We start from the raw sequence: 142,934 nt of genomic DNA, 5'->3' as shown, positions 1-142,934 counted from the left end.
ACACCGTTTTGTTCAGAAGAGATGGGGGAATCTTCAAGTGTTGACAATTTATCATTAAAATATGAATTTTTAGAGATATATGACATGGATGACTTGTTGACTTAGAAGCCACGAATTCCCCAATATGCAAATTTGAATACCTGGAGCCCACATACATGATTGGCTGGCTGGGAAGCTGTGCAGGCCCTGATTTGTGGATTTGAATTCCTCAGCCCTCAGATATGATTGGCTGGCTTAGAAGCCATGAAGGCCCCAATATGCAAATTTGAATGCCTCAGGACACATATATGATTGGCTGGGAAACCGTGCAGGCCCTGATTTGAAAATTTGAATGTCTAAGTCCTCACAGAGGATTGGCTGCCTGGGGACCTGGCAGAAATATATAGAAATATATAGAAATACTATGATTAAGCATAAATACTACATTTAGTAGAAATACTATGTTTTAGCACAAATACTATAATTTAGCAGAAATACTATATTAAGCACAAATCCTATAAAAAGCAGAAATAGGATGATTAAGCATAAACACTACATTTAGTAGAAATATTATGTTTGAGCAAAAATCCTATAAAAAGCTGAAATACTATATTAGGCACAAATCCCATAAAAAGCAGAAATAGTATGATTAAGCATAAATACTACATTTAGTAGAAATACTATGTTTTAGCACAAATAGTATAAAAAGCAGAAATACTGTAATTTAGCAGAAATACTATATTAGGCACAAATCTTATAAAATAGCAGAAATAGTATGATTTAGCACAATAGTAATCAGTTAAACAGAAAAATTGGAAAAGCAAAATGGACAGCTGAAAAAATGCTGAACATGCTGAGGGTCCCTCAAATATACTTGTTAAATGAAAAAATCAGCAAAAAATGCACAGGGAGAGAGAAGTAAGTTTCTAGGTCAGCCTGGGAGCTGCTGAATTTGAATCCACCAATCAGAGAGCCTGTGTACTTTTTCCCGCCAAAACATGTGCCTCTTTTTACACACACAGCACAGAGAGGCACAGGATTATTGCAGCCTATTTCTCATAGTGAGGACTCCCCTCAAACAAATGACCATAATTTCCAAACCGTAGGGGCTAGAGCGGTCATTCTTACACCGTTTTGTTCAGAAGAGATGGGGGAATCTTCCAGTGTTTACAATTTATCATTAAAATATGAATTATTAAAGATATTTGACTTCTAATGCACCATAACTGAGTAGAGCGAAGCAAAAACTGCCTTGACTTGCCCTCAAACAACGCTTTGTAACTCGAAATCTATTTGGAGTATCGATATCATTCTTTCACCGTAAGAGACAGCAGGCTTTGGTGAACAGTCATGGAAATTTTCAGGTCTCTGTGGAAATCCAAAAAAAAGTTATGACGAGAGAAAAAAGTGGTTCATTTCCAGAGTTTTAAATCTGAAGAAATCTGAGCGAAGGACGAATTTCCTACCCTCAAACAAGTCCAACTCATTTCAGAACGGTAATAGGTGAGAAAGAAATTCTTGAATTGTGAGCGTCAGGGGTGTCTGAAGATATTCGGGGACAAGCCTCATGTCTTAACTTTGCTTCGTTAAGGAGATATGACGATTCGAATATGCCTCTCATTACAGAAATCCAGCCGTGATTTTGAACAAACTCTCCATTGACTTTATATGGAGAGTTTTCTGACCTTTTGTTGGTCTGAGGAGATTTGCCAAAATTCTATAAATCCCACAACAATGATGGTGACATTTTCTGAAAGCCAGCAAAAATGCCTACGTTTTGATGTATAATTTGTGGAAGTTGAGTGAAAATTGAGCAAGTAGCAAGAAGTTGTTCGGACATGAAGTGAAAATTGCAAAAGCTTCAGTGTCACACTGGAAGCCAAGAGCATAGCAACCATAACAACACATGTATTTTGTGAAAAATCACAATTTTGCAACTCAAAACTTTAAGAGGCATAAAAGTAAAACAGTAAAACATTTGAAAAAGCTGAATCATACCTGAATAGCCCAATAATTTGTGAACATTTTAAAATTTGAATGGTTGTTCTAGGTGAAAGTATGAGGAAGTAGTTAAGTTTCAAAAACAAGCAAATTTTAGCAGAATTGCTGAAGTTTCCCATTCATTTCAATGGGACAAATTAAAGGAAAAAAGCTTAATATTTTAAAAAGTATAATAGTTAAAAATACCAAAAGATATAGCAGGAATTAGCAAAAATAGCTGAATAGTTTAAAGTTTGAACGGTGAAAATAGCACAAAAACTGTGGAAGTAGTTAAACGGCGAAAAGTGTACGGAAGTCCTAAGAATAATAAAGAATAAAGAGAAACAGGAACTCAATAGTGTGGATGCTTAAAGCATCCACACAATAACTAGAAAAATTTGCATTTCCTGCGAAAATGCAGTGTGGATGCTTAAAGCTGAAGCTGTATGCAAAAAGTAGCTGAAAAAGCTGAAAAGTTGCAGAAATTGTAAAAACTTTGCAGAAGCAAGAGAAGTTTGCTAAAATGGAATAACTTAGCAGAACTGCAATATCTTAGAGGAAACATAATACTTGGCAGAAATACAATAGCATAGCAGAATTTAGCAGAAATATTGTAACTTACCAGAAACATGATAACTTCTCAAAAATATAAGAATTTAGGAGAAATAGTATAAGATAACAGAAAGAATATATTTAGCCAAAAATACTTAAACATTACAGAAACACTATGATTTAGAAAAATAGTACAACAGAGCAGAAATATTGTGATTTACCAGAGACACTGTGATGAACTATGAATATTGTAATTTTAAATTAAGACTATGTTTTAGCACAAATATTATAATTTGGCAGAAATACTATAATTTAGCAGAAATACTATATTAAGCACAAATCCTATAAAAAGCAGAAATGGTATGATTAAGCATAAATACTACATTGAGCAGAAATACTATATTAAGCACAAATCTTATAAAAAGCAGAAATACTATATTAAGCACAAATCCTATAAAAGCAGAAATAGTATATTAAGCACAAATCTTATAAAATAGCAGAAATAGTGTGATTTAGCACAATAGTAATAAGTTAAACAGAAAAATTGGAAAAGCAAAATCGACAGCTGAAAAAATGCTGAACATGCTGAGGTTCCCTCAAATATACTTGTTAAATGACAAAAATCTGCAAAAAAATTTATGACAGCCACACAATTACAAATATGTACACATGAGGAAACACACATGCACAGAGAGACACACACACAAGATCCAATTCAGTCAACCAGTCTAAATATATTGAATTTGAATCTTACAATGGGATCATCCCATTAAAAGGCTTTCTCTCTCTCTCTCTCTCTCTCTGTCACACACACACACACACACACACACACACACACACACACACACACACACACACACACACACACACACACACAGGGAGAGAGCTGCTGAATTTGAATCCACCAATCAGAGTGGCTGTGTACTTTTTCCCGCCAAAACAGGTGCTTCTGTTTACACACGCAGCACAGAGAGACACAGGATTATTGCAGTCTATTTCTCATAGTGAGGACTCCCCTCAAACAAATGACCATAATTTCCTAACTGTAGGGGCTAGAGCGGTCATTCTTACACCGTTTTGTTCAGAAGTGATTGGGGAATCTTCAAGTGTTGACAATTTATCATTAAAATATGAATGTTTAGAGATATATGACATGGATGACTTATTGACTTAGAAGCCACGAATTCCCCAATATGCAAATTTGAATGGCTGAGGCCACATATATGATTGGCTGGGAAGCCGTGCAGGCCCTGATTTGAAAATTTGAATTTCTCAGTCCTCACAGAGGATTGGCTGCCTGGGGACCTGGCAGAAATATATAGAAATACTATGATTAAGCATAAATACTACATTTAGTAGAAATACTATGTTTTAGCACAAATACTATAAAAAGCAGAAATACTATAATTTAGCAGAAATACTATATTAAGCACAAATCCTATAAAAAGCAGAAATACTATATTAGGTACAAATCCTATAAAAAGCAGAAATACTATATTAGGCACAAATCCTATAAAAAGCAGAAATACTATATTAGGCACAAATAGTATAAAAAGCAGAAATACTATAATTTAGCAGAAATACTATGTTAGGCACAAATCCTATAAAAAGAATAAATACTATAATTTAGCAGAAATACTATATTAGGCACAAATCTTATGAAAAGCAGAAATAGTATGATTTAGCAGAATAGTAATAACTTACAAAATTACAAATATGGTGGCATATTGAAACACAAATGCACAGAGGGACACACAAACACAGGCTCTAATCCAGTCAACCAGTCTAACTATATTCAATTTAAATCCTACAATGACATGCTGCCAAATAAGGGCAGGGTCCTCTCTCTCCCACTAAACACACACACACACACACACACACACACACACACACACACACACACACACACATACACACACACACACACACACACAGAGGGAGAGAGCTGCCGAATTTAAATCCACCAATCAGAGTGGCTGTTTACTTTTTCCCGCCAAAACAGGTGCATCCTTTTTACACACGCAGCACAGAGAGGCACAGGATTATTGCAGTCTATTTCTCATAGTGACGACTCCCCTCAAACAAATGACCATAATTTCCTAACTGTAGGGGCTAGAACGGTCATTCTTACACCGTTTTGTTCAGAAGAGATGGGGGAATCTTCCAGTGTTTACAATTTATCATTACAATATGAATTATTAAAGATATTTGACTTCTAATGCACCATAACTGAGTAGAGCGAAGCAAAAACTGGCTTGACTTGCCCTCAAACAACGCTTTGTGACTTGAAATCTATTTGGAGTATCGATATCATTCTTTCACCGTAAGAGACAGCAGGCTTTGGTGAACAGTCATGGAAATTTTCAGGTCTCTGTGGAAATCCAACAAAAAGTTATGACGAGAGAAAAAAGTGGTTCATTTCCAGAGTTTTAAATCTGAAGAAATCTGAGCGAAGGACAAATTTCCTACCCTCAAACAAGTCCAACTCATTTCAGAACGGTAATAGGTGAGAAAGAAATTCTTGAATTGTGAGCGTCAGGGGTGTCTGAAGATATTCGGGGACAAGCCTCATGTCTTAACTTTGCTTCGTTAAGGAGATATGACGATTCGAATATGCCTCTCATTACAGAAATGCAGCGGTGATTTTGAACAAACTCTCCATTGACTTTATATGGAGATTTTTCTGACCTTGTGTTAGTCTGAGGAGATTTGCAAAAGTTCTATGAATACCACAACAATGATAGTGACATTTTCTGAAAGCCAGCAAAAATACCTACGTTTTGATGTATAATTTGTGGAAGTTGAGTGAAAATTGAGCAAGTAGCAAACAGTTGTTCGGACATGAAGAGAAGACTGCAAAAGCTTCAGTGTCACACTGGAAGCCAAGAGCATAGCAACCATAACAACGCATGTATTTTGTGAAAAATCACAATTTTGCAACTCAAAACTTTAAGAGGCATAAAAGTAAAACAGTAAAAGATTTGAAAAAGCTGAATTATACCTGAATAGCCCAATAATTTGTGAACATTTTTAAATTTGAATGGTTGTTCTAGGTGAAAGTATGAGGAAGTAGTTAAGTTTCAAAAACAAGCAAATTTTAGCAGAATTGCTGAAGTTTCCCATTCATTTCAATGGGACAAATTAAAGGAAAAAAGTGGAATAATTTAAAAAGTATAATAGTTAAAAATACCAAAAGATATAGCAGGAATTAGCAAAAATAGCTGAATAGTTTAAATTTTGAACGGTGAAAATAGAACAAAAATTGTGGAAGTAGTTAAACGGCGAAAAGTGTACGGAAGTCCTAAGAATAATAATAAAGAACTAGAAAAATTTGCATTTCCTGCGAAAATGCAGTGTGGATGCTTTAAAGCTGAAGCTGTATGCAAAAAGTAGCTGAAAAAGCTGAAAAGTTGCAGAAATTGTAAAAACTTTGCAGAAGCAAAAGAAGTTTGCTAAAATGGAATAACTTAGCAGAACTGCAATATCTTAGAGGAAACATAATACTTGGCAGAAATACAATAGCATAGCAGAATTTAGCAGAAATATTGTAACTTACCAGAAACATGATAACTTCTCAAAAATACAAGAATTTAGGAGAAATAGTATAAGATAACAGAAAGAATATATTTAGCCAAAAATACTTAAACATTACAGAAACACTATGATTTAGAAAAATAGTACAACAGAGCAGAAATATTGTGATTTACCAGAGACACTGTGATGAACTATGAATATTGTAATTTTAAATTAAGACTATGTTTTAGCACAAATATTATAATTTGGCAGAAATACTATAATTTAGCACAAATACTATAAAAAGCAGAAATACTATAATTTAGCAGAAATACTATATTAAGCACAAACCCTATAAAAAGCAGAAATACTGTACTATGATTTGGTAGAAAAAACTATAATTAATCAGAAATACTATATTTGGCAGAAATACGGTATTTGGCACAAATCTTATAAAATAGCAGAAATAGTATGATTTAGCACAATAGTAATAACTTAAACAGAAAAATTGGAAAAGCAAAAATGGACAGCTGAAAAAATGATGAACATGCTGAAGGTCCCTCAACTATACTTGTTAAATGAAAAAAATCAGCAAAAAAATCTATAACAGCCACACAATCACAAATATGTACACATAAGAAAACACACATGCACAGAGAGACACACACACAAGATCCAATTCAGTCAACCAGTCTAAATATATTGAATTTGAATCTTAGAATGAGATCATCCCATTAAAAGCCTTTCTCTCTCTCTCTCTCTCTCTCTGTCACACACACACACACACACACACACACACACACACACAGGGAGAGAAAAGTGAGTTTCTAGTTCAGCCTGGGAGCTGCTGAATTTGAATCCACCAATCAGAGAGCCTGTGCACTCTTTCCCTCCAAAACAGGTGCATCCTTTTTACACACGCAGCACAGAGAGACACAGGATCATTGCAGTCTATTTCTCATAATGACGACTCCCCTCAAACAAATGACCATAATTTCCTAACCGTAGGAGCTAGAACGGTCATTCTTACACCGTTTTGTTCAGAAGAGATGGGGGAATCTTCAAGTGTTGACAATTTATCATTAAAATATGAATTTTTAGAGATATATGACACGGATGACTTGTTGACTTAGAAGCCACGAATTCCCCAATATGCAAATTTGAATACCTGGAGCCCACATACATGATTGGCTGGCTGGGAAGCTGTGCAGGCCCTGATTTGTGGATTTGAATTCCTCAGCCCTCAGATATGATTGGCTGGCTTAGAAGCCATGAAGTCCCCAATATGCAAATTTGAATGCCTCAGGACACATATATGATTGGCTGGGAAACCGTGCAGGACCTGATTTGAAAATTTGAATGTCTAAGTCCTCACAGAGGATTGGCTGCCTGGGGACCAGGCAGAAATATATAGAAATACTATGATTAAGCATAAATACTACATTTAGTAGAAATACTATGTTTTAGCACAAATCCTATAAAAAGCAGAAATACTATAATTTAGCAGAAATACTATATTAAGCACAAATCCTATAAAAAGCAGAAATAGTATGATTAAGCATAAATACTACATTTAGTAGAAATACTATATTTTAGCACAAATCCTATAAAAAGCAGAAATACTATAATTTAACAGAAATACCATATTAAGCACAAATCATATAAAAAGCAGAAATACTATATTAAGCACAAATTCTATAAAAAGCAGAAATACTATATTAAGCACAAATCCTATTAAAAGCAGAAATACTATATTAAGCACAAATCTTATGAAATAGCAGAAACAGTATGATTTAGCACAATAGTAATAAGTTAAACAGAAAAATTGGAAAAGCAAAATGGACAGCTGAAAAAATGCTGAACATGCTGAGGGTCCCTCAAATATACTTGTTAAATGAAAAAATCAGCAAAAAAATGCACAGGGAGAGAGAAGTAAGTTTCTAGGTCAGCCTGGGAGCTGCTGAATTTGAATCCACCAATCAGAGAGCCTGTGTACTTTTTCCCGCCAAAACAGGTGCATCTTTTTACACACGCAGCAGAGAGAGGCACAGGATTATTGCAGCCTATTTCTCATAGTGAGGACTCCCCTCAAACAAATGACCATAATTTCTAAACCGTAGGGGCTAGAGCGGTCATTCTTACACCGTTTTGTTCAGAAGAGATGGGGGAATCTTCCAGTGTTTACAATTTATCATTAAAATGTGAATTATTAAAGATATTTGACTTCTAATGCACCATAACTGAGTAGAGCGAAGCAAAAACTGCCTTGACTTGCCCTCAAACAACGCTTTGTAACTCGAAATCTATTTGGAGTATCGATATCATTCTTTCACCGTAAGAGACAGCAGGCTTTGGTGAACAGTCATGGAAATTTTCAGGTCTCTGTGGAAATCCAACAAAAAGTTACGACGAGAGAAAAAAGTGGTTCATTTCCAGAGTTTTAAATCTGAAGAAATCTGAGCGAAGGACGAATTTCCTACCCTCAAACAAGTCCAACTCATTTCAGAACGGTAATAGGTGAGAAAGAAATTCTTGAATTGTGAGCGTCAGGGGGGTCTGAAGATATTCGGGGACAAGCCTCATGTCTTAAAGTCGCTTCGTTAAGGAGATATGACGATTCGAATATGCCTCTCATTACAGAAATCCAGCGATGATTTTGAACAAGCTCTCCATTGACTTTATATGGAGAGTTTTGAGACCTTGTGTTGGTCTGAGGAGATTTGCAAAAATTCTATAAATCCCACAACAATGATAGTGACATTTTCTGAAAGCCAGCAAAAATACCTACGTTTTGATGTATAATTTGTGGAAGTTGAGTGAAAATTGAGCAAGTAGCAAGAAGTTGTTCGGACATGAAGTGAAAATTGCAAAACCTTCAGTGGCACACTGGAAGCCAAGAGCATAGCAACCATAACAACGCATGTATTTTGTGAAAAATCACAATTTTGCAACTCAAAACTTTAAGAGGCATAAAAGTAAAACAGTAGAAGATTTGAAAAAGCTGAATCATACCTGAATAGCCCAATAATCTGTGAACATTTTAAAATTTGAATGGTTGTTCTAGGTGAAAATATGAGGAAGTAGTTAAGTTTCAAAAACAAGCAAATTTTAGCAGAATTGCTGAAGTTTCCCATTCATTTCAATGGGACAAATTAAAGGAAAAAAGTGGAATATTTTAAAAAGTTTAATAGTTAAAAATACCAAAAGATATAGCAGGAAAGAGCAAAAATAGCTGAATAGTTTAAAGTTTGAACGGTGAAAATAGCACAAAAATTGTGGAAGTAGTTAAACGGCGAAAAGTGTACGGAAGTCCTAAGAATAATAATAATAATAAAGAATAAAGAGAAACAGGAACTCAATAGTGTGGATGCTTAAGCATCCACACAATAAAGAGAAACAGGAACTCAATAGTGTGGATGCTTAAAGCATCCACACAATAATAAAGAATAAAGAGAAACAGGAACTCTATAGTGTGGATGCTTAAAGCATCCACACAAATATAGCCAAACCTGAACTCTGCCCTTTCCCTCTGCATCTCATAGACAGATGCACACACACACACACACACATATGCCACGCTGCCTCTGCTCTGCTCTGCTCTGCTCAAAGGATCTCTGAATCTTGTATTTTTCTCTATCTCTAACTCTGGGCCAAAATAGTATCAAGGTTGCAGTTAGGACATCCTATTCCTGACAGCACAAACGTGCAGTGTATCAAACAAACACCCTTCAATAACCAGAAACTGAATATTTCCCCTGTTTGCCAGGAGGAGATAAAAGAAATGGATATGCGAGAGTGCGTTTGTGCTGAAAGAAATGAAGAAAGGCAGTGTCCTTAAAGGAGAAACCCCAGGGCCTGGGTCAGGACACAGGGTGAAATATAGGGCAGCTTTGTGACAGAGGGCAAACAGAGAAACCAGCAAACGGGTAGAAAGACGAGAGACGACGAGAAAGAAACAAAGAAAGCTGGCGGTGTTTTGCTACAGATAATTCATCAAAGCTGTAAGCAATTGATCTGCCTCTTTGTTCTAAGTATACCGCTGCTTTAGAGGACAGGAAAAAATCAGAGAGATGAAGGTGCAAACAAAGGCACGACCACTATGGCAGCGGAGATAAAGCAACAGATGTTGCAGAGTGGTCTGTGTGTCCAAAGCCCTGACTGAAACTGATGCTACATAAGAAACTCGACACCACGAGGGTTTCGTGGCTCATCATCATCAGGACCAAAATGATCTTCAGATCTTTAATGGTTAGAATTAGAAAATAATGCCCGCGCTCTGTGTTTTTCTTTCTGTCTTGCTCCATATTTATTAGCTTTTTTTTTAGATTAAAAAAAAAAAGGTGCTTGGGGAAAACTGGAGGAGAAAACTGCAATAACTACTAATTTTGTCATTAAAATTATTAATTTATTTTTCCATGCCCACAATCTGAAGAGGCACTTACCAGGAGGTCCATGGATTAGTATTTCAAGGGACACTCAGTGAGGATTTTAAACCCTTGGTAATTTCTACTCATTGCTTTTACAAGACTAAATTATTATAATTGCATTGCATTTAAGAGACCAAGCTGAGCACAGTGCTCGCAAAAAAATAAGCTGTTTCACTTCTGCATATTAAATAAATGACTGGTGTGGATTTTTAGAGATTATATTATATTTGTAATATCTTGTGCCTCTGGCTTCACTATTATACAGCAGACATCCCTGTTTTTAAAATCATTTAGCTGCAAAGAGCATTACTCACCTAGGCATGCATTAGTGTTCAGACCACCTGAGGTTAAGATTGTAATAAACTCTCATACCATTCATGAAAAAAGATGGAGTTTATTACAGGCCCCCCTGGAGAAGTAAAAGCACGAGCCAATGCATTCCTCTCACTACGAAGCCCTAATCTGCCACTCAACAGAAATGGCACCCTTAAATGCTGGCTTCCTGCTCTTAATGCCTGTGCTTTTATGTCCATGTTGGACAATTTGCCATCATTAGCCAACACTTGCAGTATATAATCGAAAGTGTTGGCTACCCAGCAATATATAATGAATCCGAGAGAAGGGTTTAAATAAGTTATCTGCACACACTCTGCCTTTTCTTTTGAACACTGACACTAATACTGATGCTGGAATCTCTGTACTAAATGATATAGGAGCAGAAAACAACTAAGAAATGTGCTGTTTGAGCAGCTGAGCATAAGAATACATGCACCAAGCATCCTGAAAGGAGCCCGTGGACTTTCCACGGACTGTCAACACCTTATTAGGATGACGCTGGGTGTGGACAAGGATATTCTAAATAAACAGTGAGCAGCCCAAGACTAACAAAGTGACTGCACATCAACGCAGTTACAGAAATGAAGACGTTTGCAAACTTTATGATCTTTCTTTATCTATCAAAGCGAGATCCAACACTTCACCATCAAAGAAGCAACAAGGCTGATTAACGTAATCCCTGCAATAAGTAATCTCATTTTATAAATGCACGTATGGCTGCGCGTTGTGCACTGCTTCCTCTTAGGAATGTGGGTTTCTCTGCAACAGGCATGTCAAACTCATTCTACACTGTGGGCCACATACACATACACATGACTTTAAAACAATGAAAATACAGTGAAAAAAATCAAAGTCTATCCCCCTCCTTTATATTTTCCAAAGGTGTCCAGTGGGCCAGACTGGAGTCCTCTGCTGGCCAATTCTGGCCCCAGGGCCATATGTTTAACACCCCTGCTCTACAACAGCACACCAGAGGGTGATTCCCGTAGTGCAATACCGAGCCTGGCTTAAAATTTAATTGTATAATAAAAAAAAAAAAAAGCCGACCTCACAGGTCATCTTCAAGAAACCATTATGTGAGAACATATCCATCAGCTGCCTCAGCACTCCAGAAATCATCTGCATTACGACCAGTGTGGGAAGATGAAAACAAGACAGCCATCACTACATCACAGGAATACCCTGCGTGAATAACAAGGAGACCTCCTGGTTTTCAGTTAATCTTTCTTTTTCGCTCTGCCTTCTACTCAACCGACGTTTTAGTTGTTGCTCAGCTGTAGCTTCAAACAGCCCTGTTTATATTAAAGCCAGTACAGACAGGAAGTTTACGCGTATTATTCAATTGATTTTGCATTTGCTGCCATTTTACACAAAGGCCAGGAAAGAACATCAATTTTTGAGCACATGTTTTTGAGATCTGAGTAACAATTTCCTGCTTCATATCTGTCAAAGCGGACAAAACCAAGCATTAGCAGCACTAGATGGACTCAAAAGCTTGTTATTAATAAAAATCTAAAATAGGATCGATACTGTGAGACTGTTATGGCTTTGTGTTTCGGCTTACACTGGCAGGGAGTAATGGCCTTATAATTCCATCGACACCTTCCTTTGAAATCTCCACTAGAGGCAGAACTTTGAAATGGCACTGTTTGATTTCATAAAGTGTCACACAGGTGCCCTTGAAGAAAGCACCTGTTCCCCAAATACTTAGGAGGATTTTTCTACAGCTCAGTATAACTAAGCAAAATAGCAAACCATCAGATTAAACCTTGGCAAATCAAGAAGTGAAAATAATAAATCCTGAAAATAATCCTCCAAAAAAACCTCAAGTTTCAAGATTTCCAGAGACAGTGTGAGGTTAACAAGGTCTGAACAGTAAATGAGCTGAGTGACACGAGTACGAACGGCCTGACTGCATTACAGCGTCGTCTAAATAGTGATTTGAGCTGCGCTGCTGCACAACGACAGCAGGCCAGGAGCTTGAAATAAGACTCCGCAGGAAAAGTAGCCAGAAGACGACAGACAGATTGTTCACAATGCAGATACCATCTAGAAAGGTGGTTACTGATAGGCTTAACTTTCCTTCAGTATTTTATTTCAAGTGTCACATTGAGAGATCTGATTTTTCTTCTTTACACATGTGACCACAGACATTCGTGTTCAGAATAAACTGTGTTGTTTTGTATGAAGTCAAACATGTTAATAGCTTCCCTTGAGTATTATTTCCACACGCTGAAGTTTAACATGTGGCATCATTAGGACGAATTAACAAACAGACACTCACTGGATAGTTCGCACTCTGCAACTGTAGTAGTCGTCGACCCCTTTCTGAACTCAGAGGTGCTTTAATTCTTCATGGCACAGATTCAACAAGGTGCTGGAAAACATTCTTCATATATTTTGGCCCATACTCACATGATTACATCACAAAGCCGCTGCAAATTTGCCAGCTGCACATCCATGATGGCAACCTGCCACATGCCAAGGGTGCTCTGATGTTCTGAGATGTTCTGAGTGACGACTACGGAGGATCGTTTGTTGTGCTCAAAGCAACTGATCAGACTAGGCAACGTTTTTCCAAACTTCTATTGCTCAATTTTGGTGAATTTCCTCAGTTTCCTGTTGTTAGCTGATGGGAGTGGCACCTGCTGTGTTTGTCTACAGCTGTACCAAAACTACTAGATTCAACATGCTGTACATTCAGAGATACTCTTCTGCATACCTTGATTGTAAAGAGTGATTATGTGAGTTACTATCGCTGTCCGTTCAGCAGTCTGGGCATTTTTCTTTGACTTCAGATATCAACAAGGAATTTGCACCCAGAGATTTGACACTCAGTGGATGTTTTCTCTCTTTCAGACCATCTGGAGATGGTTGTGCAGGAAAATCTCAACAGATCAGCAGTTTCTGACACCAATAAGCACAAAACATTCAAAGTCACTTAAATCACCCTTTTTCCCATTTTGATGCTCAATTTAAACTTTAGCAGATCATCCTGACCACAACTACACAGCTAGGTGCACTGAGTTGCTGCCATGCGATTGGTTGATTAGACGTTGGCTTTCAGAATCAGTTGAACGGGGCCCCAGTTTAGCTCAGTGGGTGAGTAGGCGACCATATGCCACATGACCAGAGTGCAGCAGCCTGGGTTTGAGACTGACCTGCTGCCATTTGCTGTGTGTCTTCCCCTTTTTCCTGCCTATCTTAACTGCTCCACTCTTGAAGAGGTACACCTTATAAACTGTCCAGTGAGTGTATACTAATAGTAAACCTGCCAATTATTTTTGTACCTAATAAATTTATCAATAAAAAGCACAATTCCAAAGCCCAAGCTGGGATGCTCATTAATCATTATTGTAAACGGCTTTTGCAGTAATCAAATTGATTCATGTATATTTGTCAGTGTTTAGTTCAGAGACACCAACTGACCAAACTGTTATGAGCTCTATCTTTTAATCTTAAAATGTTAAAAAAAAAAAAAAGGAATACATGCAAAAATAAACATATTCACTGAGCTTAAATATATGACGCAAAATCTCAACACATAAACTACACTTGATGATGTAATACAGTGGAGCCCGGCCTATTCTTAGCAAAGGGACATTTACTCAGTTGAAAATTAAATGTCACTCTTGTTATAGAAATGCCACTCTCCAGTTCATCATTTTGTCATCTTCAAGTAGTCAGCGAGAGGCTCGCTGCCCCTGCTGGAGGACTTGACCCCCATTTTACAGAAGCTTAAGTTTAATATTTGATGGCTAAGCAGATGTTAGAAAGTAGGGACCTTTCTCTCTTTGACTGGCTGCAGCGTAACCAATCACCTCCGTCTTGATGAGACGGACTCATAATTTATTTAAAAGGTCCACACTTGGATTTATGATAGAATAACAAAGGTGCGGCCAGTGTTGAGCGGGGAAGAGAAAAGCTGCAGCGCATCATTTGTGCTCGTGTTTCGTGAGTGTACGCGATGGCCTTCCACCCCTGAGTTTATCATCGCCTGCATCAGAAGCTGCGACAGTAACAATGAGGCAGGAGGAAAATGGCAACTTGCTGTGAAAGCAGAGGAGGGGGCTCGCGGACACGCTGACGATAATGTCAGGTTATGCAAAAACATGTTAGGCTATCAACACTCTGACACCTTAGAGTGACTCATTACCGAGCCTGTTCTCAAGTAGGAGCAAAGCTTGAGAACAGGCAACATCTCACTTGTGTGAGAGGCGATCACATAGAAGAGTGGGTGTGAGGTTGCTGGCAGCCGTGCCCACGGGTCAAACATGGTTTTCCATGTAGACACGGGCTAATACGCATGTTCCTATGCGCAAACGTTAACCAGACATACCATACGCCCTTAACGGCACTATGAACCATCTACATTTATAAGTAAGATGAGCTGTGATTCACTTAAAACCCCTGTGTGTCTCATTCTCCCTGACACTCTCAGGAGAGTAGTCTATGAATCATTGAGATTAAACACTCGATGTGACAAAGTGTTTATCTTTAAGTTTCCCACTGAAAGAGCGTCTTCTGTCTCCGTGAACGACGCACATCCTGCAGTTAGTTCATGAATAGTTGGTGGTTTTGATGCAGTAATTTAGCAATGCAACAACAAAGGCTGCACAGACAAAAACTGCAACCAAGCAAATGCATCAGCAAAGCAACGCAGACAAAATCCACCTGCGCTGCATCTCGGTCGCAGACGCCGATTATAAATTAGCACCGTGCGATATCGAAAACAACATGTGATGTGTTGTTTTCATTTTTTGAACAAAAAAATCAATCTAAAAAAAGCTGATAAAGGCATCTACCTATATCTAGTCTAAAGCCTCTGTTTTATTTGAACCATCCTTTCTCGAATGCTAAGGTTTTACAATTGTTTCAACACAACAAACACTGGAGAAGAAGCCCTTCTGAGCCTCAGACTAGAAGACTGACATTATTACTCCCTTCTTCAGGAATGAGGCTATTTTCTCCTCCAACACCACTCTCTCTGTGGCAGTGGGGGGAGCGCAGTACGCAGAACGCCATTAAAACATGAAAGCTCATGGCACGACTGTAATGGAAACCCTTCCTCAGTGTTTTGTCTAATCTGGGCGGGAGAAGGCAGCAGAGATACACACACTCTGGTTAGTGATCTGTCAGTGGGAGAGCAAGGAGGGCCCACAGCCCCGGCCCTCTCACTGCTGCGAGGTGGCCTAAGTGTAAAAAGACAGAGTCTGACCTGCTAGGACGATTCGCTCACTTCTCCAACCAGATCTCGTTGGACATCATCTGTCCTGCTACCCGGGCAATTACAGCCAAACTAATGCTTTGGCAAGTCCACAGATTTTCCAAATTAGATGAGGAATTCAGAGACTATGTGCTTGCTAAAGCTAAAAACAGCAGTTAACAAGAAAACTGTCCACATTTTTCCCACTTTGCATCTCCTCCCTATCCCTGTCCACTCTCTTTCACTTTCTGTTTCCCTAACCTGCTTTACACGTCATTGTTTAGATTCTGTTTTAAGATAGCACATTTACTGCTCAGCACACTTTGTTTACTCCAATTTCCCTACTTCTGATTAGGGCTGCCACGATTAGTCGACTAGTCACGATTATGTCGACTATCAAAATCGTCGACGACTGATTTCATAGTCGACGCGTCGTTTGAAGCTTTGTAAGATCACAAAAGACGCAGGAATAAGTAGTAGGATTTAAGAGTATAATAACGGACTGAAACAGAAGATGGCAGCACTGCATGTACAAGGATGCCAGCTGCCGTTAAACCCCGAAGAAGAAGAAGCTGTGTCCCAGAATTCATAGCGCAGCCCAGCTCAGTTTCCAACAATGGCGGCAGCTAGTTAGTTTTAATATTACTCTTATTATTCGTTCTGGGTCACAAAATAAACGTTTAACATATTTCAGGCGAGAATGTAGCTGTGTAAACCTCAAATATCTGCTCAGCTTATCAAGACACCACGTATTTTCAAAAGCGCTCCGACGTTGTCGGAGACGTCTGTTACCCACTAGCTCGATAGCTAGCCGGGGGCAAGGCTAACTGGAGCCCTGAGAACACCGGACTCCCGGCTAATAGTTTTCAAACCCACCGCCGTCTTTCTCTCTCAGGTTAAACATGACATATGAGTCACTTAGATAACTTAAAATGTTATTGTTTGGCTTTTTTTAGTATTTTATTTGTTCCTGAGTAAATCGGTTTGGCTGAGACTAAAGTTCTAGTTTTTACACAGCTGAATAAACGTCAAGCAGACAACTGATTATCAGAAGTGTGAGATGCTCGAGAATTTACTCCGGTGTCCTGTTATATTTTAGATAGCAAGGAGATTATTAAACTTCACCGAAACAATCTGCAAATTTCAATAAAATTTAATAAACTATCATCTTGTCTTTATTTTTAGTTAGCACATACCTGAAACACTTAAAGCTGTAAGCTAATGATAGTTATATAAGAGCAGATGCTGCTGGTGCAATAAGCTGTACGTTTTACGTCCAGTGGATGATGATCTGATTAGTTGACTAATCGCAAAAATAATCGGTGACTAGTCGACTATCAAAATAATCGTTTGTGGCAGCCCTACTTCTGATAAGCCTGTTTTTATAGGATGAAGTTTCATTTAACTTGATAATAATAAGTCTTTAAATGTCACACCAAACTTCAGTCATTACTTTGATTACTTTAAACTCGACGGATACACCTGGTGCCACAGGTATCAAAAGCATGGCTATCAAACAGCAAAACACTGCTTTTATCTAAAGCTTCCAAATATATAAAACAGCAGAATAAGCAGTAATTGCATTCACAGGCATTCAGTCATTTTCTCTTGTAGTTGCACGTATGAGATGGAGCTAGTGCAGCAAAATGCATGGAAAAGTGACAAAAATGTATCAACCCTAAATGTGATGATTCGAGAAACAGCATCAGAATAAATTAATTGCAGACTTGACAGACAAAGAACACCATTTTTTTTCTACAGAATGACAAAATAGTCCTAAATCAAAGTTTAACATGTACATGTCTCTCTTACACACACATTTTAATTGAAGGCCTCACACATGAATAAGTTTTGCTTTTTACCTTGGCACTGGAATCCTTGTTTTCCAAACCCCCTGTGAAAAGAAAGAAGGACGGATTGAACAGTTGCTCGTGCTCACACTCTTTCAAACACGTGTGCACAGTAAATCCATTCATTCACCTGCACACACACGTACTGTACACGCATTCATTCAATCCAGGGACCCACGTGTCTCATGTTTTCCATGACTATTAAGGAAGAGCATTGCACAGTTCTTGGGATTTCATGTTTTCCTGAAAGCATTCATTGCCTATTAAGAAGTATTTCTCTGTCTATGGTGTGGATAAGCTTGAGTGACCTTGAGGAGCCCTGACCTCAACCCAATCCAGCACCTTTCAAACAAACTGAAAGGCCAACTGCAACTGAACTGAGGCTCTTGTGGCTGAATTGGAGTGAATCACAGTCCTCTAGAATCACGCCGGTGTAATGGTTAGGTGTGCAGATCCTTTGTGCCCATACTGAGTTTGTTCTTCTGCTGACATGTTCTGTGGTTAATCACAATGTCATTACAGAAATCCTCATCAATCAAAGCCCTCACAGGGAAGCTTTGACCTCATAAAGAAAAGCAACAAGCTGTTTGCCTTAATAATTATGGTTATGTGGAGCTTGTGCTTTGCACTAAGGAGTGGCGCTTGGTTGAACATAGGTCATTGTGTAAAGCTGTCAGTGCTATACTAGCTTTACACAGAAAAAAAGGTCTTGGAAGACACACCCACTAACAAGAGAGGAGCAGTTTAACTCTGCAAAGCTGTCTGCAAGTTTCCTCCTCTTACATTTAAGATACGGCATAAAATGTGAAAACGAACGCTTTTTAGGACAGTAACATAATGCAATTAAAGACCTGCTGCACAGACTGGAACCGCCTAGTGTATATAGATGGAATCAGACAATTTACAGCATTTGGAAACTTGTGTTTCGTCATGTTATCCAAATGCATTTCTCCTCATGAGCCACAAATTAAGAAAACACAAATGCAACAGAGAGATAATAATCTGTGCCTCTACACCAGTGTGTTTCAGCAAAACAGGACATGCATAAATCAGTCTACGTAGAGTAGATGAAGTGCTTTTCCATACTGGCTCACTCTGGCAATTAATTGCAGATCTCAGAACCAGCGTTTGAGCTGCTTCAAGTTAAAAAAAATCCCTAGCAGCTTAAAATTGAAAATTCGAACAGGCCAACTACAGTGGGTGCCAGGAAGGGGGAACCTGTTACTCATCAGAGCACTTCAAACAGGTCCAGTCTTGGCTGGTACAGCAGCAATGGGAAGCTTTTGGCACAGTTTTCATTGAAGTTGTTTCTGCCTTGCAGGAATGTGCTGCAGCTTTGACGTTGTCCTCACAGAGGTTTACTGGGACCAAAAAGACGCTTTAACTACGTTTCTTATTAAGAACTCTCCCAGTTGGAAGGTTAACAGATTAATACAGAAAATGCAACATTAGTAGACAACACAAACATGAAAATGCGAGAGGTCTGACAATAATACAACAGACTGGGATCCTTGGAGAAGCTTGGAGCTGCTAGGAAGGGTTATGACGACGTTAGTGCTCCTGCGCTGACTCTCCACTAGTAGGAAAGTCTTTAGGAGGTGCATGGATCGCAGGATTATGAAGGGAAAAGTTAGCCTGTAGTTGTGTTACATCATCGAGCAGAGTGTAGGCTCTCGACTGAAGTTATCCAATATGCAACAGGCTGCAGTCAGGCAGGGGGTGGAGGTGGGTAACGGAAGAGCTTACCAGATGAAGTCCGTGCAGTGGCTGCAGAAAGTCGGCTGCTTGAAGAACCTGGCTATGAATTTATGGTTCTTGACCTCGTGGACGTTCTTTTGCCTCAGGGCACCTTTCCGAGCAAACCTATTTGCGACGTCCGCGGAGGACGACTCGTTCAAACTTACATCAGCCATGTCCCCCTAAAAACGAAAAGATACAATGCAACAGCTTTGCGTTGTTGTCTCGGGGTGGTTTTCAGTCCGTTCAGACGCGCAGCCCTCAATGTCGCGGCGGAAGAGTGCGGAGCGGCGGTCTTCACCGGAGACACTGTACTTACAGTCAGTGAGGGCTTTCCCTGCCTGTCGACACCACTGGGTTGCTCCACTGACAGAGGTGCACGCGGACAGGCTAGCTACATTGAGAAGGACTGCTTCCTTTCTGTCCCTTCAAAATAAAAGCCCTTTCGCTCCCTCTCTCTTTCTCTCTCTCTCTTAATTAGAGTGCGTGTGTAAGAGGTTGTTTGCTATATCCTAACACATACCTTAAAAACCAAAATAAAAACTACTACCTGCAGCATGCAGAAAATCCAATCTAACATAACTGCTCATGCAACCTTTTCAGAGTTAGATCTCAGGAGTGGACTACCGAGTCTTTGATTTGCATTCAGCGGTGTATTTGCATTTCCTAGTGGGGAAACATTTCATCTGCATCATATCATATTTAAATCGAACATTTCAGTTCGTTTGAATGGTTAAATGAACAGATAAACTGACAAAAAAAGGGGGGTAAAATCACAAAAAGTGTTTTTGTTCACCTGAGCAACAGAAAGCAGTCAGTCGATAATACTGTGAAGCCTTTTTTTTAATGAATTATTTAGTCTCCGCCCGCATCTGTGCAGACCGCGTGCGGAGCTTTTATTGAAAAGGGCCTAAGTATTTTTGTTCTTTCCTTTAAAAATAAGTCGGTTCATAATTACTGCATACTGGCAATAAGTATGATATTTAAAACATCAATCGGTATTGTGCGAGTAATGCAGAAATTTACTATTGTAAATATTTGCCTGATTGTTGTTTTTGTAAGTTTCTGTGTAGTTGTGATATTTATTTTCATTACTGTTTTTATGGGTATCATATTAGTACTAGTAGTAATAGTACTTGATTTAAAATAATAATAATAATAATAATAATACGATAATAACTATGACTGAAGACAGAAAAATCAAGCAACAAACCCAGGCTTAATGAAGATGATAATGTTTTCTTTGGGCTGAAAATGTAGTGTAGTGTGTTGCCATTGTTCAGTGGGGGTAAACTATTAAAAATCACCTCTCTTTATAATGCAATATAATTCATCTGGGTCAGGATCCTTTTCAGGGTCCTTAGTATCTCCGTGTCTGCACGTCCTTTAATCTTAGTCGCAGAAAGCGGTCCACGGTGCCCCTTTTTTTTCAAACAATACACGAAAGCAACACACACAACCTTTCAAATGATGAAAAAGAGCCAGTGAAACCACTCTGCATATCCACTCTGTTAAACGCAGATCAACGTGGATTACATTCATTAACCACTTCTATCTTTATTTTTTTTAGCTCCCTATGAAAGACTTCAGCATTTAAATTATAAGCATGAATTTAAAAAAGAAGGTTGGTTGGTTAGTTAGGCACTAAATTAAGAGCTCAACAATTCAGCCATTGACTCGTTTTCTTCGATTAACGTTTTTATTTTGAAGATGAACTTCCTGGTTTCTTTGCGGACTTTGACGCGGCTCCGCTCTTCTTCCTCCTTTCCTCTCGGGCTGATGTCACCCAACAGGTTCTGCTGTGGGTGGGAGGAGGCCCCTGATCCCACAGCAGGAATTTAGGATGGGGCGTCATCGCGTGGAGAAAGTAGCGCAATACATATTCTCGCATGGTGTGTAGAAAAAGTAGGAAAATCGAGAGTTTTGCTCACGGTGACTCGCTTGTAGACAGATCCATTCTTTCAGGCACTGATAATCTGCATACTCATCCTTGTCGTCAAGTCAGAAGAAATTAGATGATTATTTTGCCTGTCTTCAGAAGTATTGTCTGTGCCCTCTTTAGAGACAGCATAAAATAACCACGATTGGGGATTTTGATCAACACATGTAAAAAGTCTGTTAGGGTTGGCACGCCATACTGCACGCAGTCAGATTTCACAGGTCGTGTGGAAAAGTACTGAGGACAAAGAGATAATGACACTGATCACACCACACAGCTTACATTTGAATCCGTTATTTTCATGTTGCTTTGAATCAAATTGCAGCACAATTTGTGCAGAACGTGTTGATATTATCATTTGTGGGATTTACTGAGCACCAGGAGACCGATTTCTCACTTGGTTAATAAAGCACAGTTTCTCATTTAAGCTCTCTAATAATGTGCTTAAGATTTCACTCAAATTCTGTGATTGGAGTTATAAATATGTCTCTCACTGGACTCTCCATTTTGCAGATTTTACTAATGCTATTTGCTTCAGCTCGGCTATTTGTTCCCATATGAAGCATTTGGTCACAGCTGCATGGATTGTTTTGAATTGCTTGCTATTTGTCAGACTTCTCTGAGTTTACCAATTCCTTTATGGTCCATTGACCTGCGGTACAGCACTGCTATCTCTATTCTTCTTCTTCTAAATTTAATTAGGTTGGCAGATCTAATGTTCTTCCCATAGCCACGCTATCAGTAATAAAAGCATATTGTCTGTGCTTTTGTCACATGAGTCTCATTTGTCTGAAGTATTCAGGTTGAAAAGTTTTGAAATAAAAATAGCTCCAAAGGCATTTAAGAGTGTGAACAGTATAGTAGTAAGTGTATGGTTAAGTGTTTCAAGAATATTAAGGGATCCCTGTAAAAACTGAGACCTCCTGAGTAATTTGATTTACGATAAATCAGCGGAGCCTATCTGAATACTTTGATTCGTCCATGAAGGACACATGACATTGCTGGCAATCAACAAATCCTCTGACCCACTTAGGTTTTGCATAATTTCACTGATTATGGTCCTGCAGGTCACAAAGTTTCCTCTTTTTTTTTTTTTTTAGAAGTAATCTCCTTTTGTATGCTGATATAATCCACAATTTTCTAAATTCATTGAGCTAAAGGACAACTTTTAGTCAACTCAAACTAGAACACGTGCAGTTAAATGTGCTTGTGTTGTTGGCATTATCATGGTAACTATTTGCTCTCTGCTTTATTGGAGCAAAAATGCATTCCTAATAAGATTGTTTACGTTTATTCATTGACAATTCTTTGCACAGCAAAGTTTTTATGTTAAGTTCTTGTGAGTTCATGTAATTCTTTGTGTCTGCTGATTGCTCTTGTAACAAATCAAAGTTATCAATTAACTCTAGGTAAATATACAACAGTTTCGACCTTTGTGCTCAATCAATAGGGGTTTACTCTAGCATCTGATTGGACAGAGCTATCACGCTCCTGTTACTCAGGAGCCCTCCTGATCCTCATCCTTACACATCTGCAGGAACACTGAGAGTCTTCAAACCCAGGAAGATGTCTCCAGCTTTGGCTTTGTTGCTCCTCAGCCAAGTAGCTTTATACACAACTGTAACATCAGTGAAAGGTAAAGTGAAGGAGGATAACTGCTCCATTTATACCATTTGTATTTTAGCATTAAACAGATTTGTTATGAGTTATGTGCTGCGAGATATCTCGTTTGACTTTCTGTCAATGATCGTGCTGTTCATGATTTAATTTGTGCATTTCATGCATGTGTGTTTATTGTGTGACGTTTTTACAGTTGAAAGCCTCATTATCTGAATAATAGATCCCAGAGTTTTAGTGCAGTGTTATATTTAAAAAAAATACAAAGTTTAATGTTTAGTTGCAAAACGTGACCATTTCTATGCCTGATCTTTAACCAGTATGTAGCAGACCTCCGACCACTGATGGGATTGATTCTTCAACACTAAAACGTGTGTATGAGGTTGGAGAAGAGGTGACTCTCACGTGTGAACAGGGGTACTTGCCTTCAAGGACACCATCAGCCAGGATAACCTGCACTGCCACAGGAGAATGGACACAGGCAAACCTGGCATGTTCTCGTGAGTAAAAATCGTGGTTTTAGGCCGTGGGACCTCCTGAATATGTCTTAGACACAATCAGCAATAGCTGCTTTAATATCCTGCAGCTTATAATATTCTGTAACCACAGAATATTCACTGCTGTCCATATTGTGACATATTTTTCTAGCTAAGATGTGCCAGATCCCAAGACCTCTGCAACCGTTTGCAAAGGGGAGGACAGAAGTACCATTCAAGAGCGTGCTTAACTTCACATGTGATGATGGGTAAGAGCGACGGCAAGAATGAAACCCCAAAACACAGTTGTGTTTGCAGTTAATATATCTGAGAACTTTTCGTCATCAGGTATGTCTTAATAGGAAGCAATGAAACCAGATGTTTACATGATAACACCTGGAGCCATCCACCACCTCTCTGCAAAGGTAATCCAGGAAAATGTACAGAGCGAAAATCAAACCATTAATGTTTAATGGACAGCAAAGAGAACAACCAATGCACATCGTACACTAAATTAAGCTGAGAGAAAACGAATTCAACTTTTGTCAATGTGACTCTAATCGGGCCTCTTTTTCTCCTTAAAGCTGTGAACTGTCCTCTGCCCAAGCCACCAAGCGATGGTAGGATTGTTCACGATAAGCCATTGACTGGAACCACAACTAAGTATGGCCAAGCTTGGACATATGAGTGTAATCCACCTAAAGCACCAAGCTATGAGAGAGGATTCTGCATGGCTAATGGAGGCGTAACTGAACCGCCGGTGTGTCGAGGTATGCAGACGTCTACTTTTGTTTTGGCTCTTCACAAAAAACTGGAAAATTTTGTTGCTCTAAATGTTGTTTCCATTTTTTTTATTTAAAATGTTTTTGGTTTTTTTATGAAATTGCTGGTAACTGTTTAATTCCTATTCAAAACCTTATTCTAGACGTGAGCTGCCCAATTCCAACAAACATACCGAACGGCATCATCACCTTTGCTGTGATGAGACAACATGGCTACAAGGAGAAGGTTAGGTATGCCTGCAGTGAGCACTATGTTCTGGAAGGTCGGGATGAAATACAGTGTCAAAACACAGGAAACTGGTCATCAAAGCCGGTCTGCAGGGGTGAGTCATAGGAAAACAAGATCTTCCCTCAGGCTGAAATTCTAGCCTCATCTTAAACTATTCCAAAACATTTCTGATAGGTTCAGATTGTTTGTGTTCATGAGTGTCCGCTCTCTCACCCTAACGAGAAATAAGTTGGTGTCTCAGCATGTAGCACTCTCTTTATAAGCCACAGACTGGATTTGTAACGTCCAGTGAAAATGCTTCAGCTGCTCTGTTTGTTCACCCAGCTCCCTGCACAGTTGGCATCAAAAGAGGCCGTATTTTCTATAACAGCAAGAAGATCTGGATTGGAGACTTGAAACCAAACAGAGTCCTCCATGGAGAACATGTCGCCTTCTATTGTCTGAACAAAACTGACAAATGTGGCTACCCTGTGGCCACCACTTGTAATGATGGAAACCTGCCCATCCCAGGATGCTTCGAGGGTGAGTTCCTGTTAACTCGCTAAATGTCTTTCAAGCAGTTGTAGCTTTGGTGGTGTTCAGGTCCCTAAGAGTAAAAAAAAAAACCAAAAAAGAAAATCAAAGAGCAGTTTCACTTTCTTTCTTCTTCCTTTGTGACATGTAGGTTGTTCAAAACTTGTTTATTTTATGTTAACTGGGCTCGTGATGAACATGTTCGGCCTCGCATGCTTTCACTTTAAACAACCCATTACATTTTTTTGTAAAACCCCCCAAACAATTAAATAATACTCCTGTCACATGGTTTCCAGATGTTTTTAGAAAGCCCATGCAGTCAAATGAAGATGTTCAAAGATTGCAGTAATATATTTGTTTCTGTCTTGTTCCCCCCCACACACACTTTTTTTTTTAGAACCAGGCAGGATGGGTTACAACTTGAGGCCAAAAACGCTTCCATCAGAAATCACGATGTGTGCTTCTCCCCCAACTTCAAGTCCAGGAAACGTTACAATCACACGTTGATGGAAGCCGCTATCTTTAAATGGCATTGTCTGTTTTCTTGTATTCAACTGATAATAAAATATCATTGGTCAGTCATGAAAGTGTGCATTCATTAACACTTATTAACACTTATTAACACACTGTATCCGTAGCCATACACAGGCCAGACTTTGCTATGAAATATGAAGATTTAAACTACGTGCGTTAATGATTTTCACATTTCAGTCAGATATGCTAAACTTGTGAGAAATGGCTCATTCAAAAGTTTAAACTTCCTAACCAGATGACGGCTATACAAAGTATAGCTCAGAGAGCTCGTGGCTAATAAAAAGCTATTAACATGAGAGAGGCTGACATAATTGCAGTGTCCAACTGACAACTTTCCCCAGGAGATTTAGTTTAGCCAATTCACACCTTTTTATGTTAGTCGATTCTCCGTTTGACCTTAGCTACTCAAATGCGATATCAGGGAGTGAACAACCCACACTCGTGCTGATGCCACTTTAGTCCCACTTGTGATAAAAATGAATTTAAATGGACTTGAAAGCTTGAACATGTAATAGGGTTGATAAAATATTCAGTGATGAGATGCTGTGTGGCTCTATTATTACTTCTTTGTGAAGAAAATCGCGCAGTTTCATTTGAATTAGTGTGCTACTTTATTTCAATTCATTTGAGTTCGGGCATTGATATTAAAACTGTAGCTGCTCATACAATGTTTGGTTTACAGTAACATAGATCCTCACAATCACTAATTTAGATTCTATTTGAGAAATGTGTCTCTTTCTACATAGATTCAAATTTCTCTTGAGTTTTAGCTCAGTAAGACAGATTTTCTTTATACTGTTGTATAAGACATCAAGCATGGACACCATGAGCAATGGTGACATAGGTGAGTGCAGAAATGTGTCAGCAATGATTGATTTTAAGGCATTCCTATGTTCTAAGGCATCTCTGACTCACTTGTGCTAATGTTTCTCAAACTTTTTGTTGCATGCCAAACTTCAGATACTGAAAACGGTTCAAACTCTACAATTTTTCATCAGCTGGTAACATAAATGAAAAAAAAAAAACATATCCAACTTAGATTCAGTATATATTTTTCTGATTGTCTCCTGCCTGTGGTGACTCTTGTCCCAAGGCATTGCATTAAGCTCTGCAGAGTAATTTATCCGCTACAAAATGGTGACACAGGAATGTAAAAAAGGTTGCAGCGTTGGGCAACAATCGTGGCAACAAGGGAAAGTCCACTTTTTGTTACTTCCAGTAAAAGGTCACAAGGATCACAATCTGTAACTGCAGATAGCGAGCAAAATACAGAAAACAAAACAAAGATAGGCAGTAAGCAGTTACTTCATGTCGCTCTTATCTATTTACTCTAGAGAAATACAAACAGCAGCAACAGAGCGAGTCAGTATTTGAACCAGAGGCCACAGGAAAGTACTGAAGAACATCTGAACATTTCGACAAAAGATGGAACGATGGCTGACTTTGCTTCTGCTGTTTCCAGTTCTGTTTTTTGCCAAGGGTATTATTTCTTGTTTTTTTGATATCATATGTCTTGACTGTATATACATTTTTCATTTCACTGTTTTCTGTTTTTAGGATCACATCATCGCAATAGCCTTGTTTTAAAGAAATGTACTTTTGTAGTGCAGTTTTTATGTTAATGATTGTCACAGAAGTAAAATATTTGGGTTTTTTAGTTATAAGGAAATCAATCAGTAATCAGTTACTGAAGTACGATCATAAATGAGTGTTTTTGAGCTTCATATGCAAAAAAACAATACTTTCAAGTGAATACTGCTTCTCTAAAGTAGCAATATTTGTTTAGCACAGACAGTTAATATTATTTGATAATCCGAAGACTTTTTTTTTTTAGAAAAAATACGTTTCCATAATTATATGTGAATAATTCATTTCTATGGGAAAATGCTGGTGTTCACTTTGTAGTGCTGTAAGGCTTAGTGTTAGATATTTTGCAAATGTAATAATATATAAACCCTCAGTTAACTTGACAGAGTGCATACACTTCTTAATAAATCATTTTGTTTTCAAAGGATGTCGCAGACCTCAGCTGAATGCCAACATCAATGTGGCTGTGGACCAGATGTTCTTTGACCCTGGTGTGGAGTTAGCGCTGTCCTGCAAAGACGGATACACCCCCATCTCAGGCCCTCGCACAATTGTTTGCGCTACCAGTGGAGCGTGGACAGCCACTAAATTTCTGTGCAAGCGTGGGTCTCCATTTTTTTTGTGAGAAATTAACATCTTGGAACTGATTGCCTTGTATTGTAACTTAATATCAACATAAATTCATCATCTTTCATGACGCATTTAAGATTTTCAAGTCAATTGTCTCCTTAATAACAACACTTTTGCAGAATAATTTAAAGGAAACTGTAATAAGTGCAAATATTACTAATATGTTTCAATTTGCTCTATAAGGAGTGTTTTTTCTATTTTTTGTAGAGTAACCTAATTTTAACTGTAACATTTTCTAATACTACTAATTGACACGCTTCATGTTTGTTCTTATGTTGTAATATATATTATATAATTTAAAACGTTTAAATAATGAAAAGGTTAGACTATATACAGTGGGACCAGTATTTGATGGTTTCATGAAAGAACAGAATGCAAATCTTTTTCTGTTTACATTATTCTTCAACAAATAAATACCGAAACTTATCATGAACATATTGTTTCTTGCAGCAAAGCTGTGTCCTTATCCTGATTCCCCACCTAATGGAGACTTATACTACGAGGATACTGTCTACCAGAGTACGATCAACTATACTTGTCAGGAAGGGTAAAGGAAGAGCATCTTGTCAAATTTTATTGTGTGACATCGTACACCACACCATATCTTTGCACATACACCACAAACCAAGAGTAATAAGACTCCATAATATGCAGTAAAAGTAGATGTATAACCAGCTGCTGTTTTTGATGCGCCATTTAAAGACAAATTTGTTTCCTTAATCTATCGGGCACTTTGTTCTCGCTAACGCTTTGGTTTTTTGGCGTGCAAATAAAGAACTTCTAATGAGGTGCAAAATACTGTCTAGTGGAAAATGCATGTTTAGTAAATAGCAATCAAACATTCAGTCAGCCTTTGCATTCAAATAGATTTAACATTTTTGAGTTATTATGTGATTAAACATTTTAAGCATTAACTTAATGAATAATATTGCACTGCATAGGTATATACTGTCTGGATCCAGCACCTCTGTCTGCCAAGCCAATGGAACATGGAGCTCACCTGTACCAGAATGCATAGGTACAGAATCACAAAGAGAAAATATATTTATTTCTTTATTTATTAAAATTGTATTTGATGTATATAAATATATGTTACAGCTATCTGGAATATGCAGTTGTTCTTCCTTCGTACTGTTTATATGTTTTTATATCTATGACATTCAGAAATAAAATTGATGAGAAACAAGAATTTACTGAGTGGGCCGAGCTGTAGAAGGCCATGCAAATTATTACATACTCTAAAACAGGCACAAGTTATAAGTAATTAGGTAAGACACTTTACAATTTCATGTAACGATACATATCTAAATTCACTCATTGTGTCTCTCCTGTCGCAGCTATGACCTGTGGTCTTCCTCCGATCCCAGAGTTTGGGATGATTGTTTACAACACCAGGGTTAGAGGGAACACCACTGATTACGGCATCACGGGGACTTACAAATGCCTGCCTCCATACGCACTTTTCGGTGATGCAACGGCAGAGTGCACGACCAGTGGCACCTGGACCAAGACACCCGAATGTCGACGTACGTGAGGATGTAAAAGCTACAGCGGCACTGCAGATGTATTTTACTGAACACAACCATCCCTTCAAACTAAAAGAAAGCCCAAAAATATATGTGTTAGCTTTGACGTGTCACAATTTCAAACTGTTAAAAAGCTGAGGATTAGAGTTTAGTATTTATGTCAGTAACAGTAGATTGATTAAACTTAGGATAAAGCTGAAACATCTCCCATTTAGTTCTGAAAACTTTAAAAATCATACTTTAAAAAGTATGAGCGTCTCTATCATACTCCATAATTAGATCATAACAAGCATAGTAGAAGTATAGTTGTTGATTGAATAAGTATCTTTTCAATTCAGGACAGGATGAATGATCAAATATGCAGTTAATGGACAACTCGTGGTTCTGTTTGTTCACTGAGAATAATGTGAAATCTGAGGAAAAATACTATAAATCTAAATACATTTGGACAGATTTTGGAATTTTCTCCCTTCTTAGCTGTAAAGTAAAATATTCCTCTCCAGTAAAAAGGTCATAATGATGCAGAGCTATGAAAGACAGCATGAAGCCTAGCTACATTAATATTGTCGTCTAAGCAGTCTACTGAAATTGCTCCTTTACAGGGGTGACTTGCTCTCTACCAGAGAACATTGATAGAGGCTACATGTCAACCAATGACCAGAGAGACTTTGACTACCTGGAGACCATCAAATATGGCTGCACTGGAGATTATATAGTGGAGGGAAGTCTGCAGATTGTTTGCCAGCAGGATGGAACTTGGTCTGAGAAGCCATCCTGCAAGGGTAGGACTGTAGCCAATATCACATCTTTTAAACCACACTTTATTTTCAAAGAGCTGCGCTTTTTAGGAGATTATATTAGTTGAACGGAGACCTTCATCTCTTGTATTTTTTAATTCTCCTTCTTGTAACTTACAGCTCCTTGTAAGATTGGAATAGATAAAGGGAGGATACTTTACAAAGGGAATAAAATGTGGATTGAAGACTTTAAACCCAACAAAGTCTTCCACAAAGATATTGTCTCTGTCTGGTGCATGAACAACGCCAGGAAATGTGGATATTCTGTGTCAACGCAGTGCATCGATGGAAGGCTCATGATCCCTGAATGCTATGAAGGTAAGGTCTATTTCATAAAGAAAGATAAAAGAAAGCATAACAATACACTAGCAAAAAATGAATAATCATAATAATCCATCCATTTTCTTCCACTTATCTGGGACTGGGATGTGGGGGGAGGAGGAAAAGCCCAGGCCCCCTCTCCCCACCCACCTCCTCCATTTTATCTGGGGGAGCATTAAGACATTCCCAGGCCAGCCGAGAGATATAATCTCTCAAGCGTGTCCTGATTCTGACCCGCGGCCTCCTCCAAGTGGGACATGCCCAGAACATCTCACCCGGGAGTTGTTCAGCACGCATCCTAGTCAGATAGCCAAACCACCTCAACTGGCTCCTTTCAATGCAGAGGAATAGTGGCTCTACTCTGAGCTCCTCTCGAATGGCCAAACTCATCTCTCAGTTCATTTCCACTGCTTGTATCTGCAATCTCGTTCTTTCAGTCACTATCAATGTAGTCGCTATACCCCAATCTGTCCCTCTCCCCTCACTTGTGAACAAGTCCCGGAGACTTAAACTCCTCCACTTGGGGCAGCAACTCGTCCCTGAGCTGAAGTGAGCACTCCACCTTTTTCCTGCTGGAGACCATTGCCTCAGACTTGAAGCTGCTAGTTCTCATACCAGCTTGGCTGCAAACTGCTCCGGTGCAAACTGGAGGCCACCACCTAATGAAGCCAACAGAACCACATCATCTGCAAAAAGCAGAGATGAGATTTTGAGGCCACCAAAGTGGAAGCTTTGTTAGTCTCACCACCACATACTCCCACTGGGTACTACAGGGGATGCCATTGAATGCTTCCTCCAAATGCACAAAACACATATAGAACTGGTCACGTATTCAAAGTCTATGCCAGCACCCCGACATAGACTTCCTGGGGAGGCTGAAAAGTGTTATCCCTCTGAGTTGTCGCAGCCCCTAAGGTCCCCCTTAATATATAGGTTTGTTTTTTTTAAAGGGACATGCCAGTAAAAGTGACATATTTACAGTCTTCAACAAGTAACCAGTAGACTGTGACACAGGGATTTGTACTAACTTTCCATGTGGAGATGCTAAAAGTACTCATTTCCCATTAGAACTATTATCACTCAATCGTGCAGAAAATAGCAAAGCACAGCTGCACACATGGGTTCTTCTGCTGTCTGCTTTCTTGAGATAACAGAAAATATTTCCTTTAACTGTCCTCCTTTTTTTCTGTATCTTAATAAATGTAACGATGACAGTTCTCCTCAGCACTCTTCAGTTATTAAGAGCTTAAAGTTACTGTGAATATTCTAACTTGTTCCATGTTTCATTGTGTCTTTTTCCAGAGCCCAGTGGTATAAAATATAATCTCAATTCAGGTTCACTTCCATCAGAAATTCAACAATGCTGAAGAAAATGCAGATGCCAACTGAGGTGATGCAATATGGAGCACATGTTAACGCATTCTGGTCGCTGAAATTAAAGAATGTGGTTTCACTGAAGCTACATTTACGTTGTAAAAAATGCAGTTCAATTTGTAGTAGTTTTATAATTCATTTATGAAAGGAATTTAAATTTACTGTGTTCAGGATTGAAACACGATGTGTGGATATTACTTTCCATTAAAGGCCAGGAGACAAGTGTTCACATTTAGCTGTTGCTCAAAGTGTGTATATGTCTGTGTGCACATTTGCAAGCTGGTTTTTCAGAGTACCTTTGCTTCTATCAATTCACATCTAGTGTCCTGTTAAATTTAGAGATTATTTTAGTGTTTCATTGAAACTGGTAAAGTTCTTAACAAAATGAAGATTGCTGCAGTTGTACTGCTGTTTCTCTACTTACACAATTCTCTAAAATCCCAGAAAAATGGTTCAAAAACCAATTTAGACAAATTCTATGATTAAATTCACATTTATTTGAATATGTAAAAAAACAAAAAAACAAAAAAAAACACCCACACAAAACAATCAGACAACTTATAAACAAGCACTTGGTGACAGTGGTAAGGGAAAACTGTGTATTAACAGAAAGAAACCTCAGACAGAACCAGGTTCAGAGAGAGGCAGCCATGTGTCGTGACCCTCACTCCCACATGTTTACAAATTAACATCACATAAAGACATGGGGTCACAGGGAGTGAAAACTATTCAATTCAACTCAATTTACTACAGTTGTATTTATATAGCAACAAATCACAACAACTGGTGCCTTAATGTGCTTTATATTGTAAGGTAAAACCCTACAGTAATACAAAAAAGAGGAAACCCCAACAATCATATGACCCCTTCTGAGCAAGCTCTTTGCCGACAATGGGAAGGAAAAACTCCCTTGTTGGTCAGTGGTCATGACAATTTACATATCAATGATCAAGGAACTGACCGCACACAGGCCACTGTTTGCCAGTGGTGCTAGTTTCACTCATTTTGTAAATTTACTTTAAGGGTGGGATCCAAGTCCAAGTCACTTGGATGTGTCACGGGTATAAGTTAGAAGGGAACCCCGGGAAGAGCAGCAGGGGATGATCACGGGACCAGAAAGACAAGTAAAATCTTGTTAAAGTAATTAATAAAATACATACTTTATTTACAGCATAAAAATGTATCCTGATCAGGGGAAAGAATAATTAAAAGAACATAAAACTAAACACAATAAAGGTCCATTCCGCAACAGTCCCAATCAGTCTCCGCCACACTTAAGGCTGATAACAGTCCACCGAACTCCACCAGTGGGGCCAGGCCGACAGCGCCCTCCAGTAGTGTCCTCCACCACTCCGCTCCGCTAAACACAGTGAAGCAGCGGCAGTCACCCATCCTGTACCAGGGATGTCTTTATACATTTCTACAACGGGATTTACCCCGCGAGGGCAGAGCTCTAAACTCCGCCCGCCGCTGCTCTGTGGCTAAAGTGTTTTAGCTGGTGTCTTGCTGCCACCTGGGCGAAGTCTGCCATCCATGGACCGAAGGCCCTCCTGTGGCTGCGCCTGCCGTCACGCTACTCCATTGCTCTCTCCTTCTCATCTGCATCCAGCCACACGTGTCTTCTCTGACCTGCCAGACCATCTTATTGGCCGCAGCCATCAAGAGAGGCCTGATTGATTTCTGTCCCCTGTGTCTACTTAGGGAAAGCAGGGGGCGGAGTCTCTCCGGAAGAAGATCCAATAAACACAATAAAAGCATACAACACTAAAATATACTCGACATTAAAACACAACAAAGCATGCAACTCTAGATAAGAAATCCTTCTTGCCCAGATGATGAGTGATGAAACATTTCTCAGACTGAAAATGCTACATCCAGATGAACAGAATCAACTTTGGGAGATTTCCTTACGTGGATGATTGAGCATGCGTCAAGACAATCAACACGGTCCTGTTACTATATCAGCTTTATACTTTATACCAATCATCATAACAAGCTTTCCTTAAAAAGACATGTTCTTGTGTGTCAATGCAGCCAAATAGTGTAGCCTTTTGGGTGTTAAAGGCAGGAAAAAAGATGGAAGAGAGCCAGAGATTAATTCTAACTAATGCTTAAAAGAGGATAAAAGAGAGTAATAATGTATACATTATGTGAGCTATGGCCCTATGATTTATGACAAGGGAAGTTATAAAGGAAGTAATAAAGATTTATGACAGTTATAATGTTAATGACATGTCATACAATTATTATATATCATACCTGGGTATAATTGACAACAACATGATGAAAATATGATGATGAACATATGGAACAGCATTATGAATATTATGTTTGAGAATATGATTCATTCATTCATAATGATGTCTTCACTTTTTAGACAGCTGTTGGCTGTGTGTTTGTGTGTGAGAAAATATGTTAAATGATAGTAAACAGGTTGTTGTCATTAAACGGCTGCTTTTGTGACAACAGAGGGTGATGGTGATGGGTGCAGCTGGAGGCTGCAAACCCGTTGAAAGTCTGTAACTCATTTTATGTGTTTATTTAATCCGAAAAAGGAAAATCACAATCCAAGTGAGACTTACACATTCTACAGCTCCATGTGAGTCGACTGTCCAGGAGCAGACTCTGAATAGACAGGTGAATCTTCACACAGCAGCCAGTCTGGGCCAAATGACAAGACCTTCGACTGACATTTTGAGCACCGAGGTGAACCACAAATAAAGCAATTTAAAAAAGAGGTGGCCCAACCCAGGTCTCATCAGCCAGAATTTCACCTAATGACAATAACCATTATTCAGGGTTCGAGCCACAACCTGAAGCTCCTCCCTGAAGCACAAATAAAGCAGTTTCAAAGTGGTACCAGCCAGAAACCGGGGGGTGGCTTTACCCGACAAATTAGAAACACAGATGTTTTTACGGCCTTCTGATAAAGGGTTTGGTGTTTAGTATCCCTCAGACAGTGGGGGAGTTCAGGACGTCACACTGGCGCTCTAGATGTCAAGCTTCTGCGTTGACCAAGGAAGATTCGGAGCTCATCAAAATAGACGCCGGTGTCCTGCTGTGCTTATGATACAGTAAAGTGGAAATTTTCCTACTTTGCCAAAGATTTTTATTTTTCATGCCTCTGTGATTTTTATTTTAGATCACAGGGACAGCCTTTTGTCATGGTCCTGCATCTCTGACCCAGCGTTTTGAGCTGGTTGTAGACTCATTATTCTTTCTGGTTATTTAAGAGATCACTTAAAGCCAAACTATAAAGTCAGTACTTTATAATTTAGCGTCCTGTAGTGCATTTCAGTTTATTTCTAGTTTGTTGGTCGCATTATGTTTAGTTTTGCTTCCCCGGTCTCATCAGTCAGGGCATTTATGTGAAAAGTAAAAGACCATCTTTGAATCGAGGAGGGGGCCTAGTGGTACATCTTTCACCATCTTACAATGCTGAGATTGCAGCCATTCCCCAACTCTCTGTGAATGGTACTCATGGCCTTTGATCAATGGTCATTAATCAAGCATAACAACACTTACATGCTGTTATTCAAAAGCCCATGTGATAAATAACATATTAATATAATAGCTCCTCAAATATTTCCTGGACACTAACATTTTTTATTTGAGAGTTTTAAATCAATATCAATAATTCTATCAATAATTAACCTCACGGTTATTTGTTGATAGACCTCACACCCAGCTGTCCAGAGCACCTGAGGCTGAGATCAGGGATACTGCCTAAGAAAGAGCTTTGTGTTTTCTTATCAAGGAAAAAATGATTTTAAAAATATGTCTGTAAGATTGAGAAGACACTTTGCTTTGCAGAAAACACTGACCTCTAGCTCACAGAGAAATCGCACAGCTATATTAGAAGAATGCTCACCAGATTTTATGCAAGCGAGCTCTGCATCAACCTTTTAAAAGGTAATATCCTTATTACAGATTGCCAGTATAAAAAAAATAAGACGATACAAGGAAAACAGACTGATGGCTAATAAGTGAGATGGAGTCATGCTACTACTTCTTACTACGGTGTTACCTATCATGGTGGCAATATGTGCAATTAGTAAATAACAATCTGTTTCCATACATGTATTATCATAATAACAATAAAAATGCACAAAATGTATTTGATCTCTCCTGAACAAATCAAACGGCTACATGAAATGAATCTAAATTCAGGACAGACAAGAAGAAAGTTGAAAATGATCTGGATTATCAGACTCAAAAGGCTACAGTGGCTGGAATGATGACGGTGAATGAATAAAGACAAGCCTGTCACAGTGTGAAAAAGGACCACAAGTGTACACGCTGTCCGTTCTTATTTTCTTTTTTATTGTAGAGACACACTACTGACAGTCTCTTTCTCCACTTTGGTTGAGCACCCACTCATGACACTCTGACACTCTTCTCCCACACTCTGCTCCGGCTGCAAAGCCAGATACCACCAGGTGATATGGGCATCCTTCATGCGGTGGAACCACTGTAGTGGGGCGTGGTCCGAGCAGAGGGTGAATGAACGTCCCAGGAGGTAATAACGGAGGGAGTTGACCAACCACCAGATCGGCAGGCACTCCTTATCCATGGTGCTTTATTTTTGCTCACTTCCTGTCAACTTCCAGCTGATGTAGAGTATTTGGCACCTCCGATCCCAACTCATCTGTTTCCCAGAGAAGCGGTTTCAGCCTCTCTCCATACTTTAAGGAGGTTGAGGTGATATATCTGTGTGACCGTACAACTTCTTAGTCTACACCCCCCACTTGCCGTGTGATCGCTAAGGGCCCTTGCCACTTGGCCAGTACACTTGTCCAGTAACTTTGAGCTAGAAGAAGTGAGTAATACAGGCATTTTATGTCCCAGTGAAAATTGCATGAGTCTAGCCCCTCTGTTGTACATGCACTACTGATGTTCCTGGGCCTGGAGCAAATTTCCCTGTGATAGTCTTCCCAATGTGTGTAGCTCTGAGGTCCAGAAGATACAGACTTTAAAGGTCCAACATCGTCTGCGGCTTCTTGTTACTCAAAGGGTGAAAATCCCATGGAGGTGTGGGGCACCTCCCACACTGCAAACAACAGAGGGTCTAACCAGCGAACCCAATTGCACTCATCGTCATGAATTAACTTACAAATCATGGACTTTAAAGTCTTACTGAGTCTGTCCACCAGCCAATCAGTCTGAGGGTGGTAGACACTGGTCCAAACAGATTTAATTCCCAGTCATTTGTATAGTTCTATTAGTGTATGAAACATGAACAATGTGCCCTGGCCAGTCAGTATCTCTTTCGGGACGCTGACTCGGGAGATGACCTGAAACAGTGCCTGCCCCACACTCTTTGCAGAAATTGTGTGCAGCACCACTGCTCGGGATGGTCTGCCATTCGCCATGGTCTGGGTACAGCCCAAGTCCACCAAGGCCTGGCGTATACCGCTTTGGAACCTTACTGGTACACCGTACATCCCTCTCAGACCGAGGGAGGTTGTTGGAGGGCCAGCAACACGAAACATCTGCTCCATCTTGAACAGCAGGCTGCTGGTAGACATGCCCGGGTTGCCCACACCTCCAACACGGCTGCCTCGGCGCTTGTTCAGCTCACGGTGAGTGAGGTATGGTGTCTGTAGCTGCTGTGACCTGTACAAATAGAGCACAGACAAGCGGGTTAGTGGCCAACTTTGGCCACTACCCTGGAGCATCTTCCTCAGAGCTTGGACTAGTGGTTGTAGATGTCCCGCTGCTTTCCTTGGCCAGTGTTATGCCAGCATCCAGGCTGGCTGGCCAGTGAGAGTGGACTCATTCTGCGGTCTCTGTGGGGAGCCCCGCAAAGAAATGCTCCTCCACCACCAGGCATAGGCAAAAAGTCGGTCCTCCGGGCCACTTTCAAACACCTTTGTCTGGCACTTAGACTGGTCCTGCAGCTGTTCCAACTGATGATATTTATCGCTGCTCAGCTTTCCAGCTGCATCCCTCCACTCTGCACACCACACAAAGCTCTTAATTCAGGTCCTGGTGTCCTACTCATATAGGGAAGACATGATTAGAAATGGTCAACAGCTTGTTCTGGTCAGCCTCCCCGACACACCCTGAAATCACTGCTCCAGCCCTCCACTGCAGCTGAGCCATATACAAACCACACATGACTGTCATACATATTTTATTACTTCCTTTATTGCTTCAATTGTCATAAATCAGAGGGCCATAACTCACTTTTTAACATAAGGTATATCTTATCATTCTCTGATTCTACATCATTGGTAATAACTGCCTAAATCAAGGAGATTACAATAAATGCTTACACAAGCATCTGACAAAAATCAGTCATAATATAAACTGTAACAGTATTCAGTTTAGAAGAGCTGTTGTGCTCTGAAGTGAAACCTTTAACTGACAGGACACAATTTGTGAAGCTGGGAATATTCTTCATCATGCTTGGATGTATTAAAATTAGTATTATTTGCAGATGGAACAAATATTTTTTATTCTAGGGAAAAAGAGTCACTGGAACTGGTCACTTCAAACATGTGGAAAAAAAGTAGTTTGGTAGGACCAAATTATCATTAAATCTACATAAAACTAAAATTTGTTATTCGGTAAGAATGATGTACAAGTGCACATAGATGGTGTGGAAATTGATACATTTAATAAAAATACATTTCTTGATGTGATAATAATAGAATAGAATAGAATAGAATAGAATAGAATACTTTTATTTGTCAATTTCTTCAAATGTACTTGCCATACAAAGGAATTGAAATTACGTTTCACACTGTCCCAAAAAAATGCGTAGGCATTGACAACAATAAGGTGCAGATGCACAACAAAAACAAAAACAGCCCTAACAATAAGATAATAAATAGTAATATAATAATATAAATAGTGCTAAAAGAATACTAAAAATATATATATAGCAGCAGGTGTGTGCAATTGCAATGCAAGTCAGGAATGTTTCAGTTCTTGGTTCAGAGAGTGATAATTGATTAAACAGGATGAAAATAGCAATAAAATATATACATAAGAATATACATAAGAAGCAAAACATATTCAGATTCTCTCCTGTCGATTTCACTGTACAGGGGTTTGGCACAATACTTATGAATGTTCACTATCATTGGCATTGGCTCCCTGTCAAACACGGCATTGAGTTTAAAATTCTGTTGCTTACCTTTAAAATCATGAACAATACTGCGCCGTGCTACCTCATTGAACTCTTTAGTCCATATATCCCCAATCAGGACAATTACTCTTAGTGCAGCTTAGATCCCGGCTAAATACCAGAGGTGACCATGCTTTTGCTCTGCAGCGCCTAGCCTCTGGAACAATCTTCCTGCTTCTATTCGCACCTCTGGTTCCATCCATTTATTTAAATCACAGTTAAAAACTTACCTGTTTGACCGAGCGTTTTTGGTTAGTTAGTGCAGATTCCCTATATTTTATCCCTACGTTATTTATCTTCTCTTGATGTACCACTGTATCAATACCCCCACCTTATATTTCTGAATACTCGGTGATTTTATCTTCTAAATTATGCTCTGATGTTTTATTTCTTATTTTATGTGCATTTTTTGTTTAACCAGCGTTTCTCATTTGTTAGCTTATTTGTACTCTGTTATGGTCTTATATCTGTTGTTTTTAACCTTGTTCTGAATCACTTTGGTGTACCTTCGGTTTTAAATGTGCAATATAAATAAAGTTGTATTGTATTGTAATATTATCAACGTTGCAAAATATGTGTGCACGTGTTTATATACAAGCACATACACAAATTCGTGATATGACATGACATAGAAAGGTGATGACTGGTGAGGAGTAGGATGAGGACTTCTTTCTACTTCTTTAATTACCGTTTTCCTTGTTTAGTTTTTGTATTATCGTAACGTGTTCAAAATAAAGCCTCATCCAATAAGTTCTATATATCTAAAATTAATCATTGGGTAAAAAAAAATATTAAAAGTGTTTTCAAATGTCTCAAAACTTTAAAAAAAATTAAGTTTTTCGTTTTTTCTTATTTCTTTCTTTTTTTTTCTTTTGGGGGGGCGCAAAACAAGATCCCGCCGCAGTGACAGAAGTCTCGTGGATCCGGTGCGTCAGTTCATCTGTATTCTCGCGAGATCCAACGAGTTCTTCTCGTCCAGCATGGCAGCGCTGTATGAAGGATACACGTTGTGTGGGCTTGTTCCAGATCAAAATCTGTCAAGTTCAGGCATTCAAGGGATCGAAGAGGAGAGAGATCGCGATCATGTCGTGGTCACGGATTCAACCAGATCAGTGACTCTGTACAAGGTAACGTTTAAAATTAGCTTTCAGGAGGCTCCCCTAACCTGGGCCAGCTGATCAGTGCGACTCGTGTTAGCATCCTCCGGTTTTCTGGCCAGCAGCGTTGGAACCAGAGCGTTAGACGAAACCGAACATGCATTTAAAGCTGTCTTATATCTTATTATGTGTCTTTTAAGTGAAACTCGGCAGTAAATGTTTTACATTGGTTTTGTAAACTTGCTATTCGAATATGACAGTCAAATGTTTGCTAAAGTTAGCTACAGACATCACAAGTCGTGTATACCTTTAAAATGTGACTTCTCTGGGGGGGGCAGCTTCAGCGGCTAACTCGTTGTTTTGCATGCGATAAAAACGGCTTGACAATAAGGCTGCATGTCTTATCCTCGTTTTCTCCAACGTGAATGAGCGTGTCAAGCCTCGTTGTTTGGATAAGCTAAACGCATTACAGTGTAGTTAAAATAGCTAAAGTTACTGCTGTGTGTGTCCTGAATAAGGTAAACTGTCTATCAGATCTTTATCAAGTCTTTTGAGATCCGTTCACAGCGGTAAAAGATGTGGTTGTAGCAAACAGTCTTTACATAACTCTGCACTGCGTGTGTATGGCTAAATAGAAGCTATGTGAAACATCACCTCTTTATTCATTATCCCTTTGTTTTATGGCCTGAAAGGTGTCAGACCAGAAGCCGCTGGGGAGCTGGACAGTGAAACAAGGACAAAAACTGACGTGCCCGGCAGTCTTCAACTCACAAACCAACGAATATGTGGCAGTAACAGACAACAAGGTAGGCTTTGGTGACTGCTTTGGTTGCTGCAGTGTCTCACTGGACACTTTTATTAGGTACATCTTACTAATACAAAGTTGGAGACTTTTTAGCCTTCAGCACTACTTTAATTCTTCGACAATGTGCTGAAAACATTACTCAGAGGTTTTGGTCTGTATAAACATGACAGTCAAAAGGTGCTTTATTAGATTGAGATCAGGTGACTGTGTGGCCCACTGGGTACAGTAAACTTACTGTAATGTTTAAGAAACCAGTTATAGATGATTTCAGCTTTGTGACATGGGGCGTTATCCTGCTAAAGCAGCCATTGACAGTTAGGTGTACTATGATGAAAAGGGGTGGATATTATCAAGAACAACCATTTAGTTACTATAAAATCGACTTGGGAGCAGAATCAGTCACTATAGGCACAATAGGTAAACACTATTTTATTTTGTGAAGGGCCAGTATCAGTCAAAAAAAAGTCTATCGGCCAAACATATATGTGCATCCCTCTTTCAATAGGCAGTATCTGTATTTCGTATATGAGATCAGTTCAAAGATGTCTCCAGTGATCTGCGTTTTCAGAATAAATTTTCATGTTGTAATGTTTTTGATGTTGTTTCTTTAAGGTGATAAGAATTTGGAAGGAAGATGACATACTATTGGACAAAGCCTTCAAAGCAACAGTAAGTCCGAACATATACATTGATGTAGACAGTAGACAGCCACCCCGCTTCTACCACCAAGAACAGAAATGAAGACTACAACAAAACACACAATCCCAGCTCTAAGGGTATCTCCTCTCCACTGGTGTAAATATTTTAGTACAGATTGTTGTAGAGTCCACTGCTCACCGTCTCCACAGCAAGACTGGTTTTAATAGTTTAATTATTTATATAGCACATTTAATTACAACAGGAGCGTTGACCAAAGTGCTGTACAAGAATACAACGTGCATAATAAAACAACTTAGAGTATTAAAAGCAAACACCAAATATGAATTAACAAACAACTCTCATGCTGTATTAAAAGCCAGTAAATAAAAATGCGTTTTAAGATAAGATTTAAAAAGATTGACAGTATGAGCCTGTCTGATGTACTTAAGACTTGGAGAGAGCAACAAAACACATAAGAACCACTGTAGACCTGCTGATGATGTTAAATTGCACATTGCTCCTAAAATTCTCAGTGGTATTTAGAGCAATTAACCTGAAAATAATGAATTAACTAGTGTGTTATTGACAGACGTGAACACTTCTGCCTTTTCCGTGTGCTTTTTCTCCAGGTTTCTTCAGATGTCTGGAAGGTTCACTGTACACATGGAGGGGAGCCTGTGGTCTTGTTTCAGAGAGGAGCTGTGAGACTGCTGGACTCTCTCCTTGCTGCTCCGCAGCAGCCCATAGAGGAGGTGCTAGCTCAAGAAGAAGCCATCAGGTCGATGTCATTTGGCAAACTTTATGTTGACCTTATTCTAGAGCTGTACTTGAGTGCAACATGTTAACTTTTAACCCCCCCCCCCCTTTTTTTTTTTTTTTCTCTGCAGGTGGAGCACCATCATAGTGGCAGAGACCCAGCAGTTTATCATCATCACAACTGAACAGGTAAAATACTTGATGGGCTAAAAGTTTCAAGTGGATTTAGTTTTAAGTGCTCATTGCTTTTGCAACACAGCTAATGTCCTTGCTTTTGCCCAACATGACTGTCACTGTCTCCCCGCAGAAAGGAGAGCATTTTCTCTACTTGCAGAGACTGAACCCTAACTCTGTACAGAGGTACCGGCTTGAGAGAGAAGAACCTGGTCTCTCCCCGCTGAGCTTCTCTGCCACTTACAGGGATAAGCACATCTGCCTCCTTTATCTCTGTAAGCCACACTTTCCTGTCAGAACATTTTGAATGTTGGTGCTTGAGGCCATATGCTATGGAATTTGGAAAAGATAATTACTGGCACTGTAAGCCAGTTACAGGGGGTGGGAGTGTAAAAACGTACAGCTGTGTTCCTTCATCAGGGTCATCAACAATTATAAAAATGTGGCTTTAAAAAAAAATGACATCCCTTAAGTAACTAAGTTTAAACTTGTACTCAAAAGGCCCCTAGTCCCCCTCCTCTGAACAGTACTGCTGAGCTGATTTGGGACACTTTTGAAGGATTAGCAGTTTAAAATAAGACGTGTAGTGAAGGTCCACTACTGTGAATAAGATCCCCTTTGCTCTCTCACTTCAGTTAGTTGTGAATGCACTCTTCTCCAATTGCTCACAGTTTGATAATCTGATGTAAATAAGTGGTGCACTCTACATGTATGAAGCTAAATTACACAAACACACAGTTGGTGAGGTATGCAGTATGTAGTATTGCTAATGTTTAAACATTTCTCTCACATTTAGACCCTAATGGTCACGTGTACCAGAGTGTGCTCTCCGTGCGGGGCCTCGGGACTGAAGAGGGGGTCCAGGCCTTACCCCTGCCCCGTAGCCTGCTGCTGGGTCTTCCTGTTGGTGATGGCCAGCTGGAGGCAGCGTCGGCCATGGCTCTGGATGAAGCCCATGTAGCTGTTGTTGGGGTTCCACATCCCTCTGCTGGAGGTGGTAAAGGTAAATGCTGTTAAATTACAATATCTAAAATAAAGATCTTTAACTCCTCTACAAGTACCATACTGTGCATGGCAAATCCTCTTGAAATTAGTCTTTTATATATCAAGGCTTTCAGTAAGCCCTTGTAGGGAGTTGGCATGGAAACAGCGGCTTTATTTTTTAGTAGCACAGTTTCACATTATCATACTGATGAAATGTAGAGCTGTTATTTTCCTACCTGCTTGTCTTTTATGTCTTAGTTAATCAGTTAAAAAAACGTAAAACTCAACTCTGCTTGTTTAGTCTTAGCTAGTTATTTCTTCTCTTTTTGCCAAGATCACAAATAATAGTAATAGCGGTGTAAACAGCTATCACTTGATGCTATGTTGTTTTGCCCTTTGTTTTTAAGTAATTAAATATAGTAAATAATGGGTTAGCTGGCCTAAATGTGGTTTCTAGTGTCTGGATTTTATTCAGTGGCTAAAGAAAAGTTCTGAAGCTGAACTGAAATGAATGCTTGGTTAACATGCTAGCTTTCTGGCCTAAAAGATATCTGTCAGATCAAAAATGAAGTATCTGATCTGGGTGTCTGTAGTTCCTGAATGTCTCTCTGCCTGTGTTATTTTAGACTTTCTTTGCATCTGGAATACCAACTTTCAGACGCTTCAGGCTGGAAAAGAGATGGCTGGAAAGATCTACGGACAGGTAGGAATGCATTGACCCAAACAGAATATAAAGTTTGTTTATTTATTTAACTGTCCTGGTTTTTGACTAGGATGAAGCAATAAATTTTAAAGCAATAATGCTACTCAGAAATTGTGACTTACATTAGTGCTAAGTCATCATTCACAATAGTAAAGCCTAATCTTTAAAAGTGACTGATTACTTCATACTCACACGACAGCAATCACACGTGCTCAGGCTTCATTGTTATTAAGTGTGGGCCAAGGTTCCCTGTCCTTCCAGCTGCTGGGTGCTGATGGAGGACTGTATGACTTTGGTAGAGCACTGTGTCTGCACTCCACTGTGACGGGGCTCACTGTCCCTTCTCACAACTTTATAGCAGTTTACAATCTTAAAACCAGTGTATTAGACACAAATATGTAGCAACAGTTTTGAACTATGTCTGCATCATCTTTATGTTGATTTTATTGTCTCTCATACAGCTTTGGAGTTATTCCAACAAGGTATTTATTCCACATGGGAAAACCCTCTCCATTATACCCTTCGAGTGCCCCAAATCTTCTCTTGCCTCTGCCCTGGGAAAATTAAAACATACAAAGACTGAAGGTGAGCTGAATCAAACATGTTATACTCTCGCTCGACTCAAAATTATATCTCTGATTCCCATTTTTACATGAGAAATTGTGTTCACTCAATACTCTTTTGTTTGTTTTTTAACCACAGAGTCGAAGACTCCGAATTCTGTGCCGTCTTGGAATAACATTCTTCACGGTGAAAAAGCTCAGCCCTCAAAATCTGCAGAAACGAGGAGGACGGTAAGTTGGATAAGTGTTTTTGCGAACTGTGAGTTTGTCATTGTCCACACTCTTGCAGAGACGAACGGCTTATGGCAGAAGCCTTAACATTGTTCCTGTTTGTAAAACCTTTATATAAAAGAGTTATATAATATGATAATGGGAAACATGTTTCTTTGTCGTTCTGTTTAAATCTCTAATGACATTAAAAGAAAAAATAATGTTGCATAACATTTGGAATTACTGAAATAAGGTACTCTAAATAGTAAGAAGAAATATTACGAACTACTGAAAAAATATAGTAATATTTATTTATTAAACTTATCTGTGAGACACCAGTGTTGTGTGGTAGATCCTTAATTTGATTCTTCTGTTTTTCCATACAGAGAACGACCCGTAAGTCCCAGTCAACAACTAATTTAACAACTGACCAAGTATTAGAGCTCATCAAGGTAAAAACGTGACTTATTTTTATGACACAGCTTTCGTTCTGTATGCTTCAGCGCAACAGAATTATACCAAACAATTCTGAATTTAAAAAATATATTTATTTTCCCTCTTAGACAGCACCAGTGGAAGAGATCCAGAAAGAGGTGGAGGGGTTCCTGACCAGGGCAGAGTTCCAGGACCTGCAGCCCTCAGTGGGACAGCTTGCATTAACCCTCGTGTCCCGGAGTCTTGCCGATCCAGCCTTCTACTCTTCTAGCACGCTGGCACAGCTGGTTCACACTCGGTGCCTTTGCCACAGGTATGTATGGCAAGTGAGATAAGGTAGATGGAAAAAATATTGACTCTCAAAACTCTTTTAGTGTGTAGAATTTATTTTATATTCTTTTAATGTAGTTTACATTTTTAATAAGGTACCATAAAATAGGTTTGTACTCTAATGTGGGAAACATGAAGGAAACCCCAAACTGTTTTCTTGCATACAGATGGAAATATTCAACGAGTGAGCAATTGAATATAACTATGTGCCGTCATTGCATTCAACAGTGTGTGTCCTGACCTTGTGCTTCTGGCCCTTGAGAAGAAGGATTACTTCCTGTGTCAGCTCTGCTTGCAGTTCTTCCCTGACATTCCTGAAGCTGTTACCTGTGCCTGCCTGAAGGCATTCATCAGGTAAGACAGGCTGTTTTTAACTGTGCAACAACTTATGTACAAATTCCAGTTTATGGACAGTAAGTGATCTGCCAGTGTCCTTTGCATGCTAACGGTATTCTTACTTTTGGTATGCATACAGTTGCAGTAGTATTTTAAAGTGGACTTCCATGTTTGTCCTTATCTCTGCCACATATACACTCACTGGAGACACTGTTAAGTATACCAAAGTAGTACCAGGAATCCCCTTTTGCCTTCAGAACTGCCTTACGTAATTCTTTGTGGCGCAGATTCAAAAAGGTCCTGGAAATGTCCCTTTGAGAGTTTGGTCCGTATTGGCATAAGAGGATCACATAGTTGCTGCAGATTTGTTGGCTGTACATCCATCCTGTCTCTCTACATGCCAAAGGTGTTCTGTTGGGTTGAGCTGTGGTTACTGTGGAGCCCATTGGAGTACAGTAAACTCACTATCATGTTAAAGAAACCAATTTGAGATGGTTTGAGCTTTTTGCCATAGAATCCATTAGCACAGGGCGATATGACCAAAGATATTTATCATGATATACATTTGAAAATTTTGCGACAACGATATAACTGACGATATAATTGACACTAGACAAAACACTTTACAACTCCACAACTTTATTAGTGCAAAAAACCCATCAATGTATTTTCACTTAAAGAAGCAGCTGTTTTTTATGAAGTTATATAAAAATTCAACAGTGCAAATGCAAATTATTTGCTGACAGTTTAACCAAAAGGCATTTCCAGTGGAAATTGGCCGACATATCCTCAGCATAACCATGTATAATATCCACAAAACTTAAAAGAGGTTACGCACACACAACACTGTAATATTATGTTGAAGCACAGTACGTATCACTCCGCGAGGCTCCTGCCTACGGTAGCCGTAATGCTCCAACAATCCATCAAGCGGTGCAGGTTCGTAGCTTAGCGAAGTCGTACTAAAACATCTGACAGATTTTCAAGCGCCGTGTACGACATAAAATCGTTTCGAGGTCAGTAAACACAACCAGAATTGATACATAAGCCCCACGGGATTATAAGGGGCACTGTCGATTTTCAGAAAAATCAAAGGATTGATTTGAAGTGTGCCGTATTTTCCAAAAAACACGGTAATAACGACCTGCTCGCTAGCATGCGCTACCAAAAATAGTGCTTTGTTGTGTGTCTGATGGACGAAAGCTAAACCAGTTCCATACCACTGAAGTTGCAGCATTTTTTTACAAACCAGTTCTGGTTCATCTGTTTCATTCAACGATCTGCGTTCGCCCTTCTCATTCTCCATCACCGCCATGCTTTTTCCGCCATGTGCGTATGAAAACAAAGGCACTGCGCATGCGCGTTTTACCCATATTCTATCGCGATATTTCATTTTCTTATCGTTGCCCAACATTATACTGGTATTACCCTGAATGTTATGATATGGCCCAGCCCTAGAATCCATCTTATAGTGAAGTAATAAATGCATTAAAAAAATCCAAACGGCATTGTGTATAACAGCAAAGCTATGATTTCCTCATTCTGACCTGATGACCTGCTTCATTTGAACTTTAGCAAGTCTTCTTGACCATGTATGTTTGCCTAAATACAGTGAGCAGCTGCCAAGTGATTGGCTGTTTAGATGTATGGAAGTGGCTGGTGAGTGTATCTCAAATGCAGGTGACTTTAACATGGCCATCTCAGCCACACACCTCTCACTAAAAGCAGAGAAACTCCACCCACCTGACATTCAAGCCTGCTTGTGAGATGCAATGAGTCTGAAGAAAGTAGCCTCAAAGGGCAAGGAGTTAAAATGTCTCATTTCAGAACGCTGCGGGTAAGCATAAGATAAATGATTATTATGAACTGTGAATCATGCATAGCTACCCTAGTGGAGTACGAGAATCTAAACTTAGAGATGGGAATTGGGATTATAGGTTCCCTTTAATAATCTGATTCGTGGCCTGACATAGCATTATGTTCTATTAATGCAAGTTGTTTTTGTTCTGTTTCATGCAGTATACCAGATGTTGATGCAGAGAAGGTGAGCCTGGAGCCTGACAGCGTCGAGTTTATGGAAAACCTAATCACGAGAGATCGTGCAGAGGCTGGCTTGCAGAATGGTTTTAGCCCCACTTCGTCAGTCGTCAATGACCGTCAGACCAGAGCTGAAGACGTGAAGAAGGCCTCAGCTCCTTCACAACTCAGTTGTCCAGTGGGATTACACAAGGCTGTTCTAATGTATCCTCCCAGCACTCAGACATCGTCACCATTCTGTTCTGTTGTCCTCACAGCTTCTTGCATTCAGCTTAAATATCCGACAGTCTTTGTTGTTAGTTAAGCTGCAGTTTTGCAAAGTGGTTGTGTAAGAATTTAAATGTAAAAATGCATGAAAATCTAAAAGTATTGGGTCTTAACTGGAGCTGCATAGAAATGAGATCTTGCAGACACCGTACAGTGACACCTTTCTCCTCCCACACCTAAAAGATCTTTCCTCTCAACATGTCATGGTAAGTAACTGCTATCAAATTATTCCACTTCTCTAAAAAAAACTAGACAGTGCTTTAATCCCAAACAACTCTGATATTTGCCATTTTCTTTTTCTTCCAACCAGCTTTTCCTCCAGTACCTGCAATTTCTATACCTAAAATATTCCCAGGATGCTTTCCCACAGATGGAGGGATTTAGATCACCAAGTCTGAGTCAGGTTTGTATCTGTGTCCAAATAAGCAATTAGGATGGCTTTGCTTTACATGCAGTCTTCCAAGTTACAGTTTATTGAACACTTGATGTAAGCACTCAGTGCACTCTAAAAATTGCTTACCAAACTGTTGAATTTAGCAATTTGTGGAACCTCCATTGGAAGGAGGTGTTTCATGGAGCACTTTACAGCACAAGCACGAGGAGGGAATTTGGATCGTTCCTGCCCACAAAATCATTTCAGTTCATCAGTACTTTTAGGGCCGATTTAAATGAAAAGCACCTTTCAGGCCATCCCACAAATGTCTAGCTGGCATTTGTGAAACTTTCCAAACTTTATTTCTTCATTTAATTGTGTGATTAGACATCTTTGTCTTGGCTTAAGGGGCTAAAAGTTGTATCTTAATGACGAGGTGTTGACCCATTGCTTGGTATGATCCATTCTTTAAAAGAAGCACGATTGGTTGATTAAATTAAATCTAAGCAGTAATGGGCAGAATGGAAAAATAAGTACTCTTTTGTGAGTCAGTTGGGGGGGAAATTTTTGTGTTATTGATTTAAGTGGGAAATGTGAGCAAACCTGCAATGAGATCAGCCTCAAACATTATCACAATCTAACCCGCAGCATTTGGAGAATATTTCTCCTGGCTCATTTGCCTCGGATGTCGAAGCTAGGAGTGATGCCACTCATGACACGAGAGCATTCAAACAGCCTAGTTGTAAACGCAAGAAAAAATACAATTTGTTTAGTTGGTTAGCACACAGTTTTACAATTTCTTTTGCTTGCACCACTGCCGTCTTGATTTGGGGTTGGTGGGGCTGCTCCGACTGGAGGGGGCATTGCAGTTGAAAATTTCTACCACAAACTCATGTTCTATAAATGGACTGCACCGTAGTTGTTGAAGTATAGAAGTGAATTGAGCCTTGGTGTTGCCGTTGAGAAATAGCAATTCTAATGGTGGCAGATTTCAATATGTCGGTCAACTATAATCCCACAATTATATTTAGGGTTTATAAAGACAGCTGTCTCTCCAGTCTTATCTCCATCTACTTGTCTCCATCTGTGGACTATAAAAAAATTTTAAAAAAATGAAAGAGGTCAGATATTTTCTTGCATGAGTGAATCCGTCAGCGCACCTTAAATATTGGTGCAACAGCTTTGAGAAATCAGCTTGTCTGAATAATTTAAATAGTGATACTTTGAGTTTAAAAAGATGAACTGGATTGCATGAAATCTGTGTATTCCCTCTGTTGATGGGTGAAACAGGTGATGGTGTAGAGTTGTTCAGGGTCTTTGGCATTTTCTCCTCTACTTAAGAAACCCAGGAGCCTCTAAATGCCTGTGAATAACCTTTGTTTTTACCAGCCTGTAGTCCAGACCTCAAAGGGAAATGATTAAAAATCGTAATAAATGTAATAATTTTCCTATAAATGTGTCACTGAGAGCAACTGTTAGTACTTAGACTCACATCTTTGGAAATTATTTATGCCTCACTCCTAATGTTTCTCTAAAGCTTCTTCCCAAGGCCCTGTAAAAGTTGTTGTGATAAAGGTATTGTTCCCACCAACCACCCTTTACATAGTTTTTAAAGAAATCTTTAGCACAGAGGTTCAGTTAGGTTTTCCAACCTGTAGTGTGGATGATTATTTCATTTGTTGAATAAAGATGTGAAAAAATTGACTGTTATTGGTTTAGTCAGATTGAGGTTGCTTATAAATACGACTTAGATGAAGCTCAGACTGCATTTTATTAGAACTCAACACATAAAAAACAATAATGCCAGGGTTCCTTGCAGCTGTGTCAGTGCAGCTATTATCTGTACGCCAAGAAATATTAAGTGACAGAAAAAACATTTTATCAACCATGCTGACAGATTTTCCTGTATGGATGCTGTGGACCTATTTTCACCTGGGTGTGGGTTAGTTCTCCCACGGCACATACACGCAGTGTAAACATTTACAAGAGAGATTAAAAGAAATGCAATCACTGGAGACGCACGATTTTTATTGCGCTTGTAATTATTTATGCCTGAATAATAAAAATACTTTACTGGAGTTTGGCACAAAATTGTTGTACACAAATTATTGAATGCAAAAAATCTGGTTTTCCTGTTGGAGCAAAACAAGAAAAGAAGAAAAAGAAATGCTCACTGTGCGTTGCTTTGTTTGATTGTAGATCATGGATTGGGTGTGTTTGCTGTTGGATGCTCATTTTACGGTGCTAGTAATGACTCCAGAAGCTAAAGGCTTGCTGCTGAACCTCCACAGCTTTGTTAAATCTCAGGTAACAAACAGTTATTCCTTTTATCTGCTCAGTAATCAGCTGCATGTTAATTTTAAAAATACCTATTTTGTGTGTCAGCATTGTGCTTATTACTGCAAGCTTATTTTAAAAAATGCTTTCTTGCATCCTCAGGTGAGACTGGTTTCTGAGCTTGGAAAAATTGAGGGAAGCCTTCAAGAACTCCGTAAAATGAAGGCGAAGGAGAGCATCGGACAGTACTCCATTGAAATCATTGAGCTGTTTTAGAATGTGTACAAAATAATTTTAATCATTCATAACACCATCTTCTTCCAACCTTTTAGATAAAATGATTTCACGGTTATTATTCTTGAGTGCTTTTTTTTTTGCCACAGACGTTTGCTATCCAGATGTGTAGGCCTTGAAAAAGTTGCGGCTCTCTTTTAACCATGTTTTAACTTGTTTAAGTCGTCAAAATATTTGACAATTCGCTTAATTTCTGGTTTTGTAAAAGTTTAATGCAGAAGCCACCTCATGCAACAGTATGGTGTGAGATTGTAATGTTAATATTGGGGCTTTGCCTTTAGAACTGTGAGAGTTGATGACTTATTTTTGTATGTGTCATTACACAGCTGAAAACTGTTGTGAAAACCTTTTATGTTTAATATTAAAAAAGATGATGAACACATGTGAATTCATTTGTCTTTATTTTTATTAAAAGCTGCTGTCAGATATCAGCTTAATTAAAGTTTTAGGTTTAAAAGTTTGTAGTGTTCATTTTGACTAAGATTAAAATATCACTTTCATTAAGTGTACTAAAATATATAAATATATATAATGTACTGTATGTGGAAGTAGGTGAAAAGAAAACTGTTATGGCTGTTACTGAGGGTGAGCATTTAGCAAGATTTTGAGTGAAACTCCAGTTGAATTGTAGTTTTCTTCCATCAATGAATGTGGTGCTAAAAAGTAAAGATGAATAAATCTAGATGAGGGCAATCGATTGGTGTTTCCATTATTTCCCGCCAATAATCAACGCAAACTTATCTTCGTGGTGAAAGAAAAGAACGATTCGTTGTCGGCAGGATTCGAACCTGCGCGGGGAGACCCCAATGGATTTCTAGTCCATCGCCTTAACCACTCGGCCACGACAACCGTTACTCACACCTGTCTATTAGAACCAATATCACACTACACAACCACGTAGCTATTGCCTAGTTGAGTTTTGTATTACAGGATAATATGAGGTAAAAAATACACTTTTCTGTATGTTTAGCCGTTCTGCGGTAAGGTTATGTTCCGTCTGCTGGTGAATTAGCAATCCAAAGTGACAGAAAAAACGGACAGAAAAGATTAAAAAATCAAGTTAACCTATACAAGTTGTAAAGTCAACCCAGAGGGTAACAAGTTACAACTATTACGCTGTACATACTGTACATACTTTAAAGGCTAATAAGCACTACTACTTTTTAAGTTAACTGACTACACTGGCAAACAATGCGTAACGATTTTAAAGTTATATAATATACATTCGTATCTTAAATAAATTGCAGCTGCTCTCACACATTCGTGGTATTTTCAAAGTGATTGGTGTGTGGTATTAACTTTAATGAGCGCATATTTGTGTCCATTTACAAGAGCTTAATGTCGGACGCATTATCTTCTCGCCTCGCTTTGCAGTGACGACGATGGCGACAGGGCCGAAAATGAATTATTATGTTTTACTGAGTGCACTCAACCCACCTGAGATTAAAACCACACAACAGAAGCACCAAACACTAATAAAGTACTATTGACGGACAGCTTTTGCATGGATAACCAATTTTATGAACTAGCACGGCAATTTCGTCTATTGTGGAATAGTGAGTCACGTGATCTCGAATAGACTCAGGCCTGCTAAGATCAAGTTCGAGAATGACGCTATCACTTCCGTGTATGCTACAGCGACGTCCTTAAGGCGAAATCGCTTAAATCTCTTTTTTAAATGTATGGCCTCCCACTGTGGCATTAAAAATAATATTCTGCATTTTAAACGGCTGCTCTGCTCTGTTCAACTGGGTATATAGTCAGTGTTTTAATTTTTTGCTTTTAGTTGCTTTTATTTTGAAGGAGCTAGCGCTCTACGTCTGCTTTGAGCCACTGTTAACCTGAGTTTTAGCTTGACGCAGTTTTGGGGCCTGCTGTGTTTTCAACGGAGGGAGAGTGGTGAAGAAAAATGGCGTCTGCAGGCGACCCAGAGCGGGACACCGGCCATTCAGTTTGAGCTTTCCGCTCACAAATAGAGACTGGGGGTTGGTGGGGACCTATCTGGAACCGTCGCCAGATCTGTTGGCCTTTTCTTCCCCGTTTTTCTCCGGTGTGCGTCGCTCGTTCAAGCAGCGAGATTGAAGCGGAACAGAAGATACTCTCTCCCACAATGAGAGGGAGAAGAGGAAGGCCGCCCAAACAAGCAGCAGTGATGCGGGAAGGTTCACCCGGGCCAGTCCGTGGCTCTCGAGGCGGCAGGAGTAGAGGGATGCGTGGACGGGGAAGGGGCAGAGGAAGGGGTCGGGGACGGGGTGCAAGTGGGGGTGTTTGTGGCACTGGCTCTGTGGAGGTAGATACAGAAATCTCCGGTCGAGAGAACTTTCATTCGTCCCGGGGCCGCAGGAAAGTTGGAGCCTCCACCACCGCCGCTACCGCTGCATCGCGGGGCAGAGGAGGCAGAGGTAGAGGCAGGGGGTCTAGAGGCGGCCGCGGCAGTAGAGGCGGAGTGAGGCGGCCTCAAACCAAGGTGGTCTACGACGACAACAGCGACGAGGAGGATGATAATTTAAGCTACAGATCAGACGAAGATGAACTCCTGAACGACAACCCTTCGTCGGATCTTGAAGAAGAGGAGGCCTTGGGAAACGACTCTGACTATGTGGAGGAACTACCAGATGATGATGATGCCAGCTACTGTACCGAGAGTAGTTTTAGAAGCCACAGCACACTCGGGAGCACCCCAGGTAAGTTCGTTTGCAGGTGCACGCACTTTAGGAAACCGGGTTTTGCAGTACTTAAAGTGTGCATTATATTTTTAGCTCAGTACAGAAACCAAGCCGCATTGTTCAAAATGGAGCTTGCACTCAGAAACAGGCCTTTGTTTACCCCGTGCTCCTGATCGCTGGTTTGCAAATCTGCTCCACGCTTTAACCGGCTCTCGTGCTTTTGACTTTTGAAGGATCAGCACATTTCTGTTATTAATTTGTAATTAATAAATTTTTTTGTTCGTGCTCTCGTGCACGGTATTACCACGCGCGCTGCCTTGGATTTCTTTTCATACGCACCGAGAAATAGGATGCACGAAAAGCGTTTGTTACTTTATATTCATTCATTCACCTTTTCCCCAAAAATGTGTGCGTATTAATGAAACTTTGTACAAAGAGAGACGCTGTAGCCAAACACGTGTTTTGTAAATATTGTCTCCAGTTTGTAGCGGATTTATCGGGCATTGTTGTGCTTTTTCCACGTGAAGTGCAGTAAGTGTTCGTAGTAAAAGAGCAGTTTAAAGATTTTTATGCACAGTCGGTAGACCTTACTCAGGCTTTTTACAGGGCATTTGCACAAGACATATTTTCGTTCATATTGCTGCCAAATGAGTTTGACAGGCGTTTGTTTTGAAGAGAACCGCTCTTTCTTTCACTTGTTGCAAACAGCAGCTCATTACGTAGTCGACGTTACCATAGTAACCACTCATGTTTATCAATTAAGGGCTTTGAATTCATCTCTTTTCCACTTAATGATCACTTTAATAAAGTTGTGCGCGCAAAAATTAGTTGACACTCCTGTAATGCAATGCAATGCATTAGAAACAGTATGCCAACTACTGGAAGTAATTCTAGATAGGATTAGGAGGACTCAGGAGTGCATTCCAGTATGTCCAACAGCACAAGCTTGTGCTTATGCAGATCTCTGAAAAGAAATAATAGAATTTGGATTTTATTCTTTTACATATAAATATTTTTTCCACTTTTGTCTGCAGTGGTCAGGATTCATTTTTCAAAGGATACACCCATAATTTTCGACTTTCTATTAATCTGTTTACTTTTGCTATAGATGTGTGAACATGGCAGCATTGTGTCCCTACCCTGAATGTGCTTTCGAAGGACTAATAGCAACAGACAAGCATCATTCAGTCCACTGGCTGACACATATTGTAAATTCAAACACATTGCATATGCCAGTCCACCATTTGTGGACTCAATCCCTGTGTTTGATGCTCAGTTAAACCTCCTGCCTGCCGTTATTGGACCATTTAATTGTTTTATTGCTGTAGTCTCTGTTTACCCATCACCTCTAAACCACAGTACAATATCAGGCCAACCATACATACAGCTGCTAAAAAGTGACTAGCACACTTACACCAATTGTACAGTATGACAGGCAATGCTGATAATCGAGTTATTTATTTGGGTTTTGAAAGAAAACCTCATGTCAAACTTAAGAGCCTGTGAGATCTGCACGCACTATTGTGTATTCATGTAATGCAAATGTTATAAAAACAGTGTACTTAAAGTAATACTACACTGATTATACATATTTAATACATCCAGTGGGATAAAAACAATGACTTACAAATAATTTAAAGCCTACATATAAAAAATAGTCTTAAAAAATCATATCATACTTTTTAATCACGTGTTTGAAAGGCGGAAGTTGGGGCAAAGAAAGACTGGAAAATGCCTGGAGGAAAAAGGAGTTTGTAGAACATCTCACAACTAATGATGTTAATGTTTGTAACATGGGTGGCTATAAAGCATCCCCAGGAGACTGAGTCTTGATCAAATATAGGGAGGGTTTGAGCACTCTGCAAGACTGTATGGACAAAATAGTAAAGAATTTGTGCATAATTAAATTCAAATACTCGAGGAATCTGGTGAAATCTCTGTATGCCGTGGATGAGGCCAAAAAGCAATAGGAGTGGCCATGACGGCGAAATGCATTTTTAAAGAAACCAAAAAAAGAGATGATTTTAGTGTAGAAATGATTGAATGGTCTCAGAAACACTTGTGAACATCAGTGTGATCTTGAACATAGTTTGTCACTGGAGCCCAAAAGTTAAAACTCTACTATGTAAAGAAGGAAAAAAAACCAACCCTCAATAACAAGATCCTGACCTGAAGTCATTTAAGAGTGAGGTGAAGTGGAAAACGGGTTTGATCTGTCAAAATCTGAATTTCTTCATAGGAAATCATGACTAAAGAATTGGGGAATTATCAAGTTTGTTATTAGTGCGCAATGCAAATGTTCATCCATCCATCCAACCATCCTTCTGTGCCTTTGTCTGTCATCTATCTATCTATCTATTACTAGAAGGCAGTGCTGAAAAACCTGCCTACAGTCTGGGTCTGTCACCAAATAAGAGGAGCTTTATGAGATGAAAAAAGCAACAAAGGAACAGCTTAACTCTTATGTATATGCAGCAAAGTGGAAAAGTATTTGGCTTCCAAAACTACAACAGTCTGTCTCCCCAGTTCCCCAAACACTCACCACATGCCGTTAAAAGAAGAGGTGATACAATCCTTTGAGAAACGGTCCCGTGTGCCGACTTTGTTGAAATGCAGGCTTAAAATTTTAAACGAGTATATTTTTAAAATGATAAAGAAGAAATACACATTGTCAGCTATATATTTTTGTATTAGTGCTACATTCAAACAAATATAGATTTTTAAAAATATGTTTAAATCCTACATCCTGCTTTTTCTTACATTTTACACAGTGTCATGTAGGGCTGGGCGATATGACCCAAAATTCATATCTCGATATTTTTTAGCTGGATGGCGATATAAGATATATCTCGATATATTTTTTTAAAGCCATAAAGTAAGAACAAAAAGAGAGTTCTTAGTCAAAGCTGTGTCCCAGATGTCACACAGGCACTTTTATTAACATAGAGCAGATGTACATAACATTTACTCAAAAATAAATTATGAGCATTTATTAAATAATAATGCTCCATAAATAAAAGAAAACAATGTTGTTTTTGTGCATAACAAAAAGCTCACAATTGTGCAGTCAAAATGTAAACTAAAAGACGCTGAGCACAATAACAAAGACAGATTTCACAGCTGCTCTGTTCCCAACTTGTACTGCGTGACTGACAGCCTGGAGTTTGTAATCCTCTTCGTAACCACGTCTCATAACAGGTGCCATTTATGGTCCTTATACACAGTAGGGTAATATTACGTTGAAGCACAGTACGTATCACTCCGCGAGGCTCAGCCGTAATGCTCCGACAATCCATCAAGCGGTGCAGCTCCGTAGCTTACTAAAGTCGTACTAAAACATTTTTTGACAGATTGCTGAGCGCTGTGTTCCACATAAAATCGGTTCGCGGCCATCAAGCACAACCAGAATTCATACATAAGGCGCGCTGTCAACTTTTGAGAAAATGAAAGGATTTTAGTCCGTGCAGCACCTCTGGGCTGCATGGCGTTAGCGTGGTTAGCTAGCTAACACATTGACGCCGTCCAGCCCCACGCACGGGGCGATGCGCAGTAACTCGTTAACGGAGATTTGCCGTGTCCATCTTGTCGCTTCCTGCAGGTGAAGCGATGGGGGAGGAGGGGGAGTTGTGTTCAGTGAAGGAGAGGCGAGGCCGAGTAACGTTGCGTAAAGACGAAAGTGGACGAAAGAGAGGCAAACTTGCGGCTCCACAAGTATAATTATAACGTAACATAGACTATATCGATATAAACGATATTGTCACATCTTATATCTCGTATAAAAATATATCGATATGTTTTAAAAACTCGATATATCGCCCAGCTCTAGTGTCATGTTTATTTAGTTATTCTTTCAGATGGGTCTGTAGGCAGAGATTGTCCAGAATGAATACCCAGGTTTAGTACATGCAGCTTATGCTGCAACACCTGCACACATTTCCTCAACAGTAACAAAAGCAGGCTTATAAATCAACTTGGAGCATTTAGTGTGTTTATCCTAAGACAAGGATATTTTTGTCAGCCTTTAAGATCACTTCCCCAGCTCTTCACACTTGGTTACAAATAGCCCAGCTCACATCCATACTAGCTTGTGATTCCTCAAAATTCCTCACATCTCCTGTTTCTATTTGTAAGGGGAGGGTGCAAAGTTCTATTACTGTTGTGTTATTGCATCCGTTTTTTTTATTAGAGGAGATTATTGGGCTTGGAGCTCACCAGTTGCACTCATAGCACTTAAAAGATGCTTCTTGTGGGTTCTCCTGTAGCGGAAATTATAAGAAGGAATCTCCACAGATTGCTCTGGGTTTGCCAAGGGCATCTCTCTGTGGCTGTGTTACTGCAGACAGTTTATTCTTGCAAAATTACAGAGCAAAGTCAATAAGACCTTAAGGGTGTTGCTACATTAAGGTATAAGGATGTAATGACTAACGGTAAACTGCATACAGTGTAGCTCGTTACAGTTTGGTGTCGTGTTTGTAATGTTTTTTTTGTGATTTTGGCTTTTTCACCACATCTCTCATCTCTCCTGACTTTTTTCCCCTTTTTTTTCTTGCATAGGCCGGAAAAAGACTCGGACACTGCAACCACGGTCACCTATTCATGAGGCAAAGGACATTCCTTCCTTGGAGCTTCCCAAGTCCTCTGAGGACCTCCTTGTTCCTACCTCACAGCTCCTCAACGTGTCTGCCGTCTACGAGGTGCTCCGCAACTTTGGCACAGTTTTACGGCTCTCTCCGTTCCGTTTTGAGGATTTCTGTGCAGCTTTGGCCAGCCAAGAGCAATGCACGCTGTTGGCAGAGACCCACGTCTCCTTGCTCAAAGCTATTCTCAGAGAAGAGGACACTTCTAACACCACATTTGGTCCCACTGACGTGAAGGACTCCGTTAACTCCACTCTGTATTTTGTGGATGGTATGACTTGGCCGGAGGTGGTGCGGGCGTACTGTGAGAGTGACCCAGAGTACCGGCACATTTTACCTTTCCAGGAAAATGAGGATTACCCTTACGGACCATTGGATAGCAAAATTAAAGTTCTTCAGTTTTTGGTGGACCAGTTCCTGGCAACCAACATTGCCCGAGAGGAGCTTATGTCAGAGGGGGTGGTAGCGTACGACGACCACTGCAGGGTGTGCCATCGCCTTGGTGACCTGCTGTGCTGTGAGACATGTTCAGCTGTATACCATCTGGAGTGTGTCAAGCCGCCACTGCAGGAAGTACCAGAGGACGAGTGGCAGTGCGAGGTGTGTGTGGCACACAAGGTACCCGGTGTGGCGGACAGCATCCCAGAAGTGCAGAAGAGCAGACCATTTATTCGTCAACTACCGATTGGCTACGACCGACACCACCGTAAATACTGGTTTTTGAATCGCCGCGTTATCGTGTAAGTTCACATAGTTTCATGTTATGCTGTTGCACAGGATTGAACAGTGACACGTGGCTTCATTTTGTAAGCTGATGTACGTTGATAATATGAGATTTATTTCTTTAGTTATTTCTCAAAGTTTCCAAAAGACACAGCAGTTTTGACACAGTTTGACATTTCTTCTGAGGGGGGTTCATACATTGCGAAACTGAGACCGAAATCACGATTTCCATTTTCTTATACTGTAATACCTATCTAGAGTCAAGCAAACTCTATCGCTTAGTCAAAGCGTGCTGTTCTGGTGAAATCGGTAATTTTTCAGAAAAAACATCAGAGTAATAGAGTTTATTAATTTTTTTCATGGTCCAATAATGACCTAATAATCAGGCTTTCCATAAAATACCTTTTTAACATTTTCTTTTTTTTAATAAACCTCTCAAAAAACTGATCTGAGCTGAAACCGTGGCTCAAAACCTGAGATATGAATCATACTGTAAACTACTAATACAAAACAAAGACACAGGTGCCAGACGTTTGTGGTTTATCTCAACGAAAGAGCATTTGTTTGTTCGACTAGTGTTCTTTAAAGCACTTTAATCCACTCTAAGGCAGAGTCTCCAACTTGGTGTCGTATCAAAGTAGGAGTGTTGATGAGTGTCACAAACCATATGCACATAGACTTATAAAGAACATCACAGGGAAGCACAATATGCCCATTAATCCCTTAATGTGCTTTCTGTACAGTTTTTCTTCTTAGTACGATATGTACTCTAACTACTATGTCGTGTTTTGGGGTCTGTTTGGTTAATCACAGCCACTTATGAACAGATTGGCATCAGTGATTGACATCATCTTTGTTCCAGCCTGTAGGTGTTAATCATTAAAAAAAAAAAGACCTGCACTATATTCAACATGCACTTAACTCGGCTGATTTAAAAACAGAATATTGTCACAAGTTTATTCCTGAGCATGACTGAGAGTATAGCATAACCACAGAATCATTCACAAACTCTAGATCGGGGTGTCAAACATAAGGCCCGGGGGCCCTAATCGGCCCAGCAAAGACTCCAATACGGTCCAGTGGACAGCTTTAGAAAATGTGAAGAAGTGCATAGATTTTGAACTTTTAACTCTCTAAGTTTTACAGCTTTTCCAATTGAGAAATACCCCCACCGCTCATTGCAATCAGTACTAAACCAAAGTACACGGACATTTTCTTTGAATCAATGAAAACTTTATAATCTAAATTTATAATTGCAGGACAGTCTGAGCAATGAAATACCAGAAGCTTCTCTATAACTTTTTTTTTTTTTTTTATAAATGTCATGTGCAATAAATTGAAGTGCTCATATAATGCTTTTTACCCTTTTTCCCCTTTGGTTAAGGGTGCTATAACTTTCTTTTGTGTCTTTGCAAAATCATTGTAGAAACTAAAACTACAAAAAGTCAGATCAAAAGAGGTTAGTCTTTCCTACAGAAGACCCTGCTTTTGAAATGGCTCGTATTGCAGTCCAGTGTTTTCTTCAGTGAGTTATCTATGTGATTATGTGCTGCATTTGCACAGTGCCTCACTTTGCATCTAGTTTAGCACAACTCACACACAGAAACAAGGCGCTTCCTCTTAGGCCCCATTTTTTAATGACTTGGTAGAGCACATTACATCTTCTGTGGTCGGCTGCAAGACAGAACACAAGAGTTTTCATGCACTTCTGGCATCCACGAAACCGAGGATCTAATGGGTAATTTTTATTTTTATGGCAATGTCTTCATATCAATAGGACATACTGGCATGTTAGGTGGCTAAGTTGGCTAGCATTAACATAACTGTTGATTACTTGCCCACAGGCAGCACCTGTGTCAAAACAATGATGCTCAGGTGCCCTTAAGGAGCTACAGAGGAAGAAGTAAGCAGGAACACGTCAACCAGAGAGCATAAAATGTCAAAGAAACTTGTAGCAACTACAGGCAAAGTAGATTAGCAACTTTTCCCAACTGCGATTAAAGCAGCCATGATAACACTGATTGCCATATGAAAGGGTGGCGAATACATTAGTAGATTATCTAGATTACCGGTACTGGAAAGTTGAGCAGGGCGATATGACCTAAGACACATAAGGCACACGGGATTATAAGGGGCACTGTCGGTTTTCAGAAAAATCAAAGAATTGATTTTAAGTGTGCCGCATTTTCCAAAAAACACGGTAATAACGACGGCCCACCAGCATGCTCTACCAAAAATAGTGCTTTGTTGTGTATCTGACGGAGGAAAGCTAAACCAGTTCCACACCACTGAGGTTGCAGCATTTTTACAAACCAGTTCTGGTTTATCTGTTTCATTCAACGATCTGCGTTCGCGCAGATGTAAACAAAGGCACTGTGCATGCGCGTTTTACCCATATTCTGTGGCAGTATTTCATTTTCTTATCGTTGCCCAACATTATTACCGGTATTACCGTGAACGGTATGGTATGGCCCAGCCCTACTGGAAAGTCCACTAATGACCCACCAAACGTGACACGATTGAAATTCTTTGTTTGTTTGTCTTTTTCAAGAGCTCTAATGAGCTAATATGAGGACAAACATATGTGCTTTATCAGTAATAAAACATGTAAACTTTTTCAGACAGAGTTAACAGCAAATAACATGTCTGAACCTGGAAATAATCTGGAAATTTTAAAAAGGTCTTCAGGTTACAACCAGGCTTTGTTCCCACTCAGTTCAGCCCAGATCAGTGTCACGGTTATGAGTACTGGTCAAATGCCTTTGATATTAACATTCAGGTTGAAACATCCAAAAAGCACAGCCAAGCATAGTCAAACAGACATAAAACAATTTTTGTTCAGTGCAACAAGGTTTGCAAAACGGATAATTCACCAGCAGGACTAACAGTCAGCAATTTCCGTATTCTTTCTATCCACACTGTACAATCATATTGTGGAAATGATTGGACAGTATACTTTTCTGCTGCAGATAAATTTGTAATTGAAGTGGTGATTTAGTTTTTAACACTGTATCATAGGGCTGTGCCATATGACCAAAATCTCATATCAGACATCTATCGTCCGATAACGAATGAATCACAAAAACTTTCTGTAAATTCTGTGAGTCTCGGGCAGCTCGACTTGCGTGAAGTGTTTCCAGCTGGGCGTCGTGTACCTGGAGTCGAGTGTTTTAACCGATGCATGAAACAATACATTTTTAGTCATAAGTTGTAACGGCCTTCTTTGTGAGTATTTATTACACGGCGTGCTGCGGGGAAAAGCCTGTTCTAACGTTTGAGTTTAAGGTTTATTTTTTAGCACCTGACGGCTCTTTTTTGCTTCTCATCCGTAAATACTCTGCATACTCTTTCACGTGATTCAGTTTATTTTGAAAAGTCTCAACAGGATCTTTGAGCTTTATTGTGAAAGTTTTATGTGGAAAATAAACAAGCGGAAAGGCGTTGTTGCTAACAAGCAGTCGTTTGTCCGTCCGTAGTGTGGTTATATTAAATATAAGAGAAAGAGAGAACTTTAAGAAATTAATATAGCCACTACAGTGACCATCAGAACAATGAAAAAATATTGCCGTAAACAGTTTATTTTGCGACACCACGTAACAAACGATAGCGTAAAATGAAACGATAGATGTTTTTTATATCGTCATCCAATATATATCGTTATATCGAACAGCCCTACTGTATCATAACTTGGTTTCATGCATATGAGTACATATCTGCATGTTGGAATAGACCGGCTTTTTATTAAACCAGGCTACATCTCCATTATAGTTTTAACATAACCTTACTATCAGCAGTATTGGTCCCATATGCTAGCAACTGATATTAGTATTGAGCAGCCACAGATGGTGTGTATGTGCACCCGCTGGATCAGCAGCAGCAGACAGTGTGCAACATAAATCATAAAGGAGCGTGAATGACCTAAACAAAAGGAGATTTAGGAGTTTAGGTGGCCTGAGGTTTGTCATTGCTACATTTCACTTTTTTTGCTTCCTCTGCTCCACCCTGATCATCAAATCAGCCAACAGCAGGTGCTGAGCAACCAGTCTTTGGACTACCTTTTAAAAGCTCTGTTCACTTACAAGAAGTGCACAAGCTGTGTATGTGCAATGGGGGGAAATAAAGTTTTGTGCGCACAGATGGCCTGGAGGGATGCTGAATAGACACTACTGTTACATGGCCTGAGGCTTCACATTCCCTTGGCAGGAACTCTGTAGCTGCTGCAAAATGAAGTCAAGTGTCCATGTGAAGTGAAGTTGTTCCATTATCATGTAAAGATTAAGATATTTCCAGTTTTGTTTTTTAACATTTAGAGAAAGCAAAAGGATTTATAAACATTTTATGTAAAATGAACAGATAAGCACCGTCATATCATGTCAAAGATGTACTTGAAGCAAAAAAACATGGGCTCTGCCTTTGGGGAAAAATATTAAAGTACAAAATTTCCATACAAAACATGTAATCTCTGTAATCACTTGTTATTGAGAAAGTTGTTGCTAAGAGACCTGTGAGGCCTAAGCCAGCTGTGATACTCTAGTACATGTACTGTAGCTCAAATATTAATATGCATTAATATGTGTTTGTACATCACAGTATTTCAAGGAAATTTCTGATAATATAGAAAAAAAACTGAACAGTGTTTAATCAGTGATTGCAGCTTGCATTCAGCAGCACTTATCAGGGCCAAAAAATGAGGGTATTTTCTATACGTATTTTCCAATGAGCTTCTGTCATTGATGACTGCTACCTAATTCAAAGTGTGAAGCTATTGCCACATGATGCTAGCAGCAGCATTATATGGCAATGGCAGTGACACAGCAGAAATCAAATGTTAGTGCAAAAGTAGCTTAGGTGGCGTTTTATACCTTTTAATACTTAATAATTAAAGTTTTCATCAACCTCTATTGTTTTTGTCACATAATAACATTGAATGTGAAGGATATTTTCTATTCGGGATGCTGTAATTTGTGTCTAGCTCTTTAATCAGCTGCTTTTCCACCGCGTAACCGCATCAGTAGTTTCCATCTACCGTTTGCTCGTCCTGTCACATGGAGCGCAACTAGTGAGTGCTCCAGCAACACTTGGTTGAGTCATTTGTTTACTTTTGGGTCCCTCATTACCAGCTGCTAATATCTCCTTCTTGCGTGCCTTTGTAGCCTGGTTCTACTTGATGGTGTGTTTCTTGAGTTTGATGTTTCTAATTTGCAAATTTTGCAAAGCTTTGTTGGAGGATAATGAAGTTGGCCCCCTTTTTATTCAGTTGCCATCAGATGTGGACACGAGGCGCTCGCTGTCAAACACGTCTGGGTTTGTCTCCTTGTTGTGTGCACGGGGGAGCGTGAACACAGGGCATCTATATCGGTGATATCTTGATGTGACAGTTTTATATCATGTATGTAAAAAGCGTGAACACAGGGCATCTATATCGGTGATATCTTAATGTGACAGTTTTATATCATGTATGTAAAAAGTTTAGACTATTTTTTACCACAGGCAATACAATATGACACAGCCCTAATCTAATGTATATCAAATGGGCTTCCAGAATTTTATATATAGGTATACGAGTTTTATATATAGGTATACGAGATTTAATTTAAAGAATTTAAAGATTTAAAGAGTTCAGTAAATGCAGATAAGAACCAAAAACATGTCTAACAGTCCCTCTGATAGACATGTCAGACCTGTACCTGCTTATTGTTAAGGAATTTATATGTAGTTCACTTAAATAAATAAAAAAAGACTCATTTGAATCAAAACAGAAGATAAAAATAGGCTTTATCATTTCTGACAAGGCTCATTTTGTTCATTTTTTTGGTCAGTCAAGCATACACTTTGAAGATTATGCATTTATTGCTGATCATTCATTTTATAAAGTGAGTCTGACAGTACCACTAAGTCTTAAGCTGCTACGCCTCGCAGTTTTTCTTGACACCCATTAATGTGTTACTACCTTAAGTTTAATATTCAAACCACAGTGGCAGGGACATGTGCAACCTAACAAGAGGGCCACTGTGCAAAGATCATTTCCAGAATCCAGGTAAAAATTCTAATCCTTGGTTTAAATCACAGTTCTCTCCAAAGACTTAGGTGGACATGATTGGCTGTGCGTGTGGTTGCCTGGATACAAAGCATGTCACTTTAACTTAAAACTGCATCCTGCTTTGCACTCTGAAAGGTGTGACTGGAAGCGGCGATGCATATCTCTGCTCTTTTGATTCTCCTTTCAGGATGTCGGTCTGCTCGCTGCTAGTTTTAATCTCTCATGTTGTCTTCACTCTTCAAAGTTACGAAAAACTTCACAGCCAATTATGTTTTTGCTTAGTTCACACAGTTAGTAAAGTTTTGACAGCGATGGTATTTATTTATTTTATGTTGAAAGTTATATAATTACTCTGAACATCACTGACGAGATAAGGTGGCCCATGACAGAAAGCCTCCGTCCTCTACTGTGAAAGCTAGCGTCACAATCATAGCTACATTTGTCTGAATGAGCCAAAGCTGCAGTCAGGTCCTCAAGTTATCTTTCTAAATGCAGAGCTACAATAGAGCCGCAGCGTTGGGTGTGCCAACTCACACTGTGGTCACCACCAGCGGTCGTTTGCGACATAATATATCATGCCGCGCTGCAAACGCTGTATGTCACTTTGCATGTTTTGCACAGCCTGTTTTATGGATCTGAGGAAATGGAAGCGTAACCACACTCTTCAGGGACCTTGTACAGTTCGATATGAAAAATAAAATGAAAAGAATAAATCTCCTGACAAGGAAAAACACAAGCCAAATTAAATCACATAAAGTCCAACAAAGGAATACAGACAGCAGAGTCTGTATTATTTAGAGCATGTCTGCCAGCAACTCTTCCTTCTTCCCCTTAATTCTTTCTTTTTTTATCTAATTTCCCATGTCTCCCCTACAGTGAAGAGGATGGTGAGCTGGAGGACAAAGCCATCTGGTACTACAGCACCAAGGTAATGTGCCTCATCTTGTTGCCTCTGTTGTAGGCTCTTCACCAAATCACATTTAATCATTTTGGATCATCTCTTTTATTATAAACCTTCTTTCTAATGAAATGCTTCCAGGCATTCCCTCTTCTTTTCTTTTTTTTGGCAGTAAGCCTGTCATAACTTTGAGCTCATGAAGTGGAGTGATCATTTACTGAATGCTCCCTGAACATCTCTCTCAGGTGCAGCTAGCTGAGCTGATAGATAGCTTGGATAAGGAGTATTGGGAGGCTGACCTGTATGCAGCCCTTCAGGAAATAAGGGACGAAGTGCACACGCATATGGACATCACCGAGGACCTAACCAACAAGGCCCGTGGCAGCAACAAATGTTTCCTCACTGCTGCAAATGGTAAAGAGATTATCATTTTTTCTCCTCCTCATAAAATAGGCTCTGACAGTCTCAGATACTCTCTGTTGCTGAGTTTAATCATGCTTGAAAGGAGAATGATCTCTTTTAAACTCAAAGTAATTTTTTCCCCTTTCTCTTCCTGCCTCTCTTTCCTCATTCCTGCCTGCGTTCTCGCCAGTACTCATGAATGCCACCCAGTCATAGATGGCTTGGCCATAGGAATCAACTGAGCTATTATGTAACGTTACGCTGGTCCCAGTCTGGAGCATGTCCAGCACTTGAGCTTCTCTCTCTCCTTATCCCTTTCTTTCTGCCTATAGAGTATCTCCCAGTGTCTTTTGTTTGTTTCAGGGCGTTTTGTGTGTCTGAAAATTAAGAGCGTTTGACCACATATCAGCTCATTTATTATAGCATTTTGTTTGCTCTGCAGTGGAAGTTGGTAAGAATAATACACTGGAAAATATATGCTAGATTAGTCTTGCATTAGTCATGGTTCATAATGATCTTTTCTCTGTTTTCTTTACACTGGGTTTTCTTCTGCCTTAAAACAGCCACTTCAGCTCCTTTAACTTTAAGGCCAACTTTCCTCTGATTGGCTGCTCCTTGTAAACAGAGGGTTTGAATTAAAATTTAAATCTAGTTTATGTATTGCTACATAACTCTCTTATGTTTTGGATTACAGATATTTAAGTCTTAATGTGATAATACGCAGTACAGAATTGGCATACCTTTGTCTTCTCCCCTCTACAAGTTTCATATCTGGTTGGGAGGTGGAGACACGACATTTGTCAGCAGCTCTGGCATTTTCAAAGCAGTTCTGTTTAAACAAAAAAGAAATTTTAGGACAGAAAAGAAACAAAAATATGGAGTTAAACGAATAATTGTAATTCCCTTTTTGTGTGTGTCAATAAAGGCATTTCCTCAGTGTTTGCATGGTCTTCTGTTTGGACTGCTTGGAGCAAGATTTCCCAATTTGGGTAAAATGAGAATAAACACAAATGGCAGATAATGATGTGCAAGATGACACACATGCGTTCACAAAGAGTTGATGTACTAAACAAATATCAAATTGGCCACAAAATCTTACATCAAAGCCTACAAGCTACCTCTGCAAACATAGATTTGTCAGCGTCAGCAATAAAAACAGATGTCAGTCATTTGCATTTTTGGTGTTTCTTTTCCCTTGACCTGTTTTTTATGTTTTGTTTTGCTTTTGTCTTGCTGCACTGGGATTTTAGCCCTTGTTTTTTATCAGAATTGTAGTGTTTTGGAGAGATGGCAGCCTCACCTGAACAGTCTTTCTACTGCTTTGTTTGAATTCTCCCTGGCTATTGATGCAGTAGGACAATGTATGAATCAATAGTCGTGCCATCCAGTTTTTTTTTTTATTACTTTTGCTGTATTTCAGTTACAGCAGCACAGGGAGAGGTTTTACGTTGACCAGTTTTACATTCACCTGTCGTCAGACCACCAAAGATTCCTGTTTCTAAAGCACCCTTCCAGGATTTTAAATACCCAGCATGCCCTACCCGGCAATGTCACTCTTGCTGTGTGCGCCAGCACTGGACTAGTTGACCTAAAATTGACCCTTACTAGAATCTAGCTCTATTGGGCTGCTTCTCAGCAAATTCTTCCCAGTTTAACACAAGTGATTATATAGATATTGTACGTGCTACTTATCGAAATCATAAACAGTCTAACGCTTCCACCATTCATAACATCAGGAATCCATTGAAAGGCAGTTCTCTTTTCTCCTAGTTTATGTTTAAAAATAAAGTCCAATCTTGTCATATAATGTACTCACATGGCTCATTTTTCATTATCATTGCTATTATTTCAGTCATCATTTCTATCAATCCATCTACTACTTGTTGATTTACTCTAATAATTAAATAAAAAAGTCTTCATCAGTTTTCTTACGGACATTTAGATGATCATATACTGAGAACATCTCAACCACCAACATAAACATACGAAGAGCAAATGTGTTTTAACTCTTTTTTTTTTTTTTTCCCAGTCCTTCAAATTTTCTTGTACCTTCTCTTGGCTCAGCCCTGAATTTGACTTTTTCTTTCGTTTATTTCACTTTACGTCTTCCTCTTTTATCCAGAGGAGATCCTGGAACGATTGCGGGCTAAGAAGGAGGAGGAGCTGGAAGAGGTGAAGAGACGGGCTGCTGAGGAGGCCCTGAAAGCGCAGATGGAGAAGGAGAAAAGAGAGGTGGATGTGGAGAAGGAAGACGAAGATGTCAAGTTGAAGGATGAAGGACAGCAGGAGGCCAAGATAAAGGAAGCGGCAAAGGAAGAGGGGGAGCAGCGGACAAAAGAAGAAGAAGCTACAAAGAAAAAAGTGGATGGTGCGAAAGCTGGAGGTAATTATGTTTCTTAATTTTTTTTAAAACCCATAAAAATATGACCAAATATATGCTACAAAGTAATAATCATAGGAAAACAAAACATGTATGCAGCCGTCTTATTCTGCTTTTGAGCCTTGAACAAACGACATCACTGCAATCCTGTGATTAGTTATTGATTGATGAATCAATTTCACACGTGTTTGACCTATTAAAATGCTGTGAGCATTTCAAGACAAGCCACAGGCTGGCAATCACAAAAGGACATATGCCTATTCACATCAACGTCTTGTTGGGACTATGCTGCCCTCTGTGATAAAGAGGCATTTAAAAAGAGCAATAGCACTTTTATTGCACGTACTCTAAGAAAGACAATACACAAACGTGCCCAATCATCACTTCCCCTCTCCAGTGTCTCCAAGTAACCAATGCATTATCAACATATTTACAATGTTGCTGCTGTTCATCTGTAGTCGGTGAAGCTCCTCCCACTGGCCAAGAAGGCAATAGTAGCATCTCAGATGGATCCCTGCTTCCAGCAACCTCTTCTCCAACGCAAACGGTCACTGCAAGCTCTAGTGTGGCCGCCGAGGCTCCGAAGCCTCCGGCCTCGACCGCAGAGGCTCTGACGGAGGCGTGTTCCCATATGGAGGTCTCTAACAGCAATGAAGGTAGATAGATAATATTTAAGGGAGAAATTGCCCTCGTTAAGCTGCTTTTGGAGATCTGCTTCCCTGCTACAGTTTGCAACTTCACGGGACTGAGTGATGAATCTCATTTTCATTCCAACATTTATTCCCAGTGCTTTGGTGTTCCTCTTTGCATGTTGCTCTCATTCCGTCTACTGGCTTTTGTGTTCAGTGGTGTAGTTACTTCTTGAATATTGGCTTTTGTCTTGAAACTGTTCCAGTCATTTCGTGCTTTAACTCAGTTCCTCACACTTGCTTTCTTTAAAGAGCTAAGAAGCTGGTTGTGTTGTGTTGATTCGCAATCACATTGCATTGTCTCTGCAATCAGCACGACTAGAAACGCTCCTTTAACAGCTAGAGGCAGCATTCACATTGTCTGGTTCTTCAAAAAGCTTTTCTTTGGCTGCTTATTTGTAATTGCTTGTTTGCAACTGCTGCCTTTGATTAGACATTGCTCTGTTTATTAATTGCTTTTGTTGGGTTGATAGCTCAGTTACGATGTGCATATACTTCTCCAGAAAACTGACTCATCTTCATCATTGATGTCATGTGTGCACAAGCCTCATTGTTGAGCGTTTCTTTCTCTGGACTAGTAGCCTTTAACTTTCAAGTGACCAATCGCTACACCTGAAGTGTTTATGTGCTGCATGCATTAGGCATGGCTTATCAGCAGAGGGAGCCACAGCCCCAACATTTTTCAGAATGGTCAGAAGAAAGTTCCTGTCTTTACTGAAACTGAAAGATTTTTTTTAAACCTATATATTAACCCTTCACTTTTTGACCAAGTTTTTAAAGGCTTGGTATTCATTTTTCTAATTTACAATATGTGCTGTTTACTTTTGTGTTGTTGGGTTAAACGATCCATGAAATGTGTCTCGGATTGTTACCCACGGAATAGCACAGTTGAGTCACATTACTCTTAATTAACCTGTCAGCTCTGTATATGATTAAATTTACATTTATTGTATTTTGCCTGTTCAGCAGAAAACCCGCCATCAAATTCTGTTCCTGTCAGTGGCGATGGCATCCCCAGCCTAAGCCAGCCTCCCCACCCCATTGAGGAAAACAGTAACAGCAGTACTGGAGCTGGTGTCCCTCCGAGGTGTCCTGAACCCCCAGACTTGGCTGACAAGTCCTCCCAGTCATCCCTGGCGAGCCTTGATGATGCAGGTCTGACAAAACAGCGTTATGTGACTACATTATACTGAATGATGTTATATTATACTACCTCATTATACTACCTCAGAAGATAAACGATCCCAGAAGAAGCTGTTCACTATGTCTTACTAATCCCCACCACACTGTATATTACTGAGTTTATTACTGAGCTGTGTATCACTCCCTCTGCATCTGAGTGAATTGGACATTGCATTACCAGGGGACGGTAAAGACTCCACCAACGGTGAGGGGACAGGTCCCGGTGCTAAGAAGTCATCAGCAACTCGCATGGTGACCCGGCTGAGAAACCCGGACAGCAAGCTGAGCCAGCTGAAAAACCAACAGGTCGCAGCTGCTGTTCATGAAGCCAATAAAGGCTTCAAGGAGGGCAGAGAGGTAAGAAACCACCAATGGATTTGGGCTTTTAGACTATACATGAAAAATTGGTGCCAACTTCCTAACATGGGCGTTCAGACCGGCATTTAGATTCATGACGTTACAAGGAACACAAGGATTCCCACAGATTCTTTCAAAAAAGTCTTAAACAGTGTTTTTTTTTTCCTTAAAAGTATTATTTTTATTTGCGATACTTTGATGCTTATAACTAAGATATATTCTAATGCTTTATCCAACAAATCATATTGTCTATTTTTTTTTTTTATTGCTGGCTGTAAAATTACAGTCAGCAATAGTAAATGTAAGAGAAAAGGGAGGAGGAGCTTGTTTAAGGATATAATGAAAGGTTCAGGGAATGCTTCGTTATTGCTGGTAATAATTTTACTGTGACTTGGAAAATGCACAGAGACAACATTGGTATTGAAAATAAACATACATTATCATCTTCACCTGAACCACCTACTGTAACGCTGGATATTACGATATAACGCGGCGGTTGTTCAGGCGTGTCATACTCATACACGTTTTCATAAGTTTTTTTTTTTGTTTTTTTTTTTACTTTAGCTAATTTCAAAGCTGCATTGTCAGTGTGGGTAGTTCAATTCAGATTACTTTTATCTATATAGCACCACTTAAGGCTCTTAAAATTGTCATGTTAGGACCCTAAAATAATGGAGAGAAAGCTCCAACAATTGGGAAGCACTTAGCAGCAGTGGGAATGAAAAAGTCCCTTCTTGCAGGAAAAAACCTCTGGCAAAACCAGGGTCAGGGAGGGGCAGGCATTTGCTGTGAACAGTTGGGAGTGATGGGAAGAAGACAATAGGGACACGTTTTCCATTCCAACTGGATTTTCATTCTTTGCTTACTTTTTTAGGTACTGGTAGTAAACGCACAAGGTGACATCACTCGCGTCAGCACACGCAGCAGCAAAGATGTGGTAATGAAGGGGACCCTCAGCCAATACTTCAAGCTTGGGCAGGAGGGCAAGTACCGCATCTACCATAACCAGTACAGCTCCAACGCCCTGGCCCTCAACAAGCACCAGCACAGAGAGGCAAGTAGCATGACATCTTTATTTCTAACATTTGAATGTTCTTTCATTACTGCATCTGTCTGCCTGGCTCTTTGGTTACGGTATTCTTCTGCTGTTTTTATTTGCATGTGTTTCTACTGTTTTTATGGTAGTGCTAGTCACATTGAAGTTGTCCTCACTTGTGAACATATGTGTCTTTACTTGTTATATGTGGCAGTTTACACCAGTTACTATCTAGTTACAGATGTGGAATTAAGTTCCAAGTGAAAAATCTCATTCAGTTCTTTGAGTTACTGGATTCCAATTCCCAACTAAATTCCATTTATCTGTTTGTTTACAGGACCATGACAAGAGGCGGCATCTCTCCCACAAATTCTGCATGACACCAGCAGGAGAGTTTAAGTGGAACGGATCCATTTATGGCTCCAAGGTTCTGACTATCTCCACATTGAGGCTCACTATCATTCAGCTGGAGAACAATGTTCCAGCACCATTCATGCACCCGAACTGGGCGTCACACAGGTATAAAAGGATATAACAATAATATCTCGTGCTCCACTGGCTTTGTTTAGTGGGTTTTAGGTTTTATGTCATAACTTGCTAGTGAGGTTAACATCTTTCAGTAAATCAGTTACTTTTTGGGTCAAAGTAGCATTTTTAACAGATGTAAAAGCAAATCGTGGTCAGACTGTCCGCTTACAAATATTCTGTAGCCTAAATCTGAAAGAACCCAGAGTACAGGAGGAGGTCGAAACATGCTAAAATGTTGTTTTTGTTTATTTTTTTTCTTTCAAGGACCAATTGGATCAAAGCAGTTCAGATGTGCAGTAAGGCCAGAGAGTTTGCACTGGCTCTGGCCATCCTGGAGTGTGCAATCAAACCTGTGGCCATGTTGCCCATCTGGAAGGATTCACTGGGCCATACCAGGTATGAAAATCTTTACATATTTACAGTGCGCACCATACATGCTGCTATCGCTTCACAAACACAAATAAATTGAGTTTTACAAAAAAATTCAAATACCTTGAAGAGCTCAAACAAGCTTTCAGTGCACGTACATGGGGGGGATGTGCATGCAGTTAACTGGCAGAGCTGATCTTACCCAGATCAGATCAAAAGGCCCACCCTGGCTGTGAGGCATAATATTTAGATTGCAAGTCCACAACCAGCCACCACCCACCCCTGCCTCTACGACTGCTTCAGCAACACAAGGGCTCTTTTGAAGAAGTGATTGTCCAAGATTTCACAAGGTTAAGAGCAGAATGTGTGTATGTGTAAGCCCGAACTGTTAGTAAGTGAGAGAGAAAGTGGCGTTTCAAGGACTTCTATCAGTGTGTATATGTGGGAGGTTTTCATGGAATGGTTTCAAGACTTGCTGTCATCTCCTCATCTTTAATCAGAGTTTGAAAGGAAGAAGTTTTTGTGATCCATCGCCATGTATGATGTTATCACATGCAGCAATGATAATATTGTTGATGCAGCACAAATTTCCCACGTGTGGGACTAATAAAGGTTATCTTATCTTATCTTATTCTATGAAAACAAAATTTCAGATGCAGATTGCTCAAAAACGACTTGTTTTCTGCTTCTCTTAGCATAAAGATGGAAACATTTAAAATGTACGAGCTGTATGACAATTTAAAATGCATTTCAGGTTAAATCGCATGACATCCATGGAGCGTGAGGAGAAAGAAAAAGTAAAGAAAAGGGAGAAGAAGTTGGAGGATGAGGAGACGTTGCAACAGGCCACCTGGGTCAAATACACCTTTCCAATAAAACATCAGGTAGGCGCCGCACAAATTGCTGCAGTTGAACTGATTATTTAAATTCTGGCACATGAATTATTGAATGGATGATGGATTTCATATGTAAACCTGGATAAGCTCATCCAGAGATTAGCACATCATTTCAGATTGGACCATGTGTAAATTTGTACTTAATACTGTGCAGGAAGACCACAGTTAAATGACAAATATGTAAATGGTAAGATAGGCAATCATGCTTAGATGCACTTGTGAAATGATTGTGCACTAATTTTAATGGTAACTGCAGTGTGTCGGTCTAATCTACATCTGCATTGAAACTTTGGAAAATGAGTCCTTTTAGTGGGAAACACTGAAGTGCATGTTGTGCATACATGCATGAGGGCCGATCAAAGGCTCTTTGATGCAGAAAGTTAAGCTCTGCTGTGAGTTATTTCCCTCAGCAATTAGTGATCGGTGTGCAAATAACTTTGTAACCTTAAAGCTCTTTGTATGATCACCCTCTTAGTTTCCCACCACATATTTCCCCCCATGTGAATATTTTCGCTTTACCTGATTCCTCTTTTCTTGCCTACTTTCTTGTCCTACATGTAGGTGTGGAAGCAGAAAGGAGAGGAGTATCGCGTTACAGGCTACGGGGGCTGGAGCTGGATCAGTAAAACTTATGTGCCACGATTTGTTCCCAGACTTCCAGGAAACACCAACGCCAACTACCGCAAAGAACTGGAAGGTGTGGAACAGGAGGCTTTTATGGCATATACTGTGCTTTTTAGTTATTAGACAGATTTGTACCTCATTCAGTTATTTTTACGTGTTATTGTTTGTGTTTATTGGTCAACAGTGAATTAAATTTCTCTGGATTTATGGTGATGTCCTGGGGTATTTAATTTAATTTTCTCAAAAGTTCCCAGTAAATTCAATTATTGATGGTCTGTCCTGCTAATTTGCTCAGTTAATATAATAACAATGTGTGAGCAGCTTAATATAAGGTTGTCCTCTCATTCTGTTTTTCAAAGATGCTAAACTTGGCAAGAAGTGTACTCTGCTGGACTTGAGTCGACGGCCTAGTGTAGTCACACCAGAAGCTCAGGGAGCTGTTGCAACAAGCAGCGAAGCCACAGAAGAAGACTCCTCTGGCCTCCCCAAGCCACTGACAGATCAACAAACGTCAAATGAGAAGAGGGACGAAGAAAAGAAAGAAGATTTAGATGAAAAGGAGAAGGCGAAAGAGGAATTGCCAACGAAGATGGAAGTGGATTCAACAGACTCGCCGTCAGATGAAGTGCAAAGTATGACTGATTAACATTGCGTTCTGTTGCATGTATACTATGAGTGGTCATTTACTTTAAACTACTTCAGCTCTAATACTTATGATTCTAATGTAAAGAAACACATTTAATCTGAATTGTTTTCTCTCCAGGTTCCTGTATTCAGGAAGATAAGGATTCCCTGAAAGAGGAGCCAACAGAAAGCCTTCAGCGACCATTTAACTACGACGTAGTGGATGTCAGCAAAGGCTTCCTCACCCGCATTGCTTACAAGAAGAAGGTCAAGTCCTCCAAACTGGACAGTCTACTTGAACGCAGAGTGAAGCAGCACATTATCGAAGAGAGGCAAAGGGAACAGGTGTCAGCCTCCAAACCCCAGGAGCCTAAACAAGTTTCATCCACACCAACCCCTGCTCTAAGCACTCCGGTCCGGCCACGGTCACCACTCAAGCCCCAAGCTCTCACTCAGACACATCTCACATTGGGTGAAGCTGTGAAAGTGGAGGAGAAACCTTCCACAACTGAAACTCCAGGGCAAGGAGAAGTTGGAGGACAAAAAGTAGAAGGGGAGAGTCGGGATGAGCTCTCTAAAACTACAGATAAGATTGTCACTCCTCTTCCTTCTCCTGTTATAGACTCCACACCCAAAGACAGTAGCAGTACAGGTGAAAATTCAAATTCACCACAACACCAAACCACCTCCTCGCCCCAGAAATTGGTGGAAAATGAAAGGACTACGGGGCCAAAGGAAGCTAGTTCAGGGCAAGAGGTTGTTAAACTCCCCAATGTGCAAGAAACAACAGCTAGTTCTTTAGAGCAACAAGCAGACTGTGTAGCATCAGATGTTACGAAGGCTGCGCTTACTGAGAATGAAGGGTCTGAGGAACCCAAATTAAAACTGAATGCTGCAGTGACATTTAGAAGTGGTCTTGACCAAAAAGACAGTCAAGACACAGCTCCTTTAAAACCGATTCCCCAAAACACAGAAGTTTTAGGCTCAGTGCATTTGAGCACAGAGGAAAACGGTATGGGGCCAGAGGATAGTCAAGACAATATGCAAGATATTGGAGATGGTAGGACTGTAACTGGCACTCCCGAGCCACTTTCTCCTCTCCCTCAGGTAAATGGTAATGATGGTTTTGGGGGTGAAAACATGCTGGGTAACTCTGTGGTGAGCTCAAATAATGGCATGCTCAACAACAGGCCTCAGCCCAAAGTGAACAGTATTGGGAAGGATGAAGATGAACAACGGCTTGCTGTGTCGCTGAAAGACACCACGCAGCAAAAGCCTCTAGTGAACGGGGATCTTGCTTCTTTAAACACTAGCACGGAGGTTAGGGTCAAAGAAAATTGTTTAGCTTCTAAGGTAGAGGCAGAAAGCAAGATTACAAATTCTGACCAAGATTACAAACCTCCACTGAAGAAAACAAAGCTGGAAAATAACGTAGACACACCCGCAGAGCATACTCCGAATGTTCACAACAGCACATCATCTTTTGAGTGCACAGAGACCAAACCCAGTCTTGGCGTCAAGATCATAAGAATGGCTCCCTCTCCTATACCTTCAGCGGAGGAGTCGAGTCTGAGCGACGACTTTGCAGAGGAGAACGGCAGCGGTGGGGCGACAGAACCAGTCAAGACCATCATCACACAGGTAACCACAACCTCCACCACCACTACCACCACAGTACTTTCCACTGAAATGAGGATAGCCAAGGTGCCGTCGACGACATCTGGAGAACCGGTGGTGCCTGTAGTGTCGACAACAGAGAGCAGCGCCGTGTCTACCCTCACAACCATGACCAAAACAACTGTGACCAAAGTCCTCTCCCCGGGGCTCGATGGCCAGTCTGAAGACAGCCAGAGTGAAATGGTGACACAAGAGCAGAAAACAACACTTTTAGCTTCTGTGGGCGAATCAACTACTGACGCCAGCGGTAAAACCTCAGTGTCGTCTGTTACCGTGAGCGAGGAGGACTCGTCAACAAAGGGCCGTGTGCGCCTCCTCAAGTTCTCCCGCACTAAGAAGACCCGCTCGGACACAGCTCTTCCCTCTTACTGCAAGTTTGTCACCAAGAGCAGCCGGAAGAGTATTTTTGTACTTCCGCACGATGACTTAAAGATCCTGGCCAGGCGAGGCGGATTCCGTGAGGTGCCAGTGTTTAGTTACAATGCTAAGCCAGCACTTGATATCTGGCCGTATCCTTCGCCCAGGCCTACGTTTGGCATCACCTGGAGGTAAGGTCCCATTCTCAGTTTGTCTTCCTCACACACGTCTTACTTACTGTCCTCTCTCTCTGAAGCCGGTGTGTTATTAAATTCTATTATCTGTATTGAGTCTTAGATAAGATCCATATTTCTTTAAGCATGAATAGAAAAAGCAAAAGTGGAAGCAAGTTGATCTTTAAAGCCTAGAAGAGACATTGCCAGCTCATTATCTTCATTATCATTTGTTTCCTTTTCTTGTCTCCGGCGGTGGAAACTACTTAGGAGTTTAATCTTGTTTGATCCTGTTTTTATCATTTCCGAGCATGGGCATCCTGAGCGTAACTTCGTAGGTCTGGTTATTTCCCATGTTCCTTTGATTGGTCATTCAGAATTGGACGTAAGTGTGAATGTGAGCATGAATGGTGATCTGTCGGTCTGCTGTAGGCCTGTGATAGCCAGGCAGCCCCTCCAGGGTATACCCTCCCTCTCACCCTGTGATAGCTGGGATAGTCTCCAGTCAGACCGTGACCCTGAATTGAATAGACTGAAGGAAATTTAAAAAAACAACAACAACATACGGGGCGATCGTGGCTACGGGGCGATCGTGGCTCAAGAGTTGGGAGTTCGCCTTGTAATCGGAAGGTTGCTGGTTCGAGCCCCGGCTTGGACAGTCTCGGTCGTTGTGTCCTTGGGCAAGACACCTCACCCGTTGCCTACTGGTGGTGGTCAGAGGGCCCGGTGGCGCCAGTGTCCGGCAGCCTCGCCTCTGTCAGTGCGCCCCAGGGTGGCTGTGGCTACAATGTAGCTTGCCATCACCAGTGTGTGAATGTGTGCGTGAATGGGTGGATGACAGGATATGTAAAGCGCTTTGGGGTCCTTAGGGACTAGTAAAGCGCTATATAAATACAGGCCATTTACCATTTACCATTTACATATTGCTTTTAACTGTTAATTAATGGCCATTCAGAGGGAGTATATTTCAAAATATGTAAAATGCGAGGACATCCTCCTTGGTTCATAAGCTGAGTTCCCTGGTTGTATCCCGGGAGGAGATGCAAATTTCTTGAGGCTTACATCAGGTGGGGCGTAAAAATCTGTCAAGTCAAATATGTGGAAATACTTACTGTGTTAACTCCTTTGGATGTGTTCGGAGTGCTCCGATGGTTTCAATGTCGCCTTACTGCAAGGCGTTTCTTGGTTCAAAGGCAGTTGGAGGCTTTCTTTAGAGCTCATGATTGCCCACAGTTAAAAAACACGTGCTTGTTATGTTAACTGGTGATTCTACCCGCTGTGAGTAAAAGAGCAGGCCAAAGGAGCTGTCTTTTTTCAGATTTTGGAGCAGCATAATCATCGAATTAGAATTACATTAAATGGCTTTTGAACATCATGGTATAACCAAGGTTATCCACTTTTATCAGATATTGTGAGGTTCCGCTTCATGTCATATTGTGTCCAGCAGCACTGCAATTAAAAATGTTCTTAATGAGTTCTTTTTACTGGACTTCTCATTTCTCTTGAAATGTAATATCCAGGAAATGAGCTCAAAAATGCAGCATTTCACAGTGTAAACTCTCTGTAACCACACTTTCTTTTCCTAAGAAGAAAACTTAAGTAATGATAGCCAGAGCGCAAGTGTGACACAGTGCGTAATCATCTCTGTATTGCTCTGTGGTTCTTGTAGGATTATACAAAAGCAGTTTTTGTGTTTCTTCTAAGTTTTATAAGCGCTCGCTTCTCATCCTTCCCCTTTAAACAGTTTCCCAGCTTTGGCAGAGCGCCATGTCCTGGTGATTTATTGTTCGTTATGTCTTCATTCTTCCTGTCTGCCGTTCGTGGCTTTGGCCTCGGGTGATGCTGTAGCTCTGACTCTGGTGTCACACGGGGACCTCTGGTTATTTTGACCCGACCTCAGAGTTCCAAAGGAGACATAAATCATTCGGTGGTCGGAGAGGTGTCACGATGTTCGCTTTGCGCGCTGACCAAGCCCTGCAACCCAGGCATATTTTTCCACCTGCGGTTACACATGGGAAAGGGAATATCCACCAGACCCCGTACACATAATAAGCCCTGTGACGATTGTGTTTTTTCAGATGTTTAAGATGCCGTTAATGACGATATCCAAATGCTAACCTCATTGTCATAGCAGTCATAACGATATAAGGAAGGGATTTTTCCTTCTTTTGGAAATTATTTATTGATGGATGAGATGTTGTTGTCTATTTCTAGACTGAGAAGAGTCTGTTATGTTCAGAATTGTTTACTTGCTTGATTTGCCTTGTAGAAATAAATAGCCCTGCAGGGATCTGTTCTGTTTCTTTAGTGGAAACAGGCGTGAAGTGTCAACATCATCACCAACAACTCTCGTTTGTTTTTATTCTGCCGCTTCCAGACCCATGATCGTGTTTTCTGTAACTCTGAGTCAGTCATTTCAGTGACACCTTAAGTGCTGTCAGTAGTGTTTCTAAGCCTGATTCAAATATTAATTTGCACTATACAACAACGAGACAGGGAGCACAGTGGTGCTGTGAAAGGAGGAAAAAGGCTCCTGTTTCATGAGGCCTGTTTGTGTGCATTATTTCTTTGGAATAATGTGGTAGATAATTTAATGTAATCGGTATCTATCTATCCAGGTATCGACTGCAGACAGTTAAGTCTATGGCTGGAGTGAGCCTCATGCTGAGGCTCCTGTGGGCCTGTCTGAGATGGGACGACATGGCCGTGAAACCGTCCGCTGCTGTCGGCACCACGCGTACAGGTAGACCTTCAACAGTTCCAATAATCATTTACAGTTTTCATCCATTTTCTGTGAGGAATGGCAACAAACTCCTACAGAGGTGTTATGCTAAATAAGTGCTTCCAGCTACAGCTTGGATTATAAATGTTATTTTTATTTATTTATTTTTCATTTTGAGGTAAGTCCAGATTTTTTTTTCAGGATTTTATTTCAATTGGTTTCATTTTACTAACTTGTAATGCAGCGATCCCCAACCTTTTTTGCGCCACGGACTGGTTTATGCCTGACAATATTTTCACGGACCGGCCTTTAAGGTGTCGCGGATAAATACAACAAAATAAAACTAGTACCGGTACCGAAAAAAAGAAGATTTATTCATAACACACGTGAAACGACCCAGAAAAACCGAGTAAACGACAAAAACGATAACAAAATAACGCTAAAAACCCTGAAAACCATATATTTCACACCCGAACCTCAACTCTCGCGGCCTGGTACCAAACTACTCACGGACCGGTACTGGTCCGTGGCCCGGGGGTTGGGGACCGCTGTTGTAAGGCATGGTAATCTTTCCGGTCAGCAACTGCTGTCTTCCCAAAAATTCCAACTTGTAGTGTCTTTGCTTCTTGATGTCCTCTCTCTCTATACTTATCCCTGTGCTGGCCCAACAGAATAATAGAGAAAACATGTGCAAAACATTTTTGGGCATCACTGTTTTTATGTTGGAGTGCGTTTCCTCCATCTTTTCGGGCTTTCCTCCTCATCACCATACCAACCCAGCCCTATCCCCACTCATTGCTACAGAGACATCAGATACTGAAATCACCACCACCGAGATCATCAAGCGCCGCGATGTGGGACCATACGGCATCCGCTCAGAGTACTGCATACGCAAAATCATCTGCCCCCTTGGAGTGCCAGAAACTCCAAAAGGTAAAACAGACTTTTCTTTTTTCACATTTATTAAAAAACAAACAAAACAAAATCGTCTCATGTCGTTTCTCACCATCAAACACAAAGTGAAACTATTACATTGCTAACTCTTTGTTAATAACAGAAATATGCAAACCTGTTTTGAACTTTTAAACTGTATAAATAAAACCATACTATAAATGTTTAAATACAGTTTTTTCTTTCTTCTGTTTGTTTTCCCTGCAATAGTTGGTTGTTGCTCAGTATTTCAGCATTGGATATGCTGTCTTTGTATTATTTATTGCTAAATATTGGTTTTAAAGGATGTGCAGTCTGTTTTAATTTATATTTTACAAGTTATTATTGTAACCAGGCTGTAAAACTGACACATTTACATGGGCCCCGTTTCTGTCCAATACCAGATGTAATTACAAATTGTCGTCAATCATTTGTTCATCTTTCTGCCAGAAACCCACACCCCACAGAGGAAGGGTCTGCGATCCAGTGCCTTGCGCCCCAAGAAGCCCGAGCCTGCCAAGCAGACTGGCCCAGTGGTGATTGAGACCTGGGTAGCCGAGGAGGAGCTGGACCTCTGGGAGATTAGAGCCTTCTCAGAAAGGTCAGAGTCACAAATTTAAGCGGAATATGTTTGCGCGTCCTGTGTAGGACTAATTATATTAGTCAGTATAGAAACATGCCATACTGAGAGCCAGATATTGTTCCAGAAGATTTCTTTTCAGAAGAAGAATTTTCTGACTCAGCTAGAAGTAAATCGTCGGGTTAGATTTGTGCGAGATATGCTGGAAGGGCTAAAAGTTGATTTCACTGGAGGTTTTTTTTCTTTTAGTATTTAACTCCGTCACTCTAGACATCCTACTTGCATATTACTTAAGAATTTGACAAATTCAATAAATTTCTAATAATCTTTTAATTGTTCTTTTTATCTTTTAACCTTTTTCACATATTCTCATTTCACAGGGTGGAGAAAGAGAAAGCTCAGGCAGCTGAGCAGGCCAAGGTGAGTGAGGTTCAGTTTTTTAAGTCTGTTTTTTCATTTTTATCAATTTATTTTATTTTATTGTATTTATTTATTCAATCATTGATTTATTTTTCAAACTTACGGTAAAACTTTTGTCTTTGTGAGAGTGGGGAAAAAAAGGACATCTGTGGTCCCACCTGGATAAAAAGATAAACAAGTCCAGGTCACGGTATTTTATTGTTTTGGGGCTTTTTTAAAAATAAATAAGTTAATGTTGTGATCAACTTGTTTATTCTTTCAGAAACGTCTTGAGCAGAAACCAGGCTCAGTCACAACCCCAGCAGGAAGTCCTGCAACACCTGCTGCCACACCCAAAGTGATCGTTGGCTCACTGTCAGGCCAGGGCACCCCCGGCACCAAGGTGGTCCTGTCCACCAAGATGGGGACCCCTGTCACATTCCAGCAGAACAAAAACTTCCAGCAGTCGTTTGCTACCTGGGTGAAGCAGGGTCAAAGCACACAAGGTACTTTACAGTGTAACTAATAATCAGCATTTGGAGTATTTTTATAGATTTTTTATAATATCCTGAATACTAAATAAAGTTGTAGGACCTATCAGAACAATGCTTAAGATCTATATATATCAACAGGTGCTGGTACCAGGAAGTGGATTTGTTTTAGAGCTATGTGAACAAAAAGAAATAATTAAAAATTTAAAATCAATTTACAGTCTAACTATTCTAGTCATGGATTAGTAATTTGTTTACTGAACACAAACTGAACCAGTTGCTCACAATTGACTTGATTTACTGCACTTGCAAGGGAGCTGTTTCAGAAGACAAACACACACACACACACATGCACACAAACAAAAGAGAACAAACTGTGTATGTCACCATGAGCCATAACTGATCTTCATCAAGGCTGGGCTGTTGTTATGCTGGATGCTGGCATCCGTGTCAGAGGTGTTGCTGCACCCTTGCATCTCCATGACAGCAAACATCTGATTGTTCTTAATGGAAATCTCACTGGAGCCACAGAGATGAGGTCCTCCAACTAATCCGACTGCACCCCGCCCTGCAGCTTTTTCAGCCGGACAGTTCCTGTCCCCACACTGCCAGAGGATCGTGGGCTCCTCTGGATCATGAGCACATGCAGGCTCTTACTTAGGCCAGCGTTTAGCTTCATTTTGTTTCCTGTTGACCGTGCCTGGGACATGCTGGGTTCATGTGTTCATTGCACAGCTGCAGGCTGTACTCATCCAGAAATGGAGAGCAAGTCCTTACCACAGTTTATGCACAGACGGGTGACAGCTTGCATCACCTTCAGAGGAGGCCATAATGCATAAATGTCTTAAATATGTTTTGGTGCTGGAGATGACATTTTATTAGGCATAGCTCTTTTCTAATTTTTAATTCTCTTATTTTTTTTATTAATTCAACTCAGCAAACTGTAAAGCATTTCTAAAGTGTGTTGATTTCCTGTGTTGTGTCTTAAGCACAGTGGTTATGTGCGTTAATTAGAAGGGAAATATTATTGAATTTGCAGTGTTGCTGTATTTAAGGTACCTTTTGTTTATTTCCTTCCTTTAATTAGGAGCGGGCTCAGAGACCACGGTGGCCACATCTGGTGGGCACACTTTCCAGATTACGGGAACCTCTGTTGGTGGAAAGGTTGTGACCACCAAGCTGCCACTACCTGCCAACAGCAAGATCGTCACAGTCAACGTGCCAACTTCGCAAGGAGGTATTGCTGGTTTTAATAAGTCACACCTCAGAGGCAGACCTCGGGCAGCATTTCTTCTTTCCGTCCATTTGGGGGATGCATGTGTGTTTGTTTTCATTGCCTCACATCAGATCCACACCAGCAGCATTTAAAATGTGTCAGAGGGGCCAAATTAGATCTGGCCCATGAATTGGATGCCATTGTAAGTAATTTAGCGTACTAACCACACACAGAGTTCTCCAGGGGGACTGAGCTTGTCTTTATTCATTTCATAAATGTTATTGGTGCCAGCTGCTGCAAGCCGGACTTTTTGAACCTTTCAAATCAGGCGTTCCTTTTGTCCTTGAATGCGACGGTCAGCGAGCCAACAACACGACTTAGGGGAACTGCAGGGCTCAAGTATCAGGATAGCTGGTCAATATTTAAAGCACTCTTTCAGAATCAGTCACACAGCTGTCGCAGATTCACCATGGTTCAAATGCGACCATGTTTCCTTAATGGGCATGAAATTACATGCATCTAAAATACTGTATTTAGCTTGGTTTAGATCTAGATTTATCACCCTGCATCGCTGATTTGTTCTCTGATTCACTGGTAGCTTTAGTGTGCTTTTTCAGTTGTTCTCTGGCCCCGTTTCTTTACCCTAAAATATCGTACATCATTTCAAGCATGGCTTTCTAAATTAAGGACATGAAACGAATTGTGAAAACAACTGATGTAGCCAATATATACGTGTGTGTATATATCTTATGATAATAATGGGTCAGAAAAGTGGTTGCGTGTAGTGACAAACTTCAACTAGCTGACAATTTTAAGGAAAGTGTTCCTGATGTGGGGAAAGAGTTTAATGGCTTCTTCCTTTGTCCATCCTCCATCAGTGATTAAATTGTTTGTTGACAGATTTCTATTACATGAGAATTAACGTGCAACTGAATTATCATTTACTATTTAGTTTGGGGCTTGGTTTCACTACAATCATTTGCATTTGTAGATGTGAATGCAATGCACTTCTGTTTTGTCACTCCAAAGATAAAAATATATATATATTTGTTGCCTGTTTAAAGGGAATGAAAAGTAAGAATGAATTTATTAGGACTGTTCAATATAACGATATATATCGGATGACAATATAAAAACATCTATCGTTTCATTTTACGCTATCGTTTGTTTCGTGGTGTCGCAAAATAAACTGTTTACGGCAATTTCCTTTAATTGTTTTGATGGTCACTGTAGTGGCTATATTAATTTCTTAAAGTTCTCTCTTTCTCTTATATTTAATATAACCACACTACACACGGACAAGCGCATGTTTTTATACATTGCCGTTAGCAACAACGACGGTATTTTCCACATAAACCTTTCACAACAAAGCTCAAAGATCCTTTTGAGACTTTTCAAAATAAACAGAATCACGTGAAAGAGTATGCCGAGTATTTACGGATGAGAAGCAAATAAGAGCCGTCAGGTGCTAAGAAATAAACCTTGGACTCAAACGTTAGAACAAGCTTTTCCCTGCAGCACGCCGTGTAAAAAAAAATACTCACAAAGAAAACGGCGGCCGTTACAACTTATGTCTAAAAATGTATAGTTTCATGCATCGGTTAAAACACTCGACTCCAGGTACCTGACGCGCAGCTGGAAACACTTCCCGCAAGTCGAGCTGCCCGAGATTCACAGAATTTACAGAAAATGTTACATTTTTGTGATTTATATCGTTATCGGGACGATAGAATTCTTATATCGGGATATGAGATTTTGCTTATATCGCACAGCCCTAATTTTTATCCTACAACTGTATGCGTTAAATACAACTTAACAGTGGACCGAATGAGAGGAACGTCTTTCCAAACGTAACTCTGTGTGTAATGTTTGAGATGATGTAAAGCAGCAATGCAGAGACTGCTGAAGTTACTGAAGGCGATAAGATCATTCAACAAACGTGGAACTTTTTCAACTGAATTTTGAAAATAATACTAGTAAATATTGTAATTTATGGCCATTGGCTCCTTCTTTAAAAAATATTTTAGTTTCATACACAATTTTTAGGTCCTATGAATTTAGATGAACTCCATCCCTGCTGTATTCTATTTATGCAGAGTATATTATATACTAAGGCCCACAATGTTAACCCAGAACCTTCTTTCTGTGAGGCAGCAATAATAATCACGGCACCAGGTTGGCGTACCGTATTGTACCAGACTGGTCTGCACCAACCCCATTGTGGTGCCCAGTGTGAGCCAGCATGAGTCACTGGTTTGGTGTGGCACACCGTGTCTGCTTCTGTCTTGTTGGCGTGGTATTCTTTTAAGAAGATGTTATTTTGGTTGGATGGTTTTTGGGATGGTAGCCTTGTGTAGTCTGAGGTTCTAAATCAAGACTGTGGATTCAAAACTGTAGTATCTGTACGAACGCCTGTGCTTTTGAGCAGTTTGAAATGTCAATATTGACACCTTGGAGGAGACGGTGGTTTGTTCTGGACACCGTCAGTTCTGTCTGTGGCCCTGTCAAATTATAGGGATGAATGTTGCTCAGCACTTTGGAGTTGTGGCCTGTCATGTTGACATGCTTCATTAAACTGCTGACAGCTCTAATGTGAGTCATATCCAGTGCTATTATGTCAGCATGTGCTTTTAAACATTACATCTGTTAAAGTGAAATTTGGCTTCTCTAAATAAACACAAAAAGAATTCATCTGATGATTACAGCGCCGTGCAATAGTCCAGAGTCACGCGTCACATATTTCTATTTTGGTAGGAAAATTAGAAATATGCGCAGCGATGTAGGGCTGCACGATTTTGCATAAAATGAGAATCACGATTTTTTGGCTTAGAATTGAGATCACGATTCTCTCACGATTTTCTTTTCCAATATAAATATTTATTGCACTTATTAACTGCACATCAACTTCGTAACAGTTGAGACTGAACATAAAAACAATAAATAAACATAAAAACAACAAATGTCTCACGTTTTGTGGTTGCCGCAAAATGTTGTACTGCTTGTAATTCCGTCTCCACTGTTGCTCGACGCTGCGTGTATAGAGCAGGTAGTGCAACAATAGAAAAATAGTTGCGGGACGGCACCGTGTAGCGTTTGTCTAGGGTGTTGATCATTTTCCTAAATCCCTCGTTTTGCACAGTGTTGATGGGAGCCATATCTTTGGTCAGGTGATAAGTAATAGCCTCCGTAATTTCTTTGTGCCTGCGGGAGTTCGACGGGTATAGGGAAGCGCTGCATAAGGTTCCCGTTATTGATGTTTGGGTGGTTGACCGGGACGGATTTTCTCCTGTCAATTTCTCATCATCCCTGACGTGCTCTCCGTTGTTTTTTCCCTGCTAATTTTAGCATCACACGGCACAGCTTCTATATCACGTGGTATAAGGCTCCGCCCTTGTCATTTGTTGAGCAGGAAGAGTGAGCGCTTGTTTTCATGCAGATTACGTCCCGGATCAAAATGCGGTACAATCGTCGTCGTCTTTTTTTTTTTCTTTCTTTAAATCGTTGTCATTTGGAAATGAGATCGCACATAAGTATGAATCGAGATCGCGATTTTGTAACGATTAATCGTGCAGCCCTACAGCGATGTATTGAAACATATACAAAAAATGGAAATAAGGCAAAAACAGAATTTTTACAAATAAGCTGACAAGATTGGAATTCATTATTTGGTATCATCACCTTTTATTCTGAAACACACACTGAAATCTCTTAGGCAAGCTTTCTTGTACTTTCTTGAAGTAGTCTTGAAGAATGGTTCACACTGCACATGGCAAAGTTTCAGCCAATAGCTCTTTGGGAATCACCTTGCCAGTGCAAAATCCCATTTACCCAGAAAACTGTAAAAAGAAGAAGGAACATTACAGTTAATTTTACACACCTCTTTAAATATATATTTAAAAAAAAAGAGGCAATCAATTGAAAATGAGAATGATGCTCACCAAGCATAAAGTGATTTTTCTTGCCTTTGAAGTTACCATGAAGGAGAAACTAAGTTCAGGTGGAGTGTAACCATTTAATGGACATATGTATTTATCCAGCATGACTGTTTGGTGCCCTGTTTGGTTTGGAAGGGCTTAAGGAAGTTAGGCAGGAAAACAAGTTTACCCTGAGGTCTGCTTCCCAGACAGGTAGCCCTCTATAGTAGGATTCCTTTTTTCTTTTTTTTTTTTCCCCCCTTCGTCTTTTTGAATAAAAGTGTACCTCTCCACTCACCGGAATCCCAACTCCTCGACCTCTCCAAACAGCCAGCCCATAGAAAAGCCTGTTTGATGTGTGTGACCAGAGCAGCAACTCCCTCAGTCTTACGACCGGGCTTAACGTCCCTGTTTGAAGAGGGAAACCCTTGATATATAGGTTTACCTGCTCGGTTGCGGTTGAAAAACCACAGCAATGAGGGAGCAGAGGGAAAAAGAGCCACGCTCTCATGGTTTCCATTTCTGCCGTCAGCTTCACGTGAGCTCGTGAAGGCAGAGAAACCCCGTGAACAGCTATGAAACGCCGGCTTTGTCAGATTAAAGTTAAGAACTAGGATGTGAAATTCATGCATAATATATGAGGGGGTTTCAGGTATGTTGGGGAAAACCCAACTAAGCTTTCAGTGGGCCTTTGAAGATTTTGTTTACCTGCTCAACTAATATTTACAAGTGCCGTGATCAAAAAGTGGCCCTCTAGCAAAAAGAGAAACTTACAAATAATCTATTCAGCAGAGTTAATGTAGGACCGCTGCTTCACATCAGAATTTACTTTAGTTTTGAGCATTTTAATCTTATTAAGAATATTTTTGTTTGTTTGATGTTTGTGTAGTTGTTAAATGTAAAGCAATAAGCAATCCAAACTTACTATTTACATCTTTGTCATGTATTTAAGCCACGTCTTTGCAGACACCATCACGAAAGTATTTCCTTCACGTCCAAATTTTCTTCTTTTCTTTGTCGTTTTTAGACTTGTAAAGCTTCCCTCAGAAACCTCATTCAAATGTTACTCACCTCTAATTTTTTCACCCTCCTTTCTGTCTCTCCACTCCTCTCCTCTCTGCAGGTGTGGTTCAGCAGAAAGTGCTGGGAATCATCCCATCCAGCACGGCAGGAGGTGCCCAAACCTACACCACATTCCAGCCCCGCACTACCACGCTCAACATCAGGCCCAATACCGCGGGCTCCCAACAACAGGTATAGCTGTTGTTTTCTCAGGTTACAGCTCTAGTTTGTACATTTTGTTCATAATTGTGTTGATATATTATTTTCAACCGTGTTTGCCAGTGATGGGAATCACCCAACACCCCACAATACAATTTGATTGCGTTTGATGATGAGCTTTGTGATTACCCCTCTGCTGTAAAAGGCTGATTGGGTAGGCTTACAGCAGAATATCCAAACTACGATAAATTGAGAGTGAGACGATGTAGGATTTTCAAATTGATACCATAGATGTGTCTAGTAAAATCTCGGACTGACGACGATCTCAAGGTCAGAGGTAAAGTTTTCTGAAAATCTTGTGAACAGAATAAATAGAGAACAAGGCAATGTAGGATTTTCAAAGCTACTAAAAATCTTGAACAAGTTTGAATCCCAGTGACATCAACCTCAAGGTCAGAGTTCAACCTTTCTAAAAATTGCCTAGGGTTCCCAAATTTATACCATAGGTGCATCTATTAGGATGTGCCTGCCTGCTTCAAGTCCTCTACCATAATCCCTGTCCCCAAGAAACCTAGGATCACTGGACTAAATGACTACAGACCCGTGGCTCTGACATCTGTGGTCATGAAGTCTTTTGAGCGCCTGGTTCTCTCCTATCTCAAGACCCTCACGGCCCCCCTCCTGGACCCCCTGCAGTTTGCATACAGAGCCAACAGGTCTGTAGATGACGCCATCAACATGCCCCTACACTTCATCCTGCAGCATCTGGACTCCCCAGGAACCTACGCCAGGATCCTGTTTGTGGACTTCAGCTCTGCCTTCAACACCATCCTTCCAGACCATCTCCGAGGCAAGCTTTCCCAGATGAATGTGCCTGATCCCATCTGCCGGTGGATCACTGACTTCCTGATGGACAGGAAGCAGCATGTGAGGCTGGGAAAGAATGTCTCGGACTCCCGGACCATCAGCACCGGCTCCCCTCAGGGCTGTGTTCTTTCTCCCCTGCTCTTCTCCCTGTATACTAACTGCTGCACCTCCACCCACCAGTCTGTCAAGCTAATCAAGTTTGCAGATGACACCACCGTTATTGGACTCATCTCGGACGGGGATGAGTCTGCCTACAGGAGGGAGGTTGAACGTCTGGTGTCTTGGTGCAGCCACAACAACCTGGTGCTGAATGCCCAGAAGACAGTGGAGATTATTGTGGACTTCAGGAAGCACACAGCTCCACCCCACCCCCACCCCCCAATCATCCTGACTGACACCCCCATCACCTCTGTGGACTCATTCCGCTTCCTGGGTACCACCATCACCCAGGACCTGAAGTGGGAGCCCACCATCACCTCCGTCATTAAGAAAGCCCAGCAGAGGATGTACTTCCTGAGGCAGCTGAAGAAATTCAACCTGCCAAAACGGACGATGATGCAGTTCTACACTGCAATCATCGAGTCCATCCTCACCTCCTCCATCACCGCGTTGTACGCTGGAGCCACTATCAGGGACAAACAGAGACTGCAGCGTGTTGTGCGCTCTGCTGAGAAGGTGATTGGCTGCAGACTCCCATCTCTGCAAGACCTGTACACCTCCAGGACACTGGGGCGTGCAGCTCGGATCTCAGCTGACCCTTCTCACCCTGGACACAGTCTGTTTGACCTGCTCCCCTCAGGCAGGAGGCTCCGGTCCATTCGCACCAGAACCTCTCGACATAAGAACAGTTTCTTCCCCTCTGCTGTTGAACACATGAACAAAAACCGTATGACTGTTCCCACCACTAACACATGACCCTACGCTGTGTTCACTGCATCATTCCATGTTTGGCACTGATCACCACCTGCACTCATATATATATCATGTATATATCTATCTATCTACTTAGCACTTTTAATTCTTATTCTCATTTTTATTTTCATGTCTATTTAAGCTTAATTTATAACAGTATTTATAACAGTATGTTTGCACTGAAGCACCGCAGCAATTTCCTAATGTTGTAAACCTGCTCAACATTTGGCAATAAAACCCTTTCTGATTCTGAGGCTTTTTTGGTAAGGATGTAACAGCCTCCCCACCAGTTGAAGAGCCCCCCAGTTGGCTCGATGCAACGGAGACCCCCCGCGCCACGGCTGAGCTCCCATGCACCCACCCGCCCATAACCTTGGCGACACACCAAGCAGGACCCAAGGCCCAGCCAGGGCCCCAGCCCGGAGATGGAGCGTCCCCAGAACCCCACGCCCGCCCCAGACCCACCCAGGGGCCTGGTTGGCAGAGACTGATAATAACTTTATACACATGCTCCCTATACAAAATTTTAAGATACAGATTATGGCAATTTGGGTACTCTGTTATGTATTTAGCCAAAGATGAGTGTAAGAGTGCTGTCTATAGAGAAAACGGTGTAGCTTTATGATAAACACCTTATAGCAAAGTCAAATTTTGTGGAACTTTTTATTTCTTTATTTGTCTTTAATCAGTCTTAGGCATGTTTCTTTTGCATGAACCCAACCTGGATCTTTGACCTAGTTTAAAAAGTAGCTGCTGGCTTTGGAATAATTCATTAATACTGTCTTTATGGATAATATCTTCCAGGTTCTGGCAGGTGGCAGTCAGATCCGTCCAGGAATGACAATGATCCGAACGCCAGTCCAGCAAACAGGACCAATGGGAAAGACGATACTTCGAACACCCCTCGTGGTCCAACAAGGTGATTTACATTCATTTTGGCTGAACAAAGAATAAAGGAGTACTGCTATCTGCTTTGGCAAACTAACCCGATCCCTGAAAGTATATTAAAGTTGCCATCATTGTTATAAATATGGGTGTTTTGGGGGGGATTTTTTTGCACCATTTTGTTTTCGGATTTGATTTTACCCATTATAGACTCTCAGGAATAACAAATTATAGGTTTATGTTGAATAAGTTAACACAGACTGTATAACAGACTCGTTACTGTAAGTAATCATATTCAGTGTCATGTAACACTGTCTCCCCACAAAGGCCAAAGTGTGGCGGGAAAAATGCTGAAAACTACTCAAGTTAAACTACTGGATGAGAGTAAAAGTGACCCACTGTTTATACAGTTTGTTGCCTGGTTGTTAAATTTGTGATATTGTTTTCTTTCAGGTCAGGGTGGACAGCAGGTAGTGACACAGATCATTCGTGGGCAGGCAGTTTCCACGGCAATATCTGCCGCCAGCCCCGTCGCCACGGTCACTGGCCAGGGAGTGGCCAGTCCCAACACAGCGGGACAGGCAGCAGGCCAGACACCACCCGGCACCCCACGAGCACAGGGGCAAGGCCAGGTCAAACTGACCCTGGCACAGCTCACCCAGCTCACGCAGGTTTGTGAGGTCCTGTCATACACAAGCAGCATATCTACAACAGGCAGCATTAAAATGAATTTCCCCTTATTAATTCACGTATGGAAAGTTGACTACTTTCCATGTGCTCTAAACTCTTGCAGCTTTTTTTTTTCTCTTACTCTTGGCTCTGTGTTGTCATAGAGAGGGGATATCCTCAGTATGGTCGTCTCAGGCACACGGCTCTGGCTGTGCCACCTTCTGTTAAATCCTTCTGTCAGTGAAGGGCAGGCTGTCGGTATAGAGTTGGCACAAAGCAAAGGTGGCCGTAAGGGGGGAGGAGCTAAATCAGCTTCTCTGAGAGAGTGGATCCGCTGATGGAGCACAAAAGGGATCGGTCTAAGATAAACAAGATGTTTTTTGAGCAGTCAGTCATGCAAAGTGACTCTAGTAGAGGCCAAGTGTAAAAATATAAAGCTGGAAGTGATCTTAATAGGCCTTTTAAAAATAAAAAAATAAATAACAAACAGCACTGTGGCCTGTAACCATTTGATCTTGGTTATATATTACACTCATCCTGCTCTTAAAAGTAAGACAAATAACCTGTAGATATACATTTGTCTGTATACGTTTATCTTTAATTGTGTATTCAGATTTATAAATGTTCAGCTTGACAATTTTAGAATATTGCATAACTCCTATTTGATATTAATAGTTTTTTAGGGGCTTTAAGTCTTTCTAAGACAAACTAGGGTTGAAATACTTGGAAATTTAACATTTCAACCAAAAGTGTTGATGTTACAGGACTTATTTTATATTTGTGATTTTTTTTCTTTTAACTTTTATGTTGCAGATCACTTTAACATATACGGTTCTTCACCCAGTAAAGGATTAACTTTACATTCAATGAATGAAAAAGGCTTTACACTCATAAAAATATTGCATTTAAAACAAGACAATACCGCATTGCCCTTGTATCTGATCTGGATTTCTCTTAAAGAAATGGTGTTTTACAATTTTATGAACTATGAAACACAAAGTGGATGGTGCCTTAAACCACATACATGTTTTAAGCAGTGGCAGAAAAGTCAGAGACAGTGGCTCCTTCTGCTTGTTGGCAATTATTTGTTAACATGTAAAATGCCCTTTCTCACAATAGTTTAAAATAATTAAAAAATGATGGACTCCTGTGGATGCATCAGACCCATCAAAAAAAGAGTTCAGATGGGATTTTGGAGGGTTAAAAAGAAGGTCTCGTATACACAAGATGTACGCAGTGCTGATTTTCCTCCTGAACAAATTTCACCTGGTTGTAATGAGGTTTGGGAATTAGTGGGGGAAATAGGGTATTACTACTCCTCAGATAATGGTATGCAATCAACATTTGTTACAACAGGCAATTTATTTTGGATTAGACTGGACTGTAAAATTTTATTTACAAGCTTTCCCGTTCTGCTTCATCCCCCCACAGAAGCAGCAGGCTGGATCTGGTGTGGATCGGCAGGCTGGTGCCAGTGGTACTCAGCAGGCTCTCACGGTGATGGTTCAGGGCCAGGGTCAGACCACCGGCCAGCTGCAGGTCATACCTCACGGGGTCACTGTCATTCCAGGACCTGGTCAGCAGCTCATGCAAGCTGCGCTGCCCAACGGCCAGGTGCAGCGGTTCCTCTTCACACCGCTGGCTTCAGCTGCTACGCCCACGTCAAGCACAGGTATGATAAGAGACAAATGAAGGGCAGATGAGGCCTTTGCATTAAGGGATAAAAAATAAGTGTGAAACTTAAATGTGATGTCTGAATTTAAGTGCATGTCTGCTGTTTCCTTTTTCTCCTTCCAGCCACAACAGCAACCAGTCAGCCCAGCTCCACCTCAACCAAAACTCCAGCCCAACCTGCTCAGCAGGCCGCTGCCCCGATTCAGACAGGGGCAGCCCCTCTGGCCACCGCCAGCACCCCTTCATCGGCCAGCCCTCAGGGCCAGTTACCCCCACAGACGCAGGCCCACATGCCCATCCAGTCTCCTACCTCGCTGCAGGTTAAAACACAGGAAGGAACGACCCAGCTGCAACTGCAGCAGACGTCCCATGTCATCAGTGTGTCTGGACTTCAGCAGCAGGTATAGTTACGACTAGCAAAAAAGTTAACTGCATCCTCAGTCACTCCTTTCCCCTCAAAGATGATGACTGTGACTTTTATTCACATTTAAAATCCTCCAGTGAAAGCCTCACAGCAGCCGGCAGTAAACCAGTTTGCAATTTGGTGCAGTCTGTGGATTTGCCATTTTTTCCCACTTTGAACTGCGATTCAGCTGACAGTGTGATTTGTTAAAATTGTGAATTTTCTGTGTTGTGGCTGCAGGTGTTGGCCCAGCTGCAGGCCCAGCAGGTTGGAGGCACGCTGCCACAGCAAATCAAGCTGCAGCTTCCCATCCAGATACAACAGAGTGGGACCACCTCAGCTCAGGGAGGACAGGTATTAGATTCAGCTTGCTACTCCAGGACTTTAGATCCTCAGAAAATACAGAATGAAAATGCGTTGGATGTAAAATTAAGCTTGTAGCAAAATTGTATTGCACATGTTCTAATGACCCCAATAATGTCATCATTGGGATGAAGATGTTAAATAATCTGATCCTTTATTCCTCTACCTTTTTTTCTGTATTTACAAAGCCACTTTAAAAAAAAAAAAAAACTATCCAATGACTCCCCATTTAAAGCACAAGCTGACTGCCACACTCTGCTTTGCACAGATTGGGAACGTGGTTACCATCCAGGCCGCATCTGTCCAAGAGCAACTGCAGAGAATCCAGCAGCTCAGAGAGCAGCAGCAGCAGAAGAAGAAACAAGCTGCAGAAGCAAAGAGAGAGTTGGCGCTCAACGCAGCCAGCCAGAGCGACATCATTCAGAAACAGGTGTGTATGTACGCAGCTGTCACAGTCAGGTTATCATCTCACTCCAAAACTCCTGGCCATCAGTAAATAAACATTCGTCACCCTTCAACCTGGACTCTGTTTGATTTTACAGCTCAGATCTGTCTTTGTTTATAAAGCTTTATCCTGGCAATGCTTGTCCCTGTGTTTGTTTTTATCTGTATTTGACATTCTGTGCTGTGCTTAATAACAATACATTTCTATAGATAGATGTTGTTTGCATCAAACTGCTGGAAGTTCACGGTAACAGGTCCTTGACTGACCTGTTACCATGAATGTCATACTTCTGATTTTTCGTATTTCCATGAGGTTTACTCCGTCATCCTTCTGTGTCGCATATTCCAGGTGGTCATGAAGCAAAACGCTGTGATCGAGCACCTGAAGCAGAAGAAAACCATGACGCCTGCAGAGAGAGAAGAGAATCAGAGGTTTGCCTCCAGATTAGGGTTTTTTGTGTGTGTGTCACATGTGCTGCTTTAAAAGTCAACAGGTTAACACTTCATTAGTACCGGGAGGACACATTAAATGGCTTCTCAAAGCAAACATCTAATAAGCCAATCAAATGGTAGAAACAGTACATTTAGGCACGTAGACATGACGATGAAGATGATCGGATGTTTAAATTAAGTAACCAAATGGGAACAAAGGTGGTTTAAGTGGGTGGTTTTAAGTGCTAGACAGGCTGGTTTGGGTATGTAAGAAGTTGCTGAGGTTTTCATGCAGCACTGTGTCTAGGTTTATGAAGAATAGATCACTGAATACAAACATCCAGTGATCAGCAGTTCTCCAACCTCAGTGTAGTTAATGGCAGAGATCAGAGAAGAATGCCCTGATCTGAGGTTCGCTAAGGCTCAGCAATGGAAGGCAGGGAGGAAAAAAAAGAAGTGATGTGCTGGTGCGGGGAGTGATTTATTAGCCCCCTTTAGTGCATGTCTTTGGACCGTGGGTGGAAGCCAGATTACCTGGCTGGAGGGTGGATTTGACTCATAACCCTTAATGCTAATTAAGCATCATTTATAAGTCACAGCTCACCCACATATCGTTCCTCAAATGTCCATCCTGTTGTTACAACTGCATTCCCACTCTCCAATCTCTGACTGAGTTTTTTGGCTTGATGTGTTCACTGTACTGCAATGGCCTCCACAGTCACCAGATCTCAATCCAAAGCCTGCAGCATCTGCATGACACTACTGTGTCTTTGACTTGATACCTTCTCGTGCCCATGTGCACGCTCGTATGCATGCTCCCTGCAGCCCATACGGGATCCTCTTCTCTCTCCGTCTGACTTTTGTCTAACACATTGTTGGGAGGTGCAGAACAACATGGGAACATTTGGACGTGTAACCACCAACAGCTGCATGTCTTCACTGTGACCCTACAAGCAGGCAAATCCCTTTATAAATGACGGGAGTTGTACAATAAAAATATACATCTCTCCTCGACTCCTTCAGGGATTTGTGGTGCCGTAAACTTCAGAAAAGCGACTGAAAAATTAGTCGGAAATTTAAGCCGCCCCATTTTTCACTGCATCATCCCTGTGACCAATCCTACCGTTAGTAGGTCGATATTTTTTTATGCAGAACGTGTTTGTTTTCCAGGCAGCGAGCTACGATTGCTGCTACAAGACCATTTTGTTTACCAAGCTTAGTTAGGACAACTGCAACTGTAAAACAAAAGCCAAAATATTCAAATGCTTAAAAAAATGTTTTTCTTCGTTCTTCCTTTCCTCCTTCCCGTGTTTTTATGTTAGGTAGAATATACTCTGACCTATAGCCGACCCTGACAACCATTTGTTTATGTCCACAGGCACTGTGTAAACACTGTACCCATTCACACAGACCTGAAATACCAAACCCAGACTACCGTGACATCAGTACAGCAGCTCAAGCAGCAGCTGTCTGTCTTTGCTTATTTTTTCAACCTTTTTCCATTTCTTCATGTCATCCTTTTCTCTCTTTTCCTTCAAAACACGGTTCTGTTAGTAATAACGCGGAACTTTGGCATCCGTTTGCATGTTTATGTGTGTCCTGCTTTATTCCTCCACTTTCACGCTGCATTTGGCCACTGTACTTCAGTGGGCACGCGGTAGGATCCCTGGCCGATCTTTGACCTCAGCAGCCGAGGATGTGTTTGTGTGTTGTTCGCACAAACTCGGCGCCGAACGAGGCAACGGCTTTCGATCTCGTCTGTGAATGTTAGCGAACACAAGTGAACATACTGGGAACACATAAATCGTGTGGATTTATTTGATTTTGCGAAATGAAGCTGCTAACATGTAACTTTCTCCCTCTATGGATTCTCATTTGTTTGAATAACAATGGCGTGGATAACATTTCTTCCTCCTGCATCCAGTCCCACTCTATCTGTTCATCTCTCAACATGCCTCTCTTCCAGTCTTCCAACACTCAAGTCTACTCGCTTGCCACTGAAGCGTAGAGTCTTATACAAATAAACACTAGACAAATAAATAGTCTTCTCTGCATCCGTACAAACATGCGGGTGAGTAATAAAACTAGAGATGATGTCACGTTTGCCTAACACTTTTAGAAATTAATCATGTTTGGCTCAGAATTTAAAAGAAGGAAATGTTCGTGCTTTTCTAAGCAGTGGGCTAGCAGAGGTTTTTGGTGCTAGACACTTTGTTTGAGCTTAAACTCGCCACCTGCTTCGGAGTTGAACTCCCCTTTTGACTTCAGAACTGCATTAATTCTTTGTGGCATGGATTCAGCAAAGTGCTGGAAATGTTCCTCAGAGATTTTTTGTCAATATTGACGTGAGCGTCACAGCTGCTGCAGATTTGTCAGCTGCACATCCATGATGCAAATCTCCCGATCCAATGTATCCCAGAGCTGCTCAGTTGGATTGAGATGTGGACTGTGGAGTGCATTATTCTGGTGGAATGCTGTCAGAATAGGGGTACACTGTAGTCTGTAAGGATGGATGTGGTCATTAACAATACTAAGGAGGCTGTGGTGTTTAAGTGATGCACAGTTGAGCGGCCTAAAGGGTACCAAGAAAATTAAAGAGTGGTTGTTTTTAGTTGTGGTTGTCTTCCTATCAGCTTGAAGCAGTTCTCCTGGAGAACTGCCACTCACTGGATATTTTCTCTTTCTCGGCCCATCCCCTGTAAACCCTAGAGATGGTTGTGTGGGAAAATTCCAGAGGATCATCTGTTTTTGAAATACTCAGACCAGCCCCACATGGCACCGACAATCAGGCCACGTTCAAAGTCGCTTTTCTTCATAACCTGCCTAATATTTCTCAGATTTTAACCCTTACTTGATTGCTCACAGCTGAGAAAGAAGAGATTTGGAGCCAGATAGAGATGAAATGCAAGTTCAGAACCTGAGTCAGAACTTTGTAGTTACATGGATTACACAACTGAGCCATGAAAATGCCCCGCGGGCTTGTTTTCAGAGAAATGCCTTCATTGTTCATTGACACGGACTGCCATTTCTTACATGTGGAAAGCAAAATTTTAATATTTCAAAGTAGCCACACAGGTTGTACTTCATGAAACATAGAAGCATTGTTTGGATTAATGCGCTGCTCCAGCCCACTGGTGTGTCATAGGGATACATTTCTTCCTCTGTGACTTTGACTGTACTGACTTTTTGAATTCTAGCTTCAGATATGTGATAATCCTTTCCCTCCCAGCCCTTTCATCCTCCTCTGCTCTCTCAGCAGGAGTATTAAGTGTGTTTAATGTCTTTAAAATGCCACAGCACTTTTTCACATGGGCCTTCATTAGATTTAGTAGAGTTCTGGGTTTTTATTTCTTCTTTTAGCTTTTTTCTTATTAGTCTGCAACATTCACAGTTTCAGCACTTTAACATTAAATACAGTATGCTTTTATGAGTTGTGATTTTTAGTTTTAAGAGATGTGATTACTCTCTTGTTTTCTCTCTCGACCATATTCTGTTCTCATCCTTTCAGGATGATCGTGTGCAACCAGGTGATGAAGTTCATCCTAGACCGGATAGACAAAGATGAGAGGCAGGCAGCCAAGAGGAGGAAGAAGGAAGAGGTTGTGGAGGCCAAGAGGAGGTTAGCCAACGCCAGTAAGCTCTCCTCGCTCCTTTACCGACACAAAGAGAGCCTCAAGATGGAGATTCTGAAGAAGCGGGCACTTCTTGACAAGGAGCTGCAGCTAGAAGCCCAGGTATGAAGCAAGCTTGAGACATGAAAAAATATTAAAAAAGCATAAAGGTTTTTACTCTGGGCGTGATGTTTTAAAGGCAACTATAAAGAACTGGTGACAAATGGCACTAGAATGCCTTTATTTTGCACAAAAAGGGCAGGAAGTGACATTAATCGCATTCGTTTCTGGGGTTGAATTCTCCAGGAGGAGCTAAAGAGGGATCTGCTGCGGATGAGGAGGGAGAAGGAAAGGGCTCAAGCTGCAGCCCAACAGGCAGCCCAGGCTGCCGCCGCCGCCGTCGCTGCCGCCCACAACCAGCAACAGAAAAATATGTCCCACATCACCTCTCAGCATCACCTTAGCACGACTGTCAGCTCCGCACACAAGAGGAAACGGGAAGAGGAGAGGGAGATGACAACGTCAGCCAAGTCCAAGAAGAAGAAAATGATCTCTACGACGAGTACAAAAGAGAGCAAGAAGGACACAAAGCTCTACTGCATCTGCAAGACGCCCTACGATGAGACCAAGTATGATGATGCTCTGTTAAACACTGTCACAATAAAAATACTGTATGAGCGAGTTTAGCTGCATTGGTGACAGCACTAAGCTGAATAAAAAGAAAAAAGACTGGAGACGTGCAGCTGTCCACATTAAAACATTCACAGTTTTTACTGCCCTGATATCAGAGGTCAAAGAATAGACGATGTTCTCACTCTCAGCCAGTTACTCTTTTTAAATGTACACTTATTTTCAGGGTTTTACTCAGTATTGCTCTATTCATCAAGTCCTCATTGAATTAAACCTGTCTTCTATTGCAGAACAAATCCTTCCAATCTCATATGTTTATTTTTAAAACTAAAATTTATTGTATTTATTGACTTACTGTAAACCGGTGACTGTCTACAGTGACACCTGTGTGTCCTCGTTCTCTCTAAAGGTTCTACATTGGCTGTGATCTGTGTACCAACTGGTATCACGGAGAATGTGTGGGCATCACAGAAAAGGAGGCCAAGAAAATGGACGACTACATCTGTGTGGAGTGTAAGCGGGGCCAGGAGAGCAGCACAGAGGAGCTGTACTGCATCTGTCAGACACCATATGACGAGTCACAGTAAGGAGCAAGTTTTTAATTGCTTTAAATTCAGCTTAATGGAGTGTGTGAGAATTTCAGACACAGTTGCTATTTTTGCTCCTTTTGCAATTTCCTTAAACTCATCTTGGTTCATTCATTTTTACCGTAGCGTTTATTTTGAACTGATGAAAATGTGTCTTTAGTATATTTATGTTTTACTTTTTTTCCCTATAGATAACAGTTCTAATGTTTGAAGGTCGAAAGTAGCGATCCAGTTATGTCTGTGTAGGTTCTCAGTCATCGAGGACTTCTTAAATTTCTTTCTAAGCTCCTTAAATCCAGTTATATCAAAATCTGTATTATGCTACGGTTGCACTAGTAAAAACAGTGATTTGAGACACAACAAACACAACAACATCTGGTTTGCCTTTGAAATGGTTACTTGGAAGATGGGGAGGGGGTCTGTGACGACTCACAGTCAGTTGCTGTCTTCAAAGTGACTTTGGTGCATCAAGACAGCAATAAAATAGAGTCAGTCTGATATCAGTTTACAGTTAATCGGGGTCAAGTTGGCAATTACGTGCAATCTGTTTGGGATACACAAACAAAATCTCAAATCTGTTGCCGTCTACCTTGACAGAAATTCATATTAACTACATACATTCAGAATCCAGCAGCTTGAAACAGAAATTCCTCCACAAATAGTGACGCAGTTGCGTCAGGACAGATTTACTTGCGTAATGCAATAGGTGCTCAGCAACCTCTATTTTACTTATGAATATAACCAGTTGGCAACCCCTTGAGTCAAGTCCACTATTGCAAAGAGATGTGTTGCAGATGAGTTGCACTGGTTCACATAAACTGCTTCAGAATGTTTGCTGTGTGTTTGCAATCTGAGTTTATACATTAGACAGCAACTAATTCCAAACCTTTGCCAGTCAGTCTGAGTCTGGCCTGCAACTGTTTGCAGACAGGTTGCCTTCTACCAGGTGGCCTGTGATCAAAAGCAGCCAATAAGAGTTTGAATGTGCAGCACCTGGAACCCTTTGGACGACCAGTTGGTTGCTGCAGCTGTTTTTAATGGACGGAGTTTATTCATTTGTAAAGAAAAAAATCATTTTTACCAACTGTTATTACGTGTCACCTTGTTGTTTCATTCGGTAAATAAGACTTTCTTAATAAGTAGTTTAAAATATTAAGCATAGACATGAAAAATGGCTTCTTTACTATCCAAGCAAACAATTCTTCTTCTTTTAATTATCAATATGAGCATGTTTCAAATAGGAATCCATCATAAGTGCTTTATATGTAAATGACACCAATCCGTGAGTACTTTTCATCTACTCAGGTTTTACATCGGCTGCGATCGATGTCAGAACTGGTACCACGGTCGCTGCGTGGGAATCCTGCAGAGCGAGGCCAACCACATCGACGAATACGTGTGTCCTCAGTGTCAATCGACAGAGGACGCCATGACGGTCTTCACACCGCTCACCGACAAGGACTACGATGGCCTGCGAAGAATTCTGCGCTCCTTACAGGTGAACTGAAGATTTATAGCTGTTGCACAAGCTCACTTCTCACACGAGAGATGGGGTCATACCCTCCAGCCTAGACTACCTGCTAATGTGTGCTGTGGAAGAGAAGGTTGAGTCACAGAAGCTTATTTATGAGGGTCACAAACAAGTACATAAACACACCAAGCAGTATCTGAATCAGCAGGACTGTAGTTGTAGTTTTATTATCAGCAATGGAGGAAAAACACTAACGTAGCTCCTTGTAGCCCCATTACAATGCAAGAGCAGCAAACAAAAAGTCCTCTGTGTGCGTCTTATCTGATGGGTTTGGCTCCCCCTACTTGGACAGCTGCCTGGCCTCGGCGTCTTTTCTGGCTTCCCTTTCTTTTCTCTTTCTTCTCCTCTAATTTTCTCCTCCTCTGTCCAGCAGCCTGTGTGTGTGTGTGTGTGTCTGTGTGTGTGTGTGTGTGTCTGTGAAATGTGGGAGAAAGTGAGAGAGAACATCTGTGTTGACCCACCTGCTTTCACTGTAATTTTCATGGTGCTGTTTGTTTTTCTTCATTGGTTTCAGCTTTCTCAAGCGCCTTTCTTTGTCTTTATTTCCATTTTTTTTGTCTCTCCCACCTCTGCAGGCACATAAAATGGCGTGGCCATTCCTGGAGCCAGTGGACACGAACGACGCCCCAGACTACTACAGGGTTATCAAGGAACCAATGGGTGAGTGCACTGTTGTGAATTCAGTTATTTAAATTTGTAAATGAACAGTTAATAGCTCTTGTCTTATTTCTAAAACGTTATAGAATCCTATTCTGGATGCATCTTATAGCCTCAATGTTAGAGTTTTATTGTTTCTTTGGAGCTAGAAGTGACCTAACTAAACTAATAAAATATTAGAATTTTACTCCCAAAAAAAAAGCACAAATTTCAAGTACGATTACAAGTTAAAAGTATAGGTTACAGCTACAAGTCTGCAAGTATGTCAGTCAAAGGGGCCACACCCTCAACATTAATTCTCAACAAAATCCAGATAGGCACTTCAAACAGACACCAACTATCAGTCACCTCTAATGCAGTCCGATCCCCACTCACAGCTTGACCCATGTGACCTTAAAAGCTCACATGTTGGAGGGATGGGGCAGTGTCTCAGGAAGGTAATTCACACCTTTTCCCCATGATGACAGTAATGACCCACGCGTTGATTCACAGATGGTTACAGGGGCGGGTCAGTGACTCTCAGGGGTTCCAAGAGGACAACCACACTTGGGGTTAAATACATGTCCATCAGTTTTTTAGCGCTGAAGAAGCTTCTTGGATCAGAGGTGACCAAAAAGAAGTTCAGTTGCCTTCATTTCAAGTAGAGATGGCACGATACCACTTTTTTATGTCCTATACCGATATCATAAATTTGGATATCTGCCGATACCGATATAAATCCGATATAGTGTATTTTTTAATCAATAAAACTGTTTTTTAATATCTTGCTGCATTTTGTATAAATTCATACTCAAGTTTTAAAAAACAAAACACTATGTCTTTGTGCCCCCTTTTCCCTGTTAATGCCCTATCGGCCCCCCTGGCTAAACTTTGCTAGATCCGCCCCTGCACAGTTACCAGTTGTCAGCTACGTAGAAAAAGATCCTGGTCTAGAAAGTAATATTAAATAAATTCTAACAACAGCTTATCAAGCTTAAACGTGCTGCTGTTGTTCAGCCGCTGGTTTCCTCTTTCTGGCGCGAAGTGGGAGATAAACAAACAAGAGAGACGGGAGTCGCGACAGAAAAGCCGATCAGCCGATCAGTTTCATGATTGAAGTAGCAACAGGAGAGAGAAGAGGCAGTCACTCCATATATTGGTTGTTAAGCTTAACGTGGGAATGCGTTACAAACATTCAGAGATGAACTTACACACTTGCTTTACGTCTCTCTGGGATAACTTTCTCTGCGATGAAATGCTGGTTTGGTAGCGAGGCTACAAATGCTGAACCAGACCGCTGAGAGGTCTCGCACGCTCAGCCGCTCTGTCACGTGACGCATACTGCTCCGACTGCTAAGGTTATGAGCTGAGTTACACCATGTCGCAAGTTTTGTGAGGTGCTTTTGTGATATGTAATGGATCGGATGGCATTTGTTTTTGTTTCTCTCCGATATCCGATCCAGTACTTTAGATCAGTATCGGACCGATACGTAATATCAGATCGGTCCATCCCTAATTTCGAGTCCTTCGGACTGTCAAATTAGCTGTAGAAACAAGAAAAACAAACAGCTTTTGTACCGGGCTGTAAATATGTTAATATAACAGGTGGTTGGGCATTTTGATAAGGGACTCTATGGGGATTGCCTCACTTTTGTGGCCAGCCTCTGTGGGAGTTTTTGACACTCCTGTGCTGGCTTCATTTTTCAACCCCGCAGGTTGCCGTCTGGTCTGGATTTGAGCCTTGTTTGTGTTACTTCTGAACTTATACTTGTGCACATTTTAACCAAACTTTTTCTAAACTTTTCTGACAGCTCCCCTCATTTTCTGTCTACATAATATAACTCCTCAAGCCTTTTCTCTGAAATGAAATAAAACCCACATCAATTTGGAAATCTTGAAAGCGATATCACTGAATCTAAAAAGTTTCAGCTCATTTACTAAAATTGCATATGATGCTTAGTTTCTGCAGCATACCATTGATTTTTTTTTTTTAATTTTAAGGTAAATACCTTTTTTAGGCGATGTTACTGAAGGTTAATTTTCCCAGAAACCTCATTTGTGAAGGTGTTTTTGTATTTATTATAATAATTTGTGCCTGGCCAGAAAGACAAAGCTGCATCAGTAAAATTTAACTGTTGCATATATTAACTACTACTATAACTTTTGCATTTTGAAAATATTGCAAAATATTGATTAATAGATGGTTGTATAAAGGACTTTGTATATGATGGTTGTCTCAGTAAAAACATATGTAAGGTGCACAATATGATGCAACACTCTCTATCACTATCAAGCTTTCTTTTTATAGCTGTGTGATCTACTTCTAGGGTTCATTCATTATGACAGGATGCATCCTCACATTCCACCTTCGCATCGTCCTCACATCTTGCGATTCACAGCATCAGTCTTAAGCAGCCTTTATAAAACATGCCATGTGATGAAAGACACAATTATGTTTCCTCGCTCTTCCACGCACTTTGTCTCCTTGAGGTGCAATTAAGGGATTGGTGATGAAAAGCACTGTAATTGTTGGGAGTGTGTAGCCTCCTTGAGGAGAAAAATATAAAAACAAAAGTGGGAGTTGGTACATAATTTGTACTTTGTAATTTGAGTAAGTTGGAATGGGATTGGTTGGGAGTTATCCCTGTGTAGGCGATAAAATTGCTTCTTTAGTGCTGGTTTTTTATTTTGGAGTTGCTTTAGGCTCTGGAAGTAACACCCAGGCTCTATATATCTTAAACATTAAAAAAAACAAAAAACAAAAACACCACCCGCCAGGAGGGCAACACGGAGGAAGCCCTCCAACTCAGATCAAACCGGCCATGTAAATGGGGACTTGCGTCAACAGGGCCTTTTTGAACTTCCATCCAAACAAACCGTTAATGAGCTGGTCCGTGTCTGCCGGGCTCCCTGTGGAAAGGGACCAGCCCCACATTCACCTCCTGTTGGCCTGGTCCTGGAAACTCTAGTCCTCCCCTCACCCGTCTACCGCAAGAAAAAGTCCTTGTTGGTTTACAAAAAATAAAAAGAGCTTTTGGCTGGTGAAGCTGCTGGCGTTGGTAGTTTTTGGAGGGTTTTGAGATGAAATCTGATGACAGAGAAGAAGGAGGTCTTTGATATTGACCATGAGGTTTGTGAGCCTCTGGTCATCTGGGTGGGGGTTAAAGAGGTTAAGAGTCGGATGTGTTTGTTTGAAACGCAGCCCTGGGGATGCCACGCAGTGCGAACTGCCAGCAACGGCAGATTATGTAGAGCCTCATCTGTTGCCAGTTAGCTTCTTTGCTAAATCTCTTATTTTCTTAAGTTTTCTACTTGTTTTAAAAAGGTTAGCAACTCTCAAAGCTCCCTTTCAAGAGAGGAACTAACCATTTTTGCTTTTTTCCACCCCCTCAGAAATGACTCTTAGATAATGGCGCTCTCCTCAGGAATGACGAATCGGTCACGTCTCAGTAACTAATCTGGAAGGCTGAATAGATCGAGGTTAATGCTGGCAGAGGTTGTGGATTTTTGCTGTCACATATAAAGCGACGCTCTGTGCTTCCACGAAACATATTTGAACGTCTGTCAAGCACATACCACATAAGCTGCAATTACTTTGAAGCAAGCATGCTGATTTGTGGAACGAAATCGATTAGAAAACCCAGATATTTGTGCTCTGTTTCCGCATATGTGATGCGTTTCTCTGCCAGAAACTAACAATTAAAGGACGTTCATATTACAAACTTGCCATCAAGTCTTTTACCAAACCAGATCTTTAAATCTCCCTTTGCCAGACCTTTCCACCATGGAGGAGAGGTTACAGAAACGCGAGTACATCAAGCTGACGGAGTTTGTAGCAGACATGACCAAAATCTTCGACAACTGCCGCTACTACAACCCCAGCGACTCGCCCTTCTACCAGTGTGCCGAGGTTCTGGAGAACTTCTTTGTCCAGAAACTCAAAGGCTTCAAAGCCAGCAGGTAAGATGACGGTGAGGATGATGAGGATAACAAAATGGCAGCGGGGTACTTTCGAAGATGGGCTTTGTTTTTAATACCCAGAATCAGAGAGAATTTTCAGTGTCTTTCAGAAAGACACCAACTAATTAGCAGTTTCACTTGTAGCCCTATATAATTGACTCTGACTGGTAGATTTACTCAAGTGAGAGCAATAAAATTTAATCTCTCACAGAAAAATAACAATAAATTTGCTCCTAGATCACTATCTTATGGTTCTCCTCAATGTTTTAAATGTTCTTTCAACCACCAAGCTTGTTCTGTCTGAAATAAGCCGGTAACACCTCTATTGTGCCTATTTTTTAAAATATAATTCTGGACCTTAATACCAAACTCTTTCCCTTTTCAACTGCCCTTCCCTTTACGCCAGCTTTCTTGATTGGCTTTCCTCTGGAATCAGAAGGTCTAAAGATACAGATCCAGTATGGTCATATTTACAGCCCCAGTTTCACAGGCATAGAGACCAGTCAGAGAACTCCCTGGCAACCTCCAGTCGCTAGGGAAACCTGGTTCATAGGTGGTTGCTGGAGGTTGCAGGCAGGTTGCCACAGTTGCCAATAGTCTGCATGGAAAATGCTGACAAACACTGGCCGCTCGCTGTCTGAGCCATAAAGAAACGAATAAGTGCGATGCAGATCGGAAACGGAGAACGTTTGCTCTCACGAGTAAAAGTTGGGCCTTTTCAGATGTTTTGGTTGGAGCATTAAAGCAGAGCTTTCACTTTGAAGTCCCTATTTCTGTTTTGCATAAAGCTCAGGGAGCAGTTTGCAGACAATTCGCCATCTTCCATGCAAACTGCCGGCGACTGCGGCAACCTGCAAGTGACCAAAACCGATCGCAAGGAGGTTTTCGGCACAGCATCCTGTATTTGTAACAGATTTCACATTATCCACTGACACCAACCGGATGAGGAATACACACTTCAGAAAGAAACGAATAGAAACGTCTAATTCAAATCTTTCACTCTGTCAGATTTATATAGTCGTTGATAATGTTTTGCTGGAGTTGTGTTTGCTTAATTACTGGATATATTTTTTTCTTTCTTTTCATTCACACCTTCACTGTTTATCAGTGCGACCTTCACACTTTCACACATTCAGGCTTCAGTCAGCTCATCTTTGCACTCCTAACAACAAACCTGCTCAGGCTTTCATCGTGTCGTCGGAGCACTTCATGCTGGCAGCTACATAAAAAGCCCACTTTCTACCATTCAACCCGACATGTCGTATGACAGAGCGTAGGGAAGGATCTGTGGAAGTCAGACCTGTTTAGATGCACCTTTATACCCGACACCTTCTCCACTGTCTGCCTGTGCTTGGTCGTGCCTCTGAACTCATCTCACTGAGCTGTCCTCGCTGTGCCATGTGATTGCTTTGGTTGGATGCACTCTACAAGATGGCAGGAATGCAGTCACATTATCTTTCAGGTGGCTTTCTTTGTGTGTGTGTGCATTAGTTTGATTAAATAGGGCGAGGAGGGTAGCGGGCGTCTCCTAACTGAGAAGATGGAGCGCCTGTGAGCATTTGAGCCACGATGTTTTAATGGGCTCAGTAAGTCTTGTGGTCTGCATCCAGCTTTATGTGCTTGAGGTGGCGACGTACTTCACCTGCATGTACTGACGTCATCCATTCTCTCTCTCTGTCTCTCTCTTGCAGATTGTGATGTCAGACTCCTGGGTGCCGGGGTCACTCTTAAAAACAAACAAAATATAATTCGCTATCCTGGATGTTGCTGTTTTCACTTGTTTTAAAAGAAACAGCATTAAAAACATTGTAAGAAAGTGCATATATTAAGACACACGTTAGGTGTGATCATTTTTTTTATTTTAAAAGCAAATAAAGGAGAAAAAAAAGTTTCTACTGTCTAAAAACATTAAAAACAAAACAATGGCAGCCATGTTGGTCACACAAACCATTCAAGGGAAAATGTATTTTTTTACACTCTTCCACCAGATGACATTTTGTTGAGGCAAAAAGAAGTTTTGCTAAATTTGTTGGTCTCTGAGATTCAGTTTCTGATCACAGGTGTTGATTTTGACTGTAAAATCACACATGAGCGACACAAACACACACTTTACTTTTGCTTTGATAGAACTGTTGTTCTTTTCTTTCTTTTTTTTTTTTTGCCATTATAACATGCTGCAGAACATTTTTACCTCATTTCTTTTTTTTCTTCTTTTTTTTTGACATTCATTACATTTTCTTTATTGGCTGTACCCATGTATTATATTTCATGTTCATATTTTATCTTTTTTGTGAAGGAATATGTTTTATGTTATAAAGGAAATAATGGTTTACGCTGTAAAAACAAAGTAGAGTGAAGAAAAAAAAATCTAGTTTAGCTTTCATATTCAGAATATGACGAGCTTAGCGGTCTCCACTATAATAAAAATAAATCTTTTTTTAAAAAAAAAAGACTCTGTATACTTATTGTTGGGTCGACATCAAAAACACACATTTCAGTAACATTTCACCAACATGGCTGCTTGGTCTGCAACAACCCGTCTGACCCACTGGCATCCAATACATGTTTTGCTATTGCATTTTTTTTTTTTTTGTACTTTCCCCTAGTCACATATTTGTCACTTTGTAAAGCCTTTAATAAAAAAAAAATAAGAAGAAAAACAACAAGAAGTTTTCCAACTGTGTTCTTCCTCCTCTCTTTGCCTGTTTCTGTAGGTCACATAACAACAAGCTGCAGTCAGCTGCCTCTTAGCTCTGCTTAAAAAAACAAAACAAAAACTAAACAAACCAGGTGTCACACAGACCCGGCTTGTGGTTTCCTCTGACTGATTAAGAAGCGTGGTCCAAGTCAGGCTGCGTCCGAACCCGACTCCTCTCTGGAGGAACGGCGCCCCCACCTCACACAACACCTCACCTGGCACCTGCAGTGCTGAGAAGAAAGAAGTGAATTGGAAAAAGGTTCATTTGTCATCAAAAATGTCAGTGTCGTCTTCATACCAAGGGGCAGGGCAGTTGCAGACTTACTCTCTGGCAGCCTTTTACATCCCAATCAGCCATCCCTGCCAGTGTAGCCCCTCCATGAGAAGAAAGCCTGCAGAGCGCAGATGGCGAGGCAGCAGCGCTCGTTGGATGGTCGGTGGCAGTCTTATCTTTAAAGCAGCAGCAGACTCTTGGAAGTTCATTCTGTAGCTGATGGCTGTTTGTTTGTTTGTTTGTTTGTTTGTTTGTTTGTTTGTTTTGTGTATCCTATATAGCAAAGTGTCACCTTCTGTCCCCCTTTCTTAACTTCATCCTGTCCCGTTTTCACAATGCAAACATCCCACTCAATTTTAGCCACTGCTTCAACTGGAAACTGCTGTAAAACGTGCACAGCCGATGTCGGGAAATGTTTCATCTGAAGCTAAATGTGCAATTTGGAGTTGACTTCCCTCATATTCAATAAGCGCCACCTTTGTTTTTGCCAGGAAAAAATAATAACCCCACAAAGATAGGTCGACACTGCAGACCAGCTTCATTCAGCCAGTCCTGAAGACGCAGCATCACCTTACATTAGACCTAGTTATACTGACCACATTGTTTTCAGGTTTGTACTGCTGCATGAAGCATGAATCAGCCTCGTATAACTCAGTGTGTCTTTCAGGGTCACATTTCACTGTATATTATCGAAGCAGCCTGCTGATGCTGAGATGAGCCCCCTGTAACAGAAGCTCAATTTTGTACAAAAAAAAAAAAAATTGGACCTCATGTGAGGGGGGGTCTTCATTTAGTCTCAGTGCAGCAGTGCTTTCATGTTGATTTCCACAGGGAACACCCAAAATAAGCTGCCCCACCCACAGCATCCTGCCGTTCTTTTGACCTTTTTTCCATTTAGTGTTCTTCTAAAATGCAAGTTTAAAAAAAAGTTAGCTAGTTTTGTGCCTCCTTAAACATGACTAGTTGAAAGAGGCAAAGGTCCACGTATGAGGAGAGGGAGGGGGATTTATTTTATTTTTTAAAAGGCCTTCAGGGAAGGTGAAACTTGTACGAGGCTTAACCGACCTACAAGTACTCCACCCTCCTCTCATCGAACTCCGGTGTCCGTTTCTGTCGGTGGCTGAGTCTGTAAGTCTGTCTCTCCTTATCTTTCAGCCACTTCTTCCAGCATAATTCACTGAAGCTGACAGGTTGGCTCACATCTGTCTCTCAACTCTGCCTCAAAGCATGGTTAAGTAATTGGGTAATGGACTTTTCCACTCACAATCAACTCAGTTATGTTGCGGTCCGCGGCAGCAGGGTAAACTCCGAGTGGAGTGGGGGGGACTGGGGAGTCTTTGTACCGTGGGGTTTGTATGAAAATTTTATAACTGCATTTTTGGCATTTCTGGGAGCATTTTTGTAATTTGTGATCATCCGTTTTGTAGGAGGGGAGCCGTTAAAAGGCAAAGTTGCAGTTGTCTTTTAGTTTATATGTTGGAGACTGTTTATAATCAGGAAACGTTTCAGTTTTACTCGTAAAGTTTTTACATTTCCGGGTGTTTTAATTAGAGTTGAGAGATAAAGTAGCCTCTGTCATCTTCTGTGTGTTTGTATGTCTTTCATATCTCTGTCCTTTCAAACATGGGTCACTTTCTAATCTGACGATAATGTGCTTTATCCACTGTTTGTAATCTCTATTGTATATTATTGCTGTCCAAATATGTAGAGATGAGAGATTTTTAGAGCAGTAGAAACTTTTATTTTTCACTATTTGAACCAGCAACTAAGCCCGCCTGTATATTTTAACTGTCTATTTTTTTCTCTTTAGAGTGAACTCTACATTTAGGTGAAATTGCCCTTTATATTAAAAGTGCTGCATATTGTGAGCATAAAGGTTTTGAACGGGGTAGAGTGACACAGTAACTCTTGTACAGAGTTTTTCTTTTTTGTAAGAAACCAACCAGTTCAGCATAACGTCTATATTGACATTGCATTTCTTGTATTATTTATTCATATCAATGAAAAGTTCTCAGTTTTTTGAGTAATGTTGGAAAAAAGAAAAAAAAAACGTAACTGCAGATAAAAGTACTCTATGTTTTTAACAGATTGTGGCAACTCTGAGGAGATTCTCTTTTGTACTTGATAGGACATTTCATCCTAGATAATAAAGTAATGTTTTTGACACCAGTGTTTTCTCTCATTGCCTCTGCTTTTTAAGCTTGATACAAGGTTGTTTTTGTTTTTTCGTGCATTGTTTTAGTCGAGTTTAAGGTTGTTTGGATGAGCAGTTCTCATATTTTGTCTAAAACAAATGTCTTCGATCAGTGTTTCCCCCAAAGAGACTTCTGTCTGCTCCACTCTGTGTCCCCCCACGCAGACAAAGGTATGTTTGAATGGCTCTTTGTGAGGACGTAGCCTCACCAGTCATTTTGCGACCTGCGGCAGCTCAATTGCTCGTTAACACAAACATCCAATCACCCAAAATGGCAGCAGCTCATTTAGGCTTGTAGACATGGTCAAGAAGACCTGCTGAAGTTCAAGCTGATCATAATGTTGGTGTCACATAGGCTGGTCTGAGTACTTTAGAAACTGATGGGATCTAACTCTAAACAGAGAGAAAATACCCAGTGAGCAGCAGTTCTCTGGGTGAGAATGTCTTGTTGATGCCAGGGGTCAGAGCACACACTGTTTTTAGATGAAAGGAAGGCAGCAGTAACTCATGTAACCACTCATTACAAGCAAGGTATGCAGATGAGCATCTCTGGATGCACAACACAAGAAGCCTTGAAGCAGATGGGCTACAAAAGCAGAAGACTACACTGGGTGCCACTCCTGTCAGCTAAGCACAGGAAGATGAGGCTACAGTTCACACACGCTCACCAAAATTGGACAATTGAAAATTGGGTTCAAGTGGTAACATCAAGAATTTGTTATAAACAACACAAAAGCATGAGTCCATCCAGCATTGTATCAAGTGGTGTTGGGGATGTCTTCTTGGTACACTGTGTGCCCCTTTAAAAACCATAGCCTACCTGAGTATTGTTGTTAATCATGTCCATCCCTTTGTGACAACAGTGTATTCTTCTGATGCCTGCTTACAAAAGCATAACGCCATGTCTCAAATTACAAGTCTTTTCAAACGTGTTTCTTCAACATGACAGTAAGTTCACTGTACTTATACCGTCTCCACAGTCATCAGATTTCAACCCAATAGAGCTTTTGGGATATGGTGGAATGGACAATTCCCACCCTGGAGGTGCAACTGTTTGATGCTGTTGTGTCAACATGGACAAAAATCTTTGAGCCATGTTTCCTCTCCTTAGTGAATTTGAAGAACGAAAGCAGTTCTGAAAGAGAAAGCAATTAAATACAGTTCTAGCAGGTTGTACCTAATAAGAGAGCTGATAAGTGTACACATAAAGTGTACACCAAAATCTTAACCTAATTTTAGCCACCATGTTTAACTATCGAACCCTTACGTTAATCTAAAGTTAATTCTAACTTTAAACCCCAAACAGCAATTCAGGCAGGTATGATAATAATTTTGAAATAAGTTACTGCATATAAATATAACATTTTCAGTCCATACAAGAAGCGTCCCTTCCCTTTGAATCAGTGAGACATGACCATATTGATAACTTAATGATCAAGAGCAGAACTGTAAGCAGTCCAGGGATGTTTTACTGACACTTTTAAAGAGAAAACCACAGCCAATGAGATGAAATAACAGCATGCATAGTCTCCAATTAAGCATGAAATATAAACAGCCAATTTTCAGCACAAAAGAAATGCTCGACCACTGTGCATGAACGAACAACAGGATGATCTCTCACATTTTTTCTTCTTTGAATTTGTAACCATTTGAGTAAAAATGGCCATTTTTTTCAAATCTCACAATGGAAAGAATCCCTCCAAAAATTCTTAGTTCAGGATCTGGAGCATCTCCAAACGGTAATCACATCTACGCTGGGCCGAGGTCCATGTTTTAAAATAAATCTGCTCATAGCTTTTAATAAAACAACTGTTCTGGAGGAAGGTTCAGAGGAGGTTGGAGGTTGTTACCCTCATGGCTTATCCGGTCAGGATGAGAATGAACAGTCAGCAATTACTTGTAGGTTTCTCGTTTTATTTGAATAATGCGTGTAAAGGAAAGACACACATGGACTGTTAACTCTGAAAGGAAATAAAGTATGACTTAAGTCATTCAGTAACTCAAATTAATACATGAACTCGGGAAACTCAACAGAAACTCTCCTCAGCTGCCAACCCATGTGGGAGTGAAGAAAGAGTGAGCTGTAGGTGAGTGCAGTCCTTATATAACGGGTGACAGGTGAATGCAAGGCACCTCCTCCAGCTCAACCTGGGGAACACCGAGGTGTTCCTAGGCCATCCGAGAGACATAATCTCTCCAGCATGTCCTGTGTCTACTCTGGGGCCTTTAGCAGGATCTGCCCGGAACACTACACGCAGGAGACATCCAGGAGGCATCCTTATCAGATCCCCAAATGACTTCTACTGGCTCGTTTCAATGTGGAGGAGTAGCATTTATCTACTCTGAGTCCCTCTTCAATGACTGAACTTCTCACCCTTAGGCTGAGCCAAGCCACCCTTTGGAGAAATCTAATTTCCAATCTGGAAGCTCAGTTATTAAGAATTTATACATTTGCAACATTTTATCTATTTTACATAGCTTAACTAAGATGCATATTCCATCTCTTCCCCCCTCTTATCATGTTTTCTCTAATAATGCATTCAATTAAAAAAAAAAAAGATGCAAAGGGAATATCATCATTTCCTGAGAAGGAAGCATGCACGCAGTAAACCAAACAGGACCAAGAATAGAACCTTGGGGTACACCGCAACACAAATTCACTGACTTCTTGCTACTTTATTACTTGGAAATTACATATTAACATTACTTTCGATATCTGTATCTACACCTGTTTTTGCATTAAAACAATACTGGTTTATTAACTGGGCAAACTGGGGTAGATTACTCCCAGTGACCCATGGTAATTTGAATTGACATGATGAGAAACACTTGTCTTGTTGGGAACTGTTTTATAGAGAGGTTAGATGAGAGGCAGTCTGAAGCAACTGAAACAGGGGTCTCTGCAGGAGCCACAGCTAATTGTTCCTCTTTGGTACTTGGTGAGTTGATCTGACTCCAAATATGAAGTTCAGCTTTCAGCTTAAATTGTTAGCTGCATGCTCAAGGCAAGCATGAGGGACAAGGTCATGACCCCTGCGCTGAGACACACCATCTATTCCTGTGATGAAATTACCAAGATGACACATCCAGCCACCTCCTGCTTTGATCTTTCACTTTTCTCACACACCCCTCTCCACAACCCACCCCCGACTCTTTAACTCTCCACTCACCACTAAATGGATCCAGAGATTCAAATGGACGCAGATGACCACAAGCCCGAAGTTGGTTGTGAGGGGCGTTCACACAGGAAGCAGCTCATAGATATTTTCACCCAACCTCCCCTCCCTTTTTTCTCCCCTCCCCCTCCTTTACATCCTCTGTCATGAGGAATGTGCTCCCGCTGTGATAGTAGCAACAATGTGCAGCAGGCTCCTGTTTCCTGCCCATATGCATCTGTTCCCTCCAGCGCTGATCCCAGATAGGGGCTTCATCGAGCCTGGGAACTGACCTGGGCTGACATACATGCAGAGAGGGAGAAAAGAGGCTCAGCACTCCCTGGATCAACATCCAAGTTCCCAAGTCAGTCTCTCTCTTCGTGGAGGCCAGGCCGAGACCTTTGGTTGCTAAACTCTAATTAGGTTGGTGACTCCTTGTCCGGCTCTCAGTGGGAATGACAATAAGGATCACTGTTGGTAGTGTACGTGTGACTGAACGAGCCAGGGGGTGTTGGTTTAAAGATAAATAAATTCTTCGCAGGGCCACAGTACAAAACAAATACACACTTTTATTGAGTTCATGTTTAGTAAAGCAAAGTAAGCGTTCAGTGCAAATCTTTTCCCTCTCCTAAGAAGCATGAGCTCAGGGTCATACTACAGTTGAGCCTGGGATTTTTTATTAAATAAGAAAGACAGACGCAACAACACGGTCTCTACAATTTCACTTCTCTCCCTGCATTATTTTACACAACTGTCTGTATTCCTCCTCCTCCTCCTCTTTGCTCCCCACCTCACGTTTCCTCTGATCCTGCCGACATACTTTGAATGCTCACCGTCCAAGAGGAGTATGTGTTTGTTTGCAAGAGAGGAAAGCAATAGGCACTCCAAAAAGGAGCTGTGACGGAGGCACTTCTTTCAGTCGTGTGTCCAGGTGTGCGGAGGATCAGATTCCCGCGATTAGATTTATGGCGTACTCCCAACAACAGCGTACCTCCTCCTCCTCATTCAGCAAGACTCCTTTTGATGTCCCAGTCGACCTAGCCAGACATCATCATGAAATATATAATTAAACTAAAAGAAGTAAGCCACTCTCGTGACATGCAAAATCTCTGCTCACTTTTTGTCTTTTTTTCCCCCTCCTCTTCCTCCTCCACTGAAGGTTTGGTGCTGCTTTTAAGGCCCCCAATTCCCTTCCTTTTATTATTGCATTTCCTGCTTGCCATTATCAACCCACAGTGACGCCATGCACAGGACTGAGTGTTGCAAACCAACACAGTCCAATGCCATACAATATTTTGCATCCATTGGCTAATTAAAGCAAGATTTACATGTTATAAGTCTTCAAAAGGTTATAGAAACTGTTAATTACAGGGGAAAAAAGGATTTGGAGTAATTTTGGAACAGTCATGCGTAGAAGTGTTTCAGTTTAACCAGATTTGCTCCATGTCTTTGTTTTGTTAGGTTATTGTGGAAATACAGAGCAAACTTTTAATTAAAGGAAAAAAACGTTTTGTTTTTGTTAAATTAACAGCATATTCCACAGTTCATCTAGCAATACCATGTATATTTCTCAAAGACCAAACCAAAGTATGACTGGAGGAAACTATGTAGGGGGAACATTGATGCACTCATTAAATTGAAGGAATGAGGGGCTTTCTCTGCTTTTTATGTAAAGTTTTACAGGAAAGCTGAGATAATTATCTCTGTAACATCCTGTGGTCTGTGTACCCTAAATGCCTTAATGTTTGGATCCTAACCCTATCATCTAGAGAATTTAAAGAAAGAATTTCTTTGGGGGGAGAAGAGAAATGCAAAATGTCCCCGAGTACTATGAGAATGATTTTTTAAAGACAAAAATCAAATATCCTGATATTGTAGGGTTAAAGGTTATGATTTACTATTTAAATGTTTATTCAGAAAACCCTTTTCTCAAGTAAAAGCATTACTCTTCCATAAAAATATTCCCACTCGGTAATATGTGAACTAAAGATGAGCCAAATTTCCCTTTAACATGCAATGCCTTATTAATGCAAGGATTTCATGAACCAGCCATGAATGGATGAAGAGTTTGTATGTTGACAAAATAACATTTGCCTCATGGAAAAAACATCATAAAACCCATTTAATTGTAGCTGCTTGTGTTTTCTGTAAAAAGAAAGAAAGAAAAAAAAAAGATCACAAGCCAGCAACTGTGGATTTTCAAAGATCGGTAAAAAGGAGATGATCCAGTCTTTGGCTAGCATCAGAGCAGTCCATATGAAACTCAATCGATGCTTTCGCCACGTCTTCTGTCTACGTGAGATCAGTTCACGTCTGCTGCAGTGTCTCTTCCCCTGCAGCGAGGGGCGATAGTCTTATCTCTGGTTCACCTACACCTGGAGCGCGTGGCCTCCAGAGCTTTCTGGTGTCGCCGCTTGTTGTATCTCTTGACGTAGCTGTTGCTTCTCAGGATGCCGTCCCCGGGCTTCAGTTTACCACCCAGCAGGTTCAGGAGTTCAGAGGGGAGGTGGCGTCTTCGGTGGTAGATCTGACCCATTATGACGTATCTGGTCCCTTGGGAAGAAAGAGAGCGAACGTTGAAGTGACGGAGGGGGGAAAAAGTGCAAAGTCAAACAATTTTTGTGTTTGCACTAAACACGTTCTGCTGATCTCAGGGAAAAGGAATTCCCACATCCCACAAAGTGACGCTTTGGTGTTAAGTTGTCACATGGTTTTTAATTTATGGGTCTCAAGAGTTGCATTCGTGTAAAATATCAATTATCAAACTCTGTACTTCCCACGATTTGTTACTTTAATCTCATCTCTTGATTACTCATGAACAAAGAACTGAACAGCTAGAAGACACTATAAATATGAGTAAATATTAAATGATATTTATCATTCAATTAACTACACTGCATAACCAACAACAAATGAACATAATTAAAAGGGACACCGCTATTATTCTCGTTCAGGAGAGCTCAACCGGCACAGTAATGCTTTGCAAGGATTCAGACAGTTGACTGTTTTTCTCTGATGAAGCAAGTTTTTTGTTCTTTAGAGCTAAGGAGCTACACTGCAACACCTACCTAGTTTGATGTCAGGGCATGGCTTGCTACACTTGTAGGTGTCCAGGACCAGAAGGCGCACTTTGAAGAAAAAGCTGTCAGGGGTCACGTACAGACGGCTCATCTTGTAGAAGCCATCACTGCTGACCATCAGCGTAATGAGCCGGATTCCTCTGCGCAACACGTCGATGTCATGGACAATCCCATTGACAGCTATGTTAGAGAAAAACATGATCAGATCTTAAAATATCAGATTTTTCTATCATCATAACTCAGGCTTTGAAGGTGAAGCAATATTTTTGATGCTTTTATGAGGTGAAAATTCAGCTGCCAGCACCCCTAAAGCACTCTGTTTTGTTCATCTAATATAAAAACTGTTGGTCTTCAGGCTAAACTCCTTGGCGTCTAAGTGATCAAACATAACCATGCGTGTGAATAATGCATTTCCTTGAAACTACATCTAGTCTCAAAGGTCATAGTTTCATTATCCAGCTGTTGCATGTATACATTTCTTTATTATCAAAACTTTAAAGGCACAGATAGATATTCAGCTGTTAATGCGTACATTTAAAAAGGAGAGTTAACTCCAAAAATTAAATTTAAGTATTTTTGCTCTAGCTTGTGCAAATTAGCCATCCAAACTTTACCAACTTTGGAGATATTCTCAGAATAAATCCCTGCCTTTACTTGATGGTGGAACAACAGTCCAGAGGACTAACATGTTAATGTGATTTTGTGTGTGTGTGATAAAGAAGACCAGCACTGAAAACCAGTCCGTCTTTGTCTCACATTAGACACATACCAAATTCACTGTAGCAGTAATGCTCCTTCTCGTCCTTCTCCTTCCTGCACTCGCTCACACAGACGGCGTCATGTGTGAAGTCGGACTCTGTGGGGAAGTAGGACAAACACAGCGAGTCAGGGAATGACTGACTCTCATTCCAGCATCATTAGAAAAGACGAGGCTGTCATTACGAAACCGAGGCGTCACATTCCTCGGCAGGGGCCTGGAGGAGGTGGACCGTGTCTCGGGATCACGCTGGTGGTACATTTTTTAACCTTAACTACAAAATCAGAGCTTTCCCTCTTGCTTTGCATTAGTTTCATTATAACCACGACTGGACTGCACACAGGGGACGCATTGACAGCCAGAATTGAGGGAAGCGGTTATAATTAGTTATAATTAGTGGCAGGAGACTTTAATTAGCTACTAGAGGAAAAGACAAAGCCACCGCTCTCATCACAACCCTCTGTGTGAACTCTGTGACCTGCGTCAGCATACATGACATATATACTGGCACAGCAACAGATTGGACTTTTCAAAGTGATAATTAAAGTGATATTTAAAGCACAGGAAAGAAAACAGCAGTGTAAATTTAAACTCAGCAGGATCCACTTTTTGCCACTATAAGTTTATAATAAAATTGAGTTTGGGCCTTTTCTTGTGATCAAATGTCAACTTTCCATTAATGACACTACGCTAAGAAAAATACCATCACAAAGCAGCTCTTTTTCATTCTGTAACAAATGTTTTTATTGTTTTGATAATTTGCACTCATGTAATATATATTGTTTAAAGGCCAGAGGCTGCAGATGGTTACGAGTGAGAAATATTGTAATATTAAAGATCAAAGATGTTCCCATCTGGCTACAGTCTTATTCAAGTTTAATAATTTAAAATCTATACTCCCAGGAGGGAGTAAGGTTCAAAGATCCCATCAAAAGATATCTGGACAGCTCTGTAATTATGCACAGGTCACATTTTGAGGTCAGGAAACAAAACAAAAAATCCTCCCATACCTCGCCGCATGATGTCAAACTGATAAAGCAGGCTGGAGGAGCGCCGGTTAAAGATCACCGGCGGGCGGCTGTTGTTCCGAGTCGCTGCACTGATGCCAGACTGATAGAGACTGGACTTCCCGGGCCGGTTCTCCTCTGGGTCCATGCGTCGGTTGGGGGGATCTTTGCGCGGGGGAGCAGCTGGTTGTTGTGGCTGAGCCTGAGGTTGGGTCTGCGGCGGCGCTCTGGGTCTGGAGTTGGGGTGTCCCTCTGGCTCGCCGTGTTGAGGAGGACTGATGTTGGACTGAGCGTCCTGACTGGGTTTCTGTACTGTGCGGTTGGTGGAAGCACCTGCAGCTGCAGTGACCTGGGTTTTGGGATGCAGACCAGCAACTTCTCCTCTGGCTTTCTCGCTGTTGTGCTCCTCCGAACGGTCACTCTTTGGGCCCTTTTTGCTCTTGCTGTGGGGACTGTGGTGGTGGGGGATGTGGGCCAGGTCAGTGTGCTTGGGCCACACAGCAGAAGGAAGAGGATGGAGGCTGAACTTGGACTCGCTGCTCTTGCTGCTCTTCTCTAGGAGTTCGTTGATGGGCAGGTTGGGCTCTTTAACCACCAGTCTGCTCTGATTGCTCAGAGCTGGATCCACAAAGCTGCTCTGACCCTTTTCTATCAGCGTGTACAGACCTGCAGTCGAAAGAAACAAAGCTTCCATTTAGTTGCACAGTTTGGCAAAAAGAGATCTACAACAATGGGTGAATTTTGTGTAATTGACCCATTGTGGACCTTCCTTGAAACCTGGATGAATTCTTACTCATTACTCTATTATCAATAGAGTACAAACAATATTATGCTATATTATCCCTGTTATGCCTGAAATAATTACAGATTTGTAATTTTTGAAAAATACTGGAGTGTTTATTGAACCTTATGATAAATAAAAATACATAAATAAATATGAATTTGCATATGTGAGTCTTAATTTGTATAATTCTTTGCTACATCTGCCATTTTTGTGCAATTTATTGCTCAGCAAAACAAAAACACATGAGAGGGTTAGGGTTAAAAACATCACACTGGTGATGTAAGGGTATCAGAAATTCATCTATCAAATATGATGCACTTAATGTTACAGGGTTAAACCTAAAAAAGGTACAACATGAAGTCAAGTCACTCTCCATCTAAAGCCTATTGTATATCTGTAATTGCATGTAATAACAGATATTTAGGCTATTTATGAATGATACTAATGTCACTGAACACAGCGTTCAAAAAAGATTAAGAAAAATAATCCACTCACCATTAACGACATGCTCCTCTGTGTTGTAAAGAGGAAACACCACAAACAAAAGCGTCAAAGTAATCCCTGCCATCCTTCAAGCTCACTGTGGACACACTTTCAGGGGTCTGCTACACAGTTGGGATTCCTGGGATTTTTATAGGAGCTCTCAGGAAGGAGATGGGATGGAAAAGGGAGGTGGTGGGACGTCCCAAACACAGAAAATAAACACTTGGACGTGACACTCCTTTCATTCATGCACGGATTCTGAATAGGCCCGCAGTGTTGTTTACAGCCTGTGAGGGAAACTGTGACACTGTGTGCGTATTGTCTGCTTCACACAAAGTCAGTTTTTATTCAAAGTGAAACTTTTCCTGGGATGTGGTTTTCAGTTGACTGTTTGAAGTTACATTACTCTGCTTTTTAGTTATTTAATAATAATTAACCTAGTTCTATTAAATAGGTACTAAATAGGAACAAGAGCTAATAAGACTTTCTAAGTTAACATCCTTCCTCACTTAATTTAAATACAGTTTTTTAGATCTGACTGATCCATGTGTATTCACTGCCCTCTGCTGAGCAGAAATAGAGACATCTGAAAACAGTGGTGGCAGATGTGTTTTTTAATGTCTGATATATTGGTTTATATTGTTAAATAGGCTCTAGTCAACAGGATATAAGCAAATAACCTATTTTGAATGTATATTTATGACTTTGTGTTATTCAAATATATTTACAGAGCTGTTAGCTGCTGCTATTTCTGTTGCTCTGTCGCATAAGACGGTGGTTTACTGCTCCTTTGTCTCCAGGATGGCCGTGGCTGTGCTACAGACAGTTTAGATGGCCATAATATTGTGGTACAGGTTCTCTGAGGCCTTTTTTCATAGATCTGCTGTATGTTACCTATAGAGAGGTTTTTGTTCTTTTCAATTTTTTTTTTTACATTTTATATATATTAAATATAACTGTGCAGATCAATTGAATGGGTTTATGAACAAGGCACAAACCATAAAATGTTGAAAACAGCTTGTTACCGGATTCATCGCTAGTCATATGTTCAACCCAATGACTGTAGAAAAAAATTTCATCTCGTTAGTATTATCACACAATGTACAACCGGATGTTCCAATGTTCCAATATTCTTGTTTCTGAGTCTGTCAAAGAGCTCACAGCAGAACCCCGAAAAGGAAGTTAAATACGACCCAGATGGGACTCGAACCCACAATCCCCAGCTCCGGAGGCTGATGCCTTATCCATTAGGCCACTGGGTCATTACGTAGCACAGGTGTGGAAAATTCAGTCATGAAAATAGAAAATCGAATATGTAGTCAGTGATATTACTCATTTACTTAATAGTAAAGATTATATTTATTTTTTATTTAAAAGAGGAATAATTCGCAATGAAAACATTTACAACCCAGCAATAGCATTTAGCACACGAAGAACAAGCTAACGCACAGAAACGTTAACAGGTTTTCTCGCGATACTGACAGCGGTTGCCTTTGACAACATATTTGATGCTTCTTTTCCTTAAACGTGACCAATGAGGCGGTGCTAAAAAATCCAACTGGCCAATTAAAAATCAGAAAAATTGGAACGTCGTTACATGACGTCGTGCATATATTAAAAGAATACAAGAAATCTGAACGGTAAGCACGTTGTACATGCTATGTGGCTAATAGTGCATTTATTTGTTTTTTCTCTAATTGAAATTGCTATTGGGCTTTTGTAATTGCTAATACAGTGTATAACCTTTGTTTTCTGAGTTTCAGCGGGTTTTTAGATTATTACACAGACCCTGTATCTGAAGGGCCACATGGTGTTAGATAACCGGCTTGGCTTCAAGACAACCGCCTGGTTAGCTAGCTCAGCGCCTGCTTACTAGTTGACACCTGAGACTAAAAGCAACCGTGGCTGCTGCCGCTTATTTTTTGTCGTTGTGAAATTATTACAGGTAGCGTCTGATTTTAGTGGAATCGATTGTGTTGCTCAACGGTCAGGAATGTCAGCGGGCACGGACAACGGAGCGAGACTCAACCAGTTCAAAAATAAAGGAAAAGATGCTAATGTAAGCTCTGAACCTAGCAGTAAACGTCAGAGAGTTAATTCGGTATCCCAAATGCGCTGAATGCTGTGGTATATCTTTTATTTGTGTGTCGGTATAATCAGGAGCTGAGGCGCAGAAGAGCGGAAGTCAATGTGGAGCTGCGAAGAGCCAAGAAGGATGACCACATCCTCAAGAGGAGAAACGTCCACAGCCTTCTGGACGAGCCAACGTCCCCTCTGCAAGAGCAAGACCCCAACGTAAGGGTAATCAGCAGGTTCTCTGTGTTTGGTTTGGCTGTGAGAGTAAAGGTGACCCACCTGATATAACCACAGCTGCTTAACTTGTTTGAAACATTGGAGTTCGAGAAGTTTACTCGTTATAAACAGGATGTAACAGCTTCCAAAGGAACACCTCTGCTGAGCGTGCACACAGGAAGAACAAAAGCTAAGCCTGCTCAATTTTCAAGCATTATCCAAAGGTCACTAAATCTTGGAGCAGGTGTCTGTCTGGTGATAACAGACTGTTGACTTTTAAAAAAAATGTATCTCAGATAATTTATAAAATGTCTATTTATAATTGAGATATGTTGCCCCGATTGAGTTACCATGACCTAAAAACATTCAAAGCAAGTTCCTCTAAATGTGTTATTTTTAGCTGCTCTGGTTTTATTGGCAGTAATCCCCTTTCATTTCTCTTTCTGTTTTCATAGCCTCCTCATCACTGGACAGTAGAGGAAATTGTCGGAGGTGTAAACAACGAGAATTTAGATCATAAGCTGCAGGCAACGCAGGCAGCCAGGTAATACTTATAATACTTGTAATGCTGGGTTAATTGACTGTGTGTGGGTGTGAATGTGTGAGACAGTTGCTCAGTGACAACCTCAGGCTGGAAGAAAAAAAAAGGTTGCGTAATGAGGTACTTGTGCTTTTGTAGTGTATTATAGTGTACATATTTTTTAAATCAGTGCAATTTGCACTACTCTGCACACTCAGTTTTTTTTAACTTTTTTAAACTTAACCTAATTTGTAATAATTTTTTTTACATCGGTGTCGTGTATATATATGAAATGTTTGCGCTTTCTCCCAGTAAAAGGGACTCACTATGGGCCTGTGGCACTTTAACTTTGTTTATTTGTTGTACACTGTACTATTATTATTCTTTGTCCTGTTTCTGTAACACTCTCTATCTATCTGCCTGTAGTTATATCACTGGTATTACTATATTAATGATATTAAACAGTTTGAAAATAGATTTTCCTTTACTTTTAAGTTACTTCAATTTTAACAACGATCCAACTGTGTTTTTCTGATTCACAGAAGGCTACTTTCCAGGGAAAAACAGCCACCCATTGACAGCATCATTGCTGCTGGACTCATCCCAACGTTTGTTAGTTTTCTGGCGTTGTCTGAATGCCCCCCCATCCAATTTGAGGCAGCTTGGGCCCTGACTAATATTGCCTCAGGTACTTCAGACCAGACTTCTGCTGTAATAGATGGAGGGGCCATTCCAGCTTTCATCAGCCTGGTGACATCGCCCCATCAGCACATCAGCGAACAGGCCATTTGGGCTCTGGGTAACATTGCAGGTACTGTGGCTCACAAAACTCAACCTCTTTCTTTGGATTTGATGTTATTTTATGTACTTCTGTGCATTACTACATCCTACACTGTTCCGGGTGTATGCTCTGATAGTTTTGATTTTAGGATGCATTGTAGATTATTGTGGACAATTGTGCCCACTTTAGTTCATCTGGAGTTCCATTTAGCCTGTGATATTAAAGGCTTTAAAGTGCATTTCTGTATGTATACAGTACTTGTGCAACGGATCACGGTTGATCCGTAATCCGAACCGATCCCACTCCACGGTTCGGCACGCACGTGATCCGAAGATTCGAAAAAGAAGGGGGAAAAAAAGTATGTGCATGGTGCGCGTGGTGGGTCTGTCAAGCAATAGTTATGGCCAGCGCTAGCGGTCCAAGTGGAGGAGCAGAGGCGTTTTCGGTATTTAAGCAGCCCTTTGCTGCCCAGTCCGACCGGGCTAAAACTATTACAAAAGCTACTGGGGTGTTTAGCTGCAGACGGGAGGCCGTATTCCGTTGTGCAAAACAAGGGGTTTAAACTATGATGAACGTGCTTGAGCCACACTATGATATCCCATTCACGTCCACTTTAGTGTGACAAGATCGTTCCAAGCATGTATGACCAGGAAAAGTTTAAAGTTATGGCTGAACTGTCTCAGGCATCTTCTGTTGCCCTAACTACTACAACTGGGTGGACCTCCAGGGCAACGTAAGCTACGTGACCGTGACAGCTCATTATATCACAGCGAAGTGCGATATAATGAGCGGTGTGTATTATTGTAGGGTCTACCTTACAATATAAAGCGCCTTGAGGTAACTGTTGTTGTGATTTGGCGCTTTATAAATAAAATTGAATTGAGTGGTAGATACAAAGCCCTATACTGCCTTATATTGAACCATAAATTTTTTTTTTTAATAATTGCGTGGAATGAGTCTAGAGTTGAATGTTTTTAACAGGCAAAAAATACTTCAATAAGTGAATAAGTAAATGTTAAATTTTGTCTTTTTTCTTTTTTTGCTGATCCAAAAATGGATCTGATCCGTGACTTGAAACCGCGATCCGATCCGAACCGTGAGATTTTTGATCCGTTGCACCACTAGTATACAGTAAAAAGTGCGTTGTTGCTGAGTCCCACATTGGGTCCATTTTCCAAAGATGATTAAGCTAAAAACTAGAAGTCTGAAATTTTAGTTTTGCTAACCATGTGTACTTTCAAAGTATCTGCCTTTATGTGCCCTTTTTCTGATTACTCTAAAGATTTTTTTCCTCTATATTTAGGTGATGGGCCCAGTTCCAGAGACCTAGTGATCTCACATGGTGGTGTCCATTCACTCCTGGCTTTGCTGTCAGCCCCTGACCTGTCTGTATTTCCTGTGAGTTTCTATCAAATATTATTGTGCCTTTAACAGACATTTGTATTAAATTATCTCACAATAAATACATCAAAAACCTGAAAAAGTTGAAACAAACAGCTTCTATACCTTATATCAAAATACAAAACCAGCAATTTTCTGGCATTCTATAAACAATTAAATATGTAATTAAAGACCAATCCAAAAATGACGCTCAAGTAGATTGATATTTACCCCTTAAAATGTGTCAATGAGGCCTCAGCATGAGCTGTGAATTTTTTATTCCTGTTCAACGGGTAATGCACACCTTTAGCTGGCAGTAGTGAGGTCACTGGTTTGATTTGAACAAATTAGGCAGTTATTTACTGGGGTAATCCATAGTGCACGCGTTCCCTCTGAGCTGCTCTCATTTTATTTTTGCAGGTGTTACTAAAAGTTTTTTTTAGTTCAAGTTTTTTATTTTTGGGTGTGTTGTTAACTATGAGGCCATGTTGTTTAAGGCACTGAGCTTGTACAGTTTGAAGACTCTCGAAAAGAGTTACTTACCTATTTAATGTCATTATAGTAATTCACTAATAATCACATTTGTGATCATTGTTATAAAATAACACTTGAATCTAAACCCACTATACCAGCCCGCCTACCTGCGCAATATCACCTGGACCATATCCAACCTGTGTCGGAACAAGAACCCCCCACCTCCTTTGGAGGCGGTGCTGGAGCTCCTTCCAGCCCTTGTGCGCCTCCTGCATCACGATGACAAGGAGGTGTTGACGGACACCTGTTGGGCTGTGTCCTACCTGACCGATCACACCAATGAGAGGATAGAGGTAGTGGTGCAGGCTGGCCTGGTGCCCCGTCTGGTGCAGCTACTCGCCTGTGGGGAGATCAGTATTGTGGTATGTGGCAGTGCAATTTATTAAACTCTGACTGTTGTATTTGTTTAGTTATCAAACATTCCCACTAATTTCAGATGCTATGATGGAGACTGATAGAGGCTTGGTGTCCTGTTAAGTTTGTAGCTGTTGGTGGTAAAACAGCATATCCAGAATTCACAACAGGGGTTGAAGTTATACACTATGGCCTCTTGAGTCACTTTCTTCCATCTAATCAATGCTGAACACAAAGATAGAAATATTCTCTTTGGTTCTTTCTTCATTACTTTTTCATTATATATAATCTGTTTTATTTATATTACATGAAGGTCAGATGTGTGTGATTGTATTCCGTATACTTTCTAAATTGAGAGTGCTTAAAATAATCAGCTTGCTCTTGCTCTACCTCACAGACTCCAGCCCTGCGCTCACTTGGCAACATTGTGACTGGGACAGATGAGCAGACCCAGTGTGTGCTGAATGCAGGTTCTCTGGCATTGTTTCCCAGCCTTCTGCGCCACCCAAAGCCAAACATCCAGAAAGAAGCTGCGTGGACAGTGTCCAACATCACCGCCGGCAAGGACAACCAGATTCAGGAAGTTATAAATGCAGGCCTGATCCCCATCCTGGTGGAGATCCTCCAGCAGGTCAGAGTGCTACCAGAAATTAGAGCAGACTTGTTACATGTGTCCTTATTATTAAATACATTTATATTAAACTTGTCAGTGTTTAAAACAAAGGAGGAAATAAATAAAATAGAGCTTTATTTATAGATCTGCTATAAACACCGACTTCTCTGTAGCTAATCAGTATAGTCATTGAATCTTCCCCCAACTTTTCTGTAACCTTCAGCAATTTATTTATTTGATCAATTTTGTTTATAATTTTTCTGATATAAAAACTGAATTGATGGATTTCCTGTCTAGGGAGACTACAAGACGCAGAGAGAGGCAGTGTGGGCTGTTACCAATTATACCAGCGGTGGAACAGTGGACCAGGTGGCCTACCTGGTTCATTGCAATGTGCTAGAGCCTCTGCTCAATCTGCTGATAACCAAGGACAGCAAGATTGTTCTAGTCATCCTGGATGCAATATACAATATTTTACAGGTATAATAAAAGGCTAAAGTGAAACTGCAGTTTCTGCTTGGTAGTTCTAAACTGAAACCAATCAAAATGGTGGAGTTAATGGTGTGTGGAATAGATTTCAACTTGGCTGAAAACACAGACATATTCTGAGTCTCTCTTTAGACTCTAGCCAATCAACTCAGTGTTTTATGAAAACAACCAGTTAGACATTAAAGGTAATGTTTAAAGAGAAAATTATGCAGTTTTTTTGGTTAAAATATAACAGCCCTTTTCCTCTATTACCAGCTCGGCTCCACTCAGTTTTTTAGGGCTTTCCATTTGGTTGTATTACCTGGTACCAGGTACTTTTTTTTAGTTCCAAGTGATCTGACGCGATCTGAAATGTGACATCACCGTACTGCGTGCCACCCGTTGGCTGATCAGTGCTGTCACTCGATGAGTCATGAGAGTGACTTCTTTACAAAAATCAAAACCACCCTTTTCGAAACCCAAAAACGAGGGAAATGGCTACACAAAAACAACACAGTGATCCTCAAGTCTGACAAAACCCATACACCGCAGCAGCAGTTATACACACATTGTAGTGTTGTGTTTGTGCAAACAAATGACATGATGGGACTATAGGCTGCATTGCTATAATGACTCCAGGCACATTAGGTGGTACTGAGTTGTAATGGAAAACGACTGAAACTGAGTCGAGCCAAGTAGGTGTGTAGACAAAAAGTCAGATTCATAGTTTCATTGGTGTGTTAAATTAACATTAAAAACTAAGTCAAAATATAATAATAGAAATGATCTTCATAGCATTGAAAGTTTTTTCTATTTTAATCTGAGCCTCTAATATGGCTCATATCTCATTCAAAACAAGAAATGAGGGAACCTGAAAAAATCTTTTATCCTTATCTGGAGTTGTAATTGTCATTTAGTTTTTAGGTTTGCAACATGAACTGTTAGACTTAATTTCAAGTATTATTTTTTTTTAAAGGGAAAACTTTAATGCCAGAACTCTAGCAATATTACAAAGTCAACGTTTCAAGAAGTGAAGTGAAATGGACCTAATGTATGGAATCAGGTTCTGTGAGGAATGTGAATCACATGAATTTAGTTGATTTATACACTCCCCTGACAGGAGACATTTGTTTTTGTAGGTTAACAGTGTAGTAGTTTTGGGTAATTGGGATACTTGAGTTTCTGAGATTAGAAAACATTAAAATGATGTACCGAATTTGCTCATGTTATTGTCTCAGTGGTACATTGTTGGTGGTCACTAATAAAATCTGATAACTGTTAGGTTAATCATTTCTGTGTGGAAACCTTTGATCTAACGTGCATTTCCCTTTCTGCACAGATGGCAAAAAAAACCGTAGAACTTCAGAAACTGTGCCTAATGATTGAGGAGCTGGGTGGTTTGGACAAGATTGAAGCACTGCAGTCCCACGACAATGAAGCAGTCTACAAGTCCTCGCTTAATATTATAGACACATTCTTCTCTGACGAGGTAGGTGTTCCTCCTAACAAGGTTCCCGTCAGATACTCAGTCAGATCGGTTTGAAGAGTGGTTGATGGCAACAGTGTTCAGCACTGACAATGAAAGCATTCAGAAGAAGCTGTATGCAGCTTGAAATTAATGATGCTGACAGACCACAGTGGGTTCGTTTAGAACGGGGGCATCTCTAAAAACTTGCTTAATTTTACAAATGTAAAGATAAATCATCAGTCTAAATTGTTTTTAAAGACATAAAACAGGCTTTTAGAAATAATTTGTAAAATTCCAAAGAGATGTTCGCCTTTGCCACTCAGCACCCTCCTTAAAATCCCTTCATGCGCCTTCTGTGAACAGTTTATTTTTTGTATTATCTAGATTTACTTTGAATTAAATTCTTGCCTGAACCAAAAAAAAAAAAGTGTAGAGTCATCAGTCAAATCTAATCAAAAACACTTAGAGGTTCACTGATCTTGGCTCTAGTGCAGCCTGTCCGTACGCAGTCTGCCTTTTAATATTAACCACTTTACAGAGACCCTTTCATAGCTAAAAGAATACACTCTTCTTGGTCGAGTCTACCGGAGTAGACATTTATGTTCACATCCAGGAGCAGATGGAATATAGGGACATGTTTTGGAGAGAGGCCAGGCCACATTGCCATAACTTGGTTACGATTGCACCATCTAATTGTGATATGGAAAAAGAGAGAGGAAACTAAAACCAGCTTCTTCAGGGAAGAAGCAGCTGCTTTGTCATCAACAGCAACATGGGCAGAGAGTGCTCTGCTCTGTGTTGTCCAGTCATGCACGGTTAATTTCTGAATGGTGTTGTGTCTGAATCACAAATGTCAACAATTTAACTGACTGATGAAACCAACAATCTTATTTGTCTCATGTCTGAAAATCTTCAGTGTGTGTACGTGAGACATCCCAGAAACATTACCATAACTTGGTTAGTCGTCTAATGCTTCTCTCAAACTTGCCTTTTAGAATGACGTTGAAGAGTCGGTTATTCCTGAGGCTGGAGGAGACTGCTATGCCTTCCACATCCCCGAAGACCAAAGCACTTTTAAATTTTAACATGTCCACTTATCTTTTTGTAACATAAACAAATAGTAATTGTTGCATTGTGGTTCTTGTTGTTGGGGGGAGGGAATTTTTATAGTCTTTTGAACTTTGTACTTAACAGCATAGAAAAATAAATATACATGTTGTTGTTTTGTTTTGTTTTTTTAAAAAAACATTTGTAAATAAACATTTATTAATTCATATGGAGTTTTATTGATTGATGTTTCATCTGTTTCCCTGTGTGTGTATAACAAACAATGAGCTTATGCTTTTTTATAAAACAGAAAATTAATTAGAAAATTAATAATGATTCATCATTAATGATAATGGTTATTTTATATTAACTTATTTTTATTAAATAAGCTTGCGCAAACTAGTGGATTAATTTCAGATGCACAGTTTTGTTGCGCTAAACAGGCAGTATGTCTTCACCACCACTAGGTGACACTGTATTTCTACTTTTGTTAGGTTTAAAAACAAGGTGTGTCAGTGTAGTAACTATAGTCTGGATGGAATTTCAGTTTTGCAGTATATTGTATTTTATATTGGGGTGATGACTTGGAAGGTTATATGCATCTATACAGCAGGTAACCTTGGGGTGGGGTGGCACCACTTGTTTTGAGCTAACTGGTTTCATTATTTGAGAGTTTAGAGCACAATATCTTTGTTACTTCAGGCGACCCTTAAGCAAAGTTTTTGGAATTATAGTATTATAGTGGAATTATATATATTTTTATATTAGTTTTGTGTTTAAGTGTATCAAAATTAGAAGGCGTCTAATTATTTCTTGATTCAGTAAATCTTTTGGTTTTATATACTGGCGTATTAGTTTTATGCATTTTTAAAAAGCATTTTTATATGAGCTTTGCTATAAAATTATACCCCTCCTTCAATATTATTCATCATAGTTTTGTTTGTTTTTTATTTCCAAATATATAAATATGCTTCCTTTTACTACAACAGTTAACCATGATAGTTTTCTAATATCAAAACATTTCTTTAAAACTCTCACTTGTCTCACTATCATAAGAAGCTTGCTGTCATCGGTGAATAAGGCGAACAATTAAGAAACACAGCTGAGTTTATAACCAACATGACCAGTTCAGGGCCCAGCACTGAACCCAGTGAAGTGATCCTGTTAGATTCGATTTTTTTCTTTTTTTAATAGCAAAATCTGGTCTATAATATTCATAACAAGGAAGTATTTGTACTGGAAAACTATAAAGCATTGTTTTGATTGTGAGTTTATTTTGAACGCTCGCACCGGATGTCCTCTCGTGTTTTCCTCCCCTGTCCCTGCCTGCCTGCAGTAGAACTGTCTTCACCATCATCACGAACAACTTGAGTCCAGGCAGCCCAGGCAGAGCAGACGCCTGTCCGGATGGAGGACGAGCCTCTCTGCTGACTTGTATCAGTACTCGTGGCACACGGCATGATCTGCATTTGGAAATGTAGTTATTTGCAATTGTTTTGCGGAAAAGGAGTTCGCGCGGAGAGTGTTATTCCAGGGATGTGATTATGTTACCTGTTTGTTGCGTGCACAGTCAGCGTGATTTGCTATGGTGATACTACAAGCTAACCCCAAGCTAGCAGAGGGATTTGTTTGGGAGATGTCTTTTTGAAAAAGAAGAAGGAAAAAAAACCTAGACGGTGATAATTTTGTGAATATTCGTCAAGCTGGAACACGAAGGGGAATGTCTAACCAAGGAGTGAGGAGAAATGGCCCAGTAAAGCTGCGGTTGACTGGTAAGAAAATTTAAACCCCCTCCTGCGCCGCTCGGAAACGTTAGCGAGCTAGCCTCCTAGCCCAGCATGCTAACTAGCGTCTCCTGATTGTACAGCATAACTCTGTCCTGTGTTGTAATCTATAAAAGCGCTAAACCATATCTTACCTTATTATTATTAATAATATTGTTCTGACTTGACTGAATTCCTTTATTTCTAATTGAAATCCGGGGTAGCATACTGAGGAATATTGGAAGCTAGTGAATGAGCTTTTATCGTTAGCACACATTAGCGTTGACAACAGTGTTTATTGGGTGGTTATTATTCCCCCCCCGAAGGTTAGCTATGTTTAAATACTTAAGCTTGATATCGACACGTTTCCTCAAAGCCCTTCAGCATTGTGATAAGTGGTTATTTTAAATACTTTTATTAGCAGTAGAAGCCTTACATTACAGCCTTACCTTTTTAAAAATCATATATTATCTTAATTTTCCAAAGATAGCTGCTGTGTTTCTTCACGGCAAGTGCAGAATAAGCCAACAGTATATTACAAATTAACGTCCCTAATGGCAATGATGAATTTCGAGGAAAAGCGTGAAGCAGCAGAAGAGGTGAAGGTGGTGTAATACACCGCTTTATTTTTAGTTTACACAGGTATTTATTTTTGTTTACCCTGAAGAGCGAGTGGTTTAAAAGGGAGATGACCTCTGTAGGATATATTTCGTCATGGGTAGATACAGGAACTCATCGTCTTTCATCGCAGTTATCTGGTGAAAGCTATGTCAGTTTGTTCAGTTTGCTTAGCTTGGCAGAACAAAAGATAAAGTAGTTTCTCCCTTGGAGCTTATTTCACAGTGGGCTACGTGGGCTGTAGTACTCTATGCCATTTCTGATGAATTTATAATGAAAGGTGAACATAATTAAGTTACTTGATACATTTGAAGAAATGTGGTTGGCATATTTTTTTGTTGTTGTTGTTAAAGCCAAAGTTATCAACAAAAGTATAGTCTTGAGTCTTGTGTTACTGCAAACGGGCAGAATTAAAGCAAGCTGTATGAATTAATTAGAAGAAGATGAGAATGAGTTACATTTTCCTTTGTTCTGCTCTTCTAATGATGTAAGAATATCTCTATTTATTGAAAAATCTTAAAAATCACCAGGTGTTTTGATGTGCTGATGATGACTGAGTGAAACACTTGTTCAATAATTTCGGTGTTTATAAGTTAGCTGCCTTTGTTTCCAAAGCTTGGAAAAGCTGTCAGGTAGCATTATTTCTTCAGTATGTCATAGCTGGCTCTGGTTTCTTATTGGTGTATTGTAAATCTCTGAGAGCTGGGACCTATTACTTTATGCGTGACACAATTCTTAGGTTGATCAAAATCAGTCAAATGATTTGTTGATTTTTATCTGGCATGACTGCTGAAGGCAAGAAGGGAACTTAAACTATTTGACCGTGATGAGATGTTTTTACCTTTATTTAGTGTCACTGTTCAGCACTGTAGCATGTCTATGGCTGTGGAGTCATTGGTTGCACTCATTAAGTGCAGTTTGCTACGGGGAACAACAAGCTCATTCATACAGAACAGGGTATAGTTGTACCGAAAAGACAAATCGGTACTCAAAGAATTACCCAGCTGTTCTTCCTGCTTGCCTCTTCTCTGTGGTGGTTAGTGAGAGGAACTTTTTTTTTTTTCTCCTCAGACTTGCCTCCCATGGTATTTTGGACTTGCGAGTTTTTGTTGTAACACTTAGAATGTATGAAGCAGAGGGAGTTGCATTATCTCAGTATTGGAGGAACAAAAAGGATCCTGAGGGGATTGAGGGATAAATAAGGTACATATTTACCTATTGGTGGGGAAGGCTTGAATAAATGTTCACTGGACTTGAGCTTGTTAATTTCAGAATTTACACATGCTCTTAAATTAAAGTATTGCAAGAGAATATACATTCTAAGTTTAGCCCTTACAAACTTAACACCACAAGTAGGTAATCACATTTTTTTTTACCATGTTATCCAAATGTCTGTCTTTTAAGCCTTCTAAAAAGACTAATAGTTTATGACCAAGATTGAATTTGTCAAGAATTTTCATGCACTAAGACTCAAAGCTTTCTTTTCATGTAAAGATTCTCTCCCTCTTCAAAATCTGTTTACTCAAGTGATGAAGATAAAATTAACGAGCTGCAGAGGAGTAAGAAGTTAAAATCTAAAAACATATTTCTTCCCCAAGATATTAATGCTTCTCTGCAAACTTTCCGTCATTTAGTTAAAGAGGAGGTGCAAGTGCTATCCTAATTTATTCCACAGGCTCTTAAAAAATCTTGCAAATGATGAAACAGTAGTTATCCAGTATGCTAGTGAAGGTGGTGCGGTAGGCAGAACAAAGAATCATACTGCAGTTCAAGTAATGAGTCAGTTGCATAATACAGACTTCTACAGTTCATAAAGTTATGATCTTACATTGAAAGTTTAGAAGTAAATAAAGAACACTCTAGCTGTAAATGGCACTTTAATATCACAAGGTCAATTTGGATATTTGTTAGAAGAACATCCTAGATTTCCCATTCTCTTATACATTGCCCAAGATTTATATAAGTTGTGTGGGGGCCTGTTCCATGATCTCCTGTTGTCAGTAGGCTCTCCTTTTTTGTGTAAATTAATATCTGTGAGAGAGATCAAAGATACTAATCTTATGTCCAATGGAAGTCATGAGTTTATATGCGAATGTTCCCCATAAACAGGAATTGGAAGGCCCTACATTATAATTTGAATGCAAGGGAAGAGGGAACTTTAGCAACAGCATTGCTGATAAAGTTAGTAGAAATAGTTCTCACTAAGAATCTTTTCAGATTTGAGTTTTTGTTTTTTTTCCCCCTATAGAAGCAAAGGGTCTCAGTGGGTAGCCCTGTCAATCCTAGTTATGTGAATTTATTTATGGGGAAACTTGAACTTAGTCATGTTGATCATGATCATACCTCTCCTTTATTAACTTTTGGTTCAGATATATTTATGACTTATATTTATATTTATTGGCACTGTTGAGGATCTAAATAGATTTAACTCAAGGTTACCTAGTTTTACATTTATTACAGAGGCCAATTGTGAGGTTTCATTTTAAATGTGAGAATGAATAAATCAGAAATAATACAAACTATTATTTATTAAAAGTGGGCTGATAGGATTTTTTTTTTTTTTCATTATTCAAGATATCATCCATTCTCTTTGAAGAAGAGATTACCGTATAGTCAGCTGTTGTGGACAGAAAGGATGTGCAGTTTTGAGGAGGAGTTTGAGAAACAAGCTAATGCTTTGTATTCTTGTTTCTGAGAAGAAGAAAAAAACCTCTTCAAAAAATTTTAATTGTTTCTCTCTCTAGGGTTAGAAAAATAGATAACTTTTAACTTTTACTTTTTCACTCTTATAAATGTGGGGAGAAAATATTGGCATATTTTGTATGATCACCCTGCTGGTTGGAAAGTGTTAATCATCTACCCACAAAGTGTTCTACTAAATTGAGAGATAATCTTGTAACGACAGACTTATCTGTTGAACCTACACATTTTTTTTAAAAATTCTCTTCCCTCTGGAAATTTTCCTTGTTGAACTGTAATGCCATTATTGAAGGAGATGATTTATCACACTGACATATAGGTAAAAAAAAAAATTCAAGTGAGTGGTAGAATCGCTTGTAGGACCAAACCTGTAGTAAAAGTATGGATTTTGTTATGTGGGGAAGACGAAGAGCGAATTTACAGTTACAATTTCTGAGCACAAGATTAATATCAGAAATAATGATTGAGTAGTCAAAACATTTTCAATAAGCTGGACACAGCATCGGTGGTTCATGGGTATTGAAGCAGTTGTGCCATTAAATAGTGGTAATAGATAATAGAAGCTGCTCGGATATATCATCTGCAAGCAGTGGTTTGGTGAATGAGCTTCCTGCTTGTTGTCCTGGGTCCGTCCGTCCCCCCCCCCCCCCCCCAATATGTGGATGGTTTTACATGGACTTGCGTGAATTCCAGGAATGTGAAACCTTGGAGAGACTTTGTCCTGATAACAAACACATTCTGTGATCATTACAAGGAAGTATGTGCTGGGGGGGGGGATTGAGGTTCACATATAGAATGACCAGAATTTCTGTTCTTACAGTGATGACCAGTGACGTAAAAGGCTTGAGCATGCAGCTCTCACCGTACACAAGTGTTTAGTTGAGACCACCCTTGGTTTAAGTGATCGAGACTGCAGGAATTTAGAATTAACGTTGCAAACTGGTCCACCATTATTCTGTCTGTTCTATAGTCTCTCTATTTTTCAATGTTGTTTTTTTTTGCTGTTATTAGGTTATTAAGTTAAGTATTTTTTTTTTTTTTACAACAGACAAGGAATAACATAACTTAAACATAAAGCTACCAGGTCATTGCTTACCATACCAAAATAATAGTGTAAAAATTTCAAAGAGGAAATTCTTTTACATACATCCTCAGAGGGAACAAAAAAAAGAGCGACAAAAAAAACAACAACAGCCACAACAAATAAGGGAAAGGAAGTCGGTCACCAGTGTTTCTCGGAATAGCAGTTCATGGCATCTGCAGTCCCAGGATTTCTTGAAGTTTTCTGTATTGTTATTTAGCTTGGCCAGCATGTTTTCAAATGATACCGTTTCCAGCATGAATTCCAACCAGTTTTTAATATCCAGAGCAGAAGTGGTTTTCTATAATCTGAGGATTACTCTGACAGCCTTGACCAATCCCACCTGCGTCACTGTACTTTGGTGCTTTGAAATATTAGGTATTATTGTCTGATCCTGCAATAGTCTTGGTGACATGGGTATCACCGTGCCCAGCCACTTTCCTATGTGCTGTAATACTATTTTCCAAAATGGGAAAATGTGTTAACAGTCCCAGGTCATATGTATAAAGGTTCCTGGTTCTGCTCGACATTTCCAACATAAATTATTGGAAAGTAGACCCATTCCATGAAGCCTAGATGGAGTAAAATAAAATCTGTGTACCATCTTACAATTAATACATTTTCCTCTAGACTCTTTAATATGTTTGCCATTATTTAACACAATTGCAACCATTCATCATCATTAATACTACAGCCAAGGTCCTTCTGTCAGATAATCCTTACACCTTTACAGACATCCTTTTCTATGCCAATAAATAATTTGTAAAATGTGGGTGCTTTGTGTTCTATACTTGTACAAACATAAAAACCAACAACGTAAAACTATAGGGATGCAACAGGGAACATGTTGCCGCTTTATAGTCCTTTATTAATTACTACTTATCTATTATTTAAAGTTGGTCCGTGAGGCTCATTGAAAATTGTGCTTAGGCAAAACAACCACCTGAGTCCCAAAGCATAGAACCAGCATGAATTTTACCTTGTGTTTGAGGAATATACACTTCCTATGATAATACATCTTCTCTAATTGGCTTCTTCCAGAAAAGTTTCAGTCTCTGCGCTATCTCAGATTTTATTTCTATTTCCTTTCCAAGTGAAGATGAGTGTTGCCGGGAACACCAGAAGGTGTTTCTTTACAATGTTGAAAGCTCTCCGCTTTTCCACAAGCTCCTTCATCAGATCCACAAAGAAGGATAGTTTGCAGCCTTCCCATTCTAACTCCGTTTCTCTTTGGCCATCTGTAGTACCTTATCAAGCTGATGAGCACAGAAACTGCATCGGGATGGTTTGGGGTGGTTTGTTCATATCTAGTTTAGGTGCCACCAGGCGATCCTCTCCACATACTGAGCCATGTTCACCCTTTCTTATTTGCCTTCTTTCAGCCCCACCATTCTCACATTATTCCCCCTGCTCCGGTTCTCCAAATCCTCCATATGTGCCCAGAGCGTCACCAATTTCTTCTCACACATCTTTGCCCAGTCTTATTTAAATATTTTTCGCTGAGTCTTTAAGCTCTTTGCAATGTCGCATTCGTCTTTCGTATTTCTTCCATAAAGTCAGAATTGTTTTTTTTCCCCCCATCAGTTCAGCTTGAGCCCTCCAGAGGGCTCGGAGTCACTGAAATATTTTCAAACGTCGGGCTGGTCCTTGTTCTTAGCTCGCGTCTCATTCTCGCATCTTTGAAAAAGTTAGCCCTACTGTTACTCAACATTTCTCTGGGAGACTGCAAATATCTGGCCACTTATGAAGGTCTTAAGTTTTAACGCATCAAAAGTACTTATACCTCTCAACCTGTCAGGGTATATATTTCCAGTTTATGTGAAAAAAGGGTTGGTACTTCTGGGAGCTCTTCTAGTGTGCTGCCATCTTCCTTGGCTTCCTAGTTTTTCAGTGTTAGCAAAAATGGGAAATTGGCTGAGCAAGGATGTATCTAAAGAAGTTAAGTAAATAATTATAAAGTTATTTGATTTATTGGTTTCATCCTCAGTTTCCAAATCTATTTATGAGCTAGTACCCAATGATTTGCAGCATTAAAATTTGAATTAAAAAAATTAAACCTACCTTTGGCACAGCTGGGCTTTTAAAAAATTGCATAGTTGTGGATTTTCACAAAAATCTTTCTTATGGCTTCTTAATACCTTTATTAAATGCTGTAAATGGTAATGCTTCAAAGCTTTTTTTGTTCTCTTAATGTGGTTTGCTTCTTAAAGTACCGTGCCAGGACTAATCATTTTGGTAACTTGCTAAATAATAATGACAGGGAACAGCCAGAGGCTCACAGGTCTTTTATTTGTAACTCTATACAGATGTTTAAAAAAAAAAAAAAAGATTGTAGGTGATGATATTGCTGCAAAGCTCAACTGCAGCCATGTCTTATTCTGTCCGTGTTTCTCACAGTAATGTAAAGTTGTTTTTAAATTCTCCTCCACCAAAGTAAGTGTGTTTCTGGTCATGAGTCACAGAGATGGCTGAATTTGAAGTGTGCTCTGTTCGTTATCCACACTCATTAGGATCCCCTCTTGCAGCAGCACTGATTTAGAAATTACAAAGGGTGAACTCCCACACGCTGCAGGATTTTGAATTGTGACAGGATTCATCCCCAGTTATGTCATCCCACACTGCATTTAAATGGCACCATGAAATTTCTCACATTTTCAGAGCTGCTTCTTACATTTATCTGTGACAGTTACTCTTTGATGCTTCAGTTAATTAGAAAATCAGCCTACTTTTAGTTTACTGGTAGGCAGTATGTTGTAGTGTTCCCACAGAGCATGGAAAAGAAAGTAATCTTGGATTTTGAGTACTGGTATTCCAAACACTGCAGGGTTGCAGGCACTTGTGCTGACCTTCACTTACCTTGGTCTCCTGCGAAGAATGAGTTGGTGGGTGATTTGAACTTAATAAGAACAGAACTTGGTTTTCCTTCATCCAGTGGAACATGGAGTTCCTCATAGGTGACTGACACGAGATGTACAAGGGGATGAATCCTTCTCTCAAATATGGCCTCTTGGCTGCATTAAACCAGGAGGAAGGGAGTCTGTCTATGTGATCCATTTCCTCCATCAGCCTCCAACTGGCATGCAGCAAGCAGGGAAGGACTGGAAGAATCATCTCAGGATTTTTCCCATTCAGTATGAGCGTGTGATACTAGGCTGTATACTTTTCATCTACAGTCATGCCTTGTGTTTGTGTCCCTCTCTTTCTGACATTTTGGGAAAGCAATGCTGATGCTTTCTTGTTTGTTTGTGTGTGTGTGCTGAGGTTGGGGTGGGGAGGTGGGTAGCTAGGAAGCTGGTGATTAAGATAAAGATCCAGCCTCATTTCCAGACTCTGCTTTACCACAGGGCAGACTGTATTTCAGGGAAATTATCGGGGACCACTGTCTCAGTATTCATCATCAGCACTCAGGAAACACATCTGTGTGTCAGCTTGTTTGTGTGTTAAACACATTTTTTCTTTTTTTGGTTCTATACTTGCATGCACTTCTGTGCACAGTTGAGCTTCCACAGGATGTACTGTTAGCACGCAGTGCTGAACTAAATTAGGTGTGCTGGCTTCCTGAAATTTAGGGAATGAATGTCACAAAGAGAGTGGACGTTAGTGATAGTGAAAAACTGACCGGCATTGTCAAATTTTAAGTTATATTTTAATTTTGGATTTGCTCATGTTAGTGTGTTGGACTAAGATTATGATTAAAGGTGTATTAATCTTTTTAATGGCAAATTTTAACTTTAACTACTTTTCTTAAGTAATGATTTTTTTTGTTAGCTTAATCAAAGGGTTTTTCCTGCATAGAAAATGTTTTTGCACTCACAAAAGAAGTTTATTGTTGCTTAAGTATAGTAGACATTTTTATTAAGTATTAGTAATTGGCAGTAAAAGCCGTATATTTCTATCAAACAAAGTAATAGACTGCTTTAATTCAGATCAGTGTCATGTATGTCTATATTTACACACCAGAGACCCATTTTGAGACAGGCAAAACCCTAAATAAAATTTTCATTTTGGCTTGATCTTTTCTTTTATATTGAATGTAGCTGGTTGTCAAATTTAGTCAAAACATTGCTACAGCCTAGTACCAGCGGGCTTGGGAGATGTATGTACCTGGTGGTGTAATTTATTTTTGGGACTGTAAATTGTGTAATTTTTCAGTGCCTCTTTTTTTCTCCCCTTTAAACAATACAGTTTTGACAGTTGAAATGTGGAATAGAGTAAGTGATTATGATTCATCAGCACACAATCCATGCGAGTCATATAGTGACGTGTTCGGTATGTTCCTTTCTGCTTTATGTAAGCCTGGCACCAACAGACTGTGCAGTCTGACCCAGATATGAAATAATTAATAGGCACTGCCTAAAATTTCCTTCCTCTAGAATACTGGGCTGTTCTTAAAATTATAACACATGTTTTCACAAATTTATGCAATCGTCCACTCAACAAGAAGAAATAATAGGCTGAAAATATTTGCTTAACATTTGTGCTAATAACCTTTATGATTAAGGCATGTGGTGTGCTATCTACATAGGTTGCTCACATACCTTAACAATCCAGGCATTCAGATAAGTAAGCTTTAGCTGTTATGAATGCAGCACCACATCTCCACCCTACTGCTTTGAAAAAGCAGTTTTATATCTGGAGCTCTGCATGCAACTTGTTTTACCAGTCTACTGCCTTTTTGAATGATCAGTGTTTGAGTTTTCTTAGCAAACATTAACAAAAGAATGATGCTCATTTCAATTCTGGTGGCTGTGGTTCAGGAGGTAGAGCAGGTTGCCTACTAATCGAAAGGTTGGTGGTTCAATCCCATACCAAGGGATTGCCCAAAGGATCCTTGGGCAAGAGACCGAACCCTAGGTTGCTCTCTTTGTTCATCAGATTGTGAATACTAAATAGAATACATTAGGCATAGAAAAAAAATGCTTGCATGAATGTTGAATGAATGAATGAATGGGTGAATCAAGTGATTTTAGTGCTCAAGCAGAGTAGAAAAGCACTATATAAGAACCGGCCCATTTACCATTTGTTCTGGCTTAAACATTTGCACTCAATCTGTTAAGAAAAGGCACAGGAGTCATTGTCTGTTCCTACATCATCTTATGCCACTTCTTTTATCTCCTATAACATCTCTTGTTCTTTGTCCTCTCCAACAACCCCTTCTCTTGCTAAATACTGTCTGATTTAATTTTTTGTAAATATTTTTTTTCCGTTCATCATCAAGCCATGTTTTCTGTGAAGCACTGAGTTTTAATTCCCAGAATTGGGGATATTTCTAAAGATCTGAATCTCAGTAAGGCGTTTCTTAGCATGGTGGTCTTGAATGACTTCCAAAGATTAAAATCCTATGTTAAGAACCACCACTAGAAATATTTAAAGGCTGATATAAGAAAGTTTAGTAATGTGTGTGTCCTCACATAAAATGCTGTGTTCAGCGTCTTTGACAATAGTTGTACTCTTACGCTAATGAGATAAAGCAGCTGGACAGGATTTTTCTAGCCCGTTTTGGTTGTTTGTCTTAACTGGATTGTCAAGGCTAAAGAAACAAATACAAACAACTGCTTAAAAGCTACTTTTCATAACACTGGTGACAGGAAAGAGGAAAAAAGTTTATTCTGTGTAATCCTTATTTTTGCCTTCAGTGATTCATAAATTTGCCTAGAACTTACTGTTGATGCATAGGAAGGGTGCTTTCACAGCACATGTGTTAAAGAATAGCACCTTGATGCAGATGTGTTTGATCAAGAACATCAAACAACCACAAAAATGCAAGTCATGCTTTCGTAGAATTTCAGCATAAATTTGAAATTGTATTTCATTTGATGACCATTCTTAATCTCAAATTAAGAAATGGGCACCAATGCACCAATTCTTCAGCAAAATGTTTTGGTGAAGTTTGTAAATCTGTGTATTTGCCCAAAAAATACAAATACATGCCGGGGGGGGGGGGGGATTCAAAAAGGTCTATGGCCACCCACATCTGTGCAGTTCCTCTTTCTAAGATTGTAGACAAGAAAAAAAATATTGCACAATTAAATGCGTTGTATTTATTTATTTTTTGTTAGAAGAAATTGCCCAGACTTTTCAAAGAAGTACAAGTCTTCTTGTCCATGCCAATCTACTGTGCATTTATGCAGCATAGATTCCAAGTGAACTAGAAAGTAGATTAAGAAGACTATGCGTCCATGTTGTCTGCAGCTGTCTGTGTGCATGTCCAATATGAAGCAAATGTGT

At 40.3% G+C, this 142,934-nt stretch overlaps 8 protein-coding genes and 2 non-coding genes across 15 annotated transcripts in view; 6 read left to right on the top strand and 4 right to left on the bottom strand.

Moving 5' to 3' along the window:
* Nucleotides 1-19,964, bottom strand: part of prkcaa (protein kinase C, alpha, a) — a 168,764-nt gene extending 148,800 nt beyond the window's left edge. Inside the window, exons 1-2 of the mRNA XM_085410294.1 lie at nt 19,590-19,964; nt 17,856-17,887 (exon numbers count right to left, since the gene is read on the bottom strand). Of these exons, the coding sequence (XP_085266420.1) occupies nt 17,856-17,887; nt 19,590-19,756 (199 nt within the window). The 5' untranslated portion in view covers nt 19,757-19,964. The remainder of the gene's footprint in view (nt 1-17,855; nt 17,888-19,589) is intronic.
* Nucleotides 19,965-22,996: 3,032 nt separating this feature from the next.
* Nucleotides 22,997-25,734, top strand: LOC146668387 (beta-2-glycoprotein 1-like). Its single transcript, XM_085408664.1, has 8 exons — nt 22,997-23,155; nt 23,457-23,636; nt 23,785-23,881; nt 23,961-24,037; nt 24,197-24,382; nt 24,538-24,717; nt 24,948-25,145; nt 25,534-25,734. The coding sequence occupies exons 1-8, from the start codon at nt 23,086-23,088 to the stop codon at nt 25,641-25,643; spliced, it is 1,098 nt and encodes a 365-aa protein (XP_085264790.1). The 5' UTR covers nt 22,997-23,085; the 3' UTR covers nt 25,644-25,734.
* Nucleotides 25,735-26,999: 1,265 nt separating this feature from the next.
* On the top strand, nt 27,000-32,140 carry LOC146668386 (beta-2-glycoprotein 1-like). The gene is made up of 8 exons (XM_085410291.1): nt 27,000-27,150; nt 27,683-27,859; nt 28,338-28,434; nt 28,829-28,905; nt 29,225-29,413; nt 30,016-30,195; nt 30,331-30,528; nt 31,834-32,140. Exons 1-8 carry the CDS (start codon nt 27,096-27,098, stop codon nt 31,896-31,898), a joined length of 1,038 nt encoding a protein of 345 aa, XP_085266417.1. The 5' UTR covers nt 27,000-27,095; the 3' UTR covers nt 31,899-32,140.
* Nucleotides 32,141-40,001: 7,861 nt separating this feature from the next.
* Nucleotides 40,002-51,700, top strand: nol11 (nucleolar protein 11). The gene is made up of 18 exons (XM_085410292.1): nt 40,002-40,167; nt 40,830-40,943; nt 41,555-41,611; nt 42,211-42,359; nt 42,469-42,526; nt 42,645-42,786; nt 43,308-43,514; nt 44,122-44,198; nt 44,660-44,783; nt 44,901-44,992; nt 45,358-45,423; nt 45,535-45,719; nt 45,965-46,090; nt 48,092-48,313; nt 48,504-48,582; nt 48,687-48,779; nt 50,949-51,056; nt 51,189-51,700. Exons 1-18 carry the CDS (start codon nt 40,021-40,023, stop codon nt 51,300-51,302), a joined length of 2,160 nt encoding a protein of 719 aa, XP_085266418.1. The 5' UTR covers nt 40,002-40,020; the 3' UTR covers nt 51,303-51,700.
* Nucleotides 51,701-52,087: 387 nt separating this feature from the next.
* Nucleotides 52,088-52,169, bottom strand: trnas-aga (transfer RNA serine (anticodon AGA)). The gene has a single exon. It is a non-coding gene; the product is annotated as a tRNA-Ser (tRNA).
* Nucleotides 52,170-53,181: 1,012 nt separating this feature from the next.
* LOC146668383 (nucleosome-remodeling factor subunit BPTF-like) lies at nt 53,182-111,601 on the top strand. 4 transcript variants are annotated; one of them, XM_085410286.1, is made up of 36 exons: nt 53,182-54,004; nt 58,541-59,363; nt 66,263-66,314; nt 66,530-66,698; nt 68,809-69,069; nt 69,525-69,722; nt 70,722-70,910; nt 71,119-71,294; nt 72,169-72,348; nt 72,668-72,849; nt 73,123-73,254; nt 73,982-74,111; nt 74,685-74,820; nt 75,107-75,379; nt 75,511-77,596; nt 80,197-80,321; nt 81,105-81,233; nt 81,681-81,831; nt 82,191-82,230; nt 82,493-82,715; nt 83,788-83,937; nt 88,954-89,084; nt 91,635-91,749; nt 92,169-92,386; nt 93,816-94,056; nt 94,182-94,459; nt 94,702-94,815; nt 95,093-95,254; nt 95,618-95,700; nt 99,209-99,434; nt 99,618-99,940; nt 100,351-100,524; nt 101,834-102,026; nt 102,635-102,719; nt 106,469-106,655; nt 109,370-111,601. In XM_085410286.1, exons 1-36 carry the CDS (start codon nt 53,431-53,433, stop codon nt 109,404-109,406), a joined length of 8,946 nt encoding a protein of 2,981 aa, XP_085266412.1. In that variant the 5' UTR covers nt 53,182-53,430; the 3' UTR covers nt 109,407-111,601. The 4 variants fall into 4 exon arrangements, with proteins under 4 accessions (XP_085266412.1, XP_085266413.1, XP_085266415.1 ...); XM_085410287.1 differs by lacking the exon at nt 109,370-111,601 and adding an exon at nt 108,347-109,105 and having other exon boundaries at nt 53,183-54,004; XM_085410289.1 differs by lacking the exon at nt 69,525-69,722 and having other exon boundaries at nt 53,183-54,004; nt 70,725-70,910.
* A 3,919-nt stretch (nt 111,602-115,520) lies between these two features.
* LOC146668382 (uncharacterized) lies at nt 115,521-121,227 on the bottom strand. Its single transcript, XM_085410290.1, has 5 exons — nt 121,100-121,227; nt 119,824-120,486; nt 118,826-118,912; nt 118,045-118,236; nt 115,521-117,529 (listed from the first exon to the last, which is right to left on the bottom strand). Exons 1-5 carry the CDS (start codon nt 121,170-121,172, stop codon nt 117,342-117,344), a joined length of 1,203 nt encoding a protein of 400 aa, XP_085266416.1. The 5' UTR covers nt 121,173-121,227; the 3' UTR covers nt 115,521-117,341.
* Nucleotides 121,228-122,276: 1,049 nt separating this feature from the next.
* Nucleotides 122,277-122,349, bottom strand: trnar-ccg (transfer RNA arginine (anticodon CCG)). The gene has a single exon. It is a non-coding gene; the product is annotated as a tRNA-Arg (tRNA).
* Nucleotides 122,350-122,683: 334 nt separating this feature from the next.
* LOC146668380 (importin subunit alpha-1-like) lies at nt 122,684-130,771 on the top strand. Of its 2 annotated transcripts, none has more exons than XM_085410284.1 (11): nt 122,684-122,727; nt 123,033-123,146; nt 123,248-123,382; nt 123,835-123,923; nt 124,442-124,710; nt 125,984-126,078; nt 126,693-126,956; nt 127,346-127,579; nt 127,859-128,041; nt 129,369-129,518; nt 130,493-130,771. In XM_085410284.1, the coding sequence occupies exons 2-11, from the start codon at nt 123,081-123,083 to the stop codon at nt 130,580-130,582; spliced, it is 1,575 nt and encodes a 524-aa protein (XP_085266410.1). In that variant the 5' UTR covers nt 122,684-122,727; nt 123,033-123,080; the 3' UTR covers nt 130,583-130,771. The 2 variants fall into 2 exon arrangements, with proteins under 2 accessions (XP_085266410.1, XP_085266409.1); XM_085410283.1 differs by having other exon boundaries at nt 123,248-123,388.
* A 1,110-nt stretch (nt 130,772-131,881) lies between these two features.
* LOC146668379 (E3 ubiquitin-protein ligase SMURF2-like) overlaps nt 131,882-142,934 on the top strand; it is a 59,848-nt gene continuing 48,795 nt past the window's right edge. For both annotated transcript variants that reach the window (XM_085410282.1, XM_085410281.1), the window contains exon 1: nt 131,882-132,316. In XM_085410282.1, coding sequence (XP_085266408.1) covers nt 132,265-132,316 — 52 coding nt within the window. In that variant the 5' untranslated portion in view covers nt 131,882-132,264. The remainder of the gene's footprint in view (nt 132,317-142,934) is intronic.

Source organism: Rhamphochromis longiceps, linkage group LG6 (assembly GCF_057381845.1).
Source record: "Rhamphochromis longiceps isolate RC_006_pf linkage group LG6, R_longiceps_female_GT1.1, whole genome shotgun sequence".
Lineage (NCBI taxonomy): Eukaryota > Metazoa > Chordata > Actinopteri > Cichliformes > Cichlidae > Rhamphochromis > Rhamphochromis longiceps.
The sequence above is the reverse complement of the archived record's forward strand: the minus strand, read 5'-3'. Positions and strand labels throughout refer to the sequence as shown.

What these genes read in the sequence shown, in the direction of transcription:
- LOC146668387 (XM_085408664.1), top strand. Translation starts at nt 23,086, where the DNA reads ATGTCTCCAGCTTTGGCTTTGTTGCTCCTCAGCCAAGTAGCTTTATAC. An exon ending in TGAACCGCCGGTGTGTCGAG is followed by an intron (nt 24,383 to 24,537) that starts GTATGCAGACGT and finishes ACCTTATTCTAG; the next exon opens with ACGTGAGCTGCCCAATTCCA. An exon ending in ATCAAAGCCGGTCTGCAGGG is followed by an intron (nt 24,718 to 24,947) that starts GTGAGTCATAGG and finishes TTGTTCACCCAG; the next exon opens with CTCCCTGCACAGTTGGCATC.
- LOC146668386 (XM_085410291.1), top strand. Translation starts at nt 27,096, where the DNA reads ATGGAACGATGGCTGACTTTGCTTCTGCTGTTTCCAGTTCTGTTTTTT. An exon ending in CAAGACACCCGAATGTCGAC is followed by an intron (nt 29,414 to 30,015) that starts GTACGTGAGGAT and finishes GCTCCTTTACAG; the next exon opens with GGGTGACTTGCTCTCTACCA. An exon ending in TGAGAAGCCATCCTGCAAGG is followed by an intron (nt 30,196 to 30,330) that starts GTAGGACTGTAG and finishes TGTAACTTACAG; the next exon opens with CTCCTTGTAAGATTGGAATA.
- nol11 (XM_085410292.1), top strand. Translation starts at nt 40,021, where the DNA reads ATGGCAGCGCTGTATGAAGGATACACGTTGTGTGGGCTTGTTCCAGAT. An exon ending in ACAAAGCCTTCAAAGCAACA is followed by an intron (nt 41,612 to 42,210) that starts GTAAGTCCGAAC and finishes CTTTTTCTCCAG; the next exon opens with GTTTCTTCAGATGTCTGGAA. An exon ending in CTGCAGAAACGAGGAGGACG is followed by an intron (nt 44,993 to 45,357) that starts GTAAGTTGGATA and finishes TTTTCCATACAG; the next exon opens with AGAACGACCCGTAAGTCCCA.
- LOC146668383 (XM_085410286.1), top strand. Translation starts at nt 53,431, where the DNA reads ATGAGAGGGAGAAGAGGAAGGCCGCCCAAACAAGCAGCAGTGATGCGG. An exon ending in CCGCGGGCTCCCAACAACAG is followed by an intron (nt 89,085 to 91,634) that starts GTATAGCTGTTG and finishes AATATCTTCCAG; the next exon opens with GTTCTGGCAGGTGGCAGTCA. An exon ending in CCTCAGCTCAGGGAGGACAG is followed by an intron (nt 94,816 to 95,092) that starts GTATTAGATTCA and finishes TGCTTTGCACAG; the next exon opens with ATTGGGAACGTGGTTACCAT.
- LOC146668382 (XM_085410290.1), bottom strand. Translation starts at nt 121,172, where the DNA reads ATGGCAGGGATTACTTTGACGCTTTTGTTTGTGGTGTTTCCTCTTTAC. An exon ending in TTACTGCTACAGTGAATTTG is followed by an intron (nt 118,237 to 118,825) that starts GTATGTGTCTAA and finishes TCTCTAACATAG; the next exon opens with CTGTCAATGGGATTGTCCAT. An exon ending in ATGCCCTGACATCAAACTAG is followed by an intron (nt 117,530 to 118,044) that starts GTAGGTGTTGCA and finishes TTTCTTCCCAAG; the next exon opens with GGACCAGATACGTCATAATG.
- LOC146668380 (XM_085410283.1), top strand. Translation starts at nt 123,081, where the DNA reads ATGTCAGCGGGCACGGACAACGGAGCGAGACTCAACCAGTTCAAAAAT. An exon ending in ATAAAGGAAAAGATGCTAAT is followed by an intron (nt 123,147 to 123,247) that starts GTAAGCTCTGAA and finishes CGGTATAATCAG; the next exon opens with GAGCTGAGGCGCAGAAGAGC. An exon ending in AGCAAGACCCCAACGTAAGG is followed by an intron (nt 123,389 to 123,834) that starts GTAATCAGCAGG and finishes CTGTTTTCATAG; the next exon opens with CCTCCTCATCACTGGACAGT.